Source organism: Lepidochelys olivacea (assembly GCF_965140295.1).
Source record: "Lepidochelys olivacea isolate rLepOli2 genome assembly, chromosome: 2".
Taxonomy (NCBI): domain Eukaryota; kingdom Metazoa; phylum Chordata; order Testudines; family Cheloniidae; genus Lepidochelys; species Lepidochelys olivacea.
The window spans coordinates 117478016-117600076 of NC_140412.1; the positions used below are offsets into that span (position 1 = coordinate 117478016).

At 43.4% G+C, this 122061-nt stretch overlaps 2 protein-coding genes across 5 annotated transcripts; one reads left to right on the forward strand and one right to left on the reverse strand.

Moving 5' to 3' along the window:
* Window positions 1-3067: 3067 nt before the first annotated feature.
* LOC311516383 (uncharacterized protein) lies at window positions 3068-41197 on the forward strand. Of its 3 annotated transcripts, XR_014710398.1 has the most exons (12): window positions 3068-3088; window positions 5045-5089; window positions 6199-6252; window positions 6602-7217; window positions 9950-10003; window positions 12145-12198; window positions 14301-14345; window positions 15623-15676; window positions 15759-15812; window positions 16313-16366; window positions 16546-16616; window positions 16707-16728. XR_014710398.1 is itself a non-coding variant. In XM_084620376.1 (9 exons), the coding sequence occupies exons 3-9, from the start codon at window positions 16729-16731 to the stop codon at window positions 41170-41172; spliced, it is 696 nt and encodes a 231-aa protein (XP_084476502.1). In that variant the 5' UTR covers window positions 16329-16366; window positions 16546-16616; window positions 16707-16728; the 3' UTR covers window positions 41173-41197. The 3 variants fall into 3 exon arrangements, 2 of the variants coding, with proteins under 2 accessions (XP_084476502.1, XP_084476503.1); XM_084620376.1 differs by lacking the exons at window positions 3068-3088; window positions 5045-5089; window positions 6199-6252; ... (4 more) ...; window positions 15623-15676; window positions 15759-15812 and adding exons at window positions 17747-17791; window positions 17897-17929; window positions 19483-19629; ... (1 more) ...; window positions 22445-22522; window positions 40885-41197 and having other exon boundaries at window positions 16329-16366; window positions 16707-16742; XM_084620377.1 differs by lacking the exons at window positions 3068-3088; window positions 5045-5089; window positions 6199-6252; ... (4 more) ...; window positions 15623-15676; window positions 15759-15812 and adding exons at window positions 17747-17791; window positions 17897-17929; window positions 19483-19629; ... (1 more) ...; window positions 22445-22522; window positions 23814-23949 and having other exon boundaries at window positions 16329-16366; window positions 16707-16742.
* Window positions 29123-78470, reverse strand: DSP (desmoplakin). Of its 2 annotated transcripts, none has more exons than XM_084620370.1 (24): window positions 78146-78470; window positions 66643-66745; window positions 64416-64564; window positions 63276-63450; window positions 59425-59553; window positions 57611-57661; window positions 56619-56780; window positions 55512-55616; window positions 54614-54709; window positions 53935-54060; window positions 52880-53032; window positions 51911-52065; window positions 50758-50884; window positions 49615-49831; window positions 48772-48986; window positions 47496-47662; window positions 46845-46983; window positions 45013-45206; window positions 43610-43772; window positions 41440-41523; window positions 40082-40189; window positions 38800-38898; window positions 34948-37242; window positions 29123-33018 (listed from the first exon to the last, which is right to left on the reverse strand). In XM_084620370.1, exons 1-24 carry the CDS (start codon window positions 78337-78339, stop codon window positions 29842-29844), a joined length of 8583 nt encoding a protein of 2860 aa, XP_084476496.1. In that variant the 5' UTR covers window positions 78340-78470; the 3' UTR covers window positions 29123-29841. The 2 variants fall into 2 exon arrangements, with proteins under 2 accessions (XP_084476496.1, XP_084476497.1); XM_084620371.1 differs by having other exon boundaries at window positions 36745-37242; window positions 78146-78467.
* Window positions 78471-122061: the final 43591 nt, after the last annotated feature.

Here is a 122061-nt window from a genome sequence, read left to right on the forward strand (position 1 = left end):
TTCCATTTTAGTCACTGATCTATTAGAAGAACTAGGAGTACCCAGGGCTTCTGGAGTCAGTATTGTTCCTGGATCACAAAGCAACCTGACAGCTTATCAGCTTGGACCAAGCGTGCAAGTCAGAAGAGAAACCAGGTATGTAAAATGACATCAACAAACTATTAGGCCTTTAAATTGGGATTATGTAAACCCATTAATCCTGTTAACCTCTTAATTTTTTGTTTCAGTGAACTTCAGTACATGCACTGAAGTATACAGTCAATGTGTCAGATGCTCAGTTGGTTTAAATTGGTATAGCTCCATATAAGTTAATGGCCAATGAAGAGTTCCAAGTCTTCCTGAATCCTCATCTACTGTGGCATGAGACTATAACATTGTCCCCTGACTGTCTGTAATACTTCACTCCTCACTTCCAGACATACGGTCTTCTTTAGACAAAAAGGCCCAGTCTGCACTAGAGATACAGCTGTGATTTTGAAACCCCTGCTCTATAGTTAATCCCTTTCCATTGAGAGGGATACATCAGAGGGATAAACCCCTGGGAGAGAAAGGAGTTATTTAAGTTAAGGGACAATGCTGACACAAGAAAAATGGATATAAACTGACCATCAATAAGTTTAGGCTTGAAATTAGATGAAGGTTTCTGACCATCAGAAGAGTGGAGTTCTGGAACAGCCTTCCAAGGGGAGTAGTGAGAGCAAAAAAATCTAACATGTTTTAAGACTTAGCTTGTTATGTTTACGGAGGGGATGGCATGATGAGGTTGCCTACAGTGGTGTGTGGCCCATATGCAACTGTTAGTAGCAAATATTTCCAATGGCCAGAGGTGGGACACTTGGTGGGGAGGGTTCTGAGTTACTACAGAGAATTCTTTCCCAGGCTGGTGGGTCTTGCCTCTATGCTCAGGGTCTAATGAATCCCCATAATATTTGGGAGCCATGAAGAATTTTCCCCCAGGTCAAATTGGCGGAGATCCTGGTGGGGTTTCAGCTTTCTCTGCAGTGTGGGGCACAGGTTACTTGCTCATTTGAACTAGAGTAAATGGTGGATTCACTGTAATTTGAAGTCTTTAAATTAAGACTTGAGGACTTCAGTAACTTAGCCAGAGGTAATGGACCTATTACAGGAGTGGGTGGATGAGGTTCTTTGGCCTGCAATGTGCAGGAGGTCAGACTAGATGATCATGATGGTCCCTTCTGGCTTTAAAGTCTATAAGAGTCAGTATTGCCCATGACAAACGTTGTTAATGGAAAATAAACATTTTCAAGGGGACTTGATGTTGAACATTGATGCTAAGGTGTAGAGTTTCTTAGGTTTTTCATACATTTCTTTTCTAGGTTTATTCTCCCATATGGGTTCCCCCAGGAATTCTCTATAGTCTCCACCTTCAGAATGAGAGAGGACACCTCAGAGGTGGTCTGGGATCTGTGGGAGGTGACGGACAGAGAAGGTGCTGATCAGTTCAGGCTGCGTCTGTACGGTGAGAGCTATGCAGTTGACATATATAATGCAGCAGGAGCAGCAACAGGTAGTGAGGTCACCACCTTTGAGAACCTGGAGGAGATTTTTGATGGGGCATGGCACAAGCTCGCTCTGCATGCCAGGAGACACCACATTACTTTGTATGTAGATTGCCAGCAAGTGGGCACAGCCCCTGTCACTCATGATGGAGCAATCAGAACAGATGGAGATAGTGTTTTGGCCGGGAGAGTAAAGGATGATGTTACTCCACTGGTAAGTACCAAGCCATGAAGCTTACTACATATAGATTTATCCTTAACCTAGACTGTTCAGGGACATTCAAAAAAGGGATCATACATAATTCTGACTTACTGGAAATATGGACTCATGTTGGTATATGTGTCTGTGACATGAGCCTTTTACTTCACTAACCTTTCTTCCAATGTGCCCAGCCTGCCTAGGATGCCACTGAAATCAGACTTGCACTCCCCATTCTGAACTGAGGATCAGGAAACAGGGTTTGTTCAATTTCATTTGCACTGTACTGGAGCTGAGGTTCTGGCCTCTACTATCTAGCAATGAAGCCACATGTCCTGGTACAAAATGCTTCAGTCCTTCACCTTAACATGAGAAGTTGCTAAATATATCACTCCCACAATCCACTCTCTGCACTGTTTCCCCACTGAATAGAGGGTCCACTTCAAAGTCTCTGTCCTGATATTCAAAGTAGTCTATGGGATTCACTCTCACTATCTGAGTTCTCCCTCTGTGACCATTACTGACCATAACAATGACCTACCACTGGAGCAGTGAGACTGTCAGCCCATAGGGGGAGGCTCAGTCGTACAGAAGACAGAACTTTTACAGGGGCTAGAGTTATGGAATTCACTCCCGCAAGAGAGAAGAAGGATTTCAGACCATACCGCTCTCCCAGCTACATCCATACTGCTTCATTATAGTTTTCCCTCAGTAAGTCCTTCACGGACAGACACCACAGCACAACCCAACCACTCACTCACTCACACAAACACAAATGCAAATTGAAATGCCAATAAACTTATCAAGCTCTCTCTCCCACAGGCTGGGAAGAAAATATTACTGCTGTGCCAACCGTTCAGTATGTGGAAGGTGTTTAGATATTGTGGTGAGGGGGACAGACAGACAGATAGATAGATAGTAATGCAGGTGAAGCTTTACTGGAGTTTCAGAACATTTTTCCATTGACTCAATAGGTTGATGTGCAGCAACTTCAGCTTTACACAGACCATAACCAGGCAGTGGATGAAACCTGTTGTGAAGTACCTGGAGTGGTGAGTTTCGACTTGCAGATAATACACATGCTTTCTCAAATTACAATTAAATTCTTGTCCCCATTTTTCACTTTTTTTTCTTTTTGTCTCTTACAGGAAGATGACCGGGTAAGTTCCCAAAAGCATATTCAATGGATTTATAAATACGGAAATCAGATGTAAATGTTCTCTTCCACCGTAAATGCAGAAGGAAAATACAGTTCAAATGTGCATTTGTGTTTCCCCCCAAGTGTGCTAGTTCAGGACTTATGGAAACGACAAAGGATTGCAACTGCCAGCCTGGAGAACCAGGTTATGCTGGCCTTCCTGGTCCAAAGGTAAGAAGAGAAAATTATTATTAACTAATGTAGAGTTAGCTTTAAATGGAGAGTGAAGTGTAAGGATTTCAGAAAATATAAACAAATGTGTAATGTTGGCTGTGACCAGAGGCCCAGGGGAGCCAGCTGAGGTCACTTGATTAGGATGAACTGCAAAGAATGGGGCAGGCAATCCCCAAAGCTGGTGGATATTCCAATACTTAGATTTACCAAGCCAGAACAAAACAGCCTCTGTTATACCTCACTGGTTACTCAGAAGTCAACAACACAATTCCCTTAAAGTAACCCAGCCTCAGGCCTCCACCTAGACACCCACGTCAAATATGATGAGGATTAAGATTTAGATAAGCTATTACCAGCAGGAGAGTGGGGTGGGGTGAGGTATTTTTTCATGCTTTGTGTGTATAAAAAGATCTTCTACACTTTCCACAGTATGCATCCGATGAAGTGAGCTGTAGCTCACGAAAGCTTATGCTCAAATAAATTGATTAGTCTCTAAGGTGCCACAAGTACTCCTTTTCTATTTCCTAAGCATCACCGGTAATTAGCTACATAAATTAACAGAAGGCAATTGCCTGTTTTTCCACCATTCGCAGATGCTTGGCTATACATTTCAAAGAGAGATGAATACAGCAATATCCTATGTTTACAGTTCATTTAAATGCTAAGATGTTCTTTTGGTCTCTGAATTAACAGAATACAGCATAGACAGGGACTGTTTGATTACATTGTTGACCTCTACCTATATATATAAAACACAAACATTATCTCCCCGTATGTTTTTAAGGGTTGAATTTGAGTCATTTATTCTGCAGGATGCTTATCCTTTTCTGGTCATGCGTCACATTGGGCATTTTAGAAAAAGTTTGTTTAAGTTTCTTTTTAAAGCCTTAAAGGCTAGGGGTGAAATCTTGGCCCCATTGGAGTCAATTTGATACCTTCCCACCTCACCAGATTTCAGAGCCTGGGCGCCAACCTGAGCGGGAACACCTAAACTGCAATTTTTAGCCCCACAGCCCAAGCCCAAATCAATCTGAGACTGAGGTTGTTTCCTGTCCCCACAGTGGCTGGGCCATTTGGAAATCTGAGCCCTAAATTCTGTAGTATTTTCATTTATGCGTGTGATTCTAAAGCAAGCATGTATGTTTGCATTTTGGAGTCTGGCACTGATTTCACTGGGTTTTTAGACGATTCATTAAAAAGAATTTTAACATACTGTTGACGTGGGTGCTATTCATATAACAGACTCTGAACTTTCTGATTCATATTTTGGAGCCAAATCTCCCTCTGCTCAGTATAAAGCTGTGTGACATATGCTGCATTGTGCTCCTCTCACTGATCCCATCTCAAGCACTGCAACATGAAACCAAACCTCTATAGGAAACCCAATTTGCTATTAAAATGATTATTTCTGCTTTATGGTCTTTAAAGTTGTGGTGCTGAGGGTGATCATAGGATAGTTCCTCCCTATGAACCTGACCCTGAGAATAGCTCACTTCCCAGAAAATTCAATGGATGTTAGGGGTGTTCAGCATCTCTCAGGATCATGTCCTATCCTCGGGAAATGTTTGTGCCTTAAATCTAAGACGGGCAAAGGGCGGGCACCTAGATGCTATGAAGACGACAGCCTTTTAAATGCTGCCGTAGCAACAAATAATTATCATTTTATTTTTAGACTTTTTCCATCCTAGGGATTAGTGGCTTGTGACTTTCACTTTAGACATTGAGGCCACTATAAGAGCCACTGTCTCATGTTTGGATTTTGGTAAGCAAAGAGACATCAGACAGTAGGAACTGTTAGCAGAGTGACCATAGAATAAGGCAAAGAAATTCCAGTTAGGAAATAAGGAGAGTACCACCCTTCAGTGTTTTTAAAATGTGGTCTCTTTCACTGATTGCAGCTGCCCTCACATAATGCAACATTTTCTGTGCATTTTCTTATGCTTCACTTTGCAGGGTGAAAAAGGTGCTCTGGGCTTCTCAGGATTTCAAGGAAGACAGGTAACTGACCATTATTAATTTGGTGAAGGGATGAGTGGACATGGATGAGAGTAGCAAAGCAAAACATTCTTAAAACTGTAATCTCAGGGCCCAATCCAACTACAGTTAAATCAAGCATAGTCTTTCCATTGGCTTTCATGGGAGTTGGATTAGCTCTGTGTTAGGGAATTAGAGAGTCTTTTGTTCCATTCGTTCCTAACAGGACAAGCTCAAAATCAAAAAACTTTAAACCTGATCCTACCAGGTACTGAGACTCCTCATCCACTATTGAAATTGCAGGAGTTGTTTAACTCCTCTCAGAATTGGGCCCATTACTTTGTTTCTTCTGGAAAATATGCTACAGACTATCTACCAATATACTGTGAAATATTCTTACATTATTAACACTAAACTACACCTTTCAAATAAATAAAGTACATCTTGTGATGCTGTGATCCTTTTTAACTGTATGTTGTTCTCTTGCTAATTCACAAACTTCCATAATTCACAAATCCTCTCAGCTTCACTAATAAGAATGAGGGAGGTTCTTCTGCAACCCATTATTCCCCACTATACCCTACATGTTAAGACAGTATCCTTCCTGTATCTCTTTCCCTCTGTTCAGTACACAAGACCTTTAAGGGTAGATGTGGAAGAGTGTGTGTGAAATATTGGTAGGTCAGATCCTGGATATAGCAGAGACAGCTGTAAAAAAAATAAGAGCATTCTATTTGTCTTTAGAAGTAAAGTCACACAGTGAAATATTTCCATAGGGAGACAAAGGAGCAAAAGGTGCTCCTGGAAGAAGAGGTGATCCTGGACCAAGGGTACAGCCCCTATGAAACTCAATCAATAAATTTGTACAGTTAACATCCCAATAACCAGATCAACGCACAGCATTCTTAAATTCTTACAAAGCCATCTCTCTTCTGCCACAGATGGCTAGTACCACCTTGGGGTAGCAGGTGTTTTAAAGCTACATGTAGCAGAAACAGCTTCGTTCTTCATTTATGCATGAACATGGATCACATAAGAGTAATGTCAGCTTGAAAACAGGGTGCCAGTATTGCGTACATTTATCTGTAATGCACTAGAGACTTGTAATAAAATATCTACACAATGTTTGGTAGGGTGAGCCAGGACTACCAGGTTCTGAAGGGTCCTCTGGATATTCAGGAGCTATGGTAAGTGGGCAGAAAGTAAACAAGTCCAATGCATTTTTACATATGCTGTGTGAGGTATTGCAGGGGATGGGCAAGAGTTTGATTAGAATCATCTAAGTATAATAGATTCAGAATAAATACCGATCGTTGTTTTCTTTTGACGTCTATCATTTGTTAACTATTATCTTTTCTGCTATCATATGACAAAATATGCAAATCAGTTGCAGATATTTTTTAACTTCATTCTTATACAGTTCTGAAAAGTGAAAGTAATTTAAAAATTCTGGAAAAGCAAAACATGAAGGTGCAAAACTATACTGCTTTTTCTTCTTTCAAGGGTTAAATGAATAACATTGCATTACTCCCTCAGGGTTTCCTTGGTGTGTCTGGAGAAACAGGTGAACTTGGCCCCCCAGGGAAAAAGGTAACATGGAAATATTATTCTGTTTTTATGCTAAACTTTGCTTGTTTTATTGTTAGTTTGTCCTCCCAGCTCCCTCATCCTTGCTTACCTGTCTTGTCTTACATCTAGATTGTAAACTCTCTGGGGAAAAGACTGTCTTTTGCTATTTGTTTGCTTAGGGCCTAACATACTAGAGCCCTGATCCTTGAGTGGGGTTCCTAGGCACAATAACAATCATCAATGATTTATCATGGGGAAAGGATCTGAGCACAGAAGAGAAAATGAGCCCATCTGTTAATCAGCAGAATGAGTGGTATGTCAACAGCAGTACAGACCCTTTCTAAACAAAGAAGGTAACTTTGTTCCTCTGTCATAGGGTGAGCCTGGTTTGCCTGGACCTCAGGGTGAATCAGGAATAGAAGGAGAAATTGTAAGTGATCAGTCTCTCTCTTTCTGTGCTTGTCTCTGGAAGCTTCTAGATGCTGTAGAGATGCTGAAGCCAGAAGTAGCAGCTGGTTTTGCATTTCAGGGGGATGCTGGTGGGAGTGGTGAGGATGGTGGCTCTGGTGATCCAGGGGAGAAGGTATGAAATGGCAATTTATTGCAATCAAGCCGTGTCTGTCAGGCTTTGTCTTTTTGCACTGTCTATATAAGCTGAAAAATGAGGTCCAACAATGTGAATGTTGTAAATAACCACATTCCCATGGTACCAGGTGTTCAAGCATAACTTTTCACTGTGTAATGTTAAGCCAACATTCAGTTCGGTCATCAATGTATTTTCTCTTTTGTCGGAATGACTCTCGTTTCATGTTTAAGTTCCTGTCTTCCCCTGTTTGAATTTCTTTAAAAGCAACAATTAAAATCTAACACTTGTTCTTACTATCCCAAGATTCTTTTGTTTTTCCCATTTTATCATAGAAATGTAGGGCTGGAAGGGACCTGAAGAGGTCATCTAGTCCATCCCCACACATGAAGGCAGGAGTAACTCTACCTAGACCTTTCCTGACAGCTGTTTATCTAACTCTAACCTGTCTTTAAAACCTCCAATTACTCCTTGTCAACCTATTACAGAACTTAACTATCCTTATAGTTAGAAAGTTTTTTCTAATATCTAATTTAAATCTCCCTTGTTATAGATTAAGCCCATTACTTCTGGTCCCACCTTCAGTGAATATGGAGAATAGAAGAACACTGTCCTCTTTGTAACTGCCCTTAACATATGTCAAGATTATCATCAGGTCCCTCCTCATTCTTCTTGTCTCGAGAGTAAACAAGCCCAGTTTTCTTAACCTTTCTTCATATTTTCAGAACTTTTATTGTTTTTGTTGCTCTCCTCTGGACTGTCTCCAATACGTCTGCATCTTTCTTAAGGTGTGGCACACAAAACTCAATGCTGAATAGAGTGGAACAATTACCTCTTGTGTCTTATGTATGACATTCCTGTTAATACACCCCTGGAATGATATGAAGCTTTTACACATCCGCATCACATTGTTGACTCATTCACTTTGTGATCCACTACAACCCGCAGATCCTCTTCAGCAGTACCTCTGCCTAGCCAGTTATTCTCCATTTTGTAGTTGTGCATTGGATTTTTCCTTCCTAAGTGTAGTACTTTGCCCTGGTCTTTATTGAATTTTATCATTTTCCATTACTCTAATCCAGAATCACAGTAAGCAATATCATGGCACTTGCTTGACTAGGGTGGGGAGAAACAACAATCCTTAGTTCCTGGGATGCTAGTGTATCTTCAGTGTAAGCAACAAGCTTGGGCTAAAATAGGACTTCAGCTTGAATAGACCCCCAAATTCTATTTCCCTCAATTTACTGGGACTTTGATACATCTATAACTGGGACATAACTATGACAGGGCCACAGATGCCTAACAGAGCTCACTATTCCAGGCCTCCTCCACAGAGCAACAGGAGCACCCCACAGGAATGTCCCTGCTTGAAGAACCATTTTGCGTTCGCTGTGCTCAGAGAGCCTGAGTGCCTGAGAGTAGTGGCCCTGTGCTCTATGGTAAAGAATGTCTCACCTCACTACAGCCAGAAAACCTGATCTGAGCCTGCAATAAGCCTCTCCCAATAAGGTTCTTTGATGCAAATAATGCATTAGTGGCCCACTACTTTTAAACCAGAAATAAGCCAGAATAAAAACCTGGTACCAGATAATAATACTCATTGTGGCAGATCTTCAGTTGTCATAGCACCCTTGCCTTGTCACAGAACTCTGATGGTTTACACCAGCTGAGGATCTGGCCCGTTAATACCAAGATGCATATGAGCTCTGGGTGAGTCAAGCTGCCCTGCTGCAATGTCATTCTCAAAAGTAGCATCCTCTGGAAGGCATGTCATAGCTTGAATTGACATCACAATGTTAGCCATTGCTGCATTATTTTCTGGGTACGATATAGAAGGAACCAAGATAAGTGTCTGAACCAATTACTGTGGTACAGTAGTGATGGGGTTAGCAAAATACTCACAGATCTAAGTATTATAGACTCATTATGGAAATTAGAGATGGAAAATACTTAAGTCATGGGTGAGAGAACCTGGATTTGTGCAGGAAATGGCCCAACTTGATTATCATGCACATTATGTAGAGAGTTGTCACTTTGGATGGGCTATCACCAGCAGGAGAGTGAATTTGTGTGGGGGGGTGGAGGGTGAGAAAACCTGGATTTGTGCTGGAAATGGCCCAACTTGATGATCACTTTAGATAAGCTATTACCAGCAGGACAGTGGGGTGGGAGGAGGTATTGTTTCATATTCTCTGTGTGTATATAAAGTCTGCTGCAGTTTCCACGGTATGCATCCGATGAAGTGAGCTGTAGCTCACGAAAGCTCATGCTCAAATAAATTGGTTAGTCTCTAAGGTGCCACAAGTACTCCTTTTCTTTTTACAGCTGTTATTCCAACTTTAGAGAGTCCAATCTCCAAGCTACTATTTTCTCTATTTATTCTGCTCTCTTTTTTACTGAATATGGCACAGAATTATGCCATGTGCACAGAATTATGAAGTTACACAGGCAAATTTCTACATGTTGAACAATGGCCGTGTCTAACATGCTTCAGCAATTGTGTACAATCGCAATTATCTTTATTACTGAGGACTATATATGTTGATTCCCCCCCAAAACTCCAGACGAATTCAGCATGTAATATTACTTCTAACAAGGTGGTGTTTCCAAAACTGAATGCATGAAAATGTATTTTTAAAACCATACTAGATGCACTCATTGTTCATTGTTATTTTCCTTGTTTATATTAAAATAGCGAGACACTGGCTTTGTTTTGTTTTGTTGTGGAGTAGGGTTCCCGAGGAAGACCAGGAAAACAAGGACCTCAGGGGCCTGTGGGACTCAAGGTAATTCCACACTGTGCTGGTGTAGAAAAACCCAAGCAACTCCAACTAGCCATGAATATATTAGGCTTAAAATACCATTTTAAGAAAAAGATGGAAAGAGAGGGAAGCAAGGATAACTCCCTAAAATGGTTAAAGGCTGGATTAGGAGGGAGCAAGATCCCCATGAAACCCCTGCACCGACTATCTGGACATTGGATTTCGGTGCACTGGGATAAACAGCTAATTTCTCTTTATCCCAGTGTAGATGCAGATGCAGTGTAGTTGCAGCCATGTCGGTCTCAGGATATTAGAGACACAAGGTGGGTGAGGTAATATATTTTATTGGCGATAAGCTTTTACAGAGCTCTTCTTCAGGTCTGGGAAAGGTACTCCCAATCTCACAGCAAAATGCGAGGTGGAACAGATGGTTTAGCAGAAGTAGTTGGCACATATTGTATAGGACCAGTCAAGGTAGAGCAGAGGTGGGCAAACTACAGCCCACAGGCCACATCTGGTCCACGGGACCATCCTGCCCGGCCACTGAGCTCCTGGCCGGGGAGGCTAGCCCCCGGCCCCTCCCCTGCTGTCCCCCCTCCTCCGCAGTTACGCCACCGCGTGGGCAGTGCAGCTGGCTCCGTCCGGGCAGCGGGGCTGCAAGCTCCTGCCACTCTGAGCGGCATGGTAAGGGGGGCGGCGGTGGCACGGGGCGGTGGGTAGGGGGTCCCGGGGGCAGTCAGGGGACAGGGAGCAGAGGGTGGTTGGATGGGGCAGAGATTCGGGGGGGGCGGTCAGGGGACAGGGAATGGGGGGGTTGGATAGGGCGTGGGAGTGGATGGGGTCAGGGCAGTCTGGGGACACTGAGCAGGGGAGGTTGGATGGGGGTGGGATCCCAGGGGGCCTGTCAGGGGTTGGGGGTGTGGATAGGGGTCGGGGGAGCAGTCAGGGGACAGGGAGCAGGGGGGTTGTATAGGTGTGGGAGATCCGGGGGGCTTGTCACGGGGCAGGGGTGTGGATAGGGGTTGGGGCAGTCAGAGAACAGGGAGCAGGGGGTGGTTAGATGGGGGTGGGGTCCCGGGGGGTGGTTAGGGGTGGGGGTGCTGGGAGGGGGCGGTCAGGGGACAAGGAGCAGGGGGGCATTGGATGGGTTGGGGATTTTGAGGGGGGCAGTCAAGGGGTAGGAAGTGGGTGGGTGCGGATAGGGGGCAGAGGCCAGGCTGTTTGGGGAGGAAGAGCCTTCCCTACCTGGGCCTCCATACAGTTTCACACCCTGATGTGTGGGCCAAAAAGTTTGCCTACCCCTGAGATAGAGGATGGTGGGAAGTGGATAGACTGGTCAGGGACAGGGACAGGGAATGGGCAGGGTTTTTGTTCTCCCTGCCCCCTTACTTGCCAGATTAGCTGAGCCAGTGTGTGTGGAAAAGAGAATATAATAATTTACAACTGGTATAACCCCTGGGAGCAAGGAGGAAGCAGAGGAAGAATTGGGACCCAGAGATGTGTCTGAGTTACAATATTTCCCAGGCTACTCCTGAGTGGTGCTGTTTATGCACCCCCCTTAGCTCAGAGCTGTGCCTACAGTTACCAATCTTTTCCCAATGTGATATGTGAACATCACTGAAAAGGAAAAGAACCAGATTGTGCTTTTAAGCCATTGCCCAAGGTGTGTATGGGGGGAGGTATTGAAGGATACACACTGCAGGGAGGGCCTCTGGAGGAAGTGTAACTGATTTATCCAGAATTCCTCCATGTAGAAGCAGCTTTGTCGCCCAGCTGTAGTATCCACTAGTCCCTGTGGTCAGAGTGACCCAGCTACACAGAGTTGCAGACTTTACATGACTGTGTATTCCCTTCTACTGTATATTGTGCAGTTTAATATATTTTAGAAAACACCACGTTAACGTTTCTGCCTTCCGAATCATTAACTAACATGTGGCTTCAACTGTATTTGGATCCAAAATGGAGATTTTCATGGGTCCAATTTTAATTTATCCTTGACTATTTCATTTCCACACTATGCTGGTTACCAGTTTGAGAGATGGTCATGACTTGGAACTCAGAGAGAGGAATTCTTTGAAGAATGGATTTGGAGGATTTAGAGATAGTTTAGTTAGTGAAGAACAATAAAATGCACTGGAATAACAGCTGTCAAAACTCTATCCTAGGGCTTTGCTGGTGCCAAAGGAAACAAAGGAGATAACGGAGAACAAGGATATAGGGTAAATTTACCAAACCCTACGTCTTATTTCTCTATCCGAGCTGAGGGTAAGGGCCTGATCACACAACTTCTCAGTGCGCATAAGTCCATTAAGGTCCCTGGGAGTTTTATGCACAGAGGTCTTGCAGAACTGAGTCCTAATGTAATAGTGTAGACTTAGCTCATAAAGAGCCTGATTGTTTGGAACTCCTATTTGCATTAGTGAACACTCACACAAGTAGTCCCATTGAAAGCAGCAAGACTGTTGGCAATGAGAAAGTGCTCATCAAGGGATGGGCCCACAATGGGTAGCATATCCGCCAAGTAGTCCTGCTGCAACCAGACTTCAAATACAGGGACAGAGTCTGCTACTTTTACTCACCTAGTGTAATCCCTTACTCCAGAAGCAGTCCTGTTGAGTTCAATGGAACTACTCAAGGAGTAAGGTACCACTAAAGATAAGAGTGACAGAATTTGGCCCAGAGCAGTGTTACCATTACTAGAAGTGGTAGGCTGAGCCCATAGAATTGGCCTATGTATTAGTTCCCAAGTGTTGTCTACTATTTAAAGTTGTTACTCCCTCAAAAATGAAAAGGGAATTCAGATAAAAAATGTCTTGAAGCAACCAAACAATCTCTCCTAAACAGCAGAGGGCAGGTCTCTGACTTAGGTCTGCATGGTAGATAGACGTGTGTTCAGCCCTCCCCCCATGTGGATTTCATGTCATTATCTACATATAACAGGATTCACTCACCACCGGGGTGCCCCCATGTGGCTGGGTCTGGGGGTCAGCTCTCATCCAGTCTAGTGCCCCCTTCCGTCACTTGCTCCATGGCCCTTCTCGCTCTCCAGGACTCACAGTGCTTTCCTTGTGACTCAGCCCTCCAGCCAGGTCATTATATAGTTTTCCCCCTTCTGGGGTATCAAAGTCTCTCTGGACCAGGGGTGGCCAGCCTGCGGCTCCGGAGCCACACGCGGCTCTTCAGAAGTGAACACGCGGCTCCTTGTACAGGTGCCGCCTCCGGGGCTGGAGCTACAGACGCCAACTTTCCAATGTGCCGGGGGTGCTCGGTGCTCAACCCCAGGCTCTGCCACGGGCCCTGTGCCCTTGCTCCCCCCCCCCCCCAAGAGCCTCCTCCATGCCACAGAACAGCTGATCGGGAGGTGCGGGGAGGGAGAAGGAGGGGCTGATGGTGGGTGGGAGGTGCTGGGGGCGGGGGAACTGATGGGGGCTGCTGCTTATTGTGGCTCTTTGGCAACGTACATTGGTAAATTCTGGCTCCTTCTCAGGCTCAGGTTGGCCACCCCTGCTCTGGACCAACTGTCCATTCACAGTCCCTGGCAGTCCTCTGTGCCAACTCCCAGTCTGTACCACTTCCCCAGTGGCCGATAGGGGAACTTGGCCCCACCCACTACTCTGGGTTCCAGCCCAGGAACCCTATCACCAGCAACCAAGGTCTTCACAGTCTCAACCCTTGCAGCATTTTCCCTGGGCTTCTTCCTACTCAGTCTTCTACTGGCTTTCTTCCCCTCAACTACTCTAGGTAAACCTTTCCCACAGAGCTAGGATCCCAGGGCTGTTACTGTCCCCTGGCTTTATTCCTACCCACTCTCTAGAGAGTGACTGTAGACTCACCCTGCAGCTTTATTTGGCTTGCAACTTCCCATCTTTTTATACTAACCAGCCTGCTTTTGCCCAGCTGGGCTTCATGTTGAGTTAAGCGTGGCTCTCCTCCAGGTGCAGCCGGATACCCTAATTGGCCCTTCAGGCCCACACTAACCCTTCCAGGGCTGTGTGGGGTGCATATCCTATGACACTGCTGTAGGTTTTTAATTCTTTTCTTAAAATGATTATAAAGAGCTGCCATTCAGGAAGGGCCTTATAAAAGAATCAAAGTGTAATGGAATTGTAATTATTAAAGGAAATTACATCTGACTGTATGTTTTTCAAGAAGCCAACTGCATGGTCTATGTCTAATTTGAAGCAATGACTGATCAGAGGTGAAGGCTATAATGTCTGTCAATCAAAGAATCATGATCTTACTGATGTCCTTCACTTTACATAACATAAATGTTTGTATAACTCTATTATACGACCATTCCTTTAATTTTCCTTCCACTCAGGGTTATCCAGGAGCCCCAGGAGAGACTGGAGAAGATGGGCCAAAGGTATGAAAAAGGTCTATTTTGCTTGGATTAAGTGCTTGATCCTGTACTACAGAAGTCAATGGGAGTTTTGCCATTGCTGTCAGTGAGCACGGGACCAGATATTAACTGAACACCTATGCATTAAAAAGTTTGAACAGTAAAGAAGGTACAGGATTTTAGGAATGCATAGTGCAAATGGTTTATTGTGCCCTATCCGAAGGATGCACATTTTGGAAGCCACCAGTACCTCACCTACAAAACATTACTTTATTCCTACTATCAAAATGATTTCACTCTATGTTATTCTTTAGCTATATTATTTCAAACTATGTATGAACTTCCCCAACCACAGCGTCACTGTTTGTTGAAATGTTAGCAAACCTTTCCTTTGCTGGATGAGCTGGAGGAACACTGGGAATGTAACAATTCCACTCTCCTTGGAATGGGCGTGGAAACTCAGTTATTCTCTCGACCTCGGAGATGGTCACACTGAAATTAGGGCATTATATGGATACTTGAACATCCAGTGCCCATGCTGTGCCTGCTCTGCGGTTCGATAAAGGCTACAGGGCTGTCAAGCCAGACTCTTTCATGAGTACTAAATTCATTCAAACATACAGACAAAACCAGAAAACTAGATCTTTTGTAATATCGTTGGGAAGAGTAATGGGACTTAACCACCATCACCTACAAGACATGGGAAAGAACTCCAGTTAGTCATGTTTCTCACCTGGGGGGTGATTAACTAATTCCCTCCTGGCTAGACGATTTATAATCTGACTGAGGCAACTCACTTGGAGAGAGGGATTGCAGAGGATGCAAGTCTCTCTGGTAGGGTGAAGCTCTGGGATAGGGTTTAACAGACAGGAAATAACAGAGGAGGAACACTGAAGGAGTGAGTTACCCTCCTGTAGGGGTAGCCCTGAGGAAGAGACAACAAGGGAACTACAGTGAAGCCTGAGAGTGGTGGAAGGGTTATTAGTTTAAAGGTTTGTTTGGACTTTTATTTGGATTTGGTCATGCTATGCCAGAAGAGTTCTAGAATTTTATGTGACTTGGCCAGAAGGCCTAGTCACAGAACACTCAGAGGAAGAATCGGGAGAAAATGCAGGCAGTAAAAGGCCATTGAAGGTCCAAGGGAGAGCCCAATATGGGTTGGGGGGAGAGGGAAGCAGAGAAAAGGATGCTGTGCAATACTGCAACTGGAGATGAGGGGTACCCATGAGGTGAGGGTGTGCTTATAGGGAGTTATGAGGTAGTGTTGCTATTTTGATTATATTAATATTATAATTTTTCAGGGCAATGAAGGATCTCCAGGAATACCAGGCAGTGATGGCATTCCAGGAATGGATGTAAGATCTAGTTCATAATGCTAAACAAATCCATTTTCAGGCAATAAAGCCATATCCTAAGAGAGATTCCGTTGTCTCCTAGGGCCCTCTGGGAACACCAGGATTAGAAGGCAAGATTGGACTCATGGGACCAAAGGTAAAAAAAACTTGATAATTAAATGAAAACAAGAAAGCCATGAGTTGATCATTTACAAATGGTCTAGAAATTTATGAAGTGAAGATGACAGCAAAAAAAGAGGCTCGATCCTCCAGCACTACAAGACCCCATGCTGTCTTAACTCACAGATGAAAGTTTGTCGAAGCAAAATGACACTGCAGGCTCAGTAGAGTGTTATTATGTGTAATGACATTAAGGTTATTGACCAACGTAGCAGTGTTCCAAGCTTTAGCTTTCCTATTGGTTGTGTGCTCTGTTTAAAAAAAAAAAAAAATTATCATTTAGAAAAATGAGGATTACTGATTTTTTTTTCACCACTAATAAAACGCTCCCATGTGTTGCAACATGGTTAAATTAAAAGCCCTCTTTTGGAAAGGATCATCTTAACTGTGGGATAAGGGTACTAAACTAGATCAAAGTCTGCCACCAATTCCACTTTGAAAAAGGTCATTGAAAGAGGCTTTCAACTGTCTTTGCAGGGAGCTAAAGGCGAGTGAGGTCCAAGAGGCCCACCTGGAAGGCCAGGTTCCATGGTAAGGCATATGCTAAAGTATCCCCAAGAGCTGCCCTATTCAGAAAACTACGTATGAAAAAAATCCTTCTGTAAGCAGATGTGCTCCTTTTGGGCTCAGTCAGGCTTAGGAGGTGCATCACTAGAAAGCATAAGAGAACTTGCAGAAAGCTGGTAAGGATTTTTCTCTTTTCCATACAGGGCACCAAAGGTGAAATGGGGGATCCTGGCCTACCAGGTAACCCTGCCCTAAGGGAATAAAAGGCCAAAAGGTAAAGTCCCATGTTAAAGGTGAATAAGTAAAATGGTCACTTCAGTCTTCTATGTGAGTCATGTCAGTCCCTCTCCTGTCTTTCCCACAGGGGGCTCAAGGTGAGACTGGAGATGACGGCCCAAAGGTATGGCTTGTTATTTGCTTTTGAAGTGCATACTTAGGAAAGGAGATTATAAATCTCCTAATGCAGAGCTGCATTGTAATGACTTTATAATGGGACTGGTGTGCATCTCTGGCCTATGAATGGGATTTACCACACACAGATCTTCCTGAGTGTTCCAAGAATGAGTGATTTCAGTTGCGATTCGTATGGTAATGGAGCTTATAGCTAAGAGGTTCTGAGAATGACTCGGATGTCCTTATATTCTCCACAAACCTGACTCACATATTTAAAACCACCAGGCTGCTTCTGCTGCCACACAGCAGGTCAGAGTTCATGTCCCAGCCTTGGGTCTGTATTCCCTGAGGTGGGAAGGAATGGAAGGAAGTACTGTGGAGGCACTAACATCAGTCTTTGGAGAGGAGGGACATCTTGTGTCTCACCTGACTACCCTCTGTGGCCAATGAAGGACCAGTACTGGTGGACTCTGAAGGGATCTGTTTTGAGCCCTTCTTGGCTGCAAGAAGGGCTGTCATGACACAGGCTCCTAAGGTTGGCGGTGGGGTGTGTGTGTGTGTGTGTGTGCAGGAAGTGATGGTGGAGAACAATGTGTTTTATCCACGGATCTCAAAACACTTTAACAAATAATACCCCTACACTGCTGTGTGATAGGAATTCCCAGTGTACAGTTCAGGAAAATGAGAAACAGAGAGGTTGTGCCTTTCCCTAGGCCACATAGCAAGGTAGTGGCAGAACAAGGAATAGGGCACAGGAGTCCTGATTCCCAGTCCCCTTTTGCCCTCTAACCACTAGGTCATACTTCCTACAAGAGTCCCCATTCTTTCCTAGCACTCCTTCCAGGGCAGGTAGCGATGAACACCCTCCCCACCCGCAGGGCTGAGCCTAAGGGTTCAATAGGGCCCTTAGTGTTTTAGTCAGAGGGAGCAGGAAATGCAAACAATGAACACAGGAAATATTTCTCTAATGAGAGACTGTGCAAAGCTATAAACTGTATTTCTCCTCTACAGGATGATGTGGGAAGAAAAGGAAGCCATGGGGATGCTGGACCCCAGGTACAGCCCATGCCCTTTGAAATTAAAGATGATGTCTAAGTACTTGGTGAATACTGAGCTTCATAAACCTGAATTTTTAACCTATTTTCAATTACTCTCTGACAGGGGGATGATGGAGACAGAGGAGACAAAGGACAAGTATGTTTGTTTGTTGTCCATTGTCGGTGGGGGGCAGGATTAGGAGAGTTCATGGCTGGACCTGCACACCGCATAGGCCATGTAGCTCTGCCCCACGCCCCAGCACGTAATGTGTTTGGAGTGGGCTGTGGGTAGCATGAGCCAAGACAGGTGGGCTCCATGACTTTGTGGCCATTGACTTCTGAGCAGCAGACCAACCATCCAGATTCCTGCAGCCCTGAGATTGCAGCAGCAGCAGTCACAGAGCATCAAGGTTGCTGCCCACAAACTGGGCAGGTTGTTCCTTCACAACTGAGCAGCCACAGTGAAGTCCAGTTACTCATGCTGTGTGTGGGCAGAAGCGTTTCCTGTTCAGGAGAGCAACCTAGAGTGTTAACCTTCATTAGAACTATCTGATTACTACTTCAACCCCCTACTTAAAACTCGCTCCGAACCGACTTGTTCTCTGTATATTTAGAGAGGCTTTCCTGCCTGTCTCCGGAATCAGAAAATAAACTCAGGCACTGGTTGGGTGATACCAAGTTCTGTGAACATTCAAGTAGGTGGAGTCTGTTGGACAGGGAGGGGGAGATGCACAAAGGCCAGAGAAGTGGGGACTGTTGGAATGTCAAGGGGGTTGGTGTCTCTCGTGTTCTGATAAGCTTTGGCTCGCCACCCAGACTGGTGAAAGCTTATCTGAAATGAACCATCTCCCTATGAAGAAAAGGAGGACTTGTGGCACCTTAGAGACTAACCAATTTATCTGAGCATAAGCTTTCGTGAGCTACAGCTCACGAAAGCTTATGATCCGATGAAGTGAGCTGTAGCTCACGAAAGCTTATGCTCAAATAAATTGGTTAGTCTCTAAGGTGCCGCAAGTACTCCTTTTCTTTTTGCAAATACAGACTAACACGGCTGTTACTCTGAAACATCTCCCTATGAAAACCCTTCCTTTGAGAGTCAGAAAGGCCAAACAGGATGAATAAATGTGTCCACAAAGAATTAATACATGTGCCATGCAGTAAAACTCCTCTAATGGTAAGCCACCATGGTGCATATAATTGATAAAGAAGTTGAATGGCTGAACTGAATGGAATCTGCTACTCAACCTTCCCTGATGCTCTGTACTCAAAACGTCACACAGCAGAGAAGACCTGGATTAGGTCTTGGTGGTCCAGGATGTCCAAAGCTAACTATTCATTGTCAGAGTTTAAGCAGCCTCTCTCTCCTGCATGCTGGGGGAGGGTGACATTAAGATTTGGGGCTATCAAGCACAGCCTCCCATAGCTTCTGGGCAAATGATGTTCTACCACAGCCCAACAGGAACCTAAAATCATTCTCTCTTATAATGTTCACCCTGCTAGGTATAGAGTTAGGCCGAATGAAAAGGACCTACACAAACCCCAAGGAGAAGTAAGAATTGTGCTGCGTGAGCTCAGATATGATGGTGGTGGGCCCTTTTAGACTGACGAGGCTGGACAGAGGGAGGAAGATGAAGGAACACAGGCGCCTCTTTGTCCATGCTTATTGCTATTTTTCTCCCTTCAAACTTTTCCTTTCATCTCCTCCCATAGCAAGGAGAACGTGGCTTTTCTGGCCCTGCTGGCCCAAAGGGACAAAGAGGGGTCCCCGGATTACCTGGTCCAAGAGGCTTCCCTGGCCCCACTGGAGAGGATGGAGCAACTGGACCCCCTGGCTCTCCAGGGTCCTGGGGACCTGAAGTATGTTCCAGCTCCTTCTTTTTCTTTGCATTTTCCTTATTTGGTTATTGGAGTGCTGGTGGTTTTGCTTGTGAATATCTGCATATTCTCTCGCTGCTGCTGCTTACAGATCTTCAGGGACAGCTGTTGACTATGCACCCCCCTTATTTCTCAGTCATCGCACCAAATGTATTGTGTAAACGTTAAAGAAGTTAATCCTGTGAGGTGGTAATGGGATAAAGAGCTTTTCATCCTTAGGTCACTAGTTCAAATCCAGCTCAGACTGGTGGGTACTGAAAGCTTTTTCTATGTGATGGCTATATAAATGCTTGTCCAGAATGAGTTTGTTTATCAAAGTTCAGTTTTGCTTGGGGACACATCACAAATCATCCTCAGATCTGGCACAAAGTGATGTCTTTGCTGTTGTCTAATCGATGAGACCGTACAATACTATGTGACTTAGGTGACCTATCGCACACGGAGCACAGTTAAATCAAACAGTTCATGAGCAACCCATAGGTGGTAAATTGTTCCTCCAAACTATGTGGTGAATGTACATAGCCTAATGAATACCCTTGGGAGATATACACACAGAATCCCAATGCTATTTCTGTTGTGTTTATAAATTCATACTTGCATCCTAGGGTCCAGGGATGCCTGAGGAGCAGGTGTATGAACTGTGTCGTAATGTGGTCATAGCTCAGATAGCCCAATATGCAACTGCTATCAGATACAGATGTGCCAGCACCTGTCCTATTGCTAACATGACACTAATTGGCCCCCCAGGGCCTCGAGGAATGGCAGGACCACCAGGGAAAAAGGTGAGAACTCTCTGATACAGAGAGAGTGTGCATGTGAACATGTATGCAGGCGTCAGTGGAAGTATGGCCATTCACTTCAGTGGGGCCAGGATTTCAACCAGAGTGTGTATGTACACTCTGTCAGGTCCTTCTTTGTTTGTATCCCAGTGTCATGACTGATCGTGACATAAAATAGTGTGCTCTTCCCTTCAAATTACACACACCAGGTATTTGTCCATGTCAGTCATTACTTGTATGACATCTAACGTGGATGCCTGATAAGCACTGATACCAGCAGAAACTGCCAGCCAGGAAAACCACTCTGGCACTCACAGGCATGTGTGACCAGGTGCCCGGAATGCCACACTGAGAATGCCACCTTCAAGGCAGACTGAAAGAAGGCTGTATTAAAAGTGCTTCTGTAGTGCCCTGCTGGTTAACCAGAAGCCAAACACAGTCCGCTCTGGGCATTCCAGCCCTTGGCTCCTACCCAGACAACCAAGCCTATATAGTGAGAGGGTTACTGAAAACCCATTTCACCATATGTGAGGTTTTTTCTAATCCCAAAGGACAAGACACATTGCATCATCAGGTCAATATGAATCTCAGATCTTACCCAAATATCATGCTATCAGCCAATCCTCAGTAAGATAACTAAAGATTTATTAATAAAAGGGGGGAAAAAGAGAAAGTTATAAATGGCTAAGGAATCATATACATACAAGTGACTGCAAAGACCTTATATCAGGTTTGCAAAAGTCTCTGTAGAATCACCCAAACAGTTTGGGGGTCATCAATCCTTGTTTAAATCTCCCTTGTTAGAAATCCAGTCCAGAGCAATGAAACAGGAAATGAAGACAAAATGGAGATATTTCGGGGTCTTCTATATCCTCTGCCATGTGCATGGGAAAGTTACAGTACCAGACAAAGCCCACAGTCCCTGTTTGTGGAAAGGTACTGGCTCAAGATGGAGTCCAGGGTCACATGAGCATATCACATGTCCTTACCTGGCTTGCTGCAGCACAGGGGGTGGTCATTGGTTCCTTGACATCTGAGGAGGACCTGTTGGGCAGAATGAGTTTCGTCTATGGCCCACTGTGAGAATTGAATGTCCTTGATGGGCCATCAACACAACTGTCTAGCCTTGATGTAAATCTATTTGAGAGGTTTCACACAGGAACAAACATGTTTGAGATACAAATACATAGCTAGTGTTCATAACGTCATATCCAGAGATGATACTTGGATTTTACCAAGATAATCCTACTCAACACATTGTAACTTTTCCATTGACACCTTACATGATCCATTTTGTATAAGACTAATGGAAATTGTATAACAGTGATATAAATGGTCACCTTTCTTATACACAACATTGCACCCTGGAGAGCCTTCAATAAGAAGAGATGGCAACAGCTGGAATAAGTTTGCACTGTGCCTTCAGTTCCCAGCAGTGCTTTTCTAGCTGACTGGAGCAGAGCTGATGCAAAGCATAAGTATACTCAGCTCAGGGCTAGACCTGGACAATTTGATCCTGAATTTCTATGGTGACGCCTGGAGACTTCCATTAAGAATAAGCATAGGAGAGTGGGGTAGGAAAAATGTATAATCAATTATTTGATAGCTCTGGTTGGGTCCCTACTGGACATGTAATGAGAAACTCTGCTCTCATTGTATCTCAGAACTGCTGCTTTCAGGTGAAATTCTGAAGTCCTGAGATTCCTTGGCCTGCTTGTTTTCATTTTCTTAGAGAACAGATTTCTCAAAATTGCCATTTTTTATGATGATGGCAAACCCCCTGGTTTGTGCCTTTAAAAATTAAAATCACTTATATCATTTTAATAGGGAAGAACAGATCTTGATGGATTTAAAGGTGAGCCTGGTCCAAAAGGATCTGTTGGATTTCCTGGAGCTAAAGGAGCAGCTGGGGAACAAGGTAGGGACATACACACTCCTAGATTAATTCACAAGCAATGTTCCCCTATAGCCAAATCCAATGCGCAAGCTGGTTTCTTTATGTGCTTTGTGCCATGTAGGAGACAGAGGCCAGAAAGGTGAGAGAGGAGATTCAGGCATGGGACTCCCTGGCTCAGATGGACCTCAAGGCTTTAGAGGTAAAGAGGATTTCAAGGGATGTTTTATCTGAGGTTTTAACTTCCTTGCTCTATATTTTTCAATTATTCACCATAAAACTGTTTATAGACTCAGCTATGAAACACATATGTGCAACTTATTTAATAAAGTCATTATTTTTGGTACAATGATTGCCACTGAAATATTTACAACTCTCTGTGAAAATACTGAACTTTGTTCATGAGCTTCACAGTTTTCCTACATAATCGCTATTGTAAGTATGGGGGAGGCCACACTGCTAGTTTGATCACTGTGCAACCTGTAAAGATTTTAATGGCACCTGATGTGTACACTGACAGTGGTGTGTGTCAGCAGGATCTTTGTAAAAGAAATGTCGAGAGAGAATCACTGGTTGGGAATTCAAAGAAAGGGTCACAGAGAGGACCCCCCCCACACTATTTTTTCCTGACCTTGATGAAGGAAAGAAATCAGATTTCCTACCCCTAAAATGGTGTGCTAATAATATTGGAATAGTTAATGCTAGATCTGGCTGGAGGATGATAATTCTCACAACAACTTCCAAGGTTTCAGAATTTGTTTTCATTCTTCACTAGAACAAACCCAAAACCTTTTGAATGTTTTTGTGAAACAGAAGGGTGGAAACATCCGTTTTTAGATTGAAAACATTGGTGTGTCTCTCTCTCTGGTCAGAAGTGACCAAGGAACCATGGACTTCAGAAACCTTCTCATCAAAATTGATATGGCTCCATAAAACACTCCAGTTTCAGCAAAGCATCATATGTCAACAAAAATATATTAAATTTAAAATGTTCCAATCAGCTCTAGTTAGCATCTAGTGTCAGGATGACCCTGGCACAATTTTTACTGTGTTAAAATGCACTTGCCCTTATCAAGTATCTAGATTACACTGAGAGAGACTGAGGTCCTTTGTACAGGTTTAGCAAGGTCCTGTGAAGGGGATTTATTTCATGTAGATTCATTCTGTACAGGGGGAGGGGAAGAACACATGCAGAGGAATTTAACAGAGATGGTACGTGCCCCTAGACTAATTCACTAGATAGCTCCCTGTTGACCTTTTTCACCCTCACAATTTGCTCATGTTCTTGAATTTCTACAAGCCATGAGCCTAATTCTGACCTCTCTTAGATCAGTTTTGCATCAGTGTAATTCCAACAGCAATAGTGGAGCTATGACTGATTTACACCAGTATGAATAAAAGGAAAATCAGGCCCCGTTTTGGGGCAAGAGGACTCAGCTCCATCGAGTCTCCCCTTTTCTTTATATAATTTCCTTGTTTCGTTCTTCTTCTAGGATTCCCTAGACATGCTGCTGTTGCCAAAGATGGTCAGCCAGGCACAGTAGGTCCCCCTGGCTACCGTGGTCCTCCAGGTCAGCCAGGGTTTCCTGGCCCTTCGGCTGTCCCTGGACTTTGTGAAGCAGCAGACTGCAGGATCTATGCTCCTAACTCTCTGTCAGAACAGGGATTAGTAAAGGGGCCATCTGTTTAATTATAAAATAATAATGATGCCAGGATAGATGTGGAAAAATATCCTGATGGCACTCATTTCCTGTTGGAATAACACCACTGCCTGATTCTTCATTGGTGGCCTAGTAATGTTATACTGGGCTAATGGGACACTGATTTTAGGCATTAAACCCCAAATGTTGTGATTTCTTTATTACATTCCCCAGTTATATTTATGCAAACCTGTGCAACTGGTGTATTGTGGAAGTACCCTTTCAGCCTCAAATCATTGGTGCACGAACATTAAACAGCAGATAAGTAAACATCACAATGAGTCCAGCTAAAAGAATAAATTTTTAGCCATCAAGTACTACCCCATTTTAATGGTTCTGGTTAAAGTTCTTGAGTGTTTGATTATCCATTGAGAAACAAAGCTGCTTGACTTTTACTTAAAATGTATTCTGGGTCTCTTATAAGCCAAGTGAATGTTGAATCTTGCAGATAAACAAGAAAGGACAAATTCTGCTCTCAGTTATAATGGGCTAAACCCAGAGCAACTTCAGCCAAGTAAATTGTTTTTCTGGATCTACCCGAGACAGATGAGCTGAATTTATCTATCAGATTGAAAAAGTCTGTATGTCAGGATGCGTTTTTAAAAGAAATCTCTACATAGGCAGCCACAGTCTATTAATTCAGCCTGTTTTATACTGAACTGTACACTGGCTATTTTATAGTATTCCTGCACCTCATTTTGTAATTCACAAAGCTGGCTGACTAATCAGACCTTGGCATGTTTATATTATCAAACAGACGACGACAGACAAAATCCTTGTTTGAACTTGGCTGTTGTTGTGGAAACAACACAGTGCTCTATGGACATAGAGCCAAAAGCTGTAATCCTTTCTCAAGCCATTGCCTTCAATAGGTGTCTTGTCTGATTAAGGCTGGCAGGATTCATGCCACTGTTTGTATCTCTAGACGACTAGTTCAGTAAAGAAAGGTTTCAGCAGTTATTCCCAATTCCCCTATTAGCAGAAGCCTGTTCTCTATGGCAGTGGTTCTCAACCAGGAGTCAGGGGCCGTCTGTTGGGGCCGTGAGCAGGTTTCAAGGGGTCCACCAAAATAAACCAGAGAGCAGGGCTGGTGTTAGACTTGCTGAAGCCCAAGGCAGAAAGCCAAAGCCCAAGCTCCGCTGCCAGGGCTGAAAGCCGAAGCCTGAGCAACCTATTGTTGTGGGTCTCTGGGCAATCACCCGCCTTGCTACCCCCTAATGCCAGCTCTGGCTTTTAATTTACTGGATATGCAGAAAACCAGGTGTTGTGGCACAGGTGGGCCATGGAATTTTTATAGCCTGTTGGGGGGGGGGGGGGAAACAACATCAGAAAGAAAAAAGGTGGAAGTGGCTACCTTTAGTGCTCATAACTAAAGACACAATTCTGCTTTCACTGAGGCGATGGCAAAACTCCCTTTGGTTTCAGTGGTGCAGAACTGAACCTTAAAGGCCAGATTCAAAGCCCATTAAAGTCTATGGAAAGTCTCCCACTTGATTTCAGTGATCTTTGTATCAAGCCCTATGTGTATTCAACAGCTGACCCACCACTCTTCACCATTTTGTGGGTTTGGCTTTTCACTGGGAAAGGCTGTGGCACCCCATTCAAAGCTTTCTATGTTTTTATTTATCAGCTACTGCTGTTAACAGTTCAGAAGCTGCTTGTGGGGTTCCCAGCCTGTGTTCTGTCCCATCCTATGTACTGTAAACTGTCTTGGGCTTGTCTGTAAGGTGCCTAGCACACATCCAACGGAACTCACATCAATAGAGATACTTGTCAGGACTGAGGGGGAGAGGAGGGTGTTAACAGTGGGGCAGCGTTTCATGTTTGAAGTTTTACATTTTCTGCACAACTGTTGGTTATTTGCAATTCACTCATACTTCCCTGGATCTTGTAGCCTCCTGTCAGCTCGACTAAAAGGACAGGCTGAAATGCTACGTTTGGACTCTGTCACGTTGAGCTACTGCTTTGAGCATTTTGGTTTCTGCATGTTTTGCTGCTGCCACCAGCAAATCTTTGTCTGACAAAAAAAATTAAGGGCTAAATGTGACCAAGGCTACAAGACATCAGAGGGGACTAATAACCCCACCATATACCTAGACTTGTGCAACCTGGATACCGGGTTTGGATGTGCAGGAGTGAGTGGGACTATTTCCTGTTTACTCCCTCCCCAGAGCACGGGGTGGGAAGGAGCAGAAACTGGCCCCATCCTGCCTTACTCACTGGCCAAAGTAACTGAGCCAGTGTGGGAGGTAGTAACCTCCTGGTGGTGTAGGCCATCCCCATTTCCTGCCCACCCTAAGAAGCAAGCAGGGGAGGAGTTATAACTGACAGGTACCACAGTGTCTCCTAGAGATATTCCTGGGTTGGTGCAGACCTTGTCAGGGATGTGCCTAAAGTCTCAATCTAGCTCTGAAGGTTTACTCTGGATTCCTAATGGTAACAGTGTCTGTGGACCAAGAATCAGTTTGATGGGTTCCTTTCTATAAATAAATTTCCCTTCACATTCTTCTTTCCAGAAGGGAATCAAATAATACATATGCAGATTTGTTTTTCAAATTACAAATCTTTTCTTGCTTAAAAAATAATGGATTTATCTCTCACCCCTCCCTCCACTAAATCCAACCAAGACCACTTTTTCCTGGTTCTCTCTCTCGTGGGGGGTGGTGGTGGTGAATAAGTGGTGATTAAAATAAAAGCACACAAAAATTAATGCATTGAGGGCTTAGCCTATGCATCCACACTAAAATGTTGCTTCATAGTTAAAGTGTTTGAGTATTTAAAAAGTTCTAGTTGGGGGTGTGGTTGCACTGAGGTACAGGGAGTGTGTATATACAGAACCAGGCCAAATCTGCAGTTGTGCCTTGATTCTGCCAGTCCTTGAGACTGTAGAAAGGGGTGCAGGGCTGCTGTGATCTCAGGCAACTGTGAGAAGAGATTATTGCAGAAATTTTCAAAAGGTGGTCTCTCTCTAGGTAGTGAGAAGGCTTCCCACTACTGTGGTACCTGATGCAAATAGTCTGTTGCATGCTCCAGCTGCAACTTAGAGCATGTTTGTGTGCTCAAGAGATTTTCAGAAGTTTAATTGCACCCAATGTGCCCTGGGCCTGAGCTCTCCCCCTCCCTTCTCTGTCTTTCCACTCTAGTCTGTTCCCCTCCTCTCCATGCCCATGACACTAAGCATGACAGAGGGATCCATCTCTCGCCCCTGATTGTGAGGGTCACGCCTATTCTGAGTTCAGCAAGGGAGCTCCTGAAGAGCACTGCCACCAGCGAGATGTGTTAGTCCATTCATTCTCTCAGTTGTCCTACCCATGCTCCACCTGAGGGCTGGATTTTAATACCCAACAGCCTCCACAGAGCAGAATCGTTTTGACAAAAGCAAAACAAAATCTCTGCTTGTATATACTCCAATGCTTCAAAACCAGAGCCATGTCTCACATGGCACAGCTCAGTACAACTTTAGCTGCCAGGCAATATCAAAGGAATATTCACAGCTTGGCTAGAGTCTTTAGCTATCCAGGTAAAATGTGCAGAATGCCATTCTAATGCCTGGTGTACAGGATTGCCCATCAAAGCCAGGTTCCATTTGACAGCATTATTATAAAACTCTACTGATCTGCAGGGAGTATAAGAGGGGCTCTAACCAGCCGCAGGGGAAAAGGAGCTTTAAGCAGCCCCACAGACGCTTGCCTGACAAAGAGAACCCACAATGCCTAGAACTGCTCCTGCAAAAGTGTACTTACAGTACAGGGGCAATTCTGCCTCAGCAAATGCACATACAGCTCCCCTTGATTCCAATAGGCATTGCTCACACACACCCCATGGCAAAATTTCACTGAATTCACTGTTTACTGAATTCAGGAACCCCTCTCCTGTAGCCAAAAAGATTGAAATCCACTTAAAACAGGGGATTCTGAACCATTTCTCATGTCTCAGTAAATGTTACAAAGCTGCATCTCTCTAGTGGATGGCAAATGTCAGTAGAAGCTATTTTGACATTGGATCATCCCTTCAGCTTAGGGCACAGCTGATGAGTTTCATTTAGAGAGTCCAAGTTACAAAACTCTGGTCTCTCCCAGGGGATTCTTCTGTGCAGGGTTCACCTTCTCAGCTACTTGAACCTTTCACCACTGGTGCCTGGGGTCAGGATGGAACCACTCAATTTATCTTCCTAGGTCTCGAGTTGAACAGAGCATGATAATTTGGATTGTGCGCGCCTGGTGATTTTATATGTGGATTTTTATCTCCCGATAACATAGGAACTCTTGAAAAGGTTACAGGCTAAACTCCAGCTGGGGCCAAAGATACGAAAGTCCATTTGTGATGCATGGCTAGAAAGGGTTAAACATCCTGCGAAATAAATAACCCTCAAAAGACATGTGGGGAGATAATGTTTGTGTTTTTGTGTATTTACATATGTATGAGTAGGGTCAACAATGTAATCAACAGTCCCTGTCTATGCTGTATTCTGATAGTTCAGAGATCAAAAAGACATCCTAGCATTTAAATGAATTAAATACCGAGATATCCTGTGTTTACATCTCTCTTTGAAATGTACTGTGAATGGTGGAGGAAAAAGCAAATAGCTATACGAATTAACATAAGGCTAAGTACCCTGATGGATCTCTTTCAAAGTCATGCTAATCACTTGTATCAAAAGATCCCCTTGTGCTGGGTCATCATCCTGTGTTTGGCTAAACTGGTCTTTGGTGTGCTGGCTGAAGGCTACCCTCACGCAGGGGAGAATCTGATCCAGAGTCTTCTGCTTGTAGTTGCAAACAGGTGTTGGATCACTAGTGGGAGAAAAAAAATTCTTCTGTCCTTAACTGCTATCAGATGTGAAAAGTGGCCTTCTGCTTATGGGGCCATAGTTCACGTTGTCTCTATTTTCTTTTGGAAAATGCAGGCTTAGTTTTCTATGCTCATGAAGATAATAGGACTGACATAAACAAGTTCCTGAGACTCAGAGTTAACGTCATGAGTTTGTACAGTAACTGTGACACTGGAAACATTTGTTCATTTTTGGCAAAGAAAGGCTCTTTCTATTTCCCTTCCTTCCAAGGCTGTGTTCATGTCTAAATTTTAAAATAAACCACAAATACTTTAAAAGTTTAAAAGTTTATTGCCAGAATGCAGCAGTCAGCCTTTTTTGATGTTACATGGAAAATGAACAAGCAAAATGAGTAAAAAATATAGAGTATGGTGAAAGAAAAGTACATGCTAATAATATCCCCCAATAATGAAGTTATAATTGAACAGTCAACCAAGTACATTATCTGTGGAAGAGGATACAGCTTCTCATGTTACAGTACAGTATCCAGATTGATAAGGAAATGCATTTTCCATCCACAATGTAACTACTTTTCTTAAAATAAAATAAAAAATAAAATAAAAGTGGCTAGGCTGGGGAAAAAAGGAAACTATTACAATATTTTCAGATCTTGGTTATCAGCTTACAATTTTGAGGGTATGGAAATGGGAGAAGCAAACAATAGCCCATGCAAAATATACAGGAAGAGATTAATCAAAAATCCAAACATTAAAAAAATATGAAACTCATAACTGTTGCATTTTGCTGTCCTGCAATCTTCTCTTCAAAAGTCTACACCCAAAACATTTTACAGATTTTTTTAAGAGTAGAGAAGTTAATCACACCCAGAAAAGACTTTATGATTTATTTTGGGCATGACTTTATTTTCCAGCAAGGTCACTGCACCCAAGCAAATAATAATATGACCACCAGTTTGTTTTGTTTTTAAGTGAAAGTAATACAGATTCATCTAAATGAAATTAAAATTCAGATACACTTGTTAACTGACTACTAACGCCCAATAGAGCTGCTGCTGAAGGTTGAATAGGAATAAGAATATGAAGCATTTGCTGATGCATCTAAACTTCCTCTCCTGGATCCACTTTGTGAGCCTGAGCGGGAGCCTGAGCGGGAGCCAGGGGCAGAGGAGACGTTATAGGGACTAGAGATGCCTTTGGACGAAACAGAAGCAGCTTCCAACAGTCTCAGCCCAGTGACGTCCTCCACCATTGATCGACTCATTGCATCTTTGTAGGATATTTTCAGCTTGGTCTTGGGGCAGGTCAGAATTTTGGTATAGCTGTTAGTGTCTTGCAATCTCTGAGCATTCCGCCCATCAATCAATCCTTTCCTAATGGCTTCCTCCGTACTTATTCTTCCACGCACTTCTGGATCGACGAGGCCTCCAGTGAGGTACTGGAATTCAAGAAAGCGCTGACCAGCCTCATAAGGCAGCCACTTTTCCTTCACGGCCTCTGCTGCTGACATTCTACTGCCACCCTTTAAGCCTTCAAACCCTAAGAAGGCCTTCTGAGCTGGCTTGAGCCGTGTGGCCATATCATGATCAATGATGCCTTGAGCAACTGCATCCTGAAGTGAAAGCCTTTGGCCTGTGGTAGGGCACATTATGCCTCCTGTGCAAGCCTGAGCTTCGAGCAACCGCTGTCCTGTAATGCTGTCAACAATGCCCCGTTGTATAGCTTCTGAAATGGAGATTCTTTCTAAGTTCTCAGTATCAAATATGGCTGCAATGGGACTGCATTCCTCCAGGGGTGCTGAAAAAGAACCACTCTTTCTCACTGAAGAACTCCTGACACTCAGCACTGTGGGAGATTTAGTTACTGACTCATGCTTAAATACTTCATCGCCACCATTCTTGTAGGAAATCATGTCTGCAAACTGCGTAAGGCTCAAGTTTCCAGAACGGTACTGGTCAAAAAATTTCCTTTCAACAAGACCCGTATCAATAGCCTCCTGAATGTCATACTGATTGCCTGTTTTCCTGTCCACAAGGACCACTCTTGTGCTTCCATCTGACCCTGTAATAGTTATTTCTTCCCACTCACACTCCTGTTCAGAAAGTTCCAGGTAGGTGTCATAATCTATGAGGCCTTTATTGTATGCCTCCTGCACGGACATTTCCCGGTCTGTTTCTGGATCTACGATGACAACCCTGCGTTTCCTAAGTGTGTTCTTCTGTGAAGTTTGCACCATCTTTTTCTTGTCTCTCAGGGGGAGAAGACAGAGCCCTGTTGCATCATCCTTTATGCACCTTTCTTTCAGCTGCAGATAGGTCAGATTTTCTTCGGTGTTAGGATCGAAAAAACCCTTCGTATCATCACTCGGGTCTGAGAGAATTAAGCTGAGCTCTTCATTGAAGTAACCACGTGTATATGCCACGTCAACCGGCAAACGGTGGCTTTTTTGGGGGTCAATGATTCCCCCAGTGGCAATCTGAGCCTCTAGCAAACGAATGCCATGGCCTCTCTCAATGAGCTCCTTATTCATTGCCTGGAACAAGGAGATGATATTTCCTGTTTCGGGGTCTTTGTACCCTGTGACCGCTCTTTCAGCGGAGAGAAGTTTGTCTTTAAATTCAATTCCAACAAGGCCTCTTTTGTAAGCTTCCTCAACCGGTAGCCTTGCATTGCTGACAGGATCCACTATGAAACCAGTGGCTGCTTGGGCTTCTAGAAGTTCAAGGGCTGTACCCGGTCTAACCAGGCCTATTTTCATGGCCTGGTAAATGCCAAGCTTCTCTTTAGTGGCCTCATTGTAGATCCCTGCTATGCAACTAGAGCCCTGGAGGAAATCCTTAATTCTGTCACTGACTTCTTCCACACTAATTGTGCCTGCTTCGAGATCACAGGCTGTTGATTCCTGAATAATTCCAGAGCTGACCAGTTCACTTATGGGGACGGGCTGCCTAATCCCTTGAAATGACATGCTTCTCTTATGCACGGGAAGGAGAAGTAAACCAGTGTGAGGTTCAATCCTGCATTTTTCCCTCAGCTGGATGTAACTGACCGCCTTCTTGGTTGCAGGGTCAATAAAATTCTTTGAAGCACCTTGAGGGTTATTCAGGACTCTGTACAGGTCTTTGTCAATCAACCCACGAGACAAAGCAACATCTTTTGGCAAGAAAACACTGTTGACAGGGTCAACAATGCCTCCTGCAGACATCTGGGCTTCAAGCAGGCGAATACCAGTTTCCCTGTCAATCAGATTTTTCTTGATGGCATCAGACACTGGCACTGTTTTTCCTGAGAATGGATCTTTAAATCCCGTAACAGCCTTCTCTGCTGTATAGATTTGTTCTCGGTCATCAAAATCAATCAGGTCTCTCGCAATCGCACTGTCCACAGTCAACAACTCATTTCTGTGCGGGTCAATCACGCCTCCTGTAGCTGCCTGGGCTTCTAAAAGCAGGACTGTGTTTTCTGGGGTAAGAAGCTGCTTCCGTTTGGCCTCCAACAAAGTGTACTTCTCCTTTGGAGTAAGAGATGCTCCAGCAATAGCCCCTGCCCCTCTAAGATAAGGTTCAATGTCAGCAGCAACTTCTTCCACTGACCTTTGCCCCTTCAGGAGCTTATCTAGGGTGCTTTTGTCTATCAACTGACATTCATAGAGCTGAATTGCTGTAATTTTCTTACGCAGCCCATTAAACAGCAATTTGGAAGGATCAATGGCAAAGTCCTCTTCCGTCTGAGTACATCTGTGGGACCCACATGGGCGATACTTAAATTTCTCAATCTCCCTTTGCATTCTGAGGCGCTCGGCATCCATCTCCGATTGGCTTTTGCAGCTGATCTCTTCCAATCTGCACTTGTATCGGTCTTCAATCCTCTTGATCTCCATTTGTAACCTTTCAATCTCAATCCTCAGGGCATTCTTCTCCCTCTCGCTCTTTTCCCTCTCAGATTCAAACTTTCTAATGGTCTCTTCATTTCGGGAATACTGGCTCTTCCACTGATTTAAGTCATTCAGGATTTGTTGTTTCTCACTTTCCAGCCGTTGTTTCAAACGAGACTCTGATTCCAGTGTAACCTTTGCACGGTTCAGCTCTTCTTCTAATCTCTGCAGTCTTGCCCTGTCTTGTTCTAAGGTACTTATTTTTATCAGCAGGGTCTCCCTTTCTTGCATAATGTGAGTATACTGACTTTGGGATTCTTGAATCCTGTTGGATGCCTAAAATTTAAAAAGCAAAAAATTGAGAGAGAAAAATGTTATAATTCCCACTTACGATGTTCTTTATCCTCTTCCATAATTTAATCTATCATATATTGGCACTGGAAAACCTTCGGAATATCCCTATGCTGTATCCAAGACTATGAATATGTTTTAATATACATGGATACCTTCTCTGAAAACATTCCTGTTACCACCTAGCACATAGTGCCTCATACCTACTTTTCGCTTATAGACTGTACTGCATCCCCTCTTAACCGTCTTGTTTTTAATTCTGTCTGTGGGTTAGGGAAGCCTTGGTTTTATGGTGATCAGTTACCTTCTGACTACATTTTTACGACTACTCATACTATATATGTACAGTGTACACAGACACATCAAGGGCCTGATCCTCAGCTGGTGAAAATGGGCATAGCTCCATTTACTTATGCCTCCTCTTCTTGTCCATATTTTTTATTTTCTTCAGTTCCAAATATTTTTACTTGAATTTCTTTAAATTTTAATGCATTTAATGCCACTTAACATATGCGTACACACATGCACAGATATATAGAATGCATACCCTATATGCATCAACTGTATTAAATTAAATAAACTATGTATGTAATAAATATGTGTGTGTGTGTGTGTGTGTTTCTGTCTAGAGAGAGACATAGACAGATCGATAGATACAGAGACTCTATTAAAAAAAAGAGAGAAACAATATTATCAGTTTAAGAGAAAAACAAAGGGAAAGAACGATGCTGAGAACAGAATCAAAAGACAAATACCGAGGATGGTAAGAGTAAAAGTTTACAGAAAGTAAGCATAGGGAAAATCATGGAAGTAATAGAAAAATATTTTGAAGTAAGCACAGAAATAAAACTGCAAAGTGGCAGAGTTATGAAGGATGTTTTTATTTTGACAGATAGCATAGCATAACTATGTATTTCATAGTTACATATGCATGCATAAATATATCATGTAATATAGTGGTGTATACATAATATATTTATTTACACAGATATTCAACCATATACATAAAAAACACACAGATTGTAAGGAAGAATTACTTTCTGGAAAACAAAGCAAAACAGATGTGGATTTGTTCTGTTATATATATATATATATAGTAATGTAGCATATGTAGATTCAAACCTGCTCAGTAGATAGGGTTTCATAAATGCTCACTTGTACACATAATAAATATAAACTGCTCTTTGGCAAGTGACAAAGCAAACGAATGAAGGATAAAATCGGATCTTTTAAAATTTTCTCTGTAATCATATATTGATATTTTGGGGAATATGGGCTCAGAATAAAATTTTCAGAAGAGCCTAAGTGGCTTAGTACCAAGTCCCATTGAAAGGCAATGACACTTAAGCTTCTAAGTCACATAAGCACTTTTGAAGATTTTACCCTTAATCCTTAGCTGCAGCCAAAGATATACTCAACCCACTTGAGAAGAGGGGGAAAAGTCTCTTAAGCCACTTTTGCAGCTCCTCAATTCTGGGGCTAGCAGCTGGTTCAGCACCTGCTGCAATTTACAACAGTCTCCGGACTGCTTTCACTTGTGCTGGATGAAACAGTCCCCAAGGAGTAAACAGCCTATGGGGCAGAGTTGAAACACAGTGGCAATCCAGGTACTCCCTCTTCCCCTGTGGCTGTAAAATGGGGGGATTAGTACAGAGCTAGAGTTTCCCTCACCCTGGGGGAAGTCCTCAGCTGGACGGGTAAGACTGCTTTATAGCCCATTGACACTGCTTCAGGGGTGCAGAGGAGCTAGAAAAGGGGCCAGGATCTGACCATTTTAAAAATCAAATGTAAAAGGGAAATTAATCTCCATTATAATTAAACGGCAAAGAGTAAATTAAATGGATTCAAAAAGCCATTGGAGTCAATTAGAACATTGGAGAAACAGTAAAGTCGTGATCAAATATTTGTGAATACCTCTAGAGCCTGCTTTTGGAATTTTTCAATTTCCTGTCTCAAATTTTCCCTTTCTCTGTGTAAATCAGTAATCAGCCCCTGAAGTTCCAGGGTTTGCTTGCTGCTTGTTTGGAGCTGATTCTTTAGTTCAGCAATAGTAGCATTTTTTTCACCATCAGCTTCACTTTTGTCCCTTCTTACATCGTCATATTCCAATCTTAAATTGCGCAACTCTTCCTCTAACATCAAGTGCTCCTTGGTAAGATTCTCAGTGAGAGACTGAAGTCTTTCAATTTCTATTTTGCACTCATTCAGGCTCCTGCTTTTGTCCTCAGTAGCTTTCTGTAAGTGCTCATTTCGGAGGTGAGCCTGTTTTAAGTGTTCCTGCTCTTGAACCAACTGGTGGCTTAAAGTTTCAAGCTCAGATGTGTATTTTCTTATCTCCTCCATGAATCTCTGCTTTTCTCTTACTTGACCATCTAGTAACTCTCTCTGGTGCTTAAGGTCATTCTCACTCCTTTTCTTTACAATGGACACTTCCTCTATCTGCTGAGTGAGATTGGTGATTTTAACTGACTGCTCTCTGAAAGATCTCCTCATACTTTCTAATTCCTCTTCTACGTTCTTCCTCTTGGAAGACTCCTCCATTGCATTTTTATTCAGCCTACAAAGTTCCTCTTCCAGTTTATGTTTCTGGAGCTGCAAGTCTTTTACAGTGCTTTGGAACTTTGCACTTTCTTGATCCTTCCCTTTTTTCTCGTGTGAAATTCTTTCGTATTCAATTTTCAGTCGTGTCAGTTCCTGTTCCTGGATCCTCAGTTTGTTGATCGTCTCTGTCGCACTGATGTTAGTTTTCTGCAGATCAAACTGAACTCTTTGTAATTGTTTATTTTCCTCCTCTAAGTCTTTCCTTTTACTTGTTTCCACTTCAAACGACTTTCTCAGTCTTTCAATCTCTTTGTTTCTCTCCTGAATGGTCTTTGCAGCATCATCAAGTGACTGCTTGTATCGCATGCTTTCTTCAGAGTGCATCTGAATGACCTGTTTTAGCTCAACCTCCACTTGATGTTTCTTCTGGGAGATCTCTGAGCTAGTTGCTTTCTGCTGTTGAGCACTTTCCTCTATTTTTCTAAGGTTCTCTGTTGTCTGACTTATTGTGTTTTTCAGTCTCCTAATTTCCTCACACAAATTCCTATTTTCTCGCATGGCATTGTCAAGCTGTGTTCGGTAACTATTTGTGTCCTCTTCTTTTTGCACAGTAATCTGGTGAATTGTAGTCTTGGTGATATTAATTTCGGTCTCGTACTTGTTTTTTAAACTAATAATTTCCTCATCAAAATTGTTCCTTACCTTAGCCAGTTCATTTTCAAGTTGCCATTGGCTTTTAGCCTCTTCCTGAAGCTGAATCTTTAATCTTTCTAGCTCCTTAGTTTTTTCCTGAATAGTTAATGCAGCCTCCTCAAGAGCCTGCTTGTACCTTGAGTTGTCTTCATTACGCAGCTGAATTATCTCCTTCAGCTCCAGCTCCAGCTGTTGCTTCTGCTGGGACACTTCAGAACCACAGGCCTTCTGCTGAAGAGCGTTTTCTTCTGCCCTCCTTCGCTGCTCTGCTGTTTGCAAAATGGTATCATTGAGTCTCACAATCTCATCTTTAAGGTCTCGGTTCTCCCTTGCCAGTCTATCCAACTGGTTTCTGAGACTTTTTGTATCGTCTTCTTTTTGGGAAGCTAGCTGATGGATTGTGGTTGTCTTAATATTAATTTCAGTCTCATACTTGTTCTTTAAATTACTCATCTCCTCGTTAAACTGGTTCCTTACCTTAGCCAGCTCATTTTCATATTCCCTCTTCCGTACGCCTTCATCCTGGAGAAGAACCCTTAACTTTTCTATCTCGTACTCCTTCTCCTTGATGAACTTCTCAGACTCTAACTTTTGCCAGCTCAGGCTATCTTTCTCATTTTGTCTTGTTTTCTGCAGTTGGTCATAGTCATTTTTCTGCTGCTCGTATCTATCCTCCATCTGCTTCCTTTTCCTTTTCTCATCTTCAATCTCATAAGTCAGTCTTGTTATCCTGTCATTGAGATCCTTTATCTGACCATAGCATTTGTCCAGATTTTGCTTAGCAGAACTGCCATCCATCTCAGCTTGTCTCTTCAACTCCTCCAGACTCATGAGCTTTGCTTTGAGCTGGGAACAGTCCACCTGGAACTTCTGCAGATTCTGTTCCAGAAATTTATACTTGTTGCTATTATCAGAATTTGCATCTCTGGCAAGCCTGAGCTCTTCTTCTAACATTTCAATTTTAGTGGTTTTCATCTGTGGGATCAAAATTGAAAAAATGGGCTGTGATAACTAGTTTGAACCCATCCCATGAATTACACCTTAAAAAACCAACAACAACTGTAAGGGACATGCCCAACAATTCACAAGACTTTTATTTAATCACATCAGGACAGATTCAGATACCCATCTTCACACCGAGTAATACCTTACTCTGTAAAATCAATAGGATGATTTCCAGAATAAGATTCTACCTGATGTGAGTATGGGTGGCAAAATTTGGCTTTTTGTTTTGGTAACATCAAAGCTCCCAATGCTACATGCTGTTGGGAATGAATGAAATATCTTAGCTTCAAACACATTTAAATTCCCCTCTACCCGGAATTTACTAGCTATTGACATTGTTCATACCTAAGGCTACAATTCTTTCATGGAGATCACGGAATCCGTCACTTCCAGCGACCTCCATGAATTCAGCCCGCGGCGACCAGGAGCTGCAGGGTCCCCTCTGCCACCTGGCAGAGATACCCCAGAGCTGCCAGGGGCAGTGGGGGTACCCCAGAGCTTCCTGCTGCAGGCGTCAGCGGGGGGACCCTGGAGCTCTGAGCCCGCACAGGGAATGGGAGCCCCTGGAGCTCCGAGCAGGCCCCTACAGCTGTCTAGCCACTGGGGGTGATGTGGGAACCCCACACCTGATTTTGCCACGGATATTTTCAGTAAAAAAAAAAAAAGTCACTAACAGATCACGGGCTTCCATGAATTTTTCTTTATTGCCCATAACCCGTCTGACTTTTACTAAAAATATCCATGACAAAATCTTAGCCTGATTCATACCCCCCTCTCCCGGAGGTGCACAGTGTCCCAAAAGATGGGTAGGGTGGAGGTAGGATCCCAGCTGTCTGCACGGCCTGTAGAACAGGATTAGTATAGCAGAGTGAGTGGATTATATGCCGTTAAAGAAGCGTAGAAGTGGGCACATTCCCCGTGCTCCAGGGAGCTCCTTCAGAGATGGTGTACCCAAAAAGCACACGTGCCCTTAAATAAGCTCACTTTAATGGGCTCACTATATTTGCAACCAATCACTTTCCTACATATATCTTACATTCCTCACACGTGACCTCTGAATTGGGCCTGATTCTGGTCTCACCATGATGCATCACATCAGCAGTAACACCACTAAAAATCAGTGGAATCAACACTGCAAAAAGGACATAAAATCAGACTCAGGCCCACAGAATGGGTGTGAGGTTTGCAGAAGTAGTCAGGGTTGACCTAATAGGCCAATGCTGGGTACTTTTGATATTACCACCTCACGTGTAAGTCTAATATACACCAGTTTCTACATCACCTCAAAATTGGCCCTGCAAGTCACTACCCCAAGTTGAAAACGGGGAGAATGGAATTTATTTACCTACTTCAGAAGTGTGTTGTGAGGATTAATTAGCTTGCTGTTGATATAATCCAGGATGCTTTTTCCTTTTCAATACTTTGTTTTGCATTTCACTATGGGAAAAAGCTTTTGACCAGTGATACCTTGCTGTCGGATACTGTGGTGACAATGTAAAAGTACCAGAAATAAAACAAACAGGTTACCTTCAAATCCTCCATGCTCTTTAATATTTCACTTAAGAATTTATAATAATCCCCTGATCTTGTAAGAAGCTCTATGTACCGCGACTGAATTTCTGAAGCCTGGAAAATAAAAATAAAACTATGGTCAGTCTATATTAGAAAGCTGTATGAGACCAGAGAGGAGCTCATGATTTTTTTTAAATGGTTTGAATATATTACAAGAAACATCAATTTAGAGAGTGTGGAGATAATTCTCTGCCTTCAAATTCCTCCCAATTACCCTAGGAGACTTTGGGAAGTGAAAATGCCCCTTTCTGAGAAGGCTATGCCTCTTTTTTCCAAGATCCATTTGCCCCACTGCAGATGTGGTGTGAAATCCTGGGTTCAGTTCCCCACATCACCATTTATTTCCTGTGTGACTGCGGCAAGTCACTTCAGGTAAAAAAGTGTCAAAAGCACCTAAGTGACTAATGAACCTAAGTTCCATTTTGAAAAGTGACTTAGGCACTTTTGAAAATTTTACCCTTAACCTCTCTGTGCCCCACCTGTAAAATGGAGAGGATATCCCTATCCTGCCCTAAGACCTGATTAGGGAGATTTAATGAAACAATACTTCTATATTTCAGCCACTGATCTCAGCTCTGCTCCTAGGATAAGAGAGGAAGGTTTCACACTTCTAATTTTATTTTAAAAAGCACAGATTCAAAAATGCTTTGTGACCACATTATCTATTCAGTGGTGACGTGCTGAAGTTAAACATTACAAATAGAACATCTTGGCGGCTTCTAACTTTTTTTGATGTATAACGGAATGTAACATTTCTTACAGTGAAGCAGTGATGATGTCAAAGAACTTGTCTCTCTCATTTTCTGCATCCAAAAGGGGGATTTGGACACAGTGAAACCGGTGCAGTTCCACGGCACAGGGGGTTCTCTACACAAGGATGTGAAAGGAGATTTGGGGATTCCAGAAGGAAGAATTGGGATGTTGGCTCCATGACAATGTGGATCCATCAGCTACACAGACATGTGTGTGAGCAGCTCTGTTGCTGCTCCACAGGGGGATCCATCCACTCAACCCCCTGGAACGTTCTGGCACAAAGTTTGGCAAGTCAGGCATGGCATGATGGAAAGGATTTTCCCTTCAGAGTCTAGACTGGCTTAACAGAAATGCTTATAGACCCTAAACAACAGTAGTGCTAGTGATTAGGATTCAGCAGCGTATCTAGCAGGATAGTTTCAGCCGAAACAGCTCACGTGAATAAACAGAGTTTACAAGGATCTTGGGGGAAAAGGCAATGTACCTCTTGAAGAATCAACCCTGCAGGTGACTGAACTATAGTCTTCTTGATAGGTATGTTGAGCAACGTTTCCAGTCCTGAACTGTAGGAAGCAGCCAGTAATTCATAATCCTGTAAGGATGGGAACAGAATACAATGCATCTTTAATGAATGCTGAGAAACCTCTCCTGGTCCAGATTTTCAGAACTGTACACAAAGTATTTATTGCTGTAAAAGGCCACATGCTCTCCTCTGTTTATGGAGTATGGGGGAATCTGATCAGCCTGAATGCTGCAGAGGAGACTCAGATGAGCGTGTGCGCATACTGCGCAGAGGGGAAAGGTGTTTGTCGCTCTGTGACTGAGGTGGCATGGTTAGGTAGGTGACGTGGAAGGACTCCTGGGCGTAATTGTTCTGTCACCTTGTCCCCTAGAACAGCAGTTCTCAACCAGGGGTCCAAGGCCCCCAGTGGGGCCGTGAGCAGATTTCAGGGGGTCCTCGAAGCAGGGCCAGCATTAGACTCACTGTGGTCCAGGACAGAAAGCTGAAGCCCCGCCGCTCCAAGCTCTGCCACCTGGGGCTGAAGCTGAAGCCTGAGCAACTTAGCTTCACTGGGCCCTGTGTGGCGTTGGGCCACAGGCGTCTGCCCTGCTTGCTACGCCCTAATGCTGGCCCTGGCTTTCGCATGCAGAAAAACAGTTGTGGCACAGCTGGGCTGTGGAGTTTGCATAGCCTGGTGGGGGGACCGCAGAAAGAAAAAGGTTGAGAACATTAGAACACTGCCTTAGAACATTAACAGAACAACCTCCTCTGTGTCTTTCTTACAGCACAGAAAGGATGTGAACACTTGCCAGATGCAACAGAGCTACTACTGCACAGCAGGAGATGGGGCTGGGAGAAACATGGAGACAAGGGCAAGCCACATAGAAAGATCACCAAAGATCACCAGAATTGTCCCCTGTGGACCTTTCTTGACCTCTGTGGCTATTCTATACTCCTCCTCCTCCCTGATCTGCACTGCCATTGGCCCTGCCTCCCAAAGCAACCCAGGAGCCCCAGATTTCTCATCCATTCCCACCCTTTTAATGTGTGACGTGGAAGGTCTGTATATATAGTGCCTTTGATCCTCTTTCAGAAATCCAGCAGACATCAGTGGGAGCTGCATGCCGGGATGAAAGGAAGGGATGGCCCTAAATATACAAACTGCTTTCAGGAAGCTCTGCTTCCCCCAAGTGCTTTACACGAGCAATTTCTTCACATACAGTCCAGTATAAAAGGAGCGAGTGTGGGAGTTTTGCCTGAGTAAGAGCTAAGTGAAAACTGCAGAAGGGGGTCCACATAGTGAAAAGCCATTCCTTGTTGAAGTGCTGGAGTAAGTGTACCTTAATTGCAGCTGCACACAGATCCGCTTGCTTGAGAACCTCCTCCACTTTGTCTCGTTTTCCTGTTATTTCACTATGCAAGTTCTGTCCAGGAAACAATAAAATAGATTTTAAAAAACTTACTGCACTTCCACTTGCCAAGAGTCTCCCTTGTTGAAGAGAGCAGCAGGTGCCTGTAACTTTCTTGAAAGGGTGACTGCAATATAATATGTTGGAAACATAAACGGCTTAAGCCTAAAATCTTCACTCTGATACTCAGGCCTTCCACGGACTAACTCCCATTGCCTAAGGACTTAGTAACAACTGAGTAAGGACCTCAGGATTTGGGAAGTGCCTGACTTTAGTTTACACCCATTAAAAACCCTCTTTTTACTTGATTTTCCAGCTGTACTTATCACGTAACTTCCATCAATTCGACTCCCTTGGACTACATTCAAAGGTGATGTGTAAGGAAGTGTCAGAAGGTGGGTGGGAGTTTAAGAGGGTCTGTGCTCAATCCTTGGCTGCGTGCTGCACAATTGTAGGGATGGCAATACTGCCTTGTGCCCTCCATTTATACAGAACTGAGGGCAAGTCAACACTACAGCGCTACGTCAGCGCAGCTGCACTGCTGTAAAGCATCTGGTGAAGACACACTATGCTGACAGGAGAACACTCTCCCGTCAGCATAATTACAGACACTCCCCGGTCTACGCAAGACCCAACTTATGCAAATCCGCACTCACAGAAAAAGTTCCGTAAACTAGAAATAGGGGGGTATTTTCTGTGTGGTTGGGTGGTTTTTTTTGTTTTGTTTTTTTTGCATAATGGTCGTGTATACATTTCCACAAAATTCGAGTTATGCAAGGCTTTCTGGAACGGAACGATTGCGTAAGTCGGGGAGCATCTGTACTCCACTTCGGTGGGAAGCGGAAGCTATGTCAGCAGGAGAGCGTCTCCCACCAACATAGCGCCAGTGTGGACAGTGCAAAACTTGTGTCACTTAGGGGGAGGGGCTTTTTCATACCCCTAAGCGATGTACATTAGATCAACTTAGGCTGTAGCATAGACCTGCCCTGAGGCACAGATAGATTGGCGGTCAAACTGTGAAACCCTACACACAATGGTGAGCAGCTACTCACGAGTAGTACTGTGGATTTCAATGGGACTACTTGTGACAGTAAGTGCTCACCAGTATGAGGAAGAGCTTCATAGTCTGGCTGTAGGTGACTTGATCAAAGTCACATAGAAAATCAGTGGCAGAGACAGGAATTGAACCTAGCCTTTCTGAGTCCCAGTTGAATGCTTTAAGGACAAAACCATTCCTGACCCTGAATTCTATGAGGCACACTGGGCTCCAGGCTTCCCCCCACCCCCGAAAATAGGCTGGAAATTTTGAGAGAGCAAAATTAGACTCTACTTGAGCAGGGATGAGTTGGCACAGAAATACCTGGTATTTCTAAACACTCAACTCACCAGCGAGGACTCAGGTTGTGGCAATCACCGTATTTTAAGAGCTGGAGGACAGTACTTCCAGAATGGATTTCTGACCAATCTATATGTTCTAATGTCCTTTCTGATGATCAGTTATCTACCTTATTTATAGGATGACAGTTACCATAAAAGTAACAACCCTAACAATGTCATACTTATGAATAATGCCAAGAAAATACACAGGTCAGTCTGATTCCCATGTTAGGGCCTAAGAGTTATAGTGGTAGGATGGCCCTTGCAATAATCGCACATGGAAGACAACAGAGTGGGAGGCCAAAGACTCGGTACATGGACTGGATATCAGTAGACCATAGAGAGACCAACTTGCATGACAGCCGTGCATACAATCGCGAGTTTTGAAAGAAAGCTTTTGAAGTCACCGTCCCAAAGAGGGAAGTGGCAAGAGTTTGTTTTCCATATTTAGGTATAACACCATTTCAGAATAGTAATAAGTCACTTATGGGGAGCGTTTCAGGATGGTTGCTGCATTTCTCAAGTGGCTAAGTTTAATCAACTTTTCAACTAACGCCATACATACCCTGAGGCACCCTTTTGCCTGCGGCTTGTTTTTGGTTTTTTGCTGATGCAAATATTTTCTAACTCAAAACAGGCTATTACTATGAAGACAACACTGCTGCACAATTATACATTTTAAAAATCTGGTTCACTGAAAACACTGCAGTAAGGTGCCACGTACCTTCTGCTCATGTGAATATCTCATGATGGCATTGCAATCTCCTAATTTCACAGATTCAATAGCACCTTGCCTGCGCTTCGCATCACAGATCCATTTGTTCAGAGCCTGGTATAAATCACGGTAAGTTTTCAGCTGTTTGACCTGTCTTTCTAGATCCCATGATCTAGAAAAAACAAAGAAAAACCATCAATGTGAAGAGTACAGTCTCATTTTTTGCAAATTTTCAAATGTTTAAAACAATCCCATCTCTGTGTGCTCATTATTACAAGAGGTAAAACAACAGCAGCTGCAGAAAGAAGATTTAAGGTCAAAATATTCAAATTTGTATGCTGAAATTCACATCTAAACCCATATTTAGGTACCTAAATAACTGCTCTTATTTTCAGATGTCACTGCAAATTGTGAGTTCTCAGCACCTCTAAAAATCAGACCACTTATTTAGTTGCTCCATATGGATTTTGCTGCCTAACTGTTGTGCGAGGATACCATATAAGTGCCTGATCTAATTCCCACTAAAGTCACTGGAGAGACTCCTATTAATTTTTTTTGGGGGGGGGGCACCACGGGGTGGCAGGGGGAGGAAGCAAGGGTTTGATCAGACCTTCAGTATGACAAGAATCAGGACCACTGATGCAGTTACCTAGATTTACATCAGCATAAGCTTGTTTACTGTAATCGAGAGCAGAATTGGCCTGAAGTCATCGGTGCTGGAACTAGGAGTGCTGGAAGTGCTACTGCACCCCCTGGCTTGAAGTAGTAACAACCACCACCCAAATACACGGTTTCCACCTTCAGTACCCCCACTGTAAAAATTGTTCCAGCACCACTGCCTGAAGTAACAACTTCAGGTTTTGACTCTAATATATTAAAAGTGAAATATTATTTAAAAAAATGTAATTTCCTTTTTACTCCTTATGCTGTTCAATTTTTTTTTTCAATTTAATCAACCTAAACATTGAATACAGATTAATCAGTTTCATTTTTTCTAGTCAGTGTCATTTTCTGGCTCTCACACACTAGCACAGTGTTGCAGTATTCAAGTGGCAAAACACTATATGGGAATGTTTTAAATCCAAACAGTCAACTATTTTTAGTGACATTAAAAAAAAAATTCTAAAAACATTTATTTCCTTATTAGGTTATATAAAGTCTTTCCCTTCCCGCAACGAAACTCGACATTTTGGGCCTGTCCTACCCAGCAGTGTCCTTAGCCTATTATTTTGACAATTCTCCCATTGCCAAAAAACCAAGCTCTACGCAGAGACCACCAAAATTCCCAGAACGCTGGTTACATCAGCTCAGTGTTTTCCTTCTAACTACAACATGATGATTATCACAGTATCAAGGACGGGGGGGGGAGAGAGAGAAGAAGGAAAGAGAACCATTAGGAAATATAGACAAACCTGTGGTCTATCTGTTTCTCTACCCTGTGCCAACGGTCTGTTAGCTGGTTGACTTTGTCAGTGTACTTTGTCAGGTCCAAATCATAGAGGACATAAGCCTGGCTAGACTGCGAGTGGATTTGCATTGTTTTCTGCAGCTCAGATTCCAGGGCGTTCAGCAATGACTTTTTCTGGTTTAGGTCTATTTTCATTTTCTGGATGTGAGAGAAAACAATGAAACATTTAGTTCCCCACCAGGTCTTGACCTTCTATAGTATGTATACTGCGTTATAAGGGTTGGTTTTGGCATTTCGGCCCTGATTCAGCAAAGCACTGAACCATATGGATGTCAACAGGACTTCAGAATGTGCTTAAAAATAAGCATGTTCACAAGTACTTTCTTGAATTGAGCTCTCATTGTCTGTGACTACCATCTCGGCTCCTTTAAATGGTAAAGGGTGGATTTTAAATGTGAAGGGTCTGGCCTGCTCTTCCAATTGTTCTACATCTGAAAGTCTCATTTAATTTCAGAGGACTTATCTGTACATGGAACCTCTGCAGGATCAGGTCACAATACCGTCAAATTTTTTCTTTTTTTTTTAAATACAGTTAGATAAAAAGTAACAACCTCTTTGCGGATCTTTAAAACAATGACCAGACTTTTTTCTTTAATTAGTTTTATAGTAGACTTTTAAAAAACCACTACAGAAGATCATGCATTAAAAATAAAAATCTAATAACAATAAATTTGAGGTGTCACCAAACTGCATATTGTTGCACTCCCCCAATCCTAGGGTTGCTCTATTCAATGGTGGTCTCTGGGTGAAAGTGCAAGTAGCCTTGGGGCTGCTCTAAATTACAACGGCTGCAAATGGCTGAAACTACAGCTGTGGATCGGTGTGGTGTAAGGGTACCCCAACTATGCCCCCTTTGCTCTGACCACAGCCTCTTTTTCCCACTACACCAGCAGTGGGACGGAAGAGCAGCATAGGAATGTATACTCTACTAGAAGATGACTTTACTGCGGGGCGATCATCCCAATGCCAGGTAAATTGGCTCTATAGCCAGATTCTACCCACAGTGAAGCACAAAGCAGTTGCTCCACTTATGGACCTGGTCCACTGCGAGTAACTTAAACCTACAAAAGATATCAAATCCAAATAAATTCATAATAAAGGCTGCCGCTCGTCCCTAGTTTGCACAATCATGTCTCAGAAGCATAGCTCATCCGCTATGGACAAACATGCACTCTTCAGACATCTTCAGTTAGAAGACTGATTAAGAAGAGGTATTTGGGGAGTAAATCTAGGAGACCCTAACCCTGTTACTCAGTGAACCATCGGTGTCCCCTCTCACCCCACGCCCCCACAGGGTTTATTCCTGAAAGTTACCAGGAATCTAAAATATAATTTTAGTGTGTGAAAAACATCCCTAACAGATACACCAGGATCCATACATATTCATAATCTCTTGCTGTAAAAGCATTTAATCAAACTATTTTCTGTCAAAGCCAACGATACCTATTCATTTAGGATCCAACCCTGCAGCTGAGGGGTGGCATGTGCCTAACTCTCAGTGGAAGAACTGAGGTAAGCGCCGTTGCAGGACCAGGTCACAGGCTAACACAACACTATGATTTAACTGGTCACATCTGAGATGTCAGGAAAGCTAAAATATCACCCTGTGAAGCTTTCTAAACACCACAGGACCAGAACCTCAGCTGGCATAAATCAGCATAGTTCCACTGAAAGTCAACAGAGCTATGCCGATTTACACCAGCTGAGGATCTCTCCTCTCCAGCGTCTTTGGAATTTCAGGAAATACAACACTTCAGCAGGCATTTAACCTCTCACCTTCAGACAGGCTCGGTAAGCCTCCACTTTGTCAAGGTCCAAAGAAACCGTTTCCTCCTCGGTAAGTCTGACTTCAAAAACTTTGATCACATCTTCCGCTTGTAGAAGAACCTGGAGCAGCGATCTCAGTGCATTCAAACTGCAATAAATAAACGTGACCCAAAATAAATCCATTATAACTTATGCAGGAAAATTATGCTGTTTGGTTTTACAGGAGCAGAGTTTAAGGCCAGAAGGAACCACCAGATCATCTAGTCTGATCTACTGGATATCACAGGCCACCAGCATCACCCAGCATCCATGCACTAAACCCAGTATAATTTCACTATATCTTATTAGTCAAAAGGGGGAGCCTGTGACATAAAATAAAACCCTGCTACACCAGACTCTTTCAGAAACAGAGATGGAAGTCCACATAGGCGTATGGGCCAACCCACGTAGGCCACTATGCAGGATCAAGACCTAGAATATTAATTCTAGGAAGTGCTTTGTTACATATTCATATGAAAGGCCCTACATAAAACAACTTTTTTACTGATAAACAAAAGCAGATTTCTGGACTAAGGGAATCTATGGGATTTATGGGACTAGCTAAGAGAAAGGAAAATGTTTAAAGTTCATGATTTGCTGTTATAAAACTTATTTTCTCACCTGTCTAAGTAGCCAGCAGAGACACCATTAATATTTTCCAGTTTCTGAAACAAGTTAGTTATCTCCAACTGCAAATAGACATACTTTTCAGAGCCTCTGAAGTTGGGCAGCAAGTCCTTATGCTTGTTGAGGGTGTCGGCCATTGTTTGTGAATCATTCTGTATACCCTGATGAAAGAGACCGAAATGTCTGTTTTATGCAGATACATTTCTCGTGGCTAGATGAACACTCTGCATTGTATATGCCACTAATCTTCCCTCCAAAATATTTCACTTGATCGAATGGATCTGAGTGAGGACTAAAGTAGTGTCCTCAACTTGCATTAATAATACTCACCTATTACCTCTAGGCAGGGCTCTATTCACTTTTATGCACAAGCACAAAGATTGTAGAACCACTGGCCACTCCTCCCCCAAGCCCCTCCTGCTCTACGCTGGGCTACATGAAGTTCATCTCTACAGGGACCAACAACAGTGCCTGCTTCGGCACTGCCCAACCCTTACAGCAGCACTGCCATGGTCCTGCTTTTCTGGAGGCCTCTGCAGCCTCCATGCCCCTGGGGGATTTCACCCTTGAAAAATGGGTCCGTTCAGAAAAAGAAAACCAGCTTCTTTTCTAATCGCTTTCTGAGCCACTGCGGGATCTTGCATGAAGGGGACTCTGAAGTACAGTCTAATACAATTAACTGAAGCGGGTCATATTTTTAATCATTACACAATGGGCCCAATTCAGGTTATGAACAGGCACACGACCAAAAAGTCATGGTCAGGAGCGGAACTGCCAGGGGTCGCTTTTCTGATCCATTCTCCCCTTCGGAGTTTGTAGCCCAGAGGTCTGCTGCAGGCAAAGCAATGGAAGGAGAATTCAGGGACAGAGCCTATAAACATGGAGCATGCAGTCTGCATTTCACACAGATTACAGCTGCCTATGGCCGGGATTATCTGTGCAGGAAGATGTTAACATTGCTTTTGCATGTGTGCAAAACGTGAACTCCTGCTACGGTCCAGGGGGGCCTGCATCTAGTGCAACAGAGTTTGCTTCTCAGATTGTCAACTCTTTCTGTTTAATCCCGCAAGAGAAGAATGAAAATCCAATCCAGAGAACTATATTTAGTTCCCACTCGAAAAATGTCTTCTCTCAATTACGCTCACAAACACTCAGAGAAAAGAATAGGATTTAGCTATTTCCTAGCTGATCTGGAATGCAATACAGCAAAGTCTACTGGAAATGTTCACACTGGGACTGAAAGGCTCAGGGAAAAAACATCTGCACTTACCTCTAACTCATTTACTTTGACTGAAAAATTGTGGGAAGCCCCCTGATCCACTCTGAGCGGGGTTCGTTGCACCATACGCATCTCGCAGATTTCTATTTGCCGACGAAGTTTCTGGAGTTCAGTCAGCAGCCAGGCCTCCTGCTTCTCAAGTTCCCGGTTTCTTTCATTAATTAGAACTTGTTTTGATGCATCCACCTGAGTGACTTCAGTTATCACTGTAGAACATATTGGGAGATAACCATTGGCATAGGAAACCTGTCAAAGAGCTAACATGCAAAGTCAAGGCAATGACAATGTCACCTAACAGTTCATTTGGCTTGTGGAACTAAGATCCCAATCCTTCATCTATTCTTATGCAGCCATAATAAGAACAAACCAAAAAATCAGGGGCCACAAAGAAAAGGCTATATTAAAAAAAAAAAAATGCAAGAACGAGGTTTTACTTTCTGGTCACTGTAAATCTGCAATATGGGCTAACTTCTGCTCTCCTTTGTGCTGGTGCAAACTCACAGCATCTCCACGGACTTTGCCAGGACACGTTCAGATTCACACCAGTGTAACTGAGAACACAATTTGTTCCTCTGTGCAAACTATTGCATATGCAGTTTTGTTTTCTTGGGCTAAGCAATAGAGGTTCTTAGGCACGCATCTTAAGGGGATTTTCTTAAATTACTCCTGTGCCTGTAGGGCCCCAATCCAGTGCCCAGTGAAGTCAACAGGAGTCTTTTTATTGGTTTTAAATGACATTGGATCAGGCCTAGCCGAAGAGAGAGCTTAAACATAATAAATATTTTCATGGGGAAAAAAAAAAATTTTAATCGCTAAAAAAAACCCCAGACAAACCTTGCTGTTGTTGCTGTTGCTGCGGCCGTTGTTGATTCGGCAGTTGTATAACCAAGGTTTGATAGTGCTTCTGAGCATCAGTGAACTGAGTCTGGATTTTCCGTTTGTCATCATCACCAAACATCTCTGAGCCTTGACTGTTCCTCAGGAATTCTTGGTAATGGATCTCCAGATCAGTTATGATTCTCTGATAATCTTCTGTGCGCATTGTTTTCAGCTACAACAAAGATGCAGAAATTGTTAAAAATGGAACCACCGGATCAGGCTAATGAGAAGTTAAATTACCAGGAAATGTTAGCCTAGCTGTGCTATGAAACCATGGCGGATGCACACTTTAGAATGAAGTTCCCCAGCCTCTCTATAATTGAAAGTGAGTGCTCTGTAGAGCAGATACCACCAAACTTTGGCAGCCAGAGAGTGAATGTAACTTGATGGGTCTGCTGTTCACACCTCAGCACCTGTCAGTACCAGCAGTACGTAATGGAGAGGGGGCTATGAAAGGACACCACAAGGCAAACTTTTCCACTTGCTAATCTTCCAGTATATCCCTTCCACAGTCAAATAGGAATGTGTTTTGCTTCTCCATTAATAGAATGAAAGGGTTTCTCTCTATAGTCCCTTGCACAACAAAGTCTAAGACAGTGGGTCTAGACATGACTACACGTGACACCAGTGCCAGGACAGTATGTGTGGTCAGTGGCAAGACGAGTACTTCAGGCTTTTGGAGACTGATTTTCTGAGCTTTGGCCCACTTTAATGATGAATCGCTGTTCTGGACCCCAGTCCTCCTACCATATGAATGTGCAGAGCTCTACAAATCCGTGTCTATCTGCTTTATATCCAAGGATATCTGTATTGTTTACCACCTTCGCAGTTCATGAATTTGATGTGGATCCAAATTTTTGTATTCATGCAAGGCTCTAACTAATGTGCATGCTGTAACCAGGGATAGAGTTTAGGCTGTTCTAAATCACCGTACTGGGAGTTCAGAGCTCCCCACATCCTAGTGTGTGTTAGAGAGACAGCTGAACCGGACATAGCGAGCACTGCTTGGCCTAGCAAGAAGTCTAGTCAACTGGCATAGCCGTACGGAAAGGCTGAGCACCACTGGTCCGCCACAGTGAAGGCCAATTGAATACCCACCTTAGCAATAGTCATAGCCCTGATTTTCTCAATGTCAATCATGCAGTAGTGCCAGGACACCAGACTCTTCATGTTGATGTACAGCTGGTTCCACAGAGCCAGAATAGCTTCATAGTACTGCTCAATCCTGAGACGGGAAAAGAGATTTCACCATCAGTTAGAACAGGGGTTCTCAAACTTTTGTACCGGTGACCCCTTTCACAGCAACCCTCTGAGAGCTACCCCCCTTATACATGAAAAACATTTTTTTAAAAATACTTAACACCATTATAAATGCTGGAGGCGAAGCAGGGTTTGGGGTGAAGGCTGGCAGCTCGGGACCCCCCATGTAATACCTTGCAACCCCCGGAGGGGTCCCAAACCCCAGTCTGAGAAACCCCACGTTAGAACTTCTAAGCCTCCTGCCCATCACAGACACATAAGTTTGAGAAACTCCAGTCAGCCTGTCTAGCTGTGTGCTGAGACTGTCCTGTTACTAGAAATGAGCCCTGTCAATTAGCTTTTGCTTATTTTTAAACCAGAAAATACAAATTTATTTACAGGTAGTATTTCAAGTTCTACAATGTATTTTAATCACAAGGACATGTGAAGCTACTAGTGAAAAGGAAGAAGGTTTTTACGTTTGATGAAGCAGCCAAAAAGGGGCACAATCCATTTTTCCCCCATCTCATGCAGGCCACATTAAAGTGATGTTGTTAGAAGTGTGACACAAACCAGCAAAGGCCACAAAAAGTTTTGGCTGAAGACTATTCATACTCTCCAGGCCAGATCCACAGGACTACTCACTCCAGGAGTACTCAGTGTGGCTGTCAGAGGGGAAGTTCCCAATCCTACAGCTGCTTCACACCAGACCAATCCCCGGCACAAGTTAGAGTAGCCTGTGGTCCGCTCTAATCTGTGTCACTTGCCAATGGCTCCAAGGCAGCTGAGATTGTTAGGGAGCAGGGATGTAGACAGACAACATTTCTTTTTCAATTTGATTTTTAAATGGTCTTAGTATGCACCAAGTTTCACCCATGGGGTGAATTTCTACAAATAAGGGGCCTGATCCTTTACTCCTGTGCCTCATCGGGCACAAATTATAAAGCAGGGCTTTTTAAACAGACTCTTCCCAAACCTAGGCAAAATATTCAGAACCTTGTCAGTAACTCACTTAGTAGCAAGATCCACAGCTAATGGATTAGGAGGAGGAATAATAAGACTGACAGATGGCACCAGCATATCCACTCCTCCTGGGCCAGTCACAAGCCATTTGCTGCGTTCAGTGTTGTCCTTCAGTATGCATTCATCTCCTTTACGCACAGTTTTCTGTAAGTAAAGCAGGAGAATTATTTTTTAAAATATTTTGCTTACGTTTAAGCAAAATATGGTTTTCTAGGCAAGACAGACAGACCCGGGGGGGAGGTGGGCAGTATCTGTGGCTTTAACCCACTTCCTATGGTGGCATAAGGAGACCCAGTGCCTCACTGGCATTTCCCAAAGCACCGTGCTCGTGGGCCATAATTACCCAGATCCACCATCCATGTCGGCCAGGAGCTCCTGCAACCCTGAGGCTGCAGTCATGGCCACAATGCATCTCCACTGCCCTCCATATCCAGGAGGGGAAGATTCCTCCCTCTGTTTGCCCTCAAACACACCTCTCCAATGTACAGCCCAATTACTCAGGCACTGGGCAGTCATGAATACAGGTCTAGGGCTGGTGTGGAGACCCTTTCTACAGCATGCAAGGCTGTTCAGGCACCCTTCGATGGCTGCTACACCTGCAGTTCCCCATCAGCTCCTATCCAGCATTTGAGTGGTGTGGAGAACCTTGCGCTGGCCCTCTGATCCACAGAGGAACTTAACATTTGCATGTGCAAATATCTGCTCCAGGACAAATTGTGAATTCATCCAAACAGGGGACAGAAACAAGAGCATGCAATCTCTCTGACCAATAACAACAAAGTGACACGGTACAGTTACGAATATTTGAGCAAACTATTCAGAAAGATTCAAATCCATTCAAATCTTGACCAAGAGAGAATTAAAGGGTTACAATAATCAGATCAGTGAATCATTGGGAATTATTTGGTCAGCTCTACTTTTTATAGTGTTCATTCTCAGTCTGTAATGAGTACTCTACCAGATCCTGTTTGTAGTCACACAGGGCCTTGAGGATAATGGGCTTGTTACTCCTGTAGTCTGGGTTACGAGGCTTCAACTGCACAATCTTCCTGGATTTATTCACCAAGTTCTGCACTTGCCTCTTGTATTCCAAAATTTTCTCTCGTTCATTCTGGAAGGGTAAATTGTATTTTAACACGTCATTAAAAAAAAACACTCTTTGCACATCTGTATTAATGTCACAATGGCCCACATCTGGCTCTCCCTGAAGTCAGCAGCAAAACTTCTATTGACCTCAATGGGACCGGGATTTGATCTATGAAAAAACTGTCATTTTTTTTAAAAAAGGCTGTAAGTGAATTCAAGTATTTCTACAGCTCTGCCAGCTACTGAGGCATCCCATAGTGTTTTATCCAGATCTATGACTTGTTTAAAGTGAAGTGCAAAAGCCTGGGGCATAGCACACTATGCATGCTCTCAGAATCAAAACAATAGCACCCTGAATCTTCACCCTCTTCTTGTTCAGGCAAGCACCCATTAAAATAATTGGCTGTTTTCTCTGAATAAGGAGTAAGTCAGGACTGTATGACCAGCTCCTGATGAACATTTAAGTCAAATATAGATTCAAGTCTTAAGATTTGCCAAGGAGGCTATTATAATATAAAATTATGTGTTAGATGCTTTATTAAGCATATTATACTTCTTTGGGAGGGGAAGGAAGAGAATCCGTTTTGATGCCTACAGATTCATCTGATGTCTGTTCTCTCTATTTTCTAGCATGCCTTACACCTGGAAATGAGCTGGGCCCACACTATATTACATAACGCAATGTTCAGCAAGTTGCCTATGAAGTGTTGAAATACAAATTCAAATGATGCTGACCCACATGAGAGATATCACCAGAAAGATCCACCAATGTAGTGTCATTCTGTCTTATAGTCTAGAGAACAGCATGCATTAGTACCCAAAATGGGCCCAATCCTGCTTCTGCTGAAATCTATGAGAGTTTTGCTATTGATTTCAATTGGAGCAGGCCCATAATTTGTTAGTGAAATCTGCAAGGTGTGACAGTACCTCAAGTTCTTTGATCTGTTCCAGCAGGCTCTGGAGTGACATGTTCTTATCACATATGTACTTCTTTCTGACAGAATCCTGTAGGTTCTTCAGGTAGTTTTCAGTTGATTGGGCCTCTTCAAAAAACTACAAAGAAGGATTGTGATTTCAGTTACACAGAACTCTCAAAAACTACTCCTTTAAGAAGGGATGGGTATTTTCACAAGTAAAAGGAATCAGAATCATTATCTAACATGAGAATCCCAATTTACATTATGGAGAAGTGCAGTGTATAAAACAGTAATATAATGTTACTTGGTACTTGATACATAACTATATGAATATATGAAGATTTGGACATAGGAAAAATGGCTTTCAGGTACCTAGGGACAAAGTTCATGCTTTTAATCAACTACAGAAGTAAGGGAAATGCCAGACTTCCCATGAATTGTTGGTCAAATCAACAGGCCTAATTCTGCAGTTCTTACTTGAGCAAAACTCACACTGAAATCAATGGGAATTTTACTCCAGGAAGGGCCAGAGAACAGAGTCTTATGTTACTCAAAGTTGGTAGTAATCTAACTGAGTTTTTGAAATGTGACATTTTCAAAAAATGTTATACAAAGCTTGAAGTATAAATGAAGAGGAATAAAACTTCTGATTCACAAAGAGCATTATTATTGCAAACACCAGAACTCACCTGAAAGTATGTTGCGTTCTCCTTCAGATGCACATCAATGCATTTGGTGATCTGAAGAATCCAGCTCCACTGAGTTTGGAGCGTGTCCATGTATGCCTAAAAATATTAATTTTAAAAAACCATGATTCATTGCACCAATCTTCCATTCACCTCAAGCCTAGAACAGGATTCTTTTTCTTTAAGCTACCTACAAAGGCAGGGTCTGCTACTGCAAATACATGCAACCGAGAGTGACTTGACTCATGCAAATAATTTCACTTTTCTGCAAGGCAGCAACTGACCAGCTAACTGACTATAGAGAGGAAACTGTGAATATTGACTTTACACAAAGCACTGTCAAATGCACAAAGTAAGCAATCTTTTTTTCCCCCAGTAACTTTTCAGTTAGTGTTCTTAGATGTTACTGGTAACTATAGTAGTTCTAATGTTTTCAGACAGAAAGGTTATTTTCAAACCGATGGAGTCTCTTTAAATGTTAGATAAGACAAAACAACGTATTCCAAATTGTGAAAACAAAAATTTCTTGGCCTAGCTATTGATTTACATTCTAAATTTCAGTTGGAGAAAGCGTGGCTACCTTCAAAACCTCGGCAGCTAAACAATCCGAGCAACAAGAATGAGATGCCTAGCTACAATTAACTATGTTTCATATAAATCAATCCATGCGAGATGAAGGAATTTAGGATACACCTAAATATTGCCTTAAGACCAACCATGAATTTTCTGAACACACACACACTTTCCTTCCTTTAGGAAAATGATCAGTTTTGCCAATAAACGGGTCTCCTTGAGCTGCCATACAAATATGGAGTTTAATTTACAGACCTTCCACTTCACTGGGAATTTCACTCAGAGAAGAACTATGGGATCGGGTTTAATCCCAGACAGCCTAACCTACCTCAATTTTGTCAGAAGCAGGGTGCTGATTGAGCACTAGTTGGTCACTTTCTTGCTTAAGTTTGTTGAGCTCTTTTTCTTTAAGCTCCAACTGGCTCATGCGTTTCTGTGAATACAAAGCACAGCATTAAACAACACTTCAAAGGCAAATTAACAATCACGTCATTATCTTGTTTAATAAGAGTTTCCCAAAAATGTTAAAGGCTGAAAAGTACTGCAGAAAACTACTAGCTTATAAAAATTAAATAATTATATGTAATGTATTCAAAGTGATACATTAATATAGTCCATAAAAAAAAAAAAAAAAAAAAACTGTTAAAAGAACAACCTCTCCAATGCTACTCCTGGGGCTGTCGAGCTCTGTACTGCTCCCTTTGCAGGGCAACAAAGCCACCCTCTAGCTCTTACAGTCTACGTGCAGTGATCAAAGGAAAAAACTTGCAGCACCTTGCAAAAATCTAATGTAACATGACTAAAAGTATCTGCTTAGAACTGTAAATTTTGTTTTCTTCTTTAAATGAATGTAGTGCTTGGGAAAGATGCTGCATTTAGACATCTAGACAGTGAATAATGCAAGCTCTCTCTCCCAACACTCCTTGTGTGTCGAGAGACAATTAATAGAGGTGAGACAGTAGTTTCTTCTCTATGTCCGTGTGATCATTGGTCTCTGCACAGTTTGCCAACAGAAGTGTTAATGGAAATAATGGGGCTTTTAGATGTGGCTATCAGTCCACAAGGAACTGGCCTGAGGTCACCAAGCCATACCACAGAAGGCACCAGAGAGTCACAGATTTTAAAGCCAGAAAAGACCATTATGGCTATCTAGTCCGACCTCCTGCTTAGTACAGTGTATAGAATATCTACCAGCAGTTCCCGCAGCAAGCCCATGACTTCTAGTTTAGCTACAGCCTCTCTTTTAAAAAGACATCCAATCCTGATTTAAATACCCACTACACAGTAACTACCCAACTGGGATAGATACAAACTAGCAACCCGGAAAGTGAAGGAATTCAGACATAGTACCAGTCTCCTGAGCAGTGCAGTGCCCCGTCATCAGGATTTATTATGAAAAGTCCACAGGGAGAGGGTTTTTTTGGCACTAACTTACAGAAAAGGCCTCCTGCTTCCTGGCAATATCTGTGTTCCTGTCACTCCAGTCATACAGAAGCTCCTCTTCCTCACAGTCATTGATCCACATGATCTCTCTGCTAGTGGCTTGGATGAGGTTCTGAAACTGACGCAGTTGATCCATTCTCTCAAAGGAGGATCTCTACAAGGAAAAACAACAAGAAACAATATAACCAAAAGGTTAAAAAAATCAGAATCACAAAATGCATCATCTTTTACAATTAATACAAAAAAATTATTGCAAGACAACTGTTGAAAATAGACAAAGTGTCTGGATTTATTAAGTAGTGGGATCCAGAAGTCATCAGCCTCTGAAAACATTCGGTTCAAGCATAAATATAACAGCATGACTCAGTATTTGTATATGTTTTGTTGAGCGGGTTTGGGTTGTTAAAGAGGTGCATCTATTTACTTCCAAAAAGGAGGAAATAGTTCAAGGAAGTCCCACTGATCTAAGGAGAAACACAATGTGAGATTGTTACTGGTACAACCATTAGCAGAGCCCAGCAAGGGATAAAACTGCTGTAGACCAGAGAGTAGTGAACTTCAGGTACCAAATAGTAGGGACTGAATTGCACAGGCAAGAAAGATACCAAAATATATATATAAAGAGAGAGACTAAAAATGAAGGGGTCCTTTTTTGCTGCTCCCCCTGCTAAGTCCCATTACTACTAGTGCCAACAGCAGAACAGTCCCCTAGAAGTGGAACTCAGGTCAACAAGATGCATAAAAGAGTATGATACAAAAGTGCAAATGAAGACACTGTCAGCATCTATGTTTTAAAATCCAACCTTCAGTGAAGATGAAATTCACCCCTCTGCAGACTGGGCTGAAGTGGGACTGGCAAGGTGCACAAGCTGTGGGCTGGGCCTCTACACAGGAGACTAATTGCTTACATTTGATACAATAAGGATAAAATAATCAAACAGAGCACGCATTCCAAACATGTCAGAGGTAAACAAATGTGCTTACCAGCAGGGTTTCATATTCTTCTTCTAGCTGATGAACTGCAGCCTTCTCACGCTGAAACAAAGACAATAATTATTTAGTGTGCTTTGCCTACTGACAAACCTAGAGATGAGAGATCTGTGCCTACTCTAGGATGCTTACCATACTATAGTGATGGGTGCCACAGACAATCCTAAAACAGATCAATATTAGGGCTGAATGAACTCACACTCTGTCTCATGAACTGATGTCAGATAGGCTCAGTTGTCTGCTCGTATTTCCGTTACAGGAACTAAAAAATCGTGCTCTTATGACCCAATTAACTAAGCCCCAGACTGCACACTTTGGCAAAGCTTTCCGCAGGGGGTGGAGCAGAGCTCCAGCACCCTTTGGGCAGCACCAGGACAGTCTGACCATGCTTTGGATGAGCAATCTCCCCAGTGCTGTTTGGTACGCACATTGTCTCTGTAATACACAGAACTGCTCCTGAAAGTGGGTGTCCCATGCAATTACATGGAACAGACACATTTTTAGAACTAGTGGATAGCCTTACAATTTTACAATGCTATGCGCACACAGCACACCCCTGGCAGCAGTGTGTAGGGTCTGTCTAGATACATGCTGCAATGAAAAGCAAGTTGCATGCACGCTGCAGCGTGTAGCTACATACATCAGTGAACGGCTCTGGCAGAGGGGAGGTAGCGGGGAAAGGCTAGGCAGCATCCAGCGACAGGCAAAGGCTCTAGGAGCAAGGAGGCAGTGGGACCCTACATTGCTAAACATAGCAGTGTAGATGGGCGAGACATTGCTTGGGCGTATAGAGCTGTGTAGGGTATATACCCAAGGGTTCAGGTGTGTCTTTCTTCACCTAAGCAGTGCTTCACCATCAACGCTGCTATTTATAGCCATGCTAGGGAAGAGAGCAGTGTATGTACCCCACACGCCGCTGTAAGGAGTGTGCACTGTAGACATATACCCAGAGACAACACAATCTCATGGTTTGGAGCATGGAGCTGCAAGTTCTTGTTTTTAATCTCAGGTCCGCCGCTGACTCCTTGCGGAACGTCAGGTAAATCACATAGGGCTAGATTGTGCCCCTTCTTACTTGTCCAAGAAGGGGAGTAAAAAGGAGTATGCTCCCCGCAAACCACCCCCCCCCCGACCCGACCCCATTCTGCTTGGCCGAGAAAGACACACTTAGGTCTTGGCTCCAGGTCTGTAGCACACAGCCCTTGAGCTCCCATGTGACCAAGTGCATGGGAAAGGAATAAAGAAGGGTGGAGCTTTGGCTCCCCCATTCCTCCCACTTGCTGGCCAAGTATCAGGCGGATGTAAGCACCACCTTTTAAAGGCCTGCCCCAGTCCCCACCCTAGAACCAAAGGGGAACAGGGAAGGTGTTGTGCCTCAGAGAGGTCAGACAAAATACCTGCCTGGTCTGCTCCTGGGGTGGAGCTGTCTTCACAGCACCCCTTGCTCACGGCTGTACTTACAGGGCACAATCTAGCCCTTAATCTCGGTGTATCAGACTCCCCTAGCTATAAAATGGGAACAACAACGCTGACCTACCCTCCTGAAGTGTTGTAAGGATTCATTTGTTAAGGTTTGTACAAAATTATGCAATTCCACATCATTGCTCAATATCGTTATCTTCATGGAGATATTGGAAAAAGAAGGGAACAGCAAAAAGGGCAGGGGGGATTTCAAGCATCCGGGCCTAAAGCTGCTGCAATCTTGACAGCCAGGCCTTTTGAACAGAAGACACCTGGCTATCCTCACTGCTGCAGTAATTTTAGCAACCTGTGGATATGAACTTCGAAGGGTGGAGAAAGTCTATTACCAGATCTGTTTTCAATTTGTCCAGATGCCAGCGATAGTCCCCAATGGCATTGTGAAATCTCCTGTGGTCATTAATTTGTTGCTCAATAGCTGCTGCATCAAAACCCCATTTCACTAACTCCATTTCAGCCTAAAGAAAAAAGGGAAAGCACATCTCGTCATTTGCAATAAGGCACATATTACCCAAAACAAAGCACCAGCGAAACACACACACAGGGAAATCTCACTCTAGGAGGTAAGGTGTACAATGGAGCAAAAGGAAGCTCAGAATAGGAGTTTAAAAGTTTCTTAAAAGTGAGATCTATTAGATGGTGTAACAGGCTTCTAACATAGTGGTTGAGGAACCATCACTTGAGTCACTTAAAACTGGACTAGATAAGGTATATTTTCATCTCTAGTGGGTCTGAGCTAAACTGTTCCTTTATGTTTCCCAGCGTAACTTAATTGACATCACAGGAGCTGCTCTGATGTTTCTGGAAACAGAATCTGGCCCTGTGACTCTATGAGATTCAGGTAGCTTGTAAAGCACACGGAGCCAAATTCTACTCTCAGTTACACATCACATTTCCATCAAGATAAATTACAGTAACTTACAGACTTCAATAGGGGGCAGCACAGGTATATCTAAGAGTGGAATCTGGATTATAGTTTTAAGATGGGAATGGCTCTGGAACACATTGTCCGTCTGGCCTATTGATACAGTATATGCAGTTGTAGCTGTATTGGTCCCAGGATATGAGAGAGAGAAGGTGGGTGAAGTATGTCTTTTATTGGGCCAACTTCTGTTGGTGAGACACACAAGTTTTCCAGCCACACACAGCTCTTCTTCAGGTCTGGGAAAGATACTCCTAGCCTCAGAGCAAAATGTGAAGCGGAACCATTGTTTAGCATAAGTAGTTAGCACATATGGTAAGGGACCATTCAAGACAGAGTGGCTTATTGGTAGGGCCCTACCAAATTATCAGTCCATTTTGGTCAATTTCACAGTCATCCGATTTTAAAAATCGTAAATTTCATGATTTCAGCTATTTAACTCTGAAATTTCACTGTGTAATTGCAGGGGTCCTGACCCAAAAAGGAGTTGGGGGGAAAGGGGGAATCACAAGGTTATTATAGCCAAGGTTGCAGTACTCCTACCCTTACTTCTGCCTTCGGAGCTGGGCAGCTGGAGAGCGGTGGCTGGGAGCCCAGCTCTGAAGGCAGAGCTGCGGCCAGCAGCAGCGCAGAAGTAAAGATGGCACGGTATGGTATTGCCTCTCTTACTTCTGCGCTGCTGCTGGTGGGGAGCTGCCTTCCGAGCCACTCTCCATTTGCCCACCTTTGAAGGCAGGGCAGAAGTAAGGGTGGCAATAGCGTGACCCCCCTCAAATAACCTCGCAACCCCCCACTGCAATTCCCTTTTGGGTCAGGACCCCCAGTTTGAGAAATGCTGGTCTCCTCACGATAGCTGTATAGTATCGGGTAAAAGCACACAAAAGACCCAGATTTCATGGGAGGAGACCAGATTTCACGGTCCGTGACGCATTTTTCATGGCCGTGAATTTGGTGGGGCCTTACCAATTGGTAACATTTCTATTTGGGAAGCTTGCAACGTTGAGGGAAAATCTCTAGAAACATTCTTTGAAAAACGTTGAACCCAGGCAAAAGCTGACAGCAAGGATCACAATTCCTTGTTTTAATATTTTTAAATACCAAAGTCCATTAAATCCATTACAAGGATGATCAAAATCTTTATGCTTCCAACTGTAAAAACACAGCCAAATCACTTTTTTTGATACTTGGCTTCTTCTATATTATATATAGAGATTTGGTTCCACGCTGATAATTACCAGATATTATCTCAGTCCGAGAGAGATATCGATATGTATATACGTAGTGTCTGTGCATACAAATATATACCCATATCACTCTTGGGCGGAGATCACATCAGGTAATTATTAGTCTGGAACCAAATCGCTATGACTCAGCATTGCAATACAATTACTACTACAGTACCTGTTATCCTGAGCCACACCCATGGTTAGGCAGAGCTGGAAAGATTCCAACAAAGGAAGCCATTTTCTACAGTCAGCCATCTAGAAGTTACACAGGACTTTGACCCTTTTCATTTCAGCTAAAGCCCAAAGTGTTTGAAGCAGCAGCAACCGTATGTGATTGCCTGTGTGTAAATAAGGGGTGGCTGAATTCCAGCTCACTGCCCCTCTGTTCACCATGGAAAGTCAGTTGGGATATTTAGCATCTGATTCTCCTACCAACAAACCACCATGAAAGAAAAATAAAGCATAGGCAGAAAGCAGCAGCTGCTGTGAATGATTTCCCATGTATCATATTACTAGGGGAAACATGACCTTGGTCCTGTAGCTAGGCTCTGCATAATAGATCCTAGACTCCAGGGGAGTGAAATACAGTATGTATTGTGCAGTACAGGGAGCAGGGAAGAGTTCAAAACTAATGTGAACTGTCAAACAAAAAAAAGTGCTAAGGGGCCAAATGATGGCCGCCCCAGCCTGGGTAAGCTAAGGGAACTGGCATGGGGAGTGAACCCCCTTCTTCCTCTACAGCTTCTATGCAGGATGCAGCCAGAAAGCCTGTGCTCCCTGTACACAGGTAAGCCTGTCTGAATGGGGTGTCCCGTGTTAAGTACGATGGCTGGTGGGTGAGCTCTGGTCTTCACACTGGCTTGAAGCTGGAAGTCCCCGCGTGCAAGCTACACCATTTCCTAAACTGTAACAAGGGCTAGCAGTGAGTGTGCTCCTCCCACAGCATGTTTGGAGGAATCATACCTACTCCTGGCCTCTGCAGGCACAATGCTAGTGCATCTCCACTTCCCCACCCACCCCGACAACATGCCTCTGTCTGTGTACTAGAGCTATTACAGAACCCACAGCACTGGAGAGTGACTGGTATTCACACAGGTGTGAAGGATTGAAGGGTGTGTGCAAGAAGCTTATCTTTCCTCATGTGGTTTGCAAAAAAGCCACCTGGCAAACACTAAACAGAAGCTAGGAAGAGGGGGCCGTAGCCGTAAGTATTATCATAAAAGCAGATTAAATAGTTCTTGGTTTTGGAAAAGAAAGATAGAAATCCAAATTTCAAGGCTGGATTGGTGCAAATTCCAATTGCAGCCATTTTCTCCCACACCTCCCACCATCCAGATAATGGGTGCACTCAAAGGGATATATCAAGTCATAAAAATAGGGTAACCACCTCATCAGCACAGAACCAGACTATGGGGTTATAACAGGTGTTTTTAGCAACTTGTGTACACAGCTACCTGGTTATACAGACAAATGTGAATATTGCACATGCAGCCGGGGTACATTTTGAACATTTGTTACATCTGAAATGTTGCTATTTAGGGAATCATTTTTGAAAACTTAGTCCTCTAACTAGCAATGCTATTTTCCTACTCTAGCTGGGATGTAGATACAGGAGTGGGGTACTAGCTACAGCATACTGGCCAAAAGGATAAAACCATGGCAGATGGTCTTCACTGGACAGTGGGTAAATACGGTACAAATCAGAGGCATTGAGGTATATGTGAAGGCAAAAAGGCAGGCAGGCAGAGTGCAAATGCTGAGCACTAATCTGAAATAAATAAATAGTTATACCATCTGGGAGCCACCTTTTCTCCCTGTTACATAGGGTTCTAGATCCTAGTCTTTATTTCAATGAAAATACATATATATAATGAACTGCAATTAAAAGAAAAAGAAAGACGAGACAACGCAACATTGTCTCACAAGTGGTTTTTAAAATGTTTTGATGATTCCCACAACACCACTGAGTGTGAAGTGAGGTTCAATGCTACACCATTTTTGACTACCCTATTTGTGCTTAGGATAGATTTACCTTCTGCTGCCTCATCCAGCCCAAACATTCACTGGTGATGCGTTTGGTGTACTCATCCCAGCCTGAGCCGCTCTGAGAGGAATAGCAGCCACCACCCTTAGAGCTGGCCCTCCGGACACGAGGACCACTGATGGCTTTATAAAGGGCACGCATTTGCTCTTGAAGCTGAAGAAGCCTGAAAAGGGAAAGGAAATAGTTAGCATAAACCAGGAAAATAACCAGAAAAGATGTAAATAAAGCAATTCCCATCTCCTACTGAACCAGTAAGTGTGCAAGAAAATCCCCCAAATGAGCCGATTGAGGAACAGAACCTTGACAAAAATCTCAGAATAGCAACTGAGACATATATCATAAGAAGTATAATGCTACCAGGCCCATTGAGTGGTATTGCCCTGCCCTAGCATGAAGGGAACTGGAGTTTAGTTCTATCTTCTGATCTCTTGCTTTTCTGGCAGCAGGAACTGTGAGCATTTCAGAGGCAGCAAATTTGTGTCTGGTGAGAAGGACAGTCAGTCCCGGATATCACTCCTTACTCGTTCCTCTGACTGAATGGGGAGTGACGACGACAGGTTCAGAAGGAAATCCTTGCAATCCTCAAATGAAGGATCATTACTGTAGGTCAAACAGACAGAGCTAAATCCTGTTTGCTAACGCTTCACACTAAAAAAACCGCAGTGGTGTCCACATGCAGCAGCAAGTCTCATATACATACACGGAAAGTAATTATTTCTGCTGGCCTCTGCTGCAGAAATGCCTGTGTACACAGCACACAAATCTCATGAAAGCTATCTTTTCTGACAGCTTAGGTGGCTTGGTTTTCCCCCAGCTTTATATGCACAAGGTGTGACACAATTCACATACAAAGAGGAATAAAATGGTATGTGCTTTCATGTGCCAAAGATTCCGTACTATAAGGACAGCATGCTGGACCAGATTCTGATCTCAGTTACAGCATAAAAGCAGGGTAATTTCACCGACTTCAGTGGAGTTACTCCAGATTTACACTTTTGTGTAAACAAGATCACAATCATTTGTCCCATTGCTAGTTGGGTTTTTAAAGCTCTGAAGGCATAATGAGAAGGCTGTTTATTTACAATGTGATGGGACCACATTCCTCTTGTAATTCACCAATGGCAGTACCTTTTCTGATACAAATCACAGGGCTGGCCCATTTGCCTCATCTCTCTGATCAGTCCATCGAGGATATCCATATTTTCATTAGTCTGCGCAAAACATTCTTCCAGTTCTCTGTTCCTGCTTATTTGAATGCCATCCCCATATTTCAATTCCTAAAAGAAACAGAAGAAAAAAAAATCATAAATTGTACAAATTCCAGCTCAGTAATTTATTTACAGAGAGACAATGCTTTGATCTGTTATCAGGAGCAATTACATTTAAAAGGTATGACACACTGCACTCAGACAGCTGGTGAACTTTTTGCTTTCAGTTCTGTCAACAATCAATAAATAAGAAATTAATATTAATGAACATTATGATTTGAAATGTGACTATTTCGGAATTCCTTCTGAATCTCCTCTTCTGTGATTATACTTTTAAATAATAATTAATGTCTCTGTTTTTGTTTTATTTCCCACTATACCAAAATGCCAGCAGTGAAGATACAAATCAAATCCTTCCAAAAAATAAATTATAGGCTCTTAGTACACATAGCTTGGGTTTCCTTGAATCCAGCATTGGTACCACCATACTAACCCTCAAAATGAAAAATGTCTCCATACTTGTCCACAATGATCACATTTCCCACGTTGTTGTGTTAAGAACTGTGCCTAAGTCCATTGACAATTTCACTGAAAAGACTTGGATGCGTATGGTCTTTATAAACACCAGAGATGAAATCCTAGCTTCATGGAAGTCAATGGCAAAACTCCCATTTACCTAAATAGAGCCAATATTTCACCCCAGGAATCAAATCCCAATGACCTTATGGAGGGATGCTTTGCACTTTCAAGGGAGTAATAAGTAAGTGCTGTGCCCCAGTGGGAATTGCTAGACATTGTCCTGATTCAAGCGAAATACCTTCTGAAAATCACAGAATGCACTCACCCTCCATGGGGCCAGTGCTATTAACTTGGGATAGAGCAAGGATAGGCCATGGCCAGCCCCTCTCACATTCCTCCCTACCAACTTGTGGAGGCCGACACTAATTGCTACCTCAGAGGCACAAACCAGAATGCGGACAGCTGCTGCACAAGGGATAAAGGATCCCTGACCTGTCTCCCTACTTGTGCACCTACATGGGACCAGTCACAATTGAACATGCATTTTTTCCCCTCCACCTTTAGGCAGGCAAAATTCTTATGGACTTCACACTCTTTGGCCCCAAAAGAACAAAAATTAAACAGTGCAACAAGTGGCACAGAGCCAGAACGAAGCACTTCTTTGTTTTAACTCCACTGAAATAATATTCGGTGAAAGAGACAGTATTTGCTTTGGCACTGACATTTCCAAAAGCATGGACACATGTGCAACGACTCAGAAAAGGAAACAAAACTCTGAACCAGAGAGTTCATTCCTGGAAGAGATTAGTGCCCCCAACGGGCCCTAAAATGTAAATTTAATTACATCCTCTGCAGAGATTGTGGGTTTAATTCAGATCTCCGTGACCTCAATCTCATCATCTGCTCAGCATCCTGAATTCCCTTTGATTTCAATCAGAGTTCAGGGTGCTCAACACCTGGCAGGACCGAACCCAGTTACTCCAGTGTAAATCCAGAATAACTCCACTGCACATCACTGACCAACTCTGCATTTACACTGGGGGAGAGCAGAACTGGAATGGATACATTTAAGAAGAGACAGCTAAGGGGACCTCAGCCTAGTTTTATACCCTTCCTTACCAGTCAAGATATAGCAGTTTTGCACAGGGCTCAAATTCAGGGCAACTGCAGCTCAGAACACTTTGCTGAACAAATACAGCAAAGTTTGGGGGAGCATATAAGTGGCCACGCCATTTAGGGGGATGGTTTGCCCTGACAGTGGTCTCAGTCGAACATTGAAAATTAAAGCTGGTGTGATTAATGTTCCATGGCAATTTTCACAGAAAGCGTGTTCCTTTTTCTTAATCAGAAAATCTTGGAATTAATTTTTTTTTCTAATCAGCTCTAATGAAAAGTCAATCGGAAGTGAAAGGTACATGTTTCAAGAGTGAGATCTGAAAAGGATACATAGTATTTCAGGACAATAGACAAAAGGCAAGCTTTCCTTTGCAGAACAAGTGAAAGGATCAGTGAGAAGAGGGAAAGTGGGATTTCAACTTTGAACCAAAGTTAATTGTGTGAAAGTTCTGAAGTACCATTACCTACAGTGTTAATATTCATTTAGGATAAGCAAAATAAAGGGGACTCACAGGCTGCACTATAAGTTCAGCACGCATCAGGCAATCCGCACAATTCTGCAAAAGATCCTGAATGGTGTTCTGACGTCTTGACATGGTACCGGTACCATTTTGACTGGGAGGGAAAAAGAGGAATAGTAGAATGAAATTTGAAGTACGAATTAGGTTTTAATTTAAATACATTTTTCAAAGGAAGTAAGAAATTCATATTCCCAACAATTAAGGACAGTGATGTGAAACAATAAATTTAGTCAGACTTCCCAGAGATCAATATGCTGCATCTGCCCCTCCTATTTTATCCTGCAGTGAAGTCAGAATGCTGACTCTGCAACATCATAACAATCTCTGTGGGAACAGGCTGTAATTCTAGAAGCACAGGCTTGATGACAACTTAAAGGTAGGACCAAGCAGAAGGGAGGAGCTGGCACCTGGTAAAGGAGAAAGTTCTTATTCTAGCACAGATCTGTGACCATAGCAGGGGAACATACCCATCATACAAGAGTAACAAATTCCTTAAATTCTTCATAGTCTATACCAAATAGTAGCACATAAATCTGTATACATTATGAGCCTGATCCTGAACTTTGGAGTGCAAAAGGAATGCAGGATCGGGCCTTCTACACTCTCCTATGGAACAGCATATATTAGAGCTAGGAAGATGTGTGTCACAACTGCCTGTGTGAAGTATTATTGAATTTAACGTAATCATGAGGCTAGGTGCATCAAGTATCTTTGTATCAGAGGTAATATTTGAAGCTACCACAATGTCTTAAAGGCATTACAGTAAGGGAACTGTATGAGCACTTGTTCTACCAAATAATAATAGTAATAAAAAAAATTCAGGGCTCTAAGCAAAAACCTGCTACTAGATTTATCTGAGGTGTTAAATATGGGTGCCCAAGTTAAGCAGATGGGTCAGAGTGGAATTCCTTTTCGGGTGATTATTTGCATATGATCTACTGTATATTGCCATTCACCTATAGATCACATGACCAGATAGTGCCCATGTACAGGTTTTTTTTTTGTCAGTATTTGCCTATCTTTCGATTCAGCCACCAAAGCGAAGCAGTGGTAGTTGAACATGGGTGAGGTGCTTCAAACTGGGAACCACCCCTTGCAGATGGAATCACAGCTCCCAGACAAACTCAGACTGTTCCTAGGTTTATATTTCCAACATATCCTGCCACTGAAAAAGAAATAAACGACTGCCAGGAGATGGTAAGAAACGTATATGCTTCCTGTACTAACCCAGCTCTCTGTGTACCATGCTCACTGTATATAGAATTTTCCCATTACAAATTGCTAAAGACCCAAATCTTCATCCCAAGTAATTCCACTGACATCTAATGAGCGAGAACATCCTCTGAAGTCAACAGGAATCTTTCCATTGGACTTTGGATTAGGCCCTATAACAACAGGTTTTCAGAACTGGGCCTTAAGATACTAACTCTAAGGATACAGGCCTGGATTCTCCTCTGCTTTGTGCCACCAGCACAAAAAGGCCCTAAATCCTTTGCTGTAGCTGGACACACGAGGATCACTCTAGCGCAGGAAAATCCTTTAGTGGTGAAGAGCTGCTGTAACGGCTCCTATTGCACCTACCTCCCTGCAGCTAGCCAAGGAGGGGTGGTTGGGGCAAAGAGGTACGATTGGGGCTTCTCTGTGCCCCAGCAATAAGCATCTGCTGGAACAGCCAATGGCAGCCAGCACAATTCAGAGCAGTGCCTAAACTGCTTTAGGTTATTCCAGGAGACCAGAACTGGAGTACAAACAACCCAAGACTGGAGAAGCACAAAGGTGACATAAAGCTAACTTTCCACGCTACAGCATGCACTGCTCGGCAGCAGCACAGGATCTGGGCCATATGCACTCCTGGGTATTTCAAACCAGACTGAAGAAAAGCCAAACAGCATGGACTCGATTTTAACCCAAGCTCCTTTTCTACAGCCATAATTCTTTGTGGGCTCAGCTGATGTCTTTGGATCTCCAAGTACCTGTCTCCCCCTAAAATCTACATTACAACAATTGCACCTGCAATTATTTGCACTCAAAAGACAAAACATAAAAAGGGAGGATTCTTGTTAAGTGGCCTACATTTTTCAAGTTTTGGTTTTTTGTTTTTTTTTTAAACTAGCATATAAGAACAGTATTTTTGCCTACTGATTTTTAGGTGCCCTCTCTGAAAGTAAAATGCCTTACATTCACAGGAGTTTTAATGTAAGGACCAGATCTTCAGCTGGGGCTAAGGAGCATAGCTTCTTTGACTTCAGTGGAGCTCTGTGGATTCATACCAACTGAGGTAAGGCACAAAGAATGTATGCAAATTCCAAATGGTCCATTATGTCAGTCTAATTATCTCCAAAGATGATGAAGAAAATCCTTTCCAAATAAACCAACCTACTACAACCATTTAAAAGACTGAAGAACAAGTATAAATCCAGGAAGTCTACACGTATGTGTGCATTAACTGTGGCACGCACTGACTAGAGAAAAAGATCCCTGTATCTGAAAGTACGAGCTTCTGTACTTCAGCATCAGTTTCACTTTAAAAATTTAGAAAGACTAACTCCAGAAATAAAAACTTTGCTTTGGTGAAGTGCAACAAAAATAGCTCTGCATAGAATCGCCAGGCAGGTGTAGCTATTTGGTGCAACAGCCCCAGCTGGTGTAAGACAGGGTAGCTCCAAGAAGTTAATGGAGCTATGCCGATTTACACTAGCCAAGGAGCTGGCCTTTGCAGAGGATTTTTCTGCACAAACATGCACTCACATTCAAAAATGTCCCTCCTGTTTTAAAACTAAAAGAATATGGAAGTGAACTTTCAACTGAGAACTTGTTAGAAATATTAGCTAATATAATGCCTAAACCCACTTTGATTGACACAGAAACTCTACAACAGTGGCAGCAAGCAAATCTAACCGGTTGTTGAAATGTATACCACCTCTTATGATATCAAGGATTAAATATCACTATGATTTTTCATCAACATGTTGCAATCTCTTACATTAGTACACCATAATATTTTTCACTGTCTAGAACTGTAAAGTACTTTATAAGCAATACAGGGTAGCATTTTCAAAAAACCATCAGCCATGACCTAACTCTTTGCTCCTACTTAAGTTAGAGGAGTTTATTCCTGTTGAAGTCAATGGTAAAACTCCTCTTGACTTCAATAGGAACAGTTAGGACAAGGCTGCATTCCTTCGAAAATCCCAATCATGCTGCCTAGCAATCATATAGCCAATCTTGTGATGGAGGCAACAGACAAGTGGATGAACAGCTGGGAAGAGAAGCTTGGGCCAGAGAAATCAGGGCAAAATCCCACTTCTTGTAAAATGTGATATGACATCTTTAATATTCATGCATGGAAGACAGAACCTTGATTTTTAAAGGCTCATCCAAATGACCAATACACTCCGCACACAACTCCATTTATCCGATGCCTCCGATGAAGTGAGCTGTAGCTCACGAAAGCTTATGCTCAAATAAATTTGTTAGTCTCCAAGGTACCACAAGTCCTCCTTTTCTTTTTGCGGATACGGACAAACACGGCTGCTCCTCAAACTCCATTTATGTTCCTCACAAGGATGTAGGATCTAGTTAACCCTGATGTGATTCAAACCAAGCGAGCTGCTACAGAAGCATCATTTTGACACACACATCTCCAGAGACTGTTTGAGATGAAACAGACTTCCAGATATGAAAATAAAGGATTGTTGTTGTTATTTTGTACTGAGATAGCACACAGAGTCCCCAGTTAGGGATCAAGGTCCCGTTCCACGAGACATTGTACACACACACAGTACGAAGATGGTCCTTATCACATATGGAGTCATTCTTTCACTTAGTCTAGATGAACCTGTGATTCACAATGTCAAAATCAAATAACCTGTCTATTTAGATAGAGGGAAAAATCAGAGATGAGGTCTTTTGTCTGGACTTCCAAAACAAGAGTGCACTGACTTTTACTAAATATGCATTTGGGACCGGATTCACCATTCCATTATTCTAGTTTTACATTGTTTAAGTTAATGGAAACCCATGGAATTACACTGGCATAAGAACAGAGTCTGGCAATGGCGAATCAGGCCTTAGGTCTAGAATGATTTATAAATCCATATTTTTAATTACATCTCAAAGCCTTAAAGAAGAATATTTATTCTGATGCGAATTCATGACTTCCAAAAGCATGTTATTAAAATATCCTAAAGCAGCAAAGGAGCATTTTGCGCTTTTATGTAAAAGTATTGTGTATAGCAAAACAATTTGATTTGGGGGCAGAGATGCAGCTTTTAAAACATAGGGCAGGGTTGTGTATTTTGCAAAAAGTCTAGCAAGTACCATTCCAGGAGGAGCACCAGAAGGGAATGAGGCAGAATCCCTCAAAGTTCTCCTTGTGCATTGAAGGCATACACTTTGCTCCATTCATTAGGATCATCACTACTACATTAGTCCTTGGTTCTCCATGAGGAAGCAAGGCCGCAGCTCCTCAGGGATTGCTGTTGTGATCCTTGCTTTGTTCAGGAGCAGGAGATTTCATGAGCAGCTCCCCACACCCACAGAAGGGTGGGTCTCAATCTGGTCCTAACTAATTATCCTTAGATTTTAAACCATGTTTTCAATTGTGCACGTACAGGACCTCCCACACCCAATCCTATATATGCCTGTTAACTAGCAACAATCCTCACAACTCCCAGGGGAGGAAAAAAGAAAACATTACTTTTTAAATGAGAAAGAGACACTTTCCCAAGGCCACGCAAGGAGTCAGCAACAGAGCTGCACTAAGCAAGAACTCGCTTACAGTTCTGAGCCTCTTCTCCAGCATCCAGTGTTGCTCATTGTTAGTGTTATTAGAAACATTTAAATAGTCTAAAGATTTCTTACATTATAGGTTTTGAAAAGAAGTGATTTCTCCTTTGTAAACACTTAAGCCCTGATCCTCAAGTGCAGCTGAGCTATTCTCAGTACAGAACCCAAGGGGTCAGCAGCACAGAAGGGATGCAAAAAGGCCAAACCTGTGTGTAAAAGGCTACACATCAAAGGGCCAACGACACCTAAAGAAGGCATTCAATGGTTGGCCCCCCAGAGAAACAATTTTTCCTGTTTTCACAATTAAAACAAGTTTTTAAAATGATCTTTATGCTCAGGTTCAAAGACCCAAGCAATTGCTATATGCAACAAGCCAACACTTGAGAAAAAAAAAATCATGTTTTTTTTTTCCCCACTCTCTCAAACTTGTCTGAACAAGCAACAGATTCATCAAGGTATTATTTGATATGCTCACTCAGCAGTGGTTAATAAAAACCTGAACTGGATTCTAAATTCTAAGAGCAAGTGATGTATACATCATTGTTTAAACAACTGCTGAACAGCTTTATATTTGCTGCCTGCTAGTCACAGGTGGTCCTGAACTTGGACACAAAAGCACTCCAATCAAATACTAACAAAAGCTGTAACCTGTGTGTTATAAATTTTATATGCTCACAGAAAAATACAAATGAGAGATATTTTGAAGAGGAGCATATAAAAAAGTAGCTACATATCTAGTCACAATATTCAAACAGATGTAACCAAAAATTAAAATACCATAAAACAAGATTTGTTTCCCAAGGCGAATGCATGAAAAATCAGGAATATTATAACTGAGTTTTCAATATATCACTTTTGTTACAAATGCTAATTTTGCATATTGAAGCCTCACCAAACAGACTCATCTTGTGAGGTGCTGAACAACTTCTGAGAGATGGTAAGCATCCTCCACTCAAGAGAAGTTGAGGGAGCACAGCTCAGGAGGCTCAGTACCTTACAGGATTAAGAGCTTTATCTAGCAATAGAAAGACAGACTTGGGTGAAATCCTGGCTCCAGTGAAGTCAATGGAAAAATTCCCACTGACTTCAATGGACCCAGGATTTCACCCAAGTTGCAGACCTTACGTATGTAAAACTCCCACTGACTTCAATGGGAGTTTCTTCACTGTTAAAACATACAGGATTAAGCCTTAGAAACAACAACATCTTCTTAAACACACTATTTATCTGCTAAGTAGAATATGCTTCACTAACATTTACCCACATAACTTTGTCTTTCCCATTCTTAAATCTCAAGGAGCATGGAATTGGGCCCAAAGGCTGTAGCTTAGTGTGCAGAGCCAGGAAATATACTTCTTCTAGCAGAAGCCTCATTTGAAAGAGAGGCCAACACAGCTACAACTACACTAAATACATCACTTGAAAAAGGCTTCTTTCCTAGGAAGACAGCTTGTAAGGAAGTGGTCTCACCCACTCTCCTGTAAAGAGCGAGTTATGAAAAGTGACAACTTGTTTTTCTTCCTTATTTCCCAAACAATTCCCAATTGCCCACCCCATTTCTTGCTGTGGGTTTTCTTTTGCTGACCTACAGACAGTAATTAGCTTTGTTAGTTTGATGTGCACTTGGCAAATTGATAGAAAGCAAAGAACACAATCGTCTGATCTTTTTATTGGTCACAGCAACGGCCCACCTCACTCACAGCTTGAGACTGTGAAGGGGTAGCAATATTATCAGTGAAGGGGAAGCAATCTTATCAGTGTATAGCAAATGCCCTGTAAACCACAGCAATGCTCGATAGGCAGGAACAAAGGAAACTCCAGACTTTTCTTTCCAGTGTACTGTTTGTTATTCTGCCAGACCCTACAAGTTACTTCAGGTCTGGTATGTGGATTTCTCACTCCCTTGCAACTTGCTGGGCGTGTGAGCTACAGTACTTTCAAAATAGCTCATGTATTTAAGTGAATTTGGATTTGTAGCCAAGTATTATCTGCCTGATAATTAGCTATAGAGTGAACTTTTATCTGATCTTCGAAATGACAAGTGAAATTGCAGAATTTGACACTGTCCTTTTTTCCCTTCATAGTATATTGGATTTTATCCCTAGATAGCAAAGGGTTAGATAGTCAATTGCCCGATGAACTGGCAACTGGTGAGAAGTTTTGTCAAACAGTATCTACATTCAGGACTCAAGCTCATCCAGAGTTCCCAGGCCAGCAGAAGCTGGGAATACAGCAGAGACAGCATACTCAGCCCTAAGGGTAGGGAGTGCCTAACACTGCTCTGTGAGTAAGATGTTACTCAATGCAAATAAGAGGGGGAGGGGTGTAGTCCCCAAAGCAGCAGGATGAGGCCCCAAATGTAACCCTACTGATTTTAAGATTAAGCTACAGTAGCTTTTGCATTTTAAAAAAATCCCAGTTTTGGAGGTTTAACATCTCCACTGAAATCTGGCATACAAACTGCCAGCCTGAATGCCATTTATAAGATTGATTGAATAGATTATGGCCCCGATCCTGCAGACCTGCTACAGGCAGAACTCTCAATTTCAATGGGAGCTCTGCAAACAGCACAGCTGCAGGATCAGGTGCTAATTATTTTCTAGTTATACAGTAATAAAAATGTCCTTATATCTTTTGGACACATCCCAGCTAAACACCTAACTGATTTTAGAAACATCAACCTTTGCAAAGAATTATTCCTCAGACTGGGGTAAAGATGTTCAATGTTTTGAAGAGAAAAGTTTCAAACATTTTGGACAAATGCATTTCATCTCTCTGTTTATAACATTAATTTCTCATTCACACAAAGGTGCTGGAACTACGGGTGCTGCCGCACCCCCTGGTTAGAAGTGGTTTCCATTATATCCAGGGTTTACAGTTTGGTTCAATGGCTCTCAGCACCCCCACTATACAAACTGTTCCAGCACCCCTGCATTCACATGAAGTTTTGACACGAAATCTTATGAAAATGGGACCAAATCTAAGGGACTAGGGTTCCATGGGGAGATCTCCCAATGGAGTCAAGAGGATTTTTAGTCTGAACTCCTGGCAAGATTTGGCCTTGTCAGTAAAAAGATGAAAACAAAGGATAGGCTGTCAAGAAGAAATGAAAGGATGTTGATGCTAGACCTTTAACAACAGCACTCTCAATCAAGTCCAGATTGAAATGTTATACCACTATTAAAAAAATAAAGAAAAGCTTAATTAAAATGAGTGTTAAACAAAAATAAATTAAAGGAACCTCATATCTGTCAATTATTCTGGCTCAAATCAGGAGAAATTTAGGAATAATTCCAATGAAGCCAAAGTAGTTACACTGGGGTAAAACCCATAAAGGACAGACTAGAGTAGAGGAGGAGTGTATTCTTCCATTAATTTACATTTATAGCTTATATTAAATGTTATTAATTGGATTTGTGGGTGAGCTCTTGATGGCAGAATAAAGCCTTAAGAATGTAACACAGCCTGTGTATCTCGGAGTTAAAGTACAGGAGATCTCCATCAAAGGATTCCACAACTGAGTGATGCTACACACCACTGGTAAAACATCGTATTATTACAGTTATACAGCAATTTAGAGTTCAAACATGAGTAGGTTTTATAATTTATATTATTACAATATGTGTAATAGTAATATATTGGTTTGTAATAACAATTAATTATCTTTAATTATGACGTGAGGGCACCTTATCAGAAATAAACTAAACTAAGAACCAGAAGATTGGGCATCTAATTCACAATAAACAAACATGTAATGTTTGCTGTTGTGTGGCCCACTAATAAAGGATTGTATGTACTTAAGCAGAGTTGCAAGTTGCAAAATGTATTTTATGGAGGTACTTGATTCAATACAGTTTGTTTATACTCGTCTAGTTCCTTTCACGCATTCCTGGGAAGAAATGAGACAATGTGCCATCAAAAAAATCACAGGGTCAAATTCTACTGTAAGTCAGGGTTGCACCATTGTATAGCCAAAGAACTCAGCTGAAGTCAATAACTTTAATAGAGGTACTCCAGATTTACCAAAGTATAATTGAGAGCAGGATTTGATTTAGATGGTTTATCTTTCATGCAGGCAATATCAATGTATGACTGAAGTAAAATATATATGCTACTTTTCAGCCATGTGAATCACGAACCAAAGGGATTAACCGAAAAGCTCTTTTCTATATACACCTTGACCAGACTACTAATATTTGGTAGGGCCAAGTTCTAGCCCATAGTTTCTCAAAGTCTTCAGTAAATCAGAATTTGACAACTAGGACCAAGTCTCACAAACTGAACTATGTAGAGAAATCCTTCTTGGGAGTACAGGGGTCTAATCTGATGAAATCCATTACAGGGTCATGGCCTTAGATTGTAATGGCTGGCAGAGATTAGAAACAAATGCAGAATTAATAAAAAACGATTTCACAATTTATGGTCTGGTCTACATATAAAAAGTTTTACTGGCATGACGTTGTCAGTAAGAGCTGTAATTTTTCACTTTCATGGTTATGACAGTAAAAGCCCTAATATGCACACAGCATTATATCAGTATAATGTGCTTTGTACCAGCATAGTTTATTTCACTTCAGCAAACCAGAACAGACTGTACAAGTATATGGCACTTTTATACTGGTATAATTGCATCTACACTAGGGGGATTTTCCTGCTTTCACTATCCAATATTGTAGTGGCTCTAACTAGTACCTAAGTCCCGCAGAGAGAGCCCCTCTATGAAGTAGAAAAGTGATCCAAGTAATAATTAAAATTATTCTTTGCTTGCTCTCAAAGGACTCACAAAAATTAGCTTACTTAGAAAACAGTAGCAAACTCCAATACAATAAGCTGTAAATAGTACTAATCTCTGAGTTGACTTCAAACCTGGTTCACAGCAGTTACAATAAACCAGAAATGTTTATGAAAATATTCTGTTATTGGACTGCCTCCACCAACCCTAAGGCCAACTAATTATTTTTAAAGGATTTTCTTCAAAGAATTTGAGGGGTGGGGGAAAGGAGATAAAAGGTTCTGAATTACACAACATGCAGTTTTCAAAAAAGTGTCCTGTATTACAAGCTGCACACACTCACAAAAAGTGGACCCGGATTTTGAAAAGTAAAGGTGAACTCCAAACTAGTTCTCTTTTTGTCCACCTAGACAATCCACTCCTATTTGCTTTTCCTAACTATTTAAAAGCACCTGACAGAATGCTAAGAGCAACAGTGATTGATGTCTCCCGTTGATAAGCAACACCGACGCCATTACAGGAGTCTTTATACGGCCGAAAGTGGAAACTTCTACACAAGCTGTCAACCCTGCCACGTCCCTGCTCTGGATACGAACTCAGAGTTAGAACCCCACAACTTCAAGCCGGGCTTTGTTACAGAAACAGAATACATAGCATTTGGTAACCTTCGATATTTTTTTTAAAGCAATGCATCCAAACAGCAACAAAGACAATAAGGCAGCTTGATCCCTTCCAGGGTACTGAACAGCAACAACCCCCAACAAAATCACTTCCCTATTATAGGTTTCAGAGTAGCAGCTGTGTCAGTCTGTATCCGCAAAAAAGAAAAGGAGGACTCGTGGCACCTTAGAGACTAACTCACCAAAGCTTATGCTCAAATAAATTTGTTAGTTTCTAAGGTGCCACGAGTCCTCCTTTTCTTTTTCCCTATTATAGTGTTTGCACAGTCTTTCAATGGTTCTTTTTATTTTCATTCCATTTTGAGATGGCTAGAGGCTGCTGAACCTTCTCTTTGTGTTATGGTTAATTTTGCTTCGCCCACAGGCAATAAAATACCATGGGCGTAGATGAGTTGCAAAGAGCTTTATGACAGGTTTCAGAGTAACAGCCGTGTTAACAGTCTGTATTCGCAAAAAGAAAGGGAGGACTTGTGGCACCTTAGAGACTAACCAATTTATTTAAGCATAAGCTTTCGTGAGCTACAGCTCACTTCATCGGATGCATACTGTGAGCTGTAGCTCATGAAAGCTTATGCTCAAATAAATTGGTTAGTCTCTAAGGTGCCACAAGTCCTCCTTTTTTTAAAAGAGCTTTATCTAACAGTTTCTGAAGAGGCCCAGATCTCCACTCCAAGGGAGAGTAAAAAGAAAGCCTGCAGAGCCAGAGAGGATAACAACCAAAAATGTTCTTGTATTTCACAGGAAGGGAAATCAAAGAGCACTGGCAAGGTAACGGTTTCATCTTGTAACAGATAAACGTCCAGGACACAGACCTTGTTCGGCACATGGAATAAGTAACTTATAAATAACTCCCTCTTCGTGCAGGGAGCATTCTCCTTTCTTCCTTCCCAAATGGAATAAGTAACTTATAAATAATTCCCTCTTCGTGCAGGGAGTATTCTCCTTTCTTCCTGCCCAAATGTACCAAACAAACAAACAAGGAACTACTGAGGCGAAATGAATCGCCTGCAGAAAACCAGCATGCAAAAGTAGCAGTAAGTTACAAACTTCAAGGCTCACTCGCGTTAGAAAGGCGTTTGGGTGGAATAACTCGTCCCCTACACAGGGTGCATCAAGAGTACCTGAAGGGGAACAGGAGGAGGTATGTCTGCAGGTTCTCCACTCATTTGCAGCGCCTGATCTCTTCTGGGACTGAGTCGCGACCCCCCCCCCCCCTCTGCCTAGCAAGGTTTCCTTTTTCTTTTCGCCCGCGATCCCGTTGGGGGACACACGGCCGGCCCTCGGCTGCACCTACCCGTATCCCTCCGAGCTGAAGTCCTGTACGTAGCTTTTCTGGATGGTGTACATTTTGTGGGTAGCATGGCTGCTGCCGCCGCCGCCGCCGACCACATGGGAGTTCATCTCGTAGTGCATATCCGGGCCGGATTCGGCTCCGACCATCCGGGACATGGTGTTGAGCCGCGGGTGGGACTCGCCGTTCATGCTCATCTCGGCGGCGGGCAGGGGCTCAGCGAACGCACCGGGGCGGACAAAGCGATCAGGGCAGAGTCATTCAGGGCCAGGCCGGCTCCCAGGGATCGGGGCTGCGAGCACCAGGACGAAAAGGGACGGGGGGGGGGCGGGACCGACAGGTGGGGAGGAGAAGGGGGGAAATGCCAGCGCCCCTAGCTGGAGCGTCTGCCCAGGAAGGGTAGGCGGGGGACTGGTGTGAGCTCAGAGGAGGGGGACAGACTTACAGAATGGGGGGGGGGGCGGTTGCAAAGGCACAGGTGTGCAAAGGGGGGGGGCGGATCGGCTGTCCTCAGCGGGAGGGGAAGAAGAGGGGCCTGCCAAGCAGAGTAGCGAGGGGAGCAGGAGAAATGGCACCGGCCGGGTATAAAACTAAGCAGAGCGTGGTAGGGGCGCAGGCGTCTGTCTCCGCGGTGCCCAGGTAGGAGCAGCAGTGGCAGGAAAGCCGGGCTGCTGCAGGTGGTAGAGGAGGAGGAGGAGGTGGTGAGGTCTAGTCCCTCCCAGCTGGCGCAGGACAGGCGCAGCCACACCTTTTGGGTGCTTTTTTAAACAATAACAAGCCTGGGCGTGGAGCCACCGCCGCTCCCACCCCTCCCTCCCTCCCCCGTCCGGTCCGGTCCGGTCCGGTCCTGTCCTGTCCTCGCCTCCTGTGTCTGGCTCAGGTTCACACGGCATCTGACTCCCACCCCCAGCCCAGCCGCTTGCTCTCAGGGCGCGGGGCCCCTGGCCAACACACACACACACGAGCTCGGCTGGGCTCTTCCTTTACAGAGGCCCCCAGCTCCACCCAACCACCGGGAGGCAGGGAGACGATCAGAGGCAGCGCATGGGAGTGTCTCCACGCAGGGGAAGCGGAGCGCCCTGTTCCCAGCTGCGCAGCGGTGCGTCCGAATGACCGGCTCATTGCAGATCCCCCTCCCAGCGAGTTGCCGCCTTGTGCAACTGTGTGGCTGTTTTTAATAACAGCTGGGAGCCACGGCTGGTTATTTGCATTTCTATGGATGGTTTCTCTCTGTTGTCCGCTCCACACTGCTCGTCCCCAGGGTCAGCAGCGGGGTTCTCGGGTGTGGATGACCTACGCGCTCACCCCCACCCACCATGCGCAGCGTGCAGGGAGCCTCCCCTCGCGTGCACTCACGGGTTAGGCACGACTATCGCTGCAAACTTTCTTGCTCGGAGGGACTGAGGCCTGGTAGCTTCCCCTCGGGCAATGCGAGGAAGTAAGGCTGAGGTGTGGTCACACCCCCTTCTAAGCCAGCAGGGGCAGAACTAGGCAGCCATAGAGGGAAGGCCAGACTGCACAAGTACTGCTCCTACCGGAGGGTAATTTTCCTAGAGCTTCTACTAAGGTAGTAGAGAGCTGCGCTGCACCCAAAGCTGGCACCAGTGCCTAATAGGTACAGTCTGTTATAAATGGCAGAACCAATACAGACACAAAGAGACAAAAGAATCTGCATTAATAGAGCCATAGCAGGGATTGATTTGGACCACCATGCATGCCCCCAGAAGGGTATGCATTGTGTATTAGTAAATCACCATCTCATCACCACTGTCAATAAAGTCGTGATTCTGGGAACATTTTTCTGTTTATGTGGAAAAGATTCCTACCGTCCAAATCAAATGCATTGCTGAAGTAGCGCTGCATTTCCTGTGTCAGCAAAGGAAACGTCTGAGTTGAGTAATTTGCGGACTTTGTGTGTCTCTCTCTTGTATGGGGAGCTGGAGCATGTGTGTGAGAGAGAATCTCTTGTATGGCGCACAGCGGGAAGAGGGTGTCTGTGACTCTTGTATTGGGGAGCAGGGGTATCTTTATCAGGAACCAGGGGTCTAACTGGGCTGACTCACCCATTGCTAGTTTTCATTGGTGGCTGCCCTCTTGTGCTCCAGAATCTATGCGGTGTTGTTTTAATTAACAGCTGGATTCTAGAGTTGGGCTGGTCTGTTCTCAGTAAAATGTGGAGTCAGCAAAGATATCTATAAGATGCATTATGGCTTCTTTATCCTCAGGCCCCTAGGCTAGTCTTGAGGATCAATTTAGAACAACCTCAGGGTCATTATAAAATTGTGCTGACTTCAGTTTCCAAGGAGCCATTCTAGCTCCTAGGAATAGCCTGCATGGGAAGGGCATGTTGGGGGCATGCCTGGAGAAAAGAGGAATGGACATGGCCTGATTTTTAGAAGTGTTGCGTACGCATTGATCTCACTGAAGTCGAAGGAGTTACTCTGGGAAGACACCAGTGTAAATTAGATCAGAATGTAGCCCTAAGTACACAGGACAGTTTAGAGGAGGAGAACTGTTCTAAACAAATACAGGTTCCTTCTCTCAGTAGGCAATCTAAAGGCTATATATAATGTAAACAATTTAAAATGCTAACCAACTGCAACTCTGTGTTTGTATGGTATCTACTTTGTCAGAGAACAGATGGGTTTTCAGTGATGGGTTATTTGAAGGAAGAGGGTGACTGAGTTTTATGCACATGACTTGGGTGTTTTTTGCAGGCATAAGGGAACAGTGCAGAAAAACACCAAGGATGAGCAAATAAGAACAAGTGAGCACTTAAACTTGATGATTCAGCGAAGTTAGGAAAGCAGGAAGGAGTATGGAAGGAAATAAGGGCAGAGGCAGGAGCTAAGTTAAGGACACCTATTAGAGGGATGAGAAGATGGTTGAGTTTTATGCCTCAGACCCTCCAGTCTAAAATCTGATTAAAGGATTTATTTAAATGCAGATTACTGAATTATTGGCATAGTTCTGCCTAGGATCAAGATTTTCAAACATAGGTTCATAAAGTTAGGCACCTACATCTGTAGTTAGGCATCCAAACAAGAGGCCTAACATCCCCAGCTCCCATTGACTTCAGGGGGTTTCTCACATATAAACATGAGCAGTTTAGCCCAATGTCCTATCTAGTAAGCAGTGTCAACTGCTTTCTTAGCACAGCATTAGGAACATGAGTTACAACCTTAACTGATGTAAATCAGCATAATTCTATTGATTTCTCCGGAGCATTGCCAGTTACACCTGCTGAGGATGTGGCCTATGCATTTTTATAAACATTTAAAATCTGCTAACTGGGTTAATATATCTCAGAAATTGTTTTTATGTTTAGTTTTAAAAGAAGCCCTGTCCTGCCCCACCTTTCAGCTCACACTGGCTTACAGCTTAGTGAGACATTCCATTATTTTTAATGGACATGCAGCATGTTTGTGATACATCCCAAAGGCTGTATGAGTCATTTTTTCCTGGACATGTACATCATGCTTTATAGCAAAAGGGCTAGATTTCACTTGTCCTACTCTATGCAGATAGCTCCATATCCACGGGACTGAGTAAAGTAAGAAGGGTTTGACCTGTAAAATGGTTAATTCTCCATATAATTATAAAATATAACTATTTTTACCCTATAAAAACAAACTTTGTTTTGAATATTTCATTTGATAGAACAGGGACAGTTGATAGAACAGGGACTGACAATAACAAGTCATTGCAAGTTTATCTTAAAATTCCATTTACTAGTGGAAAATGTCAGTGTCCCAATTAGAAATAGGAAAACATTGCTTAGACCAGAGGTGGGCAAAGTACGGCCCACAGGACCATCCTGCCAGGCCCTTGAGCTCCGGCTAGCCTCTGGCCCCTCCCCTGCTGTCCCCTCTCCCCCCGCAATCACGCCACCACGGAGGCAGCGGGGCTGCGAGCGCTTGCCGCTCTGAGCAGCATGGTAAGGGGGCAGCGGCGGCACGCATGGCAGTGGGGGTGGGTGGGTAGGAGGTCCCGGGGGGCAGTCAGGGGACAGGGAGCGGTTGGATGGAGGTTCTGGAGCTGTTGGGGACGGGGAACGGGGGGGGGGTAGAATGGCAGTCCCAGGGGGCCTATCAGAGGGCGGGGAGGTGGATAGGGGCTGGGGGCAGTCAGGGAGCAAGGGGGGGTTGGATAGGAGGTGCAATCCTGGGGGGCGTGGTTTGGGGCAGGGGGTCCTGGGAGGGGGCGGTCAGTGGATGAGGGGCAGGGGGGGTTGGATGGGTCAGAGGTTCTGAGGGGGTCAGTCAGGGGGCGGGAAGTGGGAGGTGTAGATTGGAGGCAGGGGCCAGGCTGTTTGGGGGGCACAGCCTTCCCTGCCTGGCCCTCCATACAGTTTCACACTCTGATGTGGCCCTTGGGCCAAAAAGTTTGCCCACCCCTGCTGTAGTCCTTAACACTCTTTGGCTTCAAAAAGAGTTTGCTGGAGTAAGGATTGAGTAATCCCCACTTGAAGTAAAGTCTGTGGGTGTCATTCTCCCTCCACATAGAAGAGATTAAAATCTACTAATTTCAACATGTGGAGTTTCTTACTCATTGTTCCACCAAGGGGGACATGTTTTGTCCCCCTGGGAATGAAGCCAAGGGTTCCATTCCTTTAACCCATGAAGCCCCAAGAACCACACAGATCTTTGGAGGATCCACATCAGGTGTGGGTATAACATTTCTCTCCCCTACACATCAAATCAGCTTTGCTGGCCAGTGTAGAGTGGGGCTGAGCCAGGGCCCACCTTCTTCCTCTCCACCCATCTCTATCCTTTTTGGGGTGGCTTGTACCAAGAGGACACTAGCAAGGCATAATCTGTGAATTTATGCCTGAACTCTGTGCAGAGAAGTGGGAGGCTCCTCTATGCATTACACAAGGGGTAGGCACAATCTATCCTATCAGCTTTTGTAAAACTTTCCCCTCCCCTGCCCTCCAAAAAACCCCAAACAAGCAAAGTTTTGGGCCTGAACTACTGGTCCGGGTCCTTTTCATTATTAATTAATTATGTGAGTATGACTAGCTGAATTTGTCTCTATCTCAGCTGGGTGCCTGTCATAGAACCATAGCGTTAGAAGGGACCGCAAGGGTCATCTAGTCTAACCCCCTGCCAAGATCCAGGATTTGTTGTGTCTAAACCATCCAAGACAGATGGCTATCCAGTCTCTTTTGAAAAACTTCCAGTGAAGGAGATCTCACAACTTCCCTAGGCAGTTGTTCCATTGTCCTACTTTTCTCACAGGTAAGAAGTTTTTCCTGAAATTTAATATAAATCTGCTTTGCTGTAGTTTTCACTCATTGTCTCTTGTCCTACCTTCTTTGGCAAGAGAGAACATTTTTTCTCCATCTTTCATATGGCAGCCTTTCAAGTACATGCTGAAATCCTTGTTAATTACCAGCTATCATCCCAACCTAGCAGGTTTTGTTCATGTACAATCACCTGAGTATATCTAAAGACACTCCCTCGACATCTCTGTGAACAAGAAACTACTAAATGAGAATATCATAGCTGAAAAAACAAGTTGTTAACCCAACATGTCTGCTAAGAGGCCTGATTATTGACTTTCATTATTGTTGGTTAGAAAAACTCAATGTTATGACTTCAAATGTCAGATGAATTGTAAGCAAAATTAGAATTTGATTTCTGTTTATCAAACTTCCCCCACTTTTGGATATTGAGGCCAAGTCTACACAGGCAAGCCATTAATATAACTATGTATCTTGCTAGTATATCACTACTCTGCATCAGCATTCTTACACAGTGGTCTCCCTGTCTTTGGCTAAATGGTAGCAGCGAGAAATTCAGTGATTCTTAGGCAATAAAGGTGAACCCAAGAATTTCTACTCCTTATTCAGTGTATCAGGCTTCTCACATCTTCTCTGTGTTATCTCAAAAGATCTCACAACCTAAATGGGGTCACATTTGGTCAGTTCATGACAGACTCTGCTGTTATAGAGTTCCTTTTCCATGGAGGGTGAGATCATCAGCTGGTGTAAATCAGTGTAGCACCACTGATTTCAGTACAGCTACAGAGAGTTTTTTAAACTCTACAGCAGCTCAGAAAGTGACCTGGAATTTCATTAGTAACAGAACTGTAGGGCTCAGACAATTCCTCTAAATGCATCAACAATGCCCTTTTACAGGGGACTGACCTATCCCAGACCAACTTATGTGGTTTCTAATTATTTTGGCCAGCTCTATAACCCCTTGTAGCCCAATCCACTTGAACGTTTAGATGGGCTACAGCCAGTGCTGTGATAAATGAAAGACCGCCTAACTCTTCTAGGGACTCAAGTGATGACTACAGAGCTGTCACTCAGTACAAAGCAGCTCCTACTCTGTACCAAAAAGCAGTGGGACCAGGGATGCAAAGCTCACACTATCATTCATGGGCTGCCTTTCCCCTGAGCACTGGCTGTACTCCTTGTAGATATTCTGCACTGTAGCCTTTACATTACCGGTAAGTGGTATAACAAACGACCCTTTAAATTCAAGAAAAAAAAAAGTCATGGTGGGACTGTATCTTTGTTTCCATAAAATGAAGAAATTAAACTTCCAAAGAAGGGTGAGGTGAGAGATGTGTCAGTCGCATCAAACCTGACTGACTGCTCAGATAAAAAACTTCCGATGCCTCGCAGTTTTGCTTCAAGTGGCAAAAGCCATTGCAGCTAAAACATCCTTTGTCCCACTGTGGACAGCAGAGAGAGTGCACTGTAATTCTTCAGAGCTTTTTGTTTCATGTAATTTTTCACAGGGTAATTTCCCAGAGAAAGCGCAGAGCCAATTGTTTACTGTTATATTACCACCTTGAAATTAATTTAACAATTCTGTTTAATGAATGGCTGATGAAACATAAGAGCTTGAAAAGATTACATGTGAAAAGAAAGTGGATGGTGTCGAGAGCCACAGAAGGGCTACTTTTTATTGTTATTTTTATTAATAGCCTGAAACCTTTTTGATCTCCATAGAAAGTATACATGCTATACATACTAATGTATGTGGGCTAATGATTGAAAATAAATGTGAGCTGCTTGAAAAAGCAAATTCACTCTCATTATGTGGACAGTTACACATGCAGGCTTAGATGCTGAAGGCCAGGTGAGCTACACTTGGCACAAAACTAGAGGTGGGTCAATGATGGCTTTAAGACACCTTTACTCTCCCCTGATACTGGGGATCCCCCTGGGGCTCCTCTAATTTACACCCAGATCAGTGAAACACAAGGGATTGATCCTGCTGCTGCGGATCAACAGGACATAGTCATGCTCTGGTCACCAGTTCCTACAGGAGTTCACAGAGTTTGCCATTTCATATTCGATCTGTAGGTCAGATCGAATATGAAATGATAGCTGTTTGGATAATGATATGATAGCTGTTTGGATAATTAACAGAGAAAAAGATAAAGGTCCAGTTCTTTGCTGTGCCAAAACTCTGAGTCTCACAGCTGAAGAGAGAAGGTGCCATCTTTGTGTTCTCCCAATCGCTGGGGAATTGAAGGTCGGTTTGTCTTCTAGGTCTGCTGTAAATTATGTCACTTTTAATGGCCCCCCTATTGCTCAAAGGACATTATCCCAGCCAGATTTGCCAGACGGCAGTGTGTTCTGGCCATGCCCCCTCACACCCGCATCTCACCCCAATATACCACCATCTCTTTGGGGAGCCAGCTGAGGTGGCACAGAGCCAAATACATGGATTTATAGCTGCCAGGGATTTCCCCGCACCAAGGAAATCTCTTGCTGCCTATCTAGAGCAGCTTTAAGGGTGCTTTGGGTCAGAGCAGTGCAAAAAAGTCTTATCAGAGGCCAGAATCTTGCCCTGAATGTTTTCAGAGCGTCTTCTTCCTGAACATCTTTAAACAGGCACTTTAGTTACTATAGCATGTGAGCTACAAAACAGGAAAGGAAGAGATAAAACAAAAAAATACCCTCAATTCTAACATCAGAGGTGATAGGGTGAAGCCAGTCCTACTGCACCATTCTTTTGAGCCATGGTAGTTAAAAAGAAAAACAAATGGCAGGCTTTAGGGTCTTGTATATTAAAAGCTTATTTTCTCCATCTCCCACAACAAGACACTACCATTTCTTAAGATTAACAGCTACTGTTGCAGTGGTATTGGTAGTAGGATCACACAACAACTGAGATTATTAAAAATGTCATGATACTTTGAGCAAGCGTAGGGTGGGGGTTAACCAAGTTGATCTGACCAAATTCCAGTGTTTACCTAAATTTCACCTGCAGTTTCTACTAAGTATATTTTTCTTCTTCATTCCCAATCCTAAATTGTTGCATAATTTTGCTGTTTGTTATTAAACAGCTTGCTGCATTTCAGTTTCCTTCTCAGAGACAGCTGCAGTTCAGTGGTAGGTGAAGGAGCAGAATCATTACCATTTCTTTCCTTTAACCTTTCCATCCTCCACTCCATTTTTTTCCAAGTATAATAAATGACAAGAGGTTAGGATCTGAAATCATAGAAATGTTGATCTATAAAGTCCCTTGCAGTCCATCTAGTCCAGTCCCATGCACAGAATTTACCCCTTTGTTATTTCTATATCTGTGTGTTATTTTGTATACCATACTAGTGTGTGGTATATATTTATATATAAAATGGGCAAAAATCTGCTGTCAGCAACAACAGTTATAGTATTAATAATCTACCTACAATGCTGTAGGTATATATAGTGTTTTAAAGACATATAAGAAGCCAAAGTCCCTGCCCCAAGGAGTTTACACTCCAAACACCTGAACAAGGATTTGAAGCAGGACAAAATTAAGGCATAGGCACTATGGGTGTGTACCTAGGGCCCTTACTTTTGGACCTACGTGACAACATCAGAATCTCAGGTTTTATTTTTTTGAGTTATGTTTTTTACTCTCAGTTTTGAAGTACAGCTTGAAACTATGAACCAAGGGTAGCTGATGCAGAAATGTCTGCCTAAGTCATAGGGCTCCAGTCTGCCTTAGTCCAGCCCCGGATGACAGCTTCTGTTAAATAGCAGAAATTCAATCCAGTTAAAACAGAATTAATCTGGTTGGCTGGGGAAAAAAGTGGATGAGATGTCAGAGATAATTTCTGTCGTCATTTCTGGAGCATCCTTTTGTTACTAAGATTCAGAGTCTAAAAGTACCACTGAATTCTTTCTCAGCACAATGGGGCTACATGTCTGTTACTGTGGGCGGAAATTAGCCTGCTATTGGATTCACAATCACAGTCCAGTTTGCTTTCAGGGTATTATACCAGCTAAAGTAATTTTGTACTGTTGTTTGAAAAATAGCTATTGACCTGTAAACAATTGGATGAAATCATCATATGACTTTGTCTCAACCAACTGAATTACGGTTAGCAATCTGAAGTGTCAGGCCCATTGCATCTTCCTTCCACCTTTCAATTCTTTCTCAGCTGCTGTCAGCTGGGCTCCTATCTATCAGAATGCTGATTGCTCCTCAAACAACTGGGTGAGCTTTTTTTCAGCTCAGCCATGTGCAGTCTGTTCCTATGAGTGTCAGATGTGCCTCTTTGGCACTGGGAGTTGTGTGCCCGTGGACTGAGGACAGTCTATAGTTTCATGAAAGGCACTGAAACCAACTGCCCCCACTCAATGCTTTATGCCATTTGTTCTAAGCAACCATTAGTGGACCAAATTACACACTGGCATAAGTGGGTGCAACTCCTCCCCTTGACTTTCACCCACACATGCCAGCGCTGAATTTGGTCTACTCTGCTGGATGTAGTAGGAGTTTAGGTTAAGACTAGGCTAAATCATGATACTACTGGTTGTATGGAAAATGGACCACCTCTTAAAATTTCCAGTGATGTTTTCAATGAAACACATATAGCCCCTACAAAATCAAATTGAAGGGAAACTTGGGACGATTTCCTGATTCTAGTGGAATTTACTCCCTCTCTGGACATTATAAATCATCCCTGAGGTGCATAAAAACCACTTCTTAAAAGCAATCTTGTTTTTGCTTTTTGGAATAAACCAGATTGCATCAAATAGAAAGTATTTAAAAAACAAGAAATCCCCAGGGAAGGAGCTTCATGGCCTAAAGCACTTACAATCTGACACATAAACAGCTTCGCCAAATTTTCAAACCTGGCTGCCTAACATTAGCCTCATAAATCCATATTTAGGCCCCAAAATAAAAAGTAAGTGCTCAGTCCCCACCAATTCTACTGAAGTCAATGGGAGCTGCTGAGCACTTTGAAAAATCAGGCCATTTTATGTAGAGGTGGAAATATGGATTTAGTAGCCTAATGTTAGGCACCCAAGTTTGAAAATTTGGCTTTTGTGTTTAAATAGGACAATGAACAGGTTTTTCTTTCCTTCATCCCTCCTCCAATGATCAGTTGGCAAGAGCAAACAGGACAAATGCCCAGTTTTGCCACACAAAAAAAGAAATTGGGTTGCTCAGGATAGGGCTTAAAAAGGGGACTGTCTGGGCCAAAACGGGACGTAGGGTCACTCTACTAACAAGCAACCACTACTGTGGTTGATTTTGTGATGTAGAATTCTGTCCAATAGCTACTGAACCAAAATGCCTGACTCATTTCACATCAACACCCATTAAATGGTAACAACACTGGGATATGTCATCGGGGGCCAGATTCAAACCACCATCTAGAAAACTTCATAGCTTGTTACAGTTACCAGCCCCCTACCCCATTCTTTCTCCATGTTATTCAGCAATTCTGTTATCTAAAATGAGCCATATTCTGTCTTCAGTTACACTGGTGAAATTAATGAGGTTCCAGTAGCGTAAGTGAGGCCAGATTTTGGCCCCTAGCAGTGAGCTGGAATTGTAATCATGATCTATATTCATATTACTTCGTATTTTGCAATACACACTGAAGCAAGAGCTTGCTGAGAGAAATGGAGATGCTCTAATGTGACTTATTCTTATCTCTTGGGAAGAACCCAGAAGATAGTGTTGGACAATTGCTCCTCCAATCCAACGGTATATTCCTGTGGAGTTCTGCAGGGCTCCATTTTGTCCTCTCTCTTGTTCAGTCTGTATATGTAGCTGTTAAGAAGGTTGGCGAGGAAGCAAGGGCTGCAATATCTTCACTAAGCTGATGGCACTCAGCTACATGTTCCTTTCCCAGTCTCTGGGTGAGCTTGGGACATGGATGAGGCCAAGATGGCTGAGGATCAATCCAGATAAAAGGGAGATGATGTTGGTAGGCTGCAGAAAGCAGTCAAAAGATGTGGCAAAAATTAGATCTGTCTCTCTGCCAATGGGAGTTTCTCTGCCATGTGTCACTTAACCTAGGAGTCTAGTTAGATTCCCAATCATTGCTAAATGGTAGCCAAAACCATTGTTTTTTTCATTTTTTGTCATTCTAGTGGGTTGTGACAATTTCTTTCCAGCCTGGACCTCACCACTGTGATGCATACCTTTGTCACCTCCAGACTGAACTATTGTAATCTGCTCTATTTGAGATTGCACCTTACAGCCATTCACAAACTAAGTTAGTGCAGAATCTCTTTCTCTAAGTTCTTCTATGGCCCTTGTCACCATAGTATTTTAGCACTAGCCATCTTGCTCAGTGGAGCATTACACTGCAAACAACTTAAATCAGTGTTTTGTGAAATGATTGGCTGCCAGTGGGTTGCTGCAGTGATCTATAAAGCATGGTATGATGGCCTAGAACCTGCCTACATAAGAGAATGCCTCTTTACCCATGTCATACTGCTGCAGCTGAGATCCACAGAACTGGACCCTCCAATCCTGCAAATGAGAAGGGTCTACTGGCATATCTTTTCCAGCCACAATGGTCCCGTTCCCATGGAGCACTCCCCTCCTTTAATTTGAAATACGACAGATCCGATCTTCAGAGCATGCTGCAAATTTCATCTTTAAGAGAGTTGTTGAGCAAGGAAATGCTGGTTAAGGAATGACAGCGGGGTATTAGTTTATTTATTGTTGTTGTTTTTATAGTTTGTAGGGTTACTGCTGCTTTTTTGTTTGTTTATGGTGATTGTGGCTGAAAATTTTCCAAGTAGTTGAGGAGATTCAAACAAATCTGCTATTTAAAAAATCATTAGAGAGACAAGGTGAGTGAGGTAATATCTTTTAGAGACAAGCTCTCTCACCGAGAGAAGTTGGTTCAGGAAAGCCCTCCATCTTCTCTCTCTAATATCCTGGGACTCACACAGCTACAACTACACTGCATACTACAGTCACTAGCAGATACGTGTCTCAGTGCCCTTGACTACTTTGAAAATCGCCACTTGTACTTTTAACAAATCATCATGGGTCCTGGCCCGTGGCATCACATAGAGGCCCTTTGTGGCTTCATAGATCTAAACGCACACCATGAATGAAATTCTCCCTTCACTTGTACTCTGCAACCGTGTTGACTTCAGTGGGGATGCAAGGGTCTGACTGAGGCTGCCTGAGTAGAGTGTCCACCCCCCTAATTACATACCAGCATCTTAACCATTGCAATTAAGGGCTCAGAGCAAATGCACCATTCCCCACACAGGCAAACCCTGGCAGGAGAATGCTAGAGGAAGCAGGGGCACGTACACATTATTGAAAGGGAAGCAAGGCCCACTGCAGATTATTTTCATTATGCTCCTCATAGTGCCATTGTGCCTCACAAAAGTATAGTGTTTCCTGGCATGACTCCTTATGTGCTGCACCCCTCCCATCGTTCCCAAAGTGACTCTGTAACATAAGATTTCATCTGCTATTATTCTCATGGCAAGGAGTGCTCTCTCTGCCCCTTTCTAGGCCTTGCCCATCACCACAGTATCTGTGTGCCTGTTCCCTGTTCTTCTGCTAATCTACCATGTCTCTGGGGCAAGTTAGTCAGCCATGTTGTACCTTAGCTGCCTCATCTTCCCATTTTAAAGAACAATACTCACCTCCCGGGGGTGTTGTGCAATTCAATGTTTGTAAATTCATTAAGGCTGGTAACACACTCGAAGATCCTCAGATGAAAGGTGCACTAGAAGTGTAAATTATCAGTACTATTATTATTAGCCCGGGAGTGGGCAGATTCAACTTGCCTCAACTGGCTCTTCAGCCTCATTTACACAGAAGAGCATCCCAACTTGTGTTTAAGCAGCACTGCCAACACAGGGTGCTCTGAAGGAAGGAAATCACACCTCCTCACCTGGTGGCCTCACTCTGTATCACGTGCACTGACAAAAACATGAAAAAGGGCTGGGTTGGCCTGCTGAGTAGAATTTTTTTTTAAGGCTTCATCTACACACACCAGTGCAATACCCCTAGTGTGGACACAGTTGTACATGGTACAGCTTATTCTCATAAGGGAAGGGGAATAAGCTATCCCAATATAAGGTACCCTTCTCTGGGATAACTGTGTCAAACCGCTCAATGAAATAGTCAAATCAGTGCAAAAATTTGGCACTGCTCAGGCCTGATAGATACAAGGAAGCAAAGTGATGACTGTCAGATGGGATACTTTTGTTCCCATGAGTAATATGTTACTGCGCTAGTGGTCCCATTGGTTTCAATTAGGTCATTTGATGAGTAAAGTACCACTAAAAGGGATCAAGGTTATCACAACCTTGATTTTTGAAAACAGCCCGAATCAGTACTTCTCACAAAATCTTGGTTGTTCAGTTCTCCGCGTGGTTAGGCGAGACTCACCGCACAGGGCCTGATCCTACACTCTTTATTGACACAAAACTCCCACTGACTTCAGCCTGGAGCTTTGCCTGAGCAAAGGAGAGACGAATCATGTACATAAGCTTGAAAATAAATAAATAAATCAGTTACTGCACAGGTAGCAGCAGATTTTCCAGATCTGTGGTGATGCACAGATATCTAGCCCATTGCTATATTTCTTACAGGCAAGCTCAGTGAAAGTGCTGCAGACTTCTGCTCGTAGTACAAAATATTATTACACCAGAGATCAATGTATCCTAATGGATTTAACTCAGAAGGACAAATTTTCTTCTTTTCAACTATCCTGACTTCAACAAAGGTTTTTCCTTGTACACCAATGAATAATATGGCCACCAACTTCTCATTTATACATGTATTTCAAGGACATGAGGTTAAAACTAGTGGTGACAAATCTCAGTAGGCCTCAGGGGTCGGCTCTGAACTCATTCATCAATATGGACTTGGTGCTCTGGTATCTACTATTCTTATAGACAATAGGTTTCACCATTTCCCCTCACCTCTTAAGTAGTAAGAGAACTTGGTTGAAATCTTTATTCTTTCCTTGGATAAAGCTCGCAGTGAGGAGGTACGGTGGGTTTTGCTTGGATCAGAGCTTGGCTCCTTAATTGTTGCCACTTTTTCCGAACACAGTTGAATTAGGGAAATGTCGAGCTTGCTATGTTATCTCAATTGTTGCTCTAGATAACAATTCTGTTCCTTGTCAGATACTTGAGATGAGAGGATTCTGTTTGTTCCTTTGCTTATTAGGACACTTAGGTCTGCAAAAAGAACTGTAGTAATAAAATAGTATGAATTGTGCCCATGTTTATACTGAAACAGTGTGCTCTTGGTTACAGACAGATTTCATATTCATTTGTTCTGTCAGCGACAGGATAACTATGATCTGGGTCCTCTAGGAGAGGAAGGAGCAGAGGTGCTTAAGGGTGACTCTATCTCTGCCAGGGTCTGCAAAAGCATCATCACCTCATGGTCACTGGGATCAAATGCAGTGAATAGCAATCAGGGCCTGTGGAGGTCAATGGAAAGACTCCTATTGACTTTAATAGGTTTGGGTCAGGCCCCAAAAGAACCATCATGGATGTGATCTTGTCCATCACCATGGGAAGATCACTGAGACGAGGGCTATGTCTGCTCCATAAACAGCAACAAAACCAGTCTTCCTGGATCCCACAAATCTAAGGATTCCAGGTGGAGCCAAGGCTGTTTTACCAAAAAACTAGGAAGATAGGAGACAAGGGGACAACAGGAGATCTTCAGCAAAAGCCTAAAATCTACTTGTTTGACAGATGCGAGCACCCTGTCCTCAGCAGTGAGGCCTTGGTTTTCTCCATCTTTTAGGGACTCCACATCTCCGTACAGGATTTAACCAGCGATGAGGTACATGGACATGAAGTTCCCTGAGCATTTCCAGAACTTGAGAGAGTGGAACCTGCTGAAACTTGAGGAAGGAGGTGTGCCTCCCTCTGCCAGCAGTGGTGGTTTTTCTTTGTGTGTGTGTGTGGGAGCGGGGTGGGGAAGAGGGTCCCCTGTCTCATGAAAGATTATGTGGCAAAACTAAAAACCACCAGGCATTAGTCTCTTGTCATATTCAGTTCTTTTGGTAAACATGTACGTTTATCAAGGGATTCTAGTACACAGATGGCAGTCACCAAGAGCTTTGGAGACACAATAAGATCACCATTGAAAGACAAAGTGAATATCCAGCCAGACTACTTTAAAGACCTAGCTAGAGATTGATCCCTGTGGCACTTGATCTGCAAGGAGGCTACATCCCTTTGAGATTTACTTTGATGATAATGATACTCAGGTCTCTGTCTCCCCATGTCATAAAGCGACCTTCAAATGAACACTTTTTTGAAAAGGAACATAGAAAGGTAGGCCTTGGCATGTTACCTAGAAAAACTCAGGAGCATTCCACTGTTAAAATGAAGTAAGAGATTGCATGCCAAGCTCCAGATGAGTGCACTGTATCATAACACTGCTGATTATTTCTTGGGAAGGCAAAAGGATGTGATCAGGAAGACTGAAATTGTAAATGACCAGTTTGTATATTTGATTTATTTATTTTTATTTTTTTTTAAGGAAAAAGTAGGCAGAGAAGCCTTGTCTAAACTTAGGGCTAGATTTGTCACTTTACAAGCTTCCCTGGGTAAGGGATAATATATACTTGCACGGTCCTAGGAGCAGCCCAGGGTGCAGATTGTGAGTCACTCGTTGGTAGGCCTGTACGAATCAGCTAGTGCGCTAACTCAGTGGAGGCAAGGGGACAAGGCTCTGCCCAGCTGTCTATAAAGGCTCTGTGGAATCAGCGTCCCTTCTTGCATTGCAACCTGTGGTATGGGCATTCAGTGCAAGAGAGGACGGAGGGCACCTTACCTCTCAGTGCGGGTGATGACATAGGCCTGAAGGTTTTAGTGAAATGTGTCCCACCGCCCCCGCCCTATTGTTCTAGCATCATCACATCCCCACAGGTGCTAGCAATGATGTGAGCACTGGCATAGGCAGGGTACTAATGGGGTTAACCACCGTCTGAGCGAGGCTGCACCCTTCTGTGGTAAAAGCACTGCCTGCACTAGCAGTCTCGCCATCTCCTATTGCTGAGGCTGGCCTGGTGCTCAAGCAACGACGAGAAATTTCTCTGCAATCCAGTGTAGACTCTGCCGCACAGCCTCACTTTCAGTGAGTTTGTGGGCTTGTTCTTGCATGCATGCAGGTGCTTTTCTGCCTGACTCCTCTTCTGTCAGAGATTCATGCAATGCACGTGACTAGAGAAGAGTCTGTCTAGCCAAGTTTGTATACAAATCAGGGATTTGTAGGAGGACATTCAGTAGTGCGTGCACAAGTGATCACCTACCGACGTGCAGAAAAACCAAGTGTCACTGTCATGTCCATATTCTTCACTATTGTTAATCACATCCTGTTAAGTGTCTTGGAGGAGACAACCAGATTTTTTGCCTGACAGGCTGATGGGTTTGCTTCATGCCTTTTACCAACAGAAAGATCATCTCCTGCGTCACTGGGGGCTTTTTCACTTGCATCCTCTTCCCCTTCTCTTATAGGATGTCCCCAAGCACATCCACCTGTAAAAGCCAGTGTTCGTGTTGCATTGAGAAGGAGATTAACACCAAAAATGGACCTTGCTCTTTATATTGGGAATAGCCCTTTGAGAAACTTGTTCCAACATGAACTACAGGATTTTTGCTCAGGCAAACAGTTTTCCATCTGGCACACAAAACTTATTTGAGAGGTGTGGCTTCTGCTGGGACTATAGGCATCAATGAGTCACACCTATTTAGTACTGATGCAGTGCCCTACCTTAAGGAGTGTCTGTTTTTCTCTCCTCTCTGTCTCTCTGTCAGCCATTAATGGTCTTTAGTTAAGGTGCTTTGAGAAATCACTTGAACTCATCAATGCTGTTCCTGTTAGATATTCACTCTGGCCAGTGGAGTGGCAGGGACTTCAAAATTGGTATAGTTTAAAGTACTAAGATTCCCAAAACATAGGCCCTCGCTATGTTTCAAAGCTGTTTGTTTCAAGTTCAAAGGACATGCTGCACAAGAGGGAGTGATAACTCATTCTCAAGAGATGCCAGCTTCAGTCAGCGTGCCAATAGGTTTATGGCATTAGCTCTGCTTTAATTAGGGTTGGGGTGTGTCTTTTCATATTGATAAACATCACAACGCGTAGGAAGCAAAGTCTGAAGCAGTCATCCTGCCACACCTCACCTGTGGGGTATTCTCTGTATGGCCTTCAGCACATTTCAGAGCCCCAGTTTCCTAAAGCACCATTACACCAAGAAAAATTTGATGCTGCCCCTTCCTTCCCCCTGGCATAAACCTACTCAAAGAAATTCCAGAAAGGTGAATGGATTCTGAACAGAGTTGTTACCATGCCAGTTTGGAAGGGCAAGAAGGAAAACTGGATGTGATAATACTTTGTGTGTGCTAACTATGACAGGATAGAATGCCTTTAAAGAAACCGTCTGTAGATTACTTGGTAAGTAGAATAAGCGGGGCACTGAGAATACTAGAGGTGTGATTCTGCAGGGAGAGGATTGTACCGTAAAAAGGCCTTGTCTACACAGGATGGGGGGGTATATGTCACACTAACTTTAGTTTGATTGCTTTAAAATGACCTGCATCCACACAATGCAATTCTTATGCTTTAACTGGCAAGTTAATACAAATTTTATTGTACACTTTGAAAAGTTACAAATTTAATTAGATTGAGTTAGTGCAAAGTAATGTGCTTGTGGACACATCTTTACTTCACACTAGCTTGGCAGTCCTCCAACTGCTATCCCACAATGCTTTGCAGGACACTGGGACTTGTGTGTCTGTTTACCTATGGGCTCTCTGATGCTCTGGGATCTACTTGACTAGATGCCACTTCCCCATTCAAATGCTAACAGAATACCAGCATTGGTCCATTTGCTGTTGCACGCTCCTGGAGCTGCATACTTCAGCATTATTCCACTGTTGTTATAGCAGTGTTATACAATGTCTCATGCAGATGCCTGGAACCTTGCAGAGGTGCAGGCAACCCTTACAAAAACAAAAAACAAAACCCCAATCCAATAAAGACATGCATGAAGCCTTATTAAGGAATGGCCAAGAGGAGTCACTACTGGGACCCTATTCAATGCTTCATCAAAAGCAAAGGTCCCAAGAGAGCTTGTGAGAAATCCAAGGACAAAGACCAGTTCTTCAGCAGTGCTCCTGCTACTAGCCCCTACTTTGAGGAACTGAACTAGCTCTTAAAATATCCTGAGCGAAATCCTGGCCCAACTGAAGTCCATAGCAAATCTCCCATGGAATTCAGCGGGACCAAAATTTGACCCCATATATTTGTTTAGGAGACATATTTTCTATTACATTTCATTACTTTCCTCTGCAGCGTGGCATGAATGCAGGCTTTCAAAAAGAGTGTCTATCAATTATTGAGCTCTAACAGTGTGTTCAACACTTCGCTAACATTCAAGAAGACCAGTATTTGTCCCAAAGGGTGTCTACAGCCTAAGACAGATAGAGATAGAACAGTTCATTGAGTTACCATAAAAGCTCCAGATGATTGTGATATTTTGGAGATTGCCCAAACCAGTAACCTGGTGGAGATCACCACCTACCTTGTAACTATGCTATAATGCTATGGCTCAGAGCTCTGACCCCAGTAGCCAGCCTTCAATCAGAAAGGCCTCACCCTGGCTTCCACTTGCCTAGTTACTCTTTGTAGGGAGACCGCAGTTGTCCTTCTGGTCCCAAGTCTCCCAAATTCATCCTCAATTTCTCAACTACCAGACAGACACTTGGTTTTTTCCCCTGTGGTTCATCATCTCCCAAAGGAATGAAATCTGTCCCTATATATCAGCTCACTCTTGCACACATACGCCACCATTTGGACAACAGAGACCTGTTTGAGAGTAAAAACAAACAAAAGGTGTGATCGGAGAAAAGAAGTCTCTAAGATAAAATATTAAGAAAAAGCAAACAGATATGAGTTACACAGAAAATAACCATAAAGACAGAACCTCAGGCTTTACACTTGTACATTAGCAAAATTCCCTTCTGTACTACAAGTTACCCACTGCCTCTGAACAGTTTGCTAGCATGGCCTCCATCATAGAGGGTATGCATGTTTCACAAATAGCACCCTGTTTAGATGCTGGCCCTCACTCAGTTTCTGGATAGCTTTCACTTCAAGCCCTCTTCCCTTTTAACAAGATTTGCAGCTTTGTCTCCTTTCTCTCTGACTAGAGTAATCCATGGTTACAATGAACGGGATCAGAGCAGCAGGAAAGGAAAATGATTTGAGCAGAAGCTATTTGGATAAACTGGAGCAGGGCTGAAATGAGATACATGAGGAGGTGGTTTCCATTTATTATCAGTACTAGTATTTCAGTAGCGTCTAGGAGCCCCAGTCATGGACCAAGACTCTATTGTGCTAGGCACTGTCCACACACCGTGTAAAATGGGTTTCTGTTTTATAAAGGATTAGAGGAGAAAGTTATACAAACTAACCCAGTTACACTTTTGTTTCTTAACACAAAGGACCAGACACTTCCCTCTGAGAAGTTAATGCAACACCCATCACTTTCAATGCAAGTGACACTCACTCAGAGGGCAGCTTGACCCTCATTAATTGTTGGGTTTAGCATTTTAACTCAAGTGTAGGTAGGATGCAGTGTGAGGCTGGGCCATGAGTTATCGCTCTGAGAAGGCAACCTGCAATTGAATTCATATGTCAGTAGCTGAGTAATTTAAATTTCTACATTTCAAACATGAGTATTTATTTAGTCAAGTTGTTCCATCAGTCCCATTATTGTTTGCATTACAGTAGCACAGTAAACAGGTCACCTACCTCCTGAGCATCTCCTCCTGGGCAGGGATGGCTATAAAACACCCACCTCTACTCCCCTTTCTTCAGGGCTACTCAAACTCCACATTTTAATAACATTCCCCTTTTGAAAGGGAATTCAGTTATTTAGTCTCTACAAATATTACTGCTTCACACCAACTGAGCAGACCAATGGTTCTGCAATTCACACCATTCTCTCCTTGAGTCAGGAGTCCCCTCCTTAAAATGGTCTCATTTTCTAAGAACCAGGGGATAGGGAGTGAGAGAGATCGAACTGTGGTCTATGTTAGGAATCCTCAGCCCTCCTTCACAGAGTTGGGTTATAATCCAAACAGACCTTTGACTCCCTATTTTAGCCACTTTTGACCCCTACAATACTCACCTCCTTCCTTAAGCCAGCTCCGGCTTTCCAAGCTTCTGCCCTGTCTGGCACTCCAGCTGCACCTAACAGGTGTGTCCCAGGGTCTCACTCAAGCTCCCATCCCACTTTCCTGCAGGCCTCTCCCTTAGATCCCTAGGCCTGGCCTGAGTTAGTCACATGACCTTCCTGTCACATGACCAAAATCATTTTCCCACTTGGGGAAGTGAGTTGATCTTGTTAGAGGGGGAGCTGAGGCCTATCTCCCCAAAAGGAGCCAACCACCCTATGACAAGCACCTAGAGCTCCCCACTGAGATCAGGGGCCCATTGCACAAGCTGTAAAAACACAGTAAAAGATAGACCCTGACTCAAAAAGCTTCCGCTCCTCATAGACAGTCAAAGGGTAGGAAGTATCATTACCCCCATTTTGGAGACAGGGAGTTGAGGCAAAAAGAGATTAAATGACTTGCCCAAGGTCACACAGGAAGTCTACAGCAGGCTCTCTGTGTCATTATTGATTATTCTTACTCCAACTTGCCCACTCCAGAAAGATAGATACAATCCTCTTTCCCCCCCAAAGAAGAGGCATAACTGAAAATGTAAAAAAGCAATGGCTTCCCCTGCCCCAGACTTTTCAGGATCTCTGTTTTAGGCAGAGATGTTCCCCATCTAACCTGCTGCTCCAAATTTGCTGGTAGAAACCACTTTCGAGATCAGTTGTTGAAAAGATTTCAGAACACGGCCAGAAGTACAAAGAATTATTTATTTCCCATCAAAATGCCATTCCCTGCACTGACCCCATCACACTCCATGATAGAACGCTGGCTGATGGGCACACTGCCTTCCGCTCATGGGCAGCGTTAATGCTGGGTGAACTCTGTCGCTACTGCACAGACTATCCTAACACTTACTCCCCTGAGTGCAGAGAGTTTCCCAGCAGAGCTGGCCCTGAACCCTCCCTTGCCCAAGGATTTCAAACCCCCACCCTAGGGTTGCCAGCTTGGTAATATTTAAAAACCAGACACTCCAGCAGGAGTGCCGGAACCTCCCTTGCCCCACCTCTTCCCCCGAGGCCCTACCCCTGCCCCTCCTATTCTCCCCAAAACCCCACCCCGCTCCTTTCCCCGAGACCTGTCCCCCTATCACTTGCTGTTTTCCCCCATCACTCCCTTGCCCCTGTCCCATCCCCGTCCCAGGTCAGGAGGGACTCGCCTGTGGAACCAGGGCTTGGAGCTGCAGCTGCCTGACACAGATAGGAGGCAGCCCCAGCTGAGTAAGGGCTGACACAGGTGATGAGCAGGCACTTCTCCATCTCCCCCGCCCACAGTAACTGGACATTGGGTGTCCGGTCAGTAGATCTGACTGGACACTGTCGGGTCCCCTTTTCTACTTGACTTTCTGGTCACAAACCTGGCACCTGGCGACCCCACCCCCATGATTGTTCATTAACTAGCCCTCAAACCCTGAGTTTGGGTGTTGGATATAAGGGGATCTTTCCCCACCCCTGACCTGGGACACAGCAGCTGTTTGAGAGGGCAAGGAGTGAGGAGGACTTTATCCAGCTGAGAACGCAGAGAGCATGGAATGGAATCCCAGAGCTAAAAACAGGGTGACTGAAGATATATTAACCACAAGAGGCTGGGATTTTCCATCCATCTGTTCCCAGACTTGTGCAAATGCATCAATGGCGGGATTCAGGATAGGGGTGAAGCTCCTGGGAGACTCTGATGTCTCAGATGGGGACTGGGGGCTTCCACTTGCATGAACCTGCAGGGAGCAGCAAGGAGCGGGGACATCAGCAGAAGGAGCCAAAAGAGCTGGGCTAGTTACTAACACTCTGACATTTTCCAGCATGGTGCCCCCTCACGGGAGCTCAGAGCAATTTGCTTTATGGGGGGGGTCAAAGGGTCAGCATTACCAGCTCCTTTTTACAGTTGGAAGCATTGGGACACAGGGAAGTGATTCCCCTAAAGCTACACAGAAAGTTAGCAGCAGGGCCAGGAATGGAACCTGATGCGCAGGCCCTTGTTCTAACCAACGGAGAACCTGGCTTCTCTAAACACTTGCATTTTTTATTCTGAAACTGGTAATCTTTGAAATGACGGGGGGTGGCTGGGTAGATCAGGAGCTGCTCTTGTCTCTGACAACAGTGGTATGGTGTCAGCAAATGAGTTCTTGGCTAGCAGCCCCATACCATTTTGTCCCCAGACATCAACACAGGCAGGTTGGTCTGGGGACGCTACTGTAACTTTATTCAGGAAGATGACTGGGACAATATGGGATCTCACAGTGTGGAGGAGGGGATCTCCCAGAAAAAGAGGACAGGGCTACATGGGATCATGCAGGGGATGGGGACACATGAGCATGCCAGGAAGAGGACAGGACCACACGGGGTCACACAGGAAAGAGGATGGGACCATGGGAGATCATGCAGGGAGGAGGAGGGGATCCCCTTGGAAACATGGGATTCTGCAAGAAGGAAATGACAGACGGAAAATACATTTTCCTTGTTTTGGTTCAACAACTGTCTCCTCTCAGCAGTTCCCCAGCTCTGGAAGTTACCTTGGTAAGGTGGCTGAGCTTCTCTGCTGTTTCACTCCTGAAACAGACAGCATTGAGGACTCCCCCCTCAGTCATGGCTATGTGTGTGATGGGTTTGTGACAGTCAGGTTCAGATAACATCCTTGTTCCTTCCTAACTGGTGACAGGATCAGGGGCAAGTTAAAATCAGAACCCACTTTTTGTGCCTGGGGGGGGCATCTGGGATAGGCAGGAGCTCAATAGACCAGCTACCCTCAAGGGATCCATCCCATTCAGGCACTGGATTAGCAGGTGTCCAAGTTCTCTAGCTGCCCCCATTCCCTCCTTCCTGCTGCACTACTGAAACCTCCCTGCCCCTCCAGAATACAAACCAATGATCCTAGCAGAGGGAGGCACACCACCTCCTCTCCTCAACTTTCAGCATGTTCCACTCACTGAAGATCTGGAAATGCTCAGGGAACTTCATGTTGCCCGCTGCAACTTAGATCCCATCTCACTGGGAAAGGGTGGGATTGCCAAAGTGCCCAAAAGAGAGAGGCGCACAAGTCTGTTCATTTAAACTCTGTACACACTGTCATATAGCCATCTCTGCTTTCCTTTCTGCACTTTTCTTATTTATCTTTAGAGTCTATTGCAAGTTCTAAAACCGATACAGTTGTAAGAAGTCTTTAGTTAAAGAACTCAAACTTAGCACATTCATGAGAAACATGGCATGGGGGATTGATTAATGAAAATGATTGATCCAACGTGTGCTTTATGCTCTGTCTACCCTATCAATTTCACAGCAGACTTTGGAGGGAAATGAACACTTTTAAATTATTTGTGTCATTGGGGAAGCGAGTACAACTTGATTTATTTTAATATACAACTTGGGGCAAGGGATACTGATTCATAAATGTAACTAATAAAGAATATATTACTTGCAAAAATTGGGGGGGGCTGTTTCTCCCCCCACATCCCCACACTGTTGCCTATAGATGTCTCTCCATCTGAGTGCTATGGATGATCCTGGACTGCAGAGCAGCCAGTGGGAAGCCTGGGTAAGAATTCCATAATTTAGAGCAGCCTCTGGAGATGCTCTGGCTTATGCCAGATGACAAATTGTTTCCTGGTACAGGCAGAACCCAGGTGGCATAAAAGTATCATAAACCCACCTTTGCCTCCCTCCCCTTGGGCTGGGCCAGCTGTGCTGTGTCTTAGAAGAGTGCAGAACTCTGCCCCTCTCTCTTTTCTCTTTCCTTCAGTAAATAAGGGCTGTTTCTAAGGTTATATAATTCTGTCACTTTCTCATAAGGAGAGACACACATTAGGATCCAGATCTCTGAATGTTCCAGACACCTTCCACTTCTAGTGGCTCTACTTACTGTGTATTCTTTTTTTATCTAATGGTACTCTGTCACCCTACAAAATTAAAAAACAACAACCCAACAGTTTCTGGAAAGTGAGGATTTGTTCATTTCTGAGTGCTGGTGTGAGGAGCACACTGGTAGACATTTTCCTGCAATTAATTCTGGATTACATTTTTCAGAAGCAGTCAAGTGCCAGGCCAATTTCCTGGTGCCTTGGACGGCTTGTCCTCCAGGTATTGTCTGGAGTCAGCTGGACAGCTGGATTTCATCCAGACAGGCTGGAATTTTATCAACTGTTGTGTCTCCCAAGAAGGGGAAGGACTATTGAATTTAGTGAGTCAAAACATCTAGAGAGCACTTATTATTAAAGGTCTGTTGGTTCAGTAACTGATGACAGCTGAAGATGTGGACAAAAACAGCCACAATCTGGTCCTTGCTATCTCCTACACTGATGCACAAGGGAGGTGGAGAGCACAAGAAAATTCCTCCCTTGAACATCTTGCAGATTGAATGGCCACAGCTACAATCCATGCTCAATCTCCTGAAGTGGTGCTAGCCAACCAAAAAAGGGTGAGGAGGAGGTGAGGCCCAGGCCCTGAGCTCCCTCCACACCACCCAGCAGAGCTGGCTGGTCAGACAAGGGAGCACATACTGTGCCCCCCGTCACACAAGATGGGTGCATCAGCAGGCAGATTCCTCCTGCATGGTTGGGAATTCCAGGAGATACTGCTGCACCTCTCTGAGACACATGCCTCCGGATGCTCTGCCTGGGGTGAAGCAACTGTGCACTACCCTCTGTCCAGAGCTCTGGCTCATAGTTACCAGAGTGTCCACAGAGCTGATCAGAAAAAGAGAGTTTAAGACTTCTGGACCAAATTCATCCCTAGTGTGACTCTGCTGAAATCAAGGGAGCTACACCAGTGGTGGTTTGCTCCACTGTACTGTCCAGTTAGTGTTAGAATCAGTATTAGTAGGCATTGTGCATTTGTTATTGGTTTCTTTCTTAGCTTGTCGTGTGTATATGTATCTCTGTATGCTGGGCTCAATGTGTCTTTCTTGGTTATGTTATTTTTGGAGTGATGCTACTTCAGAGCAATCCAGCACTTGTGAGAAACAGCTGTGACAGGCCCAGCCAAGAATACAGGTGGGAAAAGGCTAAAATGCAAAGAGGGGAAAGCAAGCTGAGGCATGGCGATTAGATCCAGTATACAGAGGAACCCAGGAATTGCCTTCCAGGCCCAGTCTAGCTGTTCCTGTAGACGAGTAACCTGTCTCCCACCACAGCCAGTGCCATGGGCTTCAGAGCTCAGTTCAAGGATGTCTGTGAGAGTGCACTACAGAATTCAAAATAATTTCTGTTTCAAGAGGAAGAAAAGAACAATTGTCCCTTTTTTTGTATTTGCTACTTTGAAACTACCTGAAATACAACAAAAAAGTCGCCAGCCCAGCAATCCAGAGAAGCCTGAATCCTTCAAATTCCATGGCTGGGTGGCTCTGAAGGAACCACACGGTACACTGAAAACAGATAGCTCGCTGCAGCTGCAAGTCTCTGTTTGCTCTGAGGCTGCTACATTGAAACTGAGCTCTTCCCAAGCCATTTCACTGTGAGAAGCCCTTTCAGACCAAGACGGATTGCCAAGTGCTCAGTCAGCAGTCAATCTCAGTCTCAGGATTGAATGTAGCTGTCCTGAGAGCTCTGATCATTCTCGATAAGCCATACCCATGTGTAAGTGAAATACCTTCTGGGCAAGCCAGCTCCCATGTATTCTTTTCAAAGTTACAATGGAGCAGAGCCTTTAAAGGGACACGCCTTTCTCCTGGGTGAGGAGCAGCAAGTTCCCCTCTAATGTCTTTTGCACAGCTTTCAGCTCCGACGCGGCTTGCTTTCTCACCAGTTAGCACTGGGTGTGGAAGGCAGGCAGCTTCCACCCTTCCCTATCCCTGCCCTTGATAAAATGAAAATCCTCCACTTGCCAGCGCAGGTGGCAACATGCACTGTGGGTGGTTGCTTGCTCGCTCTTGTTCTAGAAGTGATACATTTAAGGTAATTAGCAATTAGCCAAACAGAAAACACAAGGTAATATTTTTATAGGGGCTACTAGGCTGTGATTATATAAAAGGCCAGGATGCAAGTCGCTTGGAGAAAACAGAGCTTCCCTCAGCTAGGGGTAAACCTTCCTTCTTCATTCCAAACTAAAGAAAATATCTGCATTCCCTCCCCTCTCCATCACATGACAGAGTAGCAGCCCCACCACTGTATTGCAAAAGAATGGAAAAAAATACTTGCCATTCCCCATTCACACCCATGATCTCCTCCTATGTGTTCACCACCTTTGAAAACTGTACATGACTCCCTGGCTTGACAATCAAACAAAGTAGGATTGTTCTGGTGTAAAATACATCTACACTAGTACAATGAGATACATTTGAGAGCAATACTTGTACCTAATAATGCAGACAATCGGCCACCAGAGGTGGTGCTGATAGCCAGACTCCATTGAGAAGGCAGAGGGTTATGGACAATGTTTTAAAAGCCAAAACCAAGACTTGGGGGTTCACAGTGCATTCCGACTTTTTAAGGGAATGATTTCACTCAGAGAAACTCAGACAAATGGAAACCCTGTTCCCGGAATGGTGTGACTGTGATATTAAAGTAAGTAGATTTTAATGGACTAGCTGTAAGACCGATCAAGAGACAGAAAGTCCCCACCACCTCCTGCATGCAGAGAGCAAGCAGAAGCGGTGTGCCAGGGATGCATTTAGAAACTTTAGATGATGCAGTACCACAGAAAACGGGGCAAGGCCAGGAAAGAAAGAAAGAAAAGGAAAGCAGGTATTTGACTGAACTGGGTTACTACAAGCAATCATCCCCTTGCAGTATGTGTATGGGACAAGGGAATAACTCAGTGGTGAGCAAAGGAAAGCCTCCCTGCTTTCAGTTATGCATCACAGACCTGCAGGGAGATGAACATGCTCAGCGTCAAAAGAAGACTCAAGGGACATCAAGGGAATCACAAGCTACTTACCTGTTGACAACCTGTGTCCACTGTTCCCTCTAAGCTGTGCGTGCACACGCGCACACAGAGCCCAAACCGTGCTCGCACAAAAATTTGCACAGAAGAAATTTTTTGCGCACACAGCCGGTCTAAAATTAGAAGGAACATTGCCTGTGTCCTAGTAAATAACATGATGCGGGCCTGTAGCACAGCAGAGACGGGTGGCCAATGCTCTTTATAGACAAAGGAGTCACTGTGTCCTGGAGGAACCTCCAACACAGACAATTCTCAGTACAGATTTCAGGAATCCAGGCAGATGATGCCTTTGAGGACAGAAGAAGGAAAGAAAAGATTTGGTGTGAGTGGCCTGGGATATCTCCCTGACATCCACCGCAGGAATATGTTTCCAGCTGTCCACCTTATCCATGCTCTTTGTGCTCCTCAGGATCCCCCACCCCACCCTGTATCATCAGTTGTCCTTATACCGCCATCACTACTTGTTTTCTCATATTTGTAGGATTCAGAGTAGCAGCCGTGTTAGTCTGTATCCGCAAAAAGAAAAGGAGGACTTGTGGCACCTTAGAGACTAACAAATTTATTTGAGCACAAGCTTTCATGAGCTACAGCTCACTTCATCGGATGCATGCAGTGGAAAATATAGTAGGGGGATTTTATAGACAGAGAACATGAAACAATGGGTGTTACCATACAAACTGTAATGAGAGTGATCAGGTAAGGTGAGCTATTACCAGCTGGAGAGGAAAAAAACCTTTTGTAGTGATAATCAAGGTGGGCCATTTCCAGCAGTTGACAAGAACGTGTGAGGAACAGTAGGGGGAAAAAAATAAACATGGGGAAATAGTTTTACTTTGTGTAATGATGCATCCACTCCCAGTCTTTATTCAAGCCTAATTTAATGGTGTCCAGTTTGCAAATGAATTCCAATTCAGCAGTCTCTTGTTGGAGTCTGTTTTTGAAATTTTTTTGTTGTAATATTGCCACTTTTAGGTCTGTAATCGAGTGACCAGAGAGATTGAAGTGTTCTCCGAGTGGTTTATGAATGTTATAATTCTTAACTTCTGATTTGTGTCCATTTATTCTTTTATGTAGAGACTGTCCTGTTTGGCCAACGTACATGGCAGAGGGGCATTGCTGGCTCATGATGGCATATATCACATTGGTAGATGTGCAGGTGAATGAGCCTCTGATAGTGTGGCTGATGTGATTAGGCCCGATGATGGTGTCCCCTGAATAGATATGTGGGCACAGTTGGCAAAGGGCTTTGTTGCAAGGATAGGTTCCTGGGTAAGTGATTTTGTTGTGTGGTTGCTGGTGAGTATTTGCTTCAAGTTGTGGGGGCTGTCTGACAGGCCCCCTGGGACTCCCATCCAACCCCCCCATTCCCCATCCCCAACTGCCCCAGAACCTCCACCCCATCCAACCGCTCCCTGTCCCCTGACTGCCCCTCGGGATCCCCACCCAACCCCCCCAGCCCCACGTACGCCACCGCCGCCCCCTTACCATGCCAATCAGAGCGGCAGGAGCTCGCACCCCTGCTGCCCGTGTGGTGGCATGGCTGCAGGGGAGGGGGGACAGCAAGGGTTGGGGAGGGCGACAGCAGCGGCGGGGCCGGGGGCTAGCCTCCCCAGCCAGGAGCTCAAGGGCTGGGCAGGATGGTCCTGCGGGCCGGATGTGGCCCGCGGGCCGTAGTTTGCCCATCTCTGGTCTGGCTTGTCTATTTAGACTATAAGCACTTTGTGGCAGGGACTGTCTCTTGCTGTGTGTTTCTACAGCAATGACCACAACGGTGCACCAATCTCACTTGAGGCCTCTAAGCACTGTCAGAAAACAAAAAAATAATAGTTCCAAGAAGTGTATATATGACATCCTTCAGGGAAGCTGTGTTTACACCCAAGGTTATAGCTGGGGTAAGTGAGGCAAAAAGAGGTTAGGGCCAACCTTTTAAAACTTTGATGCCAAAAGTCAGGCTCCTAAATCCATATTTAGGCCCCTAAATAAATGGCATAGTTTTCAGAGATGCTGAGCACCCAGCATCTGCCATTGAGAGTTATGCAGCAAAAATTAGTGCAACACTTTGAAAAATGTAGGTTTAGAAAACTGGTCAGTGCCCAGGCAGCAAATCAGAATGTGTTCGCGCCCTGTGGTGATCTGAACCATTTCCCACTATCTGAAGGGGGAGTTGAAATGGAAGGGGCTCATCTCCGCCTGCCTGCAAAGAAGAACTTGCAAAATACCTTATCTTTATCCCACAGTATGAGGTACTTGCAGCCTTAGCGTTGTCCTCCACTTCTGCCAGCAGAATAGCGCCCAAGGAGGGAGCCATCTGTGGCACTTTTAGGACCCCAACTGAGCTCTACACCATTAAAAAAAAAAAAAGTAACGGGACTAAAAAAAATGGAAAATGATGGAATCCACAGCTTCTGCAAAGGTTGTGACAAATTTACCAGCTTAATGATTTCAAAGCAAATCTGGGGGAAACATTATTATTAATTATTTGTATTCCAGTAGTCCCTATAGGCCAAAACTGGGATCATGGCCCCATTGTGCTAGGTGCTGTATGTACAATAGTAAAAGACCACACTTCCTATTCTAAAGACTTTACAAGCTAAATAGGGAAGAGAGATGCCGGGTGGAAGAAAGGAAACATTACTACCTTCAGTTTTACAAATGAGGAATTGAGGGAGAAATTACTTGCCCAAGATCACACAGTCTGTGGTAGACCTAGGACTTGAACCTAGACCTCCTAAATCCAAGCCCACTGCTGTAATCACAAAGCCAATCTTCCTTTTTCCAGCCCAGCATAAATACCTGATTTGCACGAACAAAAGAGACTATTGTGCACATAAACTTGGCATATGCGTATATATATGTGAGCAACTGAATCCAACTAACTGTAAAAGCCCGGCCCATAATTTTCCCACATTGTACTATGCTGATTGCAGCTCAGTATTCTCCTAGAATATGGTACTAACATTATGACTTTGTTGTTTGCTGAAGATGCTAATACACACTTGGTAAGTTACCCATGAATGCTCTGGTTATGTAGTTGCTAATACAAATCCCAAAAGCCAACTAAAATGATTATTACCATTGTGGTAATGCTGTGTCCAATCTCAAATAATGAAGAGTCCTTCTGCCGCCTGCATGCTGATTAATAACCCTGTAATTATACCTGCCACTGACTGAGTTCTATACAGAGCTCATCGTTGGATATCCCAGTTTGGCAATACCCTGAGAAACCCAGGCCCCTTCCAGCAATCAGTGGGAGCAGCTGCAGTCCCAGTGAGTAATATTTCCATCAGTTTAAAATAAAACTCTCCAGTGGAGTTGCCTTCGATTCACCCATAAACAAACCTGCTTTATCTCTCTTTCTCCAGCCTCAGCCCCTTCCCCCCACATAAACACAGAGAAGTCAGAAGATGAGATAAAAGAACTGCACATTCCATAATCCAGTCAAGCTTCTGAGTCAGGACACCATGCTCGAGAAAATGATATCTGAAGTACAGACAGGACACCAAGGGCATCAGAGTTTCAGTGACAAATCCAGTTTTTCTCACTAAGAAATAGCTGTCAGGAGTGAGGGGAAATAACATTATCAATAGTTTTATAACTGTTATTATATATAGATGCTTCAAGCCAGTCCCCATTTCTGTTTACATCATTCCCTGATGTCACAGTGGACTGTCCTTTCCGCATGGAAGGCCATATGTTCAACGTGAAAGAAAGTGGAGTTTTCAAAGGGGTAGGGTGTAATTTGTGTTGCACTACTATTAATTCACAATGACCTTGGGGCAGCAGTGCATACCCTTGTGCCCAAGAGTCTTGATTACTGTACAGTGGATTCCACTTATTAGCAACCTCTCAGTTCCCAGCAAAAAGGTGCCATTATCCAGAAGTTACCAATAAGCAGAAGGCATGTTTGTGGGGCTGCAGTCAGGGAAGGAAGCACGGGGATGTACTGAGCTTACCCCCTGGTGCCCGGGCAGGACACAGCCCAGATTGCACAGGGAGAAGTACCATGCAGCCCCAGTGCTTCCTTCCATGGCTGAAGCCCTGCAAACCGGACTGCAGTTGGGGGATTTCTTCCTCCAAAAGGTGTTAGTAAGCGACATGTATGTTGTCAATGTCAGAATCTCATTAATATTAAAGCCAGTGGGGTGGAATTGGTTCCCAGCAAAATGTTTTTATTAAGCAAAAGTTGTTAATACTGGGATTTCTATTAAGTGGAATCTACTGTAATTCCCTTTCCTTGAAGTGCTGAGTAGGGCTGGTCAGTTCTTACAGCAGAATTGCTCACTGGTTTGGGCAAGCATGATCATCTCATGTCCACCCTCCATATTGCTGAGTAGCTACACTTACAAACTGCCTGCTGTTTAGGGTTTCCACGCAGATGTCCAATGTCAACAGGTAATCATGCTGTTGCTGTCGTGAGTCTTGCTGCATGGAATTTGCTCCCCATAAAATCAATCTCATTTGGTGCCTCCCCTCAAAACTTTTTATTGCCAAGGTATTGGTACAATGACACTCAGTCCTATAGTTATGATCATCTCTTTCAGTGCCTTTCCCTTTTTAAACTGGATGCCCTTATTTGCTCCTAATCTTATAAGTCAGATCCTCAGCTGGTGACTTCAGTGGATCGACACTAATTACACCAGCTGAGGACCAGGCTAATAAGGGTATATATTTTAATTGGGTGTTATTTTGTGGTGTTTTTATTTTATTGCATTTGGTTAGTATTCTATTGTGTAGCTATCTGTGTGTTTTGGCTACAAAGGATATGCTATAAAAATAAAATTATTATTGGTTATTATTTACATTGCAAGAACACCCAAAATGTGCTAGGCATTATACAGACACAGTCCTTGCCCTGAAGCCACCTAAAAAGACTAACAAACTACAAACAGAAGTAAGAAGGGAAACACTATGAAAACAAAGTGGTCAGTATAATGACTAGGTGAGTTTTGTTTGGTCAATTGTCCTGGCTACATTTCAGCTGTAGTTCCGTACATTTAAGTTCTTGAATGGATACATTATTTATCACTTGTCCTAAACTATTATGTGGTTGACTGTTCTGAGTAAAAATGTGCACCATGTTCGACCCCAGAAATGGCTGCATTTTAATGGTTAATGAAAGATTCTGCCTCTGGTGAGTCACAGTATAGATTCTATTCCATTTTACCAAGTCCAACAGTAGTATTCAAGAGCCCATTATTATCATCAAAATTCTATACAGTATGTAGGAGGGATGGGCAAACCCTGGGGGGTTGGAATTTGATTTGGTCTCATCCACAAAACTCACAATATCAGATCAGGTTTTGGGAAAAAATCTTCTATTTTAAAGCCAATTCTTCCACAACAGGATACAAGTAAATCCAACTCATCCCCTCTTTGCTGACTGCCTTTCCTGACCACAGATGATCAAGTGGTAATTCTAAAAACTGAAGTTTGTGATAGAAATAGAAACTGACCATCAACTGTAGCAGTCTTAGTAGAGACCATTATAATACACCACTTTCTTTGGGCCCGATGCAGCAAAGAGCTGAGCACCATCAATTCCAACTTTTCTTCAGATGGAGTTAAAAGGCAATCAGAACCTCACAACGGATGTTCAGCACCTTGTAGGATTGGGCCCTATATAATTAATCCTCAATTCCTTCATACACCTTCTTGTCTAGAAACTTAATCCGGGAAGGTGCTAAGTGCCTCCTATGAGGTGCATTGGCCCTTCAATGGCCCTTGGGCCCCAGATGAATAGCTACACACTTGAACCCAGAATATGTGTGTATAATGGGGTGTGACAAAGTTCCTCCTCTACCTTGGAAGGTCTTGCGCTTATTGGTGGATTTGCTCGCCTTGGAGCTTCATGGTAGCCCTCAGTTTGGCTGTTTTTGTGAACCCATAGTCCAGGTCAACTCCTCCTGTGTCTGACCAGAAGTTGAGAGGTTTGGTGGGAACCCGGGCCCGCGCTCTACTCTGGGTTCCAGGATCCTGTGGAATGCAGCTGTCTAGAGTGCCTTCTGGAACAGCTGTGCGACAGCTACAGCTCCCTGGGCTACTTCCCTATGGCCTCCTCCCAACACCTTCTTTATCCTCATCACAGGACCTTCCTCCTGGTGTCTGATAATGCTTGTACTCCTCAGTCCTCCAACGGTACACATTCTCACTCTCAGCTCCTAGTACCTCTTGCTCCCAACTCCTCACACGCACACCACAAACTGAAGTGAGCTCCTTTTTAAACCCAAGTGCCCTGATTAGCACACCTTAATTGATTCTAGCAGCTTCTTGACTGGCTGCAGGTGTTCTAATCAGCCTGTCTTAATTGTCTCCAGAAGGTTCCTGATCTGGAACGTTCCCTGTTACCTTACCCAGGGAAAAGGGACCTACTTAACCTGGGGCTAATATATCTGCCTTCTGTTACTCTCCTATAGCCATCTGGCCCAACCCTGTCACAGGGGATAATAATTCTTCTCTTCTCCTCTCTGTTTAGATTGTAAACTCTTCAGCACAGGGACTGTCTCATGTATGTACAGTGCCTACCTGTGACAGTCTGTACCCCTATGTTCACCCCTTTTACAAGACCATGATAAATTTTGTACAAAGTATCCCTTGTGAGGTATTGTTCGAGAACTCATAATTTGCTGACCATTATTGTCCTGGAATAATGGCAACATTATATGTAAAGTTATAAGATTCTACTGTATGAGAGTAGGGGATTACTGTATGCCAGGAAGGAGACTGTTCTAGATTTGATTTTGACAAATAGGGAGGAACTGGTTGAGAATTTGAAAGTGGAAGGCATCTTAGGTGAAAGTGATCATGAAATGATAGAGTTCATGATTCTAAGGAATGGTAGGAGGGAAAACAGCACAATAAAGATAATGGATTTCAAGAAGGCAGACTTCAGCAAATTTGGGGAGTTGGTGGGTAAGGTCCCATGGGAAGCAAGTCTAAGGAGAAAAACAGTTCAAGAGAGTTGGCAGTTTTTCAAAGAGACATTATTAAGGGCACAAGAGCAAACTATCCCACTGCGTAGGAAAGATAGGAAGTATGGCAAGAGACCACCCTGGCTTAACCAGATCCTCAATGATCTGAAACTCAAAAAAGAGTCCTACAAAAAGTGGAAAGTAAGTCAAATTACAAAGGATGAATATAAACAACACAAGCATGTAGGGACAAAATTAGAAAGAAGGCCAAGGCACAAAACCGGATTAAACTAGCTAGACATATAAAGGGTTACAAGAAAATATTCTACAAATACATTAGAAGCAAAAAGAAGACCAAGGGCAGGATAGGCCCATTACTCAATGACTGGGAGAAAACAATAACAGAAAATGTGGAAATGGCAGATGTGCTAAATGACTTTTTTGTTTCAGTTTTCACCAAAAAGGTTAGTAGTGATTGGATGTCTAACACAGTGAATATCGGTGAAAATGATCAGAGGCTAAAATAGGGAAAGAACAAGTTAAAAATTACTTAGACAAGTTAGATGTCTCCAAGTCACCAGAGCCTAATGAAATACATCCTAGAATACTCAAGGAGCTGACTGAGGAGATATCTGAGCCATTAACAATTATCTTCAAAAAGTTATGGAAGAGGGGAAAGATTCAAGAGGACTGGGGAAAGGGCAAATATAGTACCAATCTATTAAAAGGGAAATAAGGACAACCTTGGGAGTTACAGACCAATCAGATTAACTTCTGTACCCAGAAAGATAATGGAACAAATAATTAAATGATCAATTTGCAAACACCTAGAAGATAATAAGGTGCTATAACAGTCAGCATGGATTTGTCAAGAACAAATCATGGAAAACCAACCTGATAGCTTTCTTTGGCAGGGTAACAAGCCTTGTAGATGTGGAGAAGTGGTAGATGTGCTATAGCTTGACTTCAGTAAGGCTTTTGATACTGTCTTGCATGACCTTCTTATAAACAAACTAGGGAAATACAACCTAGATGGAACTACTATAAGGGTGCATAACTGATTGAAAAATAGTTCCCAGAGAGTAGTTATCAGTGGTTCACAGTCATGCCGGAAGGGTATAATGAGTGGGGTCCCACAGGGATCAGTTCTGGGTCTAGTTCTGTTCAATATCTTCATCCATGATTTAGATAATGGTATAGAGAGTACACTTATAAAGTTTGCAGATGATACCAAGCTTGGAGGGGTTGCAAGTGCTTTGGAGGATAGGATTAAAATTCAAAATGATCTGGAAAAACTGGAGAAATGGTATGAAGTAAATAGGATGAAATTCAATGAGGACAAATGCAAAGTACTCCATTTAGGAAGGAACAATTAGTTGCACACATACAAAGTGGGAAATGACTGCCTAGGAAGGAGTACTGCGGAAAGGGATCTGGGGGTTATAGTGGACCACAAGCCAAATATGAGTCAACAGTGTAACACAGTTGCAAATAACCCAAACATCAGGAGTGTTGTAAGCAAGATACAAGAAGTAATGCTTCTACTCTACTCCAGGATGATTAGGTCTAACTGGATTATTGTGTCCAGTTCTGTGCCCCACATTTCAGGAAAGATGTGGATAAATTAGAGAGAGTCCCGAGCAGAACAACAAAAATGATTAAAGATCTAGAAAACATGACGTATGAGAGAAGATTGAAAAAATTGTGTTTGTTTACTCTGGAGACGAGAAGACTGAGAGGGGACAGGATAACAGTTTTCAAGTACATAAAAGGTTATTACAAGGAGGAGATAGGTAAAGTGTTCTCATTAACCTCTGAGGATAGGACAAGAAGCAATGGGCTTAAATTGCAGCAAGGGCGGTTTAGGTTGGACGTGAGAAAAAACTTCCTGTCAGGGTAGTTAAGCACTGGAATAAATTGCCTAGGGAGGTTGTGGAAACTGCATCACTGGAGATTTTTAGAGCAGTTCAGACAAACACATGTCAGGGATGGTCTAGATAATACTTAGTCCTGCTGTGAGTGCAGGGGACTAAATTAGATGACCTCTCGAGGTCCCTTCCAGTCCTATGATTCATTACTGAGACATGTTCCAAGTTCAGAAAAGCAGCCACAAACCAGTTCCTCAGAGACAAAAGGCAAACTGACACCTCAGCCAGGTGTCAACAAAATCAAATGAGTTATCACCTGGTTAAGTGGCCATTCTTTGGCAGGAAAGAGAGTGTGAGCAAGAAATCTACATTTACACAAAAAACAGCTTGAGGTTCCCATCCACATGGACTTTGTGTCTTCTGAACCTCAGCTGGAAATGATTCTCAAAAGAGAACTATACAAAAGCAGAACAGACACCCCAAAACATCCCTCCCTTTCTCTCTATCCACAGCAGCCACAACACCTGAAGAAAAGAGACAGCTTTGAACTGAGGAGGGATCCTGTCTGAAAGAGATTCAGCCAGTAAGATTGCTGAACCATGTGGTGAGAGATTTTTGCTTTGAATTCACTTAGCTTGTTAAGTGAAGTATTAGTTGTGTTCTACTTTTATATTTTCTTGTAACCAATTCTGATTTTTATGCCTCATTACTTGTAATCAGTTAAAATCTCTCTTTCTGTAATTAATAAATTTGTTTGACCTAAACCAGTGTGTTTAGACTGAAATGTTTAGGAAACTTCATTTGAAATAATAGGATCTGTGAGTATCATTTTCTGTTAATAAAATGACAGACTTTATATGAGCTTGTACTGTCCAGAAGGAGAGAGCTGGGCAGTACAAGACATATTTTTGGGGACAAGTCTGGGAGTGGGAATTTGCTGGTGGTGCCCTGCAGTGTAATTCAGGAGTGGCTGGCCATAACACTCATACAGTATAGCTGGGAGTGATTTACATGCTGGAGGCTGTGTGAGAGAAGAACAGGAGTGGTTGCTGTCACAGTGAAACAGTGTACAAGGCACCCCAGGTTGGAGAACTAGGGTTACACAGCTGTTCAATAGTCCAGATTGTACCCTGGGTAATGTCACACTAGCACACTGAGCTCCTGATTTTGGTTGGCACCTCTAGGTACTACCCTAATGCAAATAATACTAAACAGCATGGCATTTATGAAAGAAGGAGGTGGGCCCATTGTTTGTGTTTGTTATGAACTCACACTTGAGCCACGTGCCACAAAACTGGCAGCTGTGGTTTCACAGAGCCTTGTGGAAAAAGCATGGCTAATTGGTACCTGGAGTAAGTGCTTCCTGCTGGAACGCACGGGCTCCCTCCCTATCTCATTATTGTTCACAGTGGACTAGTCTCTATCACAGTCTCTCCAGGCCCTCTGGAGGGAGGTATGGTCAGAAACCTCTTTGACTATGGGGTTTTTTTTCCTCCCTTAGTGATATAATTCCTACTGAGATAAGTATTTTTTTACTAGTAAAAAGTTAGGGATTGTCTTTAAATTACCAGTCTTTCAAACCAGGAAAATATTTTTAGCCCCCATATTGTCCTCTGCTTCTGTAGATACCTTTGATTGTCACTTTTAAACTACTATATGATTGTGGTCGGCAGGATGTGATTTTGCTCCACTCTGCTCCAGAATAAAAAGATACAAGACCCAGTTCGGCTCTGGCGTAGGTAAGTACAGCTCCATTGAAGTAATGGACATCCTGCTCAGTCTCTCTGAAAGAAGTAGTCTGGGAAGATTGAAAGCAAGATGGAGGAGGTGTGAGAACCACAGCGGATGAGCCCACTCTGAAAGGAGGATCCTGGGTCCCCTTGATGGTTTCATTTTCCATAGAACTTGAGGAATTAATGGGAGGGAGGGTGTGACCAGGTTCTAGTGGGGAGCCTAGTGTGATCACTCAATTAGAGTGAACTGCAAAAAATGGGGCAGACAATCCCCATAAAGCTGGTGGATATTCCAATACTTAGATTTACCAAGCCAGCATAAAACAGCTTCTTTATTACCTTACTGGGTACTTAGAAGTCCAAACACCACAGTTCCCTTAAAGCAGTGGTTCTCAGACTTTTGTACTGGTGACCTCTTTCACATAGCAAGCTTCTGAGTGAGACCCCCCCCTTATTAATTAAAAACACTTTTTAATATATTTAATACCATTATAAATGCTGGAGACGAAGCAGGGTTTGGGGTGGAGGCTGGCAGCTTGTGACCCCCCATGTAATAACCTCGCGACCCCCGAGGGGTCCTGACCCCCAGTTTGAGAACCCCTGCCTCAGGCCTCCATACAGGTACCCACATTAAATACGATGAAAATTTCTGTAAATCTTATTCCATCATATAAAAGAAAAGGTTCTACCAATCCCAAAGGATCAGACACATTACCTCCCAGCTTATTGAATATTCCAGATCTTTCCCAAATACACACTACAGCCAATTCTTATTAACGAAACTAAAATTTATTAAAAAATGAGAGAGATCAATAAATATACATACAGACATGAGTTCAATTCACTGAGGTGCAGATTCATAGCAGAGATAGTGACCTTTGTAGTTGCAAAGAGTTCTTTCAGAAATAGTTCATAGGTTATAGTCCAATGTCCAAATATCATATTCAGGGCATACCAGCATAACTGGGACCTCAGTCTTGCGACTCAAACTTCCCCTGATGAAGCCTAAGCAGATCTGAGATGACAGAATCAGGACCCAAGGATCTTTTATAAAATTTCATGTCTTTTGAGAAGTTGGAGTTTAAAAGGTAATTAGGATGACTTTGAAGGCAGTCCATCACCAGTACTTAGCTATAGAATTAATATAAGGCAATTTGCTTGTTCCTCCACCATTCCCAGTACATTTCAAAGAGAGATGAATACTGAGATATGCCGTGTTTACGATTCATTTAAATGATAGGATGCTTTTTCACCTCCAAATTACCAGAATACATCATAGACAGGGACTGTTGATTACATTGTCAACCCTACTCATACATATTTAAAAACACAAACATTATCTCCCCACATGTCTTTGAGGGTTATTTATTTTGCAGGCTGTTTAACCCTTTCTGGCCATGTGTCACCCGACGGCTTGCAGAACGTTACGCACCTCATTCAAGTGAGATGCATATGTAAGGACTAGCCAATGTCTTCCTCTCCTGGCACAGAATTATTGCTACTTTTCGCTGACACTCGGGATTAAGTTTGGATTTGGTACTGAAATCCATATTACTGCAATCTCATGAGCTGGTCTCATAAAATTTCAACCCAAAATGGCCTTAAGATCATAAGATCCTCTGACCTCCCAGGACTGCTGCCATTTTGAATGGGGTCAATCCCAGTTTATCTTGTGCCAAAATCTCATGAGGATTGTTTTTTGGTGAGATTGCAGACACATCCAAACCATAATTGGAAAAGAGTCCTCTTCTACTTTTGGGCACCGATTAAAACATGGGTACAGCGAAGCAGGTGGGGGAGCAAGGGGAAAGCTTCAGGAAAACTATTTTCTTATTCTAAAGCTCCTTGTTCTGTCTTAGAAGAAAGTGATCCTTTCTCTGATTCCCTGCCATTCTCACGTGACAACAGTGGCACTAAAATAAAACCACTGGGCAGAATTTGGACTCAAATTGTGCTTCAAAGCAGTTTGAATTTGAGGATCTGGTTTTTGTCCATCTCTAATAAAAAGAAAAATATGAAAAACAACCACCCGTAGATTTATCAAGCTTTCCTCTTTCTCTCTCTCAATGCTGCCTGCTGGGTGTAGTCTTCGTAAGTCAGATGCCATACATAAAACATGTGCCGCTTAAGGCAGAGTACTTCATTTACAGCCATTCAGGTTAGCCAGGACTGCAGCGCCAGCTCATCGAACAAGGCACAGGACAAGAACGCTCGGGAAGCAGCTTCAGTTTCAGCAATTAATGTAGCTTGGGAGACGCCTGTGCCTGAAGCACTTTTGTTACACTCCAGAAAGCTGCTGAGTGTGGCTGAACGGTGGATGACACACAACGCTGTATGTTATGTATTTTACACAGAAGGAGTTTGATCCAGGCCGCAGTGGTGGACACGAGGCTATGCTGTCCTCCGTTCCTCAAAAACGCAGTATGGATTCTGATAGGACCAGGTTAATTACAAAGTGGTTTGTTTGCAAGCAGAGAAATTAGGCGCCTGATCTTGCCTTCCTTGGTGACTCCAAACTCCCACTGACTTCATCAGCATCTAGGTATGATTCTGTGTTTTTAAGGGGGGGGAAATGGTTGGGTTTTTTTTTTTTCCATTTAAAATAACCAGCACCTATATGCAAATGTAGATTTTCGTTAGCTCACTGCAGTAATGCCCAGTTTCTGCAGCACACTTGTACAGAACTGAATGAGTAGGACACAACTTCTCTGAAACACACAGGTAGTGTCCCAAGCACTTCTATTCTCCCGTTTCTATTGGGCAAACAAAATCATACGTGCAGCACTTCAGAGACTGAAAGGTTTCTTTAAACAAAAATCTCTGAGGAAGAGCGTTATCTCACACTACTCAAAAGGGACTCGTCTGGCTGATGAAGGAAGTGGTACCTAACCTCTTCAGCACCAAAGGCCTGGCTGCTTGTCAGGAACCTGAAGTCTGCACCTAGTTTGTATACAAGCTTGCCTAAACTTACAAAATATTTCAATCAGTGAAAAATACAGACAGTTATTTTTTTATTTACCAAGCTCTGGAACCATGCAGTGCATTTTACAAATCACAGAGGCGTGTAGGAGAAAGGGAATCACTGGGAGGGCTGGCACTGCTTCTTTGAAGCTATCAAAATCTACAGTCAGTTGCATCAGAAGTGCAGAATGCTGGAGGTTTCAGTCAAAGGGAGCTTTGATTGTGCAAGGAATTCAGGATCAGCACCAATACCTTATACAGGGCCTAATCCAATGTCCACTGGAGTCAATGGAAAGACCTCCCTCCACCATCTCATACTGACTTCAAGGGGCTTTGGATGACAGAGAAAAAAACGTAGAGGCATTAAACGGATGTTAAATTGTTCCATGTCTTATGTGTTCAGCCACTGCTGACACAGAATGGCAAGAGCAAGAGGGAAAAGGTCATTTGCAATTCAAATAGATCACATATTTTGGGAGAAAAGGAAAACCACCACCTTTAGATAAGGAAAACAAGCCTCCATAGTGTAGGCCCATGTGTGCAAGCTGACACGAGGTAGGTTTCATTTTACTAAAATTATTTTTTAACCAACTTGCCTGCACCTGTCAGGGAGAAACTAACAACTTGCTATAATCACAGGGTTCCAGAGGGCAGTTCCTCCAGAAGTATATCTCACACCCAGCTCTGGGGGAGTTAGAAAGTCTTAATAAATACTATGTAACCAAAGTAAGCCTAGAATGCAAGATCAAAAGCTTTACCCATCATTCTGAACTATGGGAATGGGGAGTGCAGCTGTGCACATGAAAGGGTTACACCCAAAACTGAAATACATATGCCAGCCAAGGTAAAAAATTTTGTTTACAATCACAAAGATTTGTGCCTCCATCATCCATGTTAATATGCAGCAGTCTCTCCTTGATAACTTCCCAATATTTTCTTCCACTCTCTTGCAACTCATTTAATGTTTCACTGTGTCCGGAAGGTCTCTTTCTGTAGGACTGGTCCCAGGCAAAGCAAAACTGAAAAATATAATCCTACTCTCTCTGGATGATAGGCCTGCCAGTCCAGACATGCTCCTGGAAAGATCTAATTCCTCTGATTCAGGGCCAGCTTCCCTGCTCACTTGTCATGCAAAGAATGTGATGGCTTTCCAGTTTCTCACATACCAAAGATCCAATTCACAAAATCTCAAGGTTTTCCTCAGAGTTTTCTTCACAAAGGAAATGTGTTTATAAGCAAAACAAGTTCACATTTCTCTCCCTCCGCACCCATGATTAACTCATCATTATGCTCCCTAAGAACTGATCAAGTACAAAGGGATGGGGACACAGTTAGACATATATAAAAAGGTATCTCTGACTTAGACATGCAGGACCCGATCCTGCAAGGTGCTCAGCACCCTCCACTCCTATTGGGAGCACTCAGTTCCTCACAGAAGTGGACCCTACAGAGGATAATGTTCATGAGATCCGAGGAGAAATGAAACAATAACCTGCCCTTTGAGGAAGATGAGGCTTTGCTGATCACAGAAGCCATTTGCTAGGCGTAGACTCAAATACCACAACAGTTCTTCCTAGTATATGATATTGAAAAATAAGAGATAAGATATTGCACAACAGCAGATTATTTTGCTTTCCTTGGGATGTTTTGGAAGTCTGCTGCTGTCTTATCAGACTTTCCAGTGATGTCAGTTTGGGGCATGGCTTCAGTGACTAATTGTTCAAGGGTGGGTTTAAAAGAGTATCTAATTGTTGCAGGGTGTGGCCTATATAGGAAAGTAGCATTATGAATGGATACACTCCAGAGCAGAGTCTGTTCTCTTACACCCTTGCACCTGATGAAGTCCCATGTAACACTGGATACCTCTTATTAACCCTACAGACCAAGTTCTACTCTTAGTTCCACCAGGCAACCTGACTTCAGCTACACAGAATTGCTCAGGTAGCCATGATTACATGTCAAACAATATATGTTGTCATTAACAGTTGCATAGTACATGTACATCTTAAATCTTAAAATGGGTGGCCACCAAGTTATTGCATCAGGCAATGTTTGCAAAATAGGCAATTGCTCAGTTACAGCCATGCAACCCCACTGAAGTCAGCAGTTGCCTATTTTGCAAACATTGCCTGATGCAATAACTTGGTGGCCACCCGTTTTAAGATTTAAGATGTACAGGGTTTCCACTGTAATTTATGAGGGGATCGTGAAAGAATCTCTGAACTGGAATATCAGAGGGAGCGCAGCCTTTACTGATGTTAATCTCCTTCTTCCTCCAACCACCTTTGCACTTTTCCCCTTGCTGTCCTTTATGCATTGACACAGAATCCCTGAAGAAATCCATAAAGCTGCTCGCTACCTTATCCTCCTCCGAGCTCCTCTTCAAAGCTCACTTCTGTCATCACGCCTACCAACTGCTGCTAATTGATAATGGCTAGAATTAAACTGGGCATAGAGCTAGTCTGTGCAAAAACATGCTAGTATGGCTGTCACCTTATCCTCCCTCCTCCCCACTCCCATCCATTTGTTTGTTCCAGCCAGGGGTTGTCTCTTGTCTCTGACCAAGATTGTAAGTTCTTTGGAGAAGGGACTGTTTTTTAATACTTGTTATTACAGCACCAAAGGACAATGGTCCCTGATTGTGTCTTCCACGTGCTACTGTAATACAAATGATGATAAATCATTAGCAGAGCTGAGTAAGAAAGACTGCACAGAGCCCGCTTTTCCAATTCTGTGCTATCAGACTTTCATTTCATGAATCCCAAATTTACACATTTTTAAAAGCAGAACAAAAGGAAGCCATGTGTGAACTGATTTTACAAAGCAGCCCAGTGTCTTTTCAACACATAGGAACTGGAACTAGGGGTGCTGCTACACACCCTGGCTTGAAGTGGTTCCCATCATGGGTTTAAAGTTTGGTTCAATGGTTCTCAGCACCCCTACTATACAAATTGTTCCAGCACCCCTGTTTCAACATTTATTTTATGATGCACTAGGCTGCTTCTGGCTGCAGCTTGGAAGTGCCTAAAGCACATGTGGTACAATCAGCATTTTTTACAGTGTTCATTGTTTTGCAAACGTTAACCTGATGCAATAACTTGAGGGCCACACAATTTAAGATTTAAGTCTGAAGGCCGCTCTAACTTGCACCA

Excerpts from the sequence above, each read along its gene's own strand:
- LOC311516383 (XM_084620376.1), top strand. Across the intron at positions 19,630-22,253 it reads CAGGGTCCTGGGGACCTGAA|GGAAGAACAGATCTTGATGG; the intron begins GTATGTTCCAGC and ends TCATTTTAATAG. Across the intron at positions 22,523-40,884 it reads TGGACCTCAAGGCTTTAGAG|CACAGAAAGGATGTGAACAC; the intron begins GTAAAGAGGATT and ends TCTTTCTTACAG.
- DSP (XM_084620370.1), bottom strand. The coding sequence starts at position 78,339 with ATGAGCATGAACGGCGAGTCCCACCCGCGGCTCAACACCATGTCCCGG. Across the intron at positions 48,987-49,614 it reads GCAACAGCAACAACAGCAAG|TGATAACTGAAGTCACTCAG; the intron begins GTTTGTCTGGGG and ends TATGTTCTACAG. Across the intron at positions 45,207-46,844 it reads CTTACCGAGCCTGTCTGAAG|AAAATGAAAATAGACCTAAA; the intron begins GTGAGAGGTTAA and ends TCTCACATCCAG.